Source organism: Hippoglossus stenolepis, chromosome 17 (genome assembly GCF_022539355.2).
Source record: "Hippoglossus stenolepis isolate QCI-W04-F060 chromosome 17, HSTE1.2, whole genome shotgun sequence".
In the NCBI taxonomy this organism is placed as follows: domain Eukaryota; kingdom Metazoa; phylum Chordata; class Actinopteri; order Pleuronectiformes; family Pleuronectidae; genus Hippoglossus; species Hippoglossus stenolepis.
Genome location: NC_061499.1, coordinates 5,446,434 through 5,565,856, shown reverse-complemented (window position 1 = coordinate 5,565,856; position 119,423 = coordinate 5,446,434). Strand labels below are relative to the sequence as shown.

Below are 119,423 nucleotides of genomic sequence, written 5' to 3'. Positions count from 1 at the left end.
TCAACTTTAACAGAAGATTAAAGACAGAGCACAGTAAATGTACAACAAGATATGAACTCATTCATTTATTCACTCACCTCTTAGTTTGATCACTTAATCTGAATCCATCTGAAGTCACTGTCACATTAGCTCCTGTAGCTAACCTGGCTCCCCAGGCAAAGTAGCTTCACACGAGGGGGAAACACCTCCTTGTTTCCGGTGGTGGAGTCACACCAGACCTCGGACTGGATCCACAGTGAAAGTATAACTTGACATGGTCACATTTACGAGGTGAGTTTGTAAAAAACGTGGCGAGAGAAGTGTGTTTTCCTCTGTTGTTGTTGTTAGCGTCGCTACTTCCTGAAACTGAAACGGAAGTACGGAAGCTCACAATGGACCTAAAAGGTGGAACTGCAGGAAAAAGCGAAGTCAGGGTGGCAGAGGATATTTTTAAAGCTCATGGAGAGTGACAGGTAAAGTAATAATAATAATTTAAAATGATAAGTACAGAATAGTAATGGTCACACTGGGTTTGCAGTGGTAAAATCAAGCATTTGAGTTTTGTAGGTTTAAAGATTTAAAAAGACCTAATTCCCCTTTTCTTGTTCGAGTTCATCTTATTTTCCTCAGGGGTCAAACACATTTTCTTTTCTCATGCGTCTCTCTCCAGTTTTGCTCATTTTTCTAATCTGATGCAGTTACCCTGAAGTATTTGACAGCTCGAGGTTGATGGGCTGATTAAGGTCATAAAAGAGCGGTGTTTTTTAATTGTTGTTATAATTAAAGTGACCTTACCTGCCTGCCACTCAAAATTGCCTAAGTAACTAGTACGCTCATATTTGAAAGGCTGGAACCAGAGAATTTGTTTTTGTATTTGTTTTCTGAAAAATAAACTTAAAATAATGTTTTCATGATCAAAATAGATGGCAATTATGTTTCTGACTATAATCAAACAGTCCATTCAGCTCCAATTATAATGTACTAATGCTCAATCATCTTAATAGTTATAATGATAATAAGCGTTATTTAATAAGCACTTTTCAAAACATAGTTAAAAAGTGCTTCACAATAAGCAAGACAGCAAACCAAGAAACAAACATACAGGGGAGAAAGCCTAACCTCTGGGTCGGAGTTAATAAACAAACAGCCCAGATACAATCAACTCAGGCTCTGTGTTAAATTGTGTTTTGAGGTATGTCTACCAGAGTAAATTATATAATCGAAATAAACAAACGTTCAAACAACCCAGATAAAATCAAGTCAATTCAGATTTGTAATTCTATTTTCCATCTAATTTTCTGTCATTGACTAATCAAGATAGTTTAAAGTGATCGTTTCAGCTCTAATTTACCGTTTAGCCTTTCTTCTCTCTTCCAAATACAATTGGAATGTGAAAACTTGGCCAAACCTGATGAAACATGTATAAAGTTTGTATCATGTTGCACAAATTTAACAGCTGCTTGTTGTCGATGAAGTTAATAAAACTTTTTAAACACATATAGACTAAGTTCTTGTCTATTGGTCACTGAGCTGATCCCTCACCCCTCGTGGAGGTCTGTGCTGGTCTCAGTGTTAATGGCCACACTGATTCGCTCGAGCACTAAATGACAGTGATTATCTCTCGCTCTGGGTCACATTTCACTGCCATGTGTGTGTCATTAGAGACATTTCTGGAGTTCATCCTGTTCCCAGGTTTTTGTGGCACAGTGAGTGCAGCCAAAGCAAACTCGCTCTATCTAATTTGGGGGCAATCCGAGCCGTGATAATGTCGGGTTGCATCACAGCCCTCTGCGGACAGCGAATATTCACTTTGACACGCTGCAGGGAGACGTAGAGAGAGAGAGAGAGAGAGAGAGAGAGAGAGAGAGAGAGAGAGAGAGAGAGAGAGCAACGGGACCTCATGAAAGCCAAGCGCCATTATTTTCTTGTCTGTCAGCCTTGGATTAAGTTGCCCGACCCTTTTAGAGAGCGTCAGCATCCGAGCCAGAGAATCAGGGGTCCAGACCACAGGGACGACAGCGCGGAGGAAGGGGCGGTGATGTCATGACATGGCAGCGATGGAGGATGATGTTGGAGCGTGAGGATGGAGGGGTTGGCGGTTCTCAAGCCTGCTCTTGTCTCGTGGGAAACGTCTCGCCATGTTTTCATACTTAAACGATTACCTCCGCCAACGAGGTTGTGTCTTAGTCTGCATTCGGTTGTTTGTCAGCAGGATTACACAAAATACTAGCTGATGGAAACTTGGTGGAAGGATGCATTATGGGTCAGGGAAGAAACCTTTTAAATTGGGTATAGATCCAGATCAAGGGGAAGATGCAGACATGTTTTCTTCACTTTCTTTAACATTGTTTTCTTAACATTTTCATAAATCTCTCTGAAAACAATTAATGTATTTTGATGGGAAAACAACGGTTGGGCCTTGGTGGAGGTAAGTGCTCTACTGAGACATGAAAATCTACCGGGGACAGAAGGAGACAAACATTCAAGACATCGTGGAGAAACTCAATTTTATTTAAAACCACGGAAAGACACATTTCAAATGTTTTTTTGTTTCACATGTCGTTGTCCCCAAAGCAAAAACGTCCTCTCTAATCCCCATGTCATGTGCAACAAGTGGACAAACCAAAGGCTGTTTCACGCCGCCATCTTGATTTAACTGTCCCCTCACACACACACATCAGTATGTTTTTGTGTCTGTGCAGGTTGTTGTGGAAAATATGGCTCCAAAGGTTCAACTTATCGTTTCAGATCCGAGAGAAGCTTTCATCTCTCCTCCGCCAAACGTCCGCTCTCACACTGAGGAGGCGTGCTCTGTCGGAGTCGGTCTTTATCCGACAGCGCTAGCTTTGGAATCCAAACACTTTGTGACATAAAAGCCTTTCAATTATACCCTTTAAAACGCTCTTCTTTAAAACATGAAACAGCACCACACACTCTCGCCTCTGCAGAACGTCAGGCCACCCGATAGAGAAGAATTAAACTGTATCACTTTATTCCACTTTAATGGCCGATCTCTGCTCCTTGGAGCCTAAAGCTAAAACTCTCCGAGACCCTGTTTGCAATTACTTGATTATATCAGACTGAAAATAGCTTTAGTGAGGTCTGAGAGAGCTGTTTACAGGGAGACACCACTTACTGTGTGTGCAGGCTGAATGCGCCGCGTTAAGACAACAGCATTTGTTGTTGTAAGTTTAGTTTTTAACACCGGTTTCATGTGTTCTCTACGTCGTTGGTTGACATTTATATATATACACAAGTGTTTCCATGTTGTGATAAATATTGCCTTCAAACAGCGAGAGATTTTACCAGATGTTAGGTTCAAGAGGGTGAGATTTTTTTTTTATACTGTTTTTGTAGGAAACACTGACTTGTAACTGAGGGAAAACGCTAAAGTGAGCGCTAAGTGTAACATCTGCTCAGTCGTAGGTGAAGAGAAGCTCCCAGAAGGGCACAGCAGTGGTTTACGTGAGAGCGATAACCAGGAGGTACAGTATGTGGCGTACTGAGGCCTCTGTTGTGCAAAGCGACACAACTAGGATGCTCATCAAACACGACACCCGGCTTCCTCTCGACCTTTCCTTTGGGGTGAGCGATGACGAGGTGATTCCCATGTCGATATCGTGATGTGTCAGAGAGTTTACTCAACTCCTGTACTCAAAAAACAATTGAGCTATAATTGGATTTGATTTAATCCCACAAAACCAGCACTTTCCGGGTTCAATTATAAAGGCAAACATTTCTGTCGTAATTCTGCAGCAGCTGTGCAAAGGGAGGACAGATGCACCCCCACAGCCCTCTCCCAGCGAGCAGTTGGGATCCGTCGATGTCAATTATAATCCACCACAACAGTTGGCAGATTGTGATTCATTATCTTAAAGTAAGCATGAGCAGCAGTACATAGACTAATACAGGGCTAAAGTAATTAGCAGCCCTGGATGTGTGAGAGCCCCTCCACGTTTCTAATATTAAGCCCTACCCCCTGTGTGCAGTACCCTTACCTCCCAGCAGAGGCCACTGTGCCCCTAGTACCTCCACAGGACCTTTGACATGGATCTTGATGGCAACTGGTAAACCTGAGGGCAACCAGTCAACCGAGGGCAACCAGTCACCCGAGGGGAACCGGTCACCTGAGGGCAACTGGTAAACCTGATGGCAACCAGTCACCTGAGGGCAACCAGTCACCCGAGGGGAACCGGTAAACCTGATGGCAACTGGTAAACCTGATGGCAACCAGTCACCTGAGGGCAACCAGTCACCCGAGGGGAACCGGTAAACCTGATGGCAACCGGTCACCTGAGGGCAACCGGTAAACCCTCAGTCATGTTTATCAAATCTATATATACACTTTAAAAAGTACTATTCTTTTTATACATCACTTCACCCGAATGATGAATGATTGTGTTGATAATAAAATACGTTTCTAGCCAAACGACAGACATGAAGATAACGTTATAACTTTCTAACACACAATATATTTCTCCTTATTAGAGCACATTCAAATTCACTTGATCCGGATTTTTATTTGGATCTTCACCAAATTGCACACACTCATAAATATCAGTCCCTTTTACATGTCAGATCTTTTCCATCAATAATGTCATGCAAATAATTAATGAAAGCATTTTCATGTCTCAACTTAAACCACCTGTGAGGTTGGTTCCACACCTGTGACATTCAAAGGGGAGCCTCGGTAACCTGAAGGGCAGATATTTTAAGACGTGTCTTTACTAGTGTGTATATACATGTAGTGCATCGGTTGTATGGACTTTTGTTCTACATCCTAAGAAACAGGCTCTGTGCTTTGTAATGTCTATATCACGGTGGTTATGAGTGCAGCACAATAGAAGCAGTGTTCTTTCATGGAGCTCAGCTGCTTGTGCAACATCTTGTGCTGCTGCTGGTTGAGTGTTACAGTGTGGAGGCAGCAGACTCTGTTTACTTGCACTTTCCATAATCATCTCTCTTTCTCTCCCCGTCCTTTCAGCATCTTTCACCCTTACAAAAACAGTCATCAGTCTGCCCATAAACAGTCATTTACACGGTTACTGCGGCGCTCCTTTTCACAAAGCAGCTATAGCAGCAATAAGGACGTATAGACCAACAGAAACTGAGAGGCAGTGGGTTTTATCTCCACTCTGAATCGTAGCCTGTGTATAAAGATGGACCAAACGTCTCAGCTTCCACTGTCCAGAGATAAATCCACAAGTTTGATCAGTGGTGATTTGGGGATGGTGAAGAAAGGTCCCGCCGATTTGTGTGCTCAACCAATGGTGAGTCAGTCTCAGCTGTCAATCATAACGTGTTATTAGCACTTAAGGTAACTTACCAGAAAAATAAAAACTAAAGAGAAAATGACGAGAACCATTTTAAGATTAGTTTGCTCCATGTCCCGTCCACTAACATGGAGGAGGCGGGGTGTATGACCTATACCGCAGCCAGCGAGAACAACACGTAAAGCTAAATGAATCAGCTTCCTGTTTCCAATCCATACGTTTGTTTTCTCCCCGTGAAGCCCGGGCGCCTCAGTGAGTGACGGCCATCGCTCTGTTCAAACGATAGAACTCCCTGGAAAATATCTCAACCCTTTTTCTTTGAGCTGATTGCTCATGCAAATGTAGATTTACGACAGTTTCCTTTTGTGTTCTTTCACGAGGCGAGAGGAGCAACGCACCAGACTCGGATACTAAACGTCATAACAACCTGAGCATTCATGCAAATCGAGTGACATTAATGAAGTTCACAGGCAACCAGCCTCTGTAGATAAACACCAAAGCAAGCGGCTGTTTACTGCAGCAGGCAGATAGGCGCTAAACATTGTGTTGGGGCCAAGACTGTAGAAAGCAAAGAGCATATTCTCAAGTCCCTGAAGTTTGTAAGGCCACTGCTAACTGCATTGTCTTTGCTAAAACAAAAATGGCCTTATGCTGCAGCCTGCTTTGTTGCACAGGGAAGTCAGGCGGGAGGCAATTTGTCTAAAATGGAGAACATTTAAATAACAACGGAGCTTGAACAGCCACGAAATAAATACGGATTTTCAGAATGAGTTCCCTTCAAAAGCAGTAACATTTGCACACAGTGTTCTCGGTGTTGACAATCCCAGTAAACAGTATGTGTGAGGTGCAGGAGTTGGTTAATTCTTTTACTTTCTTTAATCTTCAAGACGTTTTAAAGCTGCATCACACCAAAGTAAAAAAGTCAGTATCACAGAGGATTTCTACAAGGCTCCGTCCCGATGATGCAATCGATGTGAAATCAGCAGCGAATCTTCTGCAGACGACACAGACAGACAATGACAAGTTTTGTCAGTGTTTTCTTTTTTGTAAGATGGTAAATCAATGTGCTGGGTTTGAACCTGCTGTCCGACCGGGGCCCTTCTGTGTGGGCTTCCTCCCCATGCGTCCAAAGACATGCAGCTAAGGTTAAGTGGCAACTCTAAATCACCCGTAGGTGAGATTGGTCATTTGTCTTTATACGTTGCGATACTGGTTACCTGCACGACGCTGGCGACCTGTGTGTGGACACCACCTCTCGCCCAATGTCAACTGGGATTGGCCCCATCGACTCCTAGATGACGGATGAATACACGGATGTTTTCTTCAATGTTTTAGAAAACATTGTTCTACAAATGCACAATGAAAGTATCAAATAATCAGCCACCTTAGAGTAAAATGTATTATTAGTTAGTAATGTTGGGTTAATAGGCTGCGTGACCTGTATTTAAAGGGTTCAGAAATTTGAATGCGGCTCCAGGCACTTAGTTTTTTTCTTTTCTTTCTGGTCAAAAACTTCTCTTTAGATAGTAAAGGTCGCTGACCCCTGACCTCGCTCGACCCTCTTAGCATGAATCACGGGGTCAGCGGTGAAGCCGGACAGTGACGTGTTGTCCTAGAGACGCAAACACTCACACACACACATGCTGACGCTTAGATAACGCTCCCCTAAAGCATCGGAACCACGCGATGCCACAAAATGATCCGACAAACACAAACACAGAAAATGGTGAAACTTCACAGTCACGTATTTTTTTTCTCTGGCTGCAAGAATGAAGAAAGAAGAAAAACAAAGCCGAAGCCAAATCAATGACCGCGACTGATGCATTCTTGAAGTGTCAGGGGTTAAAAAGGAGCCCTTTGGGTTGAGTGCACATGCTTCCAATTAGGCCTCAAATAGGCAAGAGGAAACAGTTGATTTAGGAATATTACTGAAGAATGACTTTAATTAGCCTGGAGACGAAGGGGCCCTGGATGTGGAGACCACTGTCAGCAGCAAACAAGGCCAGACATCATTAAACAGCAGCGGCGACAGGGGCTCACTCTGGCTGAACTCGCTGCAAACAAGACGACCAGGGCTGATATTTGTTTATCAGCGCCCCCTGACGAATCATATCAGTTGACAGCAGGTTGAAAGAAGGAGAATGATGAAAAGTAAAGGAGATGGAAGAAGCGGAGATTAATTGAAAGGAAACAAAGGTTCAGCCGCGCTCGTGACGCTTTAATCCGCAGGGGGAAACTGCGCTGTTGTCACCTCGGATGTGGAAACCGCTGGATTGTGACTGTTGTGACTTTCAAACCGTCAATAGCCTCATTTGAAAAGCAAGCACTGCTGAATTGAATGTCAATATATTGTTCAGCTCAACACCTCATCTTATTAGAGGGGGGAAGGCTTGCGACTCGCTAGCTCTTAATATTTCACCATGCAGTGTTATCATGTTGACAGTGAGAGGTAAATGAAGCCCGGCTAGATTTCCACCGGCCTCTTGGTGCCAGCTGGGGTTTTATTCTGCTATAGCACATGGAGGTTGTTCCTAGGTAGAGGAAAAGTAAATCAACAGTTTTCTGTACTTTTAACAACAGTTATTTTGCATGAATTGGCATTTATATGGTTTTGAATGTCTTTCTGTGGCTGAATCGAATCTAAAACCTTTTATTTTAGTGTCCAAGCTGCTCTATAACAAAGAATTTAGATATTTTAGTTTAAAAACTCCGGGACTGCATCGTAGTCTAGACCTTTTGAAGCAACATCATGCATTTGCTTCCTGTGTGGGTCTTATTGTCCCAACTTAACAACCAAAGTGCTCATTCATTCATTGACAGCTATTTAGAACTTTTTAATTCATTTTTAAGGCACGAAGGCCAAAAACTTTCACGGTTTCTGCTTCTCGAATACAAGATTTTGTTTCTTTTATTTGTCGGACTGAAAAACCTTGGAGGGTCAAACCATTGGTTGGACTTTGCAATTAAACTGAAGGTGTCACTTTGGGGTCTGGGCTGCTGGGATGGATATTTCTCACTTTTCTTGGTTTGATAAACAATTATTTTAGAAAGTAATCAAATGACCCAAAGCTAAAATAATCAGATTAATCCAAAATGGGAATAATCATCAACAAGCAGTTTTCTACATTGAGCATTTAAACTTTTAATACATTCTGTGACTCCTAGTTACTTTTACTCGTAATTGATGACTTTAATAATTTAGTATTATAATTAATTTAGAAACAGATCAGGATACTTCCTCCACCACTGCAGTAGAATCTCCCTCAGTCCCAAATCAGATTTGTCTTCCACATACAAAGTGCTTCTCTGATTTCTCTCTCATCCTCCTGCAGGTGTAATGCTAATCATCACTTCATCAATTCAGATTTATGATGCACTGCAGCCTTGGCTCCCCCGAGAGCTGCTTTGCTTCCAAATAACCCATCAAAACTAACTTTCCAGATTGCATTGATATTCAGGCACCGACTTAACCAGGTAGAGATCCACTGAGACGAGTCTGAGTAATTATGTCGCAATTACGCAGCTGATTCAGAGGAAGAAACACGACGGATGCCATTGTGGGGCTTTGACAGCTCCTCGCATGAATCAGTTCACATGCAAGTGGTAAATAATTCAGCCACGGGTCACACGTCAGAGAGCAGCAGCACATGGCAGGAAAATTCACATGTATATGCAGGTGTTAATGGACCAGATGTTAGAATATTATCTGTGTGTGTGTGTGTATCTGCTAATTTCTTGTCATTCTTCTTTAAGAGGTTCTGGTTGGCAGATTTGGTCACATTTGGATATCAAGTATTTATGCTAAGCTAGGCTAATCTGTTGGTGGTCATCACTTTTCTCACGTAACTCTCTGAAGTAATTAGAATCAGGATAAACAAAACAATAGATTTTTATTTGTATGGCTCATACTCACAAGTCACAATTTGCCTTAAAGGGGTTGTGTATATGTGCAAGGCTCAACATCTTCTGTCCTTGACCTTCGACTAGGGTCAGAAAAAAGTACGTCACAAAATATCTTTTAACAGTGGGAAAAAAATGCAGAAACCTCAGTGAGAGTGTGTGTGAGTGATCTCTCCCCACAAATGGACCGAAGTGCAATAGATGACGCATTTAACCAAGCACATCAACAAACTAACAATAATATTACAGTGATCTGATACTGTGACCACACTACGGTTAAAATCAAATATTCCTGACCCAAACTCCACCATGCAGTCAGATTCAGTGGCTCAGTTTGGAGCAATTTCCCCTTCGATTTATGTGCACTTTGTCCTACATATTTGTATATTTCTCCGAAGAAGCGGATCCTCGGCCCCTCAACTGCTACCAGATGTGGAATGCCAGAAATAATCTGTCCCTCTCAATCTCAATGAGCGCGGTGTCTCGACAAGGAGCTGAAGGTCCAGATCCGGCCACCAGATTGTGGACATCATACACACGTGCATGTGGTAAGAAGTGGCCGTGCACACACACAGTCACAGTAAGACTATTAGCCAACCTTGACCTTGGATACTCAATCAACTTTAACCAAGAAACCTGTGAAGCAAAAAACACGGTTTCTATTCAAGAAAAAAACAACAAATGAACAAATTCTATTTAGACTTTCCAGTTCATTTCCTCAGTTGTCATACAAACATGCAGAAAACACAACCACGGCATACGTTCGCAACGAGACAAATCACTTCCTGGTCTTGACGGATTCTTAATGGCGTCACGCATTCTGCAAACCCTGTCGAGACGGTGATGCACGTGGAGGAGTTTTTATTGTTTGTTTGCTCTTCATTCAGCTCCGTTTGTTTTCAGCCGTACTGTTTGTGAAGTGTCGTTTCGCTGATGGCTCACAGATGCTTCAGGGGAGACAGACAGGGAACGCAGGAAGCTCCGAATGCTGGATGCCATTTTCAAAACTTGGGAACACTGCCGGTTTAATGTGCATCATCACCGTGATGTATTGCAAACATGTCTCTGTGAGCAATGTGTCAGCCGGCTCTGGTTGCCAATAAAACAAACATACAATACACAGAAACCCACGGCGGAAAGATTTCTGGATATTTAATAAATGGTATTGACGTTGGTTTTGTTTGGATTGTCCCCATAGCATATACTTACAGCTGGGCTCAACCTTTAGCTAGGAGCCGTGTCGCCGCCAACATAAACAACCAATCCTGTGAGCCGTGTGCCAGGCATCATAGCAACCCAAAATGTGTATGGCAACAGAACGGAGCTCAGACCGAGCGCTCGTCATCCAATCAGAGGAAAGTTTTCCAGAGTGGAAAAAGTGTCTGAATCAATTATCGTAGTTTCGAGGGGGGAAAAGTAATTTACCTCAAACTGAACAAAAAAAAAAAATAAGCTCCTTAACAAACATTAGCGAGTAGAGAATTAATGTCAGAACTGTATGTGGGTATTTTTCTGGCCGCAAAAATACACACACACACAAAAAAAGCAGAAAGACTATTCATGTTCAATTTTCCCTGGCACCAGAGCAGTCATTACAATGTTTGGCAGCAGCTCACCTTCGTGGACGGGTTTTAGAGCGGGACTCAAATTCACGGGAGGGGAATACCGGTCGTACAGAATGAGCTGAGCTGGAATCGTCCTAAAGAAACCTTTTTCAAAAACCAGCCAGACGTGCCTGGAAATATACATCCACATCCTCGGGCGACCTTTTCGCCCTTTTCCATGTGAGGCCGCGAGGAATGTTTGCGTTACGTTCCTGAGGAGTTCTCTCGTGGAAGGGGAGGCAACGTGTCAATAAGACACCAGATTGCAGATCATAAAGCATAACAAGCTCACATTTCTCAAAACAGTCTGCGTATGCTTGAGGGAAAACTGAGGCGTTTTTTGAGGGAGAAAAGAAACGATTCTATTCGATGTTGGATTCCAGACATCGTGGCTCATTGTTGTCTCTGCAGAAAGCAGAGCAAGACCTGGGGCCCTGTTGCATGGTCACCCTCAAAAAAACCGAATGTCAAACACTCTGTGGGAAACCAGAGCTACAGCGGAGAAGATGAAGTTATGCTCCAAGTACTTTTCTCTGGTTGTGAAGTGTAGTGGGGTGTTTTTTTTTTACACAGCTCTTAGACTGTTGTAACCTCCACCCCCCGGCCGTTTGAAATGCCAACTGAGATAAATAGATTTTTAAATGATGTAGCTAGCTAATTAACCTCGCTATCAATTGATTGATCAAGTGATTTACTTTTTAACATTTCGAGCTAGTTGGCTAGCTGCCAAACCCCATCAGCCGGTAAAATGCGCCTGTGGCTCACTGTCAATGTTTCAAGCTGGTGTACGTTTAAATATTAATATCATACGCTGAGGCTAAAGTTCTATTTCGTAGACAAAAAGTAAGTGGCTAAGTTCTTGTTCTTTAGCTAATGATTATTATCAGGAAAAACATGAAATAGGAATATCATTTCGTTTTTGTAGCTGCTGGCTTCATGTTTGTATTTTAAATAAATCTTACAGGACCAGAACCTACCGGTGCAAACGAGCCAAATTCAAACAAATAGCAGGACTGACCTGCGATGTTGACGTCACCACAAACTGAAGAACGACTAAACAGTGGATGTAGTGGAATGGTGAAAATGTAACATGTAACCCTTCAAACCATTATAACTAAAACACTAAAACATTGCAACTTAGAGCAGATAGACACTGTTTGATCAATTCCCTCAACTTTTACTGGTCTGGCTTTGGAAAGACATCACCTTCCAAACTCTTTATACAGAGAGTTTTGTTTTATTTTTATTTTCTTGCTTCAAATAACCCTTCACAGCACCGACTAAGGTTAAAACTCAGTCGTGTCTGTACTCTTGTGTATTTTTCCTCTTTGATCCTTCTTGCTCTATTCCTCTACATGTCTTTAATGCCTCCTATCTCGTCCCGTCTGGCCTCATGCGATCACTCCCTCCGCTCTCTTCCTCCCTCGCCTCCGTCTTCTTCTTCTTCTCCTCTCACAGAGATGTGAGGAGCGCTGCTCTGAGGTCTGGCCTCGGAACAAACGCTCGCCTTGTGAGGCTGTGTTTGCGTTGTGAGGTGTTTTCTCACATCGCAGCGTTTCACGGCCTCGCCTGGCAGATCACACCTCTGTGTGTACGCCTGTGTGCGCGACTTTGGGAAGACTGTGTGCAGGACTGTGAATTCATCTATAGTTTGCGCTCGCTCTTAATTGCACGGAGGTAAACATGCATCCATGCCTGTTTAGCTACTTGTTCCTCGCTACGTCCAGCGTGTGTGAGAGCATGTGTTTACAGTACTGAGTTGTGTATGTTTAGAGTGAGAGTTGCCCCCAGGCAGTGCCCACCTAAAGCCTCGCTCAAAGAGTAACTAATGAACCAAGGCTTTCCCGTCTTCCTGTTTTCTTAAACAACAAACATTTAAGGGAATTCAGCAGGAAGACGAAGAGAAAAACATCATTTACCTGAAGTGCTCTCAAATGAAACCAGTAAAAACCCTGCATGAGTACGACTAATTCTGAATGAACAGTGGAAAGACTGAAAAAGAAAGGACTCTTCAAGATTACATTTGTTCTTTGCATTTTAAATGAGTGAGATAAGCAGACACCTTCGGACCTGCTGTGATTTAACTTTTAAATTCAACAGCATCATCTTTACCGAAGCAGATCAGCAAGTCAGAAAGGTGCAGAGCTGCTAGTTTTCATCTTCGGCTGCATCATAACCCACATTCATGTTAATATGAGAATACATCATGTGAAGCAGCAAAATATGAAGCACATAAAGCTCATGTGAGAGGACTAATGTGTCAGAGGCTGTTTCCATACCTGAAGGTCTGGTCCAAACCATTTGATCTGGTTATTATCCAGACTGGCACAGATCTGTGTGTTGTCAATTCGTCGGTTTTGAACTGGTTAATTTTGTTGCCACGGTAATATCATCATGGTTTCACTACCAGCATCACCATCTCCTTTGAATGCGGCACTCGTCGTTAATTAAACAATCCTGTGAGCGATTTTGGTCGGACAGAAATTCTGGTCTGAGCCGTGACACCGAGGCACCTTTCACACCCGGTAGTTTGGTTCAGAATAAACTGCAAAGCCTGAAGGGCCCGGAGCAAACAAGGTGTGAAAACATCCTGGAATAGGTGTTAAAAGCGGATTATTCTGCCTTTTTAATACAATGATATATTTCTCTTTTTCCACCATGCTTTGTTGGAGCCTGACAGCTGAAGGCTGCCAAGAAGGCTCCATATACCTGGAGAACTCACACTCTGTTCCAGGTCACCTATTGTTCGGGTCTCTGCTGAGCGTGCACAGTGTTTTGCTGTTCAGTGTTCTTTCATTAGGTTTAATACACTAAACACAGACTTCTATTGACCTCTGAGCATCCATTGAGCTGTAAAATCAACAAAATGGATTCACTGTACTGTGCTTTGATTGATAAACACATTAAAGCCTATTTATTTCAGTCAATTAAGACACAGGGGACATTTGTTATAGCACATTATAGGACATCTTTTGGGCAACATCATTTTTTTCCATCACACATTTGCTCAGAAGTTGCTATAAAATATTGATTTTGACCTTTTCACCAACTTCTGTCCGAACTGAAAGTCTCAAAGTGTTGCCCCAGGTATCGGCTAGAGACTCAGGAAAAGATATTTATATACTCTACTAATTTAAAAGGCACCAATGTCTCAGCAAATAGGATTCTGATACACGGGTTTAATTCTGTTCCAGTTTGAACTTGATATATGAATTTATATACAGTCTAACCCCTGGTGGCTGTCTGAAGCATTCTCCATGTTAGTGGATGGGACATGGACCAGACAAAAAAGTTAAAAGAAACATTTACTTTTTGTTTATGACAAAGATGTTTTTTCTGATTTCACACTGATGATTTGTCCAAATTTCAACTTTCTGAGTTTTGATTTAATTAGTTATAAACACAGGATGAACCATCATGATTGGCGGCTGAGACTGACGCACGATTGGCCGAGCACGTGTAATGGCGGGACCTCGATACAGCGGCTCCATTCCCCAGATCGCTACTGCGGTAACGTTTGTGCAAACGATATTTTGGCTCCATTTCTCGATAATTGAAGTGGAGACGCATCGTCCATCTTTATTTACTGTGTATGGTGTTTACAGACAAACTGTTTACTGTCTCAGTGCGGAGAAATAATAATGCCATACATCAGTCCCAAGTAATGACTCAGAGTGGGAATTCCATTTTCAGAACTGGATTCCTGTGTGTGTGTGTGTGTGTGTTTATCACACACCTGCCCCGAATGAGCTCCACGGCCTGGGCCTCCCCCTGAGATGTCTGAGGCGAATGCATTCAGAGATGTTAGCATTCCTCCACTCAACTCAGGACATTTAGCACAGAATGACCTGAGGGATGGGATTTCCCCAAGATAATCTTCGAGGCTGCGGTGGAAGGCGACGCATCAGCACTTGTTTTTGCTCAACACCACCAGCTTCAAAAATCTAAAAAATGTTCAGTGTCAGAACAGTTCGCTCCAAACAAGACTGAAAACTCCCTCGCTGAGTCCCATGTGTTTTTTTAATTGTCTTATATATATTTTGTGGTTGAGAAGTAGAAATATTAACCAGATTCATCATCGCCATCATGTCCGTTCACTCCTGCACCCGAATGAGATTTCCACGTCAGATGGTCTGGCAACCCTCTCTCTGATGCTATCGCTGCCGCACACAGAACATGGGAAAAAGATCAAGACACAGACAGACGCTTGTGCAACTGGAGTTGCTGCGCCCCACCACCGTGACCTCCCTCTCCCCTCGCCTCCCGTACCAACAGAGAACGACCGGTTGGAACCAGACAAAGAGGAATTTCAGCACTGCGGCCAAAAAAAATCAGAGACCAGAGCAGAGATCACATTGCATGTAGATGTAGTTTTTGAACTTACACCGATACCAGACTGCGAGGTTTCAGCGGGTTGGCGAACAGCGAGCGCTTATGCAACAGGGAGGACAGCAAACACAGCTCCAGCAACAGTACCTTGGATTTCCTAATCAAGTCAGCGTACCCTGTGTACCCAGGGATTTGTTGGCAATAGTTTGACACTACTTTAGATAAAAACTTGGATTTCTATTGGGTTTTTCAAGGTACCAACTTCACAGAGTTAGGGAAACTAAGAATACATCAAACCAAGGACAGAAAATAATAGAAATGCAAACTGTGGATAATGGTACAAGCAGTAAAAAGACTTAATGGGTTTTAAGGAGATTTTGAAAAGTGTCTAGAGACGGGGGAGTGTGAAGGAGGTCCTTGAGAGAGAGTACCTCAATATCATTATTTACTCACTTCAAAATCCTGCTCATAATCAATGCCTAGAAAATGTGGTAATTGTATTATGAGTATTAGAAAGCTTTTTATTTTTCGTTTTCCCATCTTGACGAGATTGTAAAGTTGTTTAAAAGACGGTCAACATCTCCGGCAGGCCGACAGAGAAATGCGACAGCCCACAGGTTCCTACGACACAAGTCCCCATCTTAGAAACTCCTGCACCAGACGTTTTCTTTCGGCCTTGTTCCCCACACCCTGCGCCTCTGTTTTTCTGTGTCACACTCTTTCTCTCGCTCTTTCAAACGCACACATATACACACAGGGCCTCTCCTGTCGTCCACTCCCCTTCCCAGCAGAGTGATGCAGCTTTGCTTTTATGAGATACCAGAGTCGGGGCTTGCGGCAGGACGACTTGTAGCGAGGACAGAGGAACCATTTTATGCCCCCGCCGCCTCACTGAATCCCTTTAAAATATTCATTCATAAACTCCTGGAGCCTTTTACTCCACATCAAACACTGGGCCCATAGGAGAAGCACTGAGCTGATGCGTCCAGAGAGGAAAACAAAAATACAGAGTAAACAGGACCACGGGTGAAAACCAAAATTAATCTAAATATTTATGCGCTAAATATACTCCAGATATATTCATTGTGTTTTTAGGGAAATCATCTGGACCCAAAAGTGAATCAACAGGATTTGAAATTGGGAAAATATGCAAAAAGCTATGAAAACTGCTTATTTATTTTCTGCACAGCAGCTGTGTTGATCCGTGTGAGACGCTCCAAAACAAAGAGGTTATTTGCTTGTTGTCGACGCTTTCAGATGAAGGAGCGATGCGTCTCGTAGCTGCACATTAAGAAGTGAAGCCTCAGAAAGGGATCTGGGAAGGTGAAGCAGAGGAGACACCGTCACCGGGTTGTGTAAGTTGTTCATGTTGGGTTGATAAAGTTTGTTTTTCAACAGAGCCGGACAGACGCTTCTCATCCAGTGGTCAACAAGACAGCGTTTGATAACCTTTGGACTGAGGTTTACTAGAGGTTGAGTTGATTCCTCCTCACTCAGAGATTCAAACGGACCAGGGAGGCCCGAGTTCCAGATTCACCTACTATCAACACTGTCACATCAAACTTTATCATTATTAATTTCTCTCTATTCTTAGTCCAGATCTCTCTCTCTTTCTCTTTCACTGAAGAGAAGAGAAATGAGCTGGGTTTTTCACAGACTAGTCCGAAGTGTAGTTTTCACTGTAGATGAACTACAAATTGATTCTATCTTCCAAGGTTTTCAACTAGGATCGTGTGTCCTGTGTTGCACAAGTAAATATAATAAGCAAATATCAATACTTTTGATAACAACCGTCATCTTAAAGAAATTAGAAAAGTATGTGTATGGACTATATCATTTTACTTCAGTATTTTGGCTTTAGAAAAGTTTAGGTAATTGACAACCAAAGTACAAGTTACTACACAAACACAAGGCTGCTGTTCTCACAATGTTTTTTTATATAATATTCTTTCCTTTTCCGTCCCTGTCTCACCACAAACGACTCCTCTTCACAGAAGCCTCCCCGGCATCTTGAATGTCACCTGAATTACCTCTGAGCTCTCCGCTGCACGGGCGCCAGGACAATCTCCTCTCTGACAATATCACAAACTCTGCAGTGAATGTCACAGCTAATAGAGGCCTGCATGACGGATTTATGCTTTTAATCAGAGGGACGCTGGAGTGTGGGAGCAGGAGCGACACAGAGAGGAAGAAAGAGGAGGAAATGGAGAGGAAATTAGGAGCAACTGTGATTAAAGCAAAGGCCTTGAGATGAAAAGAAGAAATGCAGGAGTGTAGGAGGAGAGGAGGGGGCGGTGACCGGTCAGTCACGGCTGCCATTGTAATGTCGTGAAATACCAAAATCACCTTAAGACGCTTTACTCCGTTTCAGTCAATTAAATTGAGAAAGTGTTTTGCACATCTCAGGAAGTGTTATGTCACACTTGTTGTTGTCGTGTACGAGAAAAGAAACCGGTGAGGAAAACAAAGTGAGACGCGGCCTCGGTAAAAAAATCTTTGATTGTGTGTTTTTCTCTCATTTCCTTGTTCATGAAAGCACCTTGGCCTATTTTTTATCCACGGTGTCAACACAGTTTGTCACGGCAGGGACACCAAACATGGAGGCTGCCAAAACATCCCCTTTCTGGATGGAGTGTTAGATGCCCCCACCACACACCACACACACACACACACACACACATACACACACACACACACACACACACACACACCTTCCTGCCCCTTCCTGACACACACCATAAATCACCCTATGTCTCTTTGACGTTGACCTGCTGATGAACCACACGCTTTTAAAAAAGTAATTTAAACGGCGAAAGAAGGGGCCACGCACGCACGCACGCACACACACACACACACACACACACACACACGTGCATTCTGTGAGGTCAGAAGTTGAATATTTAATACTTGTACCTCTGCAGACCCTTTTAGCCCAGTTGCCCCCAACGGAAGTAAATAAATGTTAGATATAAATGTTGGAAATGGAAATGACTGTGTACGAAAAGAGATACGTCCATTTTAAATGATGTAACCGTGACTGCCCACAAACTTCGATGTGTCCTTTACATCGGCATGATTGTTAAGCAAAACATCCACAAGAGGGCAGCGCAGAGTCGAGAGTTTCTGACAACGACAGACATGTCGACGGCGGAGGTCAAAGCAGCCGTTCGTCCTTGTGGCCGGGCGAAGTAACATCATATAGATACCTGAAACTTCTTAACAACAGACGTGCACAACTACAGTAAACTCCATTTACGTGGTTCTAAATTTCCCTCGGGATCAATAGAGTATCATATATCAGTCAAGTAGTCAATTGTGACGCTTGGCTACACAGATACAGCATCAAATGGTGCTTTATGTTCTGTTTTCATATCACTTTTACTAGATATTCTGTCCTGGCAGACAGGAGAGAATTTAGGTCACTTTCAGGTCATAAAGAGAGAGAGAAATAGAAACAACAGATTGTAAAAGTCAGAAAAGTAGAGACAATAAACGACACTATAGGGAGAAACAAACAACATGGAGCACGACAGAAAGAACAGAAAACTGAAGGAGTGAAAAAGCAGAATGTGTGTGAGGGGGAGACCTGAGGAGAAACAATCTGAGAGCGATGGGAAAACCAGTCGTCTCCTCCCACAATCTGCAACTCCAACACCGTGAGTGAAACCAGAAAACTGACGCTTTCAGTTGACAGTTGTAATTAAGTTAAACTACCGATGTCAAGACTGAAACATGCTCATTGTGTTTAAATATGTTTATGCCAACTTAGTAAATAACAGCCTAAGACTTACAAGAGCTGAAAGAAAGGAAGTGTGGAGAAAAATAGATATTCACACATCGCTGGCTGGAATAAGTGGATGATTAGTAAAGTAGTGAATCCAGGTTTGAGTACAGAAAAGTCAATGGACACGTGTTGTATCAACATTAGGAAAAACTTATTTTAACTCACGGGATGATAAATCACAGACTGATTATTGGGCTTCTCTGTCAGGCTTCGATCTCCTATTCCTGTTTCTGTCAGAGCTCCAGACCTGCAGCTGAAAACGCTGAAAGGTTTAAAACATATAAAGATGGCAGCTCCTCAAAAGTGAAGCCAAATCCTCATGATCTCGACTCAGGTCCCAAACGAAGTCAAAAATGCACGATGGCAGCGCCTGTATGCGTGAGCTTCGTTTTTGTTCAATAAAAGAAAGTGGTGCAGCTTCGTCTTTATACACATTCAATGACGCAGTCGACCGACATCTTCTACGGTTTTCTCTGTGAGGAATGAACCATTTTAACGACAGATCACCTCCTGACATGTGAATGTTTCCCTAAAACAACTTCCCCACTGTCTTCTTTGCTGAATCCTGAGCAGAGCAACACCTTGGACCAGACCTGCAAGACCAGGACTGTCTCAAAGATACTGAGGCCAAGAGTAAAAAAGAATATGAACTATTTTATCTTGCATCCACCTCTGGTTTGGAGGATTTCAAGTCGAAGATCAAGCTTTTTCACTTAGAGCTTATTTTCTATTGCATCATGTTTTTGGTTTTGCATCGTTCCTATATCTGCTTCCTGCAGGATGTGTTTTCATTTGCAGCATATTTCTGTTTCTGTATTTGTGTTTTTGAATCTGCATCGTCTCTGCTTTGGAATCGTGTTTTTCTCTTCATGATAATGTTACTGGCCGTGTTTCACCTTGTCAGCCGTCACTCAGGAGTTTTCATCTCATTCTGAAATAAACACTGAAGCAAACGTCAAATGTGTTCAAGCCAGATTACAGTGAAATGAATTTGCGTCATGAAACTAGTCTTTTAGTTTAAAGTGAGGTATTTTTTTTTTCTCTTGATTCAAGATGTCAACAATCCAGAGAGGATTTTAAAAGAACATTGTTTGTAGCAGGAAAACAAAAAAGGTGCAGCACAGAAGTCCCCTCAAAGAGCGGGAGAAGAAAGGGACGGACCGGGTCCTTTCAGTCGAGGATGAGCCCACACAGATGGGCTGGGACGGGGGGGCGCACTGATTAATGATTAATCTACCTCAGCCACAACAGAGAGGATGCAAACACGGCCCCGGGAGCAGAGCCACTTCAAACTCTGGCAGAGAGAAAAGGAGAGGAGCGGGCAGATATGGCATCATTCAGCCTGCTCACTGGAGCTCGTGCACATTGTGTCTTTAAGTGATGGACCAGTGAAAGAGAGGGCTATTTAAAGCCTCGACAGTCCGTGCTTCAGACGAGAGAGGGGGCGGTGCCGCGCTCATGTGGAAGTGTGTTTGTGTGATGGAGAAAGAGGCCGACGGGAACAAACATAAAAGAAAAGAACTACGGTTTTATTAATGTGATTTTGTTTTATTGCACTGCAACGAGCTGTTTGTTATTAAAGAGGCAAAGTGACTGAGAGACGCTGCAATAAAAGAGACGATGATTTCAATCAGGTTCTTGGATACTTCGATGTGATGCAACTTTTATTATCTATCAATACATAATATTTAAGTTGGATTACTTCACACAATCTAGACTGATGTAGAGTTACTGTAAGTTTTAATGTTGCTATTGTAACAATCGTCTTATTATTATCAAATCACTTAAACAATGAAGTTTCACCTCGTAGCATCAAATAACTTATTTAAACCAAACTTACATGACAAATTAACACTTGAATAAACATTAGTGTGATAACAACGAACTGAAATGAAAGAAATCATCAAACATTTTTTACTTTGACTTTTTAATTTGGTCCATGTCCCATTTGTTAACATGGAGAAGTTAGGAATTGTGGCATGTATTGCAGCCAGCCACTAGGGGGCAACTGAGATGCTTTAGCTTTAATTTGGTGGAGCCTTCATATCGTCCATCTTTTCACGCATTTAATTTGAGCTGAAACAATCAATTGATTAGTCGATTGATTGTGAAATCAGACAGATCAGTTCAGTTCATTGATGAAATCAGTTTAAGAAATGCCAGAATTATAATTGTGAATATTTGCTTCTTCCTCTACTACAATTACTATAACACAGTATCTTTGGGTTTTGAACTGTTGGATCATTTGAAGTCATCCCCTCAGATTTGGAAAACTTGTATTTCTGACATGTTAATGAGCAAACGATGAACAGCTTCATCAATAATGAAAATAAGTTGCAGCTCTACAGTAAATACTGTTTAGTTCAATGAAAGTCCACAGAGGAAGTTAACTTTTCATTACGACGTAAATTTAGCAAACCCGAAAGTAATTCAAACCTTTTTATGGATATTTATTTGATTTGTTAGCTGTGCAACAAAGCTGGAAGCATCCTGACGGAGCTCCTGCATTAGTGAAGTAGGAACTGACTCTGGTGCTCAGGTGAAGTGGTGAACAGACGCCTGCCGGCTCCGCTCTGATGATGACATCTGAATCTGTACGTTAAAGAGATGATGCGTCTTTCCTCCACTCTAACAAATGACTGTCTCCTCCTGAGGTTGATGCATTAAAGTGACACAATCTGTCTAGAACAACATAAACAGTAATGATGGCGTCAACTGAAACATTAGAGATTTTAGAGCATCATGTTTACTGAGGATAGATTAATGCCAGGATGTGTTATAGGGATTTTAAATTTGGTTTAAAAATGTATAAGCTGTTGTTATCCATTTCTTTAGAAAAGCTGGAGCAGTGCCAGTGAAAGTCTTCCTGCCGGATGATGAAGCTGCCGTTCAGTCGTCTTGCTGCTGCTGCTGCTCGTGTATCAGTCATCTGACGGCAGAGTTTTGCCACGGCAGAGCAGCACATGATTACTTCTCTGAGTCGGAGACGGACAAATACTGAGAATAGATCATGATGTGGCCCTGCCAGGTGAGGATACCAGAGAGAACGCCAATGGGGAGAGATGCTCAGTGGGAGGGAGCGGAAGACAGAGGCACAGCTGAGGGGATATGAGTGTTTGGTGTGGGTGTGTGTGTTTGGTGTGTGTGTTTGGTGTGTGTTTGGTGTGTGTGTGTGTGATGGCGGTGGTGAGGGATTTCATATAACAGATTAAAATCAAAAAAACGGAATGACATTCAAAATGAAGCCGAAAGGATTAGACTCCAGCCGGCGTTTGTGGTTTGATGGACTGTCAAAACACTTTTCACAAGATTACCCACCTGTCACAGGAACGCCGTCGCGTACGTTATACAACCCTGATAACATAATTGGATTCCTGGTATGAATTTTATCTATGGCCTCAAAAAAATTTTTTTTTAAAATAAAAACATTGCACTCTCATTCGGCTGAGGGTCTGCGTTGGCTGCTCCTGCCAAACCCAGCTCAGTCCTCAGCGTGCGGCTGACTGCAGCCGCTCATACGGATTTATTACACCTTTTAGCCACTTATTAGATCACCACGGCTCTCAAAAATATCACCATGTTCTTTTTAACTTTTCATTCCTTCGCCTCTGTCTGTGTCGTCTCCCTCCCCATCTGTTCCCACCACTGGCTTTTGATCAAGCTGAAGGGAAAAGCTGCTAAAAACCAATATACCCGCTCGGTCAGCCCAGTGTGCGAAATACCAGATGGCAGCATCTCATCTCTCCATCATGTGAGCGCTGCGAGCGACTGTCAGTCATGATAACTTTGCCTCCGAAACGTTCAAAGAGACAGATGCTGTGCGAGAAGCAGCTCCGCGTGGTCGCTCGTGAGGAACGTGTGAAGGTTTTTCCGGTTCCTAAAAAGGAGCACGGCGACGTTCTAAATTAAGAGAGAGTGCAGGGGTTTTGATTTTTTGCTTTTTGATTCCTCGTCATTGCGTGAATTTACAGCTCAGAGCAATCCAACGGAAACAAAACCAGAGCCAGCAGATTGTGTTTCTCGTGATTAAGGTGAACTATGAAGCATCAAATGAGAAAAAGCTGCTCTCTCTCTCTCTCTCTCTCTGCGGCTTCAACATTATGACCCTGACTCGTCAAGTTGCTCTGATTTGGGCTGATTACCTGATTACCTGTTCGAACCTGTCGTTATATAAGTGGAGCTCCAAAGGTCTTGTTTACCAGCGTCTGTGAGGGGCTTTCCACCGTCGGTGTGTTTTGTAAATGTACCAGAATATTCCAATGAGTAGTGTGAGTAGATGGTTATAAAGACTGTATTCAACATGAACATGTTCTTATGTCCTTTACGCCTGGAATTTTAATTTGGGTTGATGCAAGCAAGTTCATTTCTTTAGGACTCGTTATTTTGTTTTTGTGCTGATTGTCTCATGACCAGTTTAAGATGTCGAGTTCATCGCTGAATCACTTCCGCCACCGCCTGTGTTCTCCCCCCCCTGTCCAGGTTGGTGTGTCTGTTACCTTTGTGAGCCATTGTGCAAATGTTGTGTTACTGTACTATTCTTCGTCTGCATTGCATCTGGGAGGGAGCAGGAAATTGGCAACAAAAGCGACAAACAAAGTGTGTGTGTGTGAGTGGTTCTATCGATGTCAGACATGAATGTGAATGAATAGAGATGGTGAGTCTGGCCCCTCGGGATCCGATTGGTCGATTGGAGGAAGAGGTGGATGGCAGATCTATACAGCATTACTGCACAAGTGTGTGTGTGTGTGTGTGTGAGAAGCAAAGTCTAAAGCCTGAGGGCTCACACTGGGTCTGAGGATTCAGACAAAGGAAGCCAATGGGCACCCAGGGGACTGTTAAGAAGTCCCCCCCCCCGCACACACACACACACACACACACACACACACACACACACAAACACACACCTGTGCCTCAGTGTGCACCGGGTCATCTAAAGGTGTTGAGAGCAGACGTGTTGTGTCTGGAGTTTCAGGGTTTTTTTCTGACTGTAGCAGACGTCCTCCTTTTCATGACCACTGGGCTGTGACAGCAAACACACAGACACACACACACACAGACAAAAATACTGACCTGAACAATATCCCAGTCTCTGTCTGCACAATTCAAAACCCCTTGAAACTTCGCTTCACCAAGGGCACACACAACGAGACAGTGATCCACTTCACTTGGCGAGACTCTGGTCACAAGGCCTCGTTCTGGCTGGAATTCTCAAGCAGCAAAACACGCATCATCCTCATTCAGGATTGAAATAGGGATCTTAAAAGCTGTGGGGAGCGAAGCACTGCAGCAGCACAATCTACTTTAGTTTCCAACTCTATCAGGATACTTTTAAACTGCAGGATGACTGTCGGACCACATGCTGCTTTAATCTAACACAGTAAAGATGTGTTTCATGGTTCGATCCAAAAGTTGGTTTACATTAACTTTAATGATGGGTTCATTTTACCTCATAAATAATAGCTTCATACAGCACTTTTCTAGCCTTGTGAAAACTGAAAGTACTTTACACTTGTGACATTCACACGTCACACACACAGTTAGTGCTGTAGATGGACTTATCCATTACAAAATATATCCTAGAAGTGAATGCAAATAACAAACACACTTTATCCACCTTAATATTGTGCAGTTAATTGTCTCCACTGAAGTAGAAAACCCGAAAGAGAATACCAGCGTTTGGTAAATGTTTAAAATATCCAGGATACGGGTTCCACTGTCACATGCTTGACCAATCATGTGTCAGTCTCAGCTGTCAATCATGATGTTTTACTCCATTTTCACAGCATCAAATAACTGAAACCAATCTTTACTGGAATTGAACAAACATCGGTGTGATAAGAACTACCTCAAATGACTTCGATGTGGATACCTCCACGTTTGGTCAATTTCCCATCCACTAACGTGGAGGAGGTGGGGTTTATGACCTGTACTGCAGCAGGCCACCTGGTGGGGCGGGGGGTGAATATGATGATGATGATGCCTTACTGTTGGGGATCTGTGGTGGAGACACGTCTTTATTTCCAGTCATTTCTTTAAGTCGACTTGTTTCAAACCTACAGGTCGTCAGTTTTTAATACTCATAAGAGACTGTTCCTTTAAGAGATTTAGTATTAAACAGTGAATGATTATAAATCCAGTTTAAACGAGGAGCACTCACCTGGGGTGAGATTAACGACACCCGGTGACATAAAACATGTTCGGCTTTAAAAGGCCGCGTCACTTTTCAAGTCTGAAATTGGAGGATTTTTGAAGTGACAGCGGCGTCGTGCTCAGACTCACACACACCCCCGCTGACGACCTCCTCATATCGGCTTAATGGAAACACAGACGCTGAGCCGGCTGTGCGGCTGGAGGACGATACCTCCGTGTGGTGAACTCATAAACCAACGCTGTCTACTGCACTGAGCCTACATCCAGATGTGGCACACAGATCAGACCGGGGGATTCTACCGTGCTGAAATTCGTAGATTCCTCTTCTCTCTCAGTGCTGCACTCACATTAATGCGCTTTAATCAAAATAAGACACATTAAACCTCCCATCGCGACACATGGGGAAGAAAAAGAATCTGATAAGAGGAAGCTGCCTTGTAGCGAAGGCAGTAAATCCATGAGTCACGGGACTGGGAGATTAGAGCGAAGGGTTCTGCAGCGCTTCGTGAGGATTTACAGATTTATCAGTTTGTAATAAAGACGCAAAGGATCATGTATGAAACCACTGAGTTAAAAAAAAAACTGTGATCAGGCCTCTTCATGTCTCTTGCTGCTATTTGAAGTGTCACCTTCCTGATAGCAGTCACCGCTCTGTGTGATTTACCTCACTCGCCAGACGACAAAGTTCAACTGGTGAAATGCGATCCTGCAAATCCCCCCCCCCCTTTCCCTCAGCTGTGCAGGGACCCACCTTTAACACATATGTACACATGTATGTACTCATGTACTGTACGCACACGAGTGCTCAATCCCACTCGTTTTCAGAATATAAAATGCTTTCATGTCGCTACTTATGAAAGATGAATGTTAGCGTCTGATATTCAGATTAGCAGCGTCGACCAGGAGCGTTTCAAGGGACTGTGAGGGCTTCAGGCAAAAGGGGCCTCGGGGGCCGTACAGCAAACGAAACCGAACACCCACCGGCTGCACAGGAGACACAATGACACCAAACCAAATCATTCTAATCTCCATATGATTCCTTCAGTATTAAAATTAGACAGATTACACAGAAATAATAGTAAAGTAGTCAAATTGAATCGCAAACTTCCCAAACATATCGTACAGATTACTTTTAAAGAACGCACACACTGGACGATCCAGTCGAGACACACAACCACGCGCTTGGCATTTAAAACATTGATTTCTGAGTGGTGATTCGAGAACTCACAGAAATGTGCCTGATCAAATGTGACTTCAGAATCAAAACAAACATGGAGGACTGCCGACACGCTACAGGATCACTCTGTCGGATAATCTGTTCCGATCAGCCTCAAATCGACAGCGTCCCCATGATCCTCTGGGCGTATTCTCTATAGTGAGCAGCAGGCGGTGGACGTTCACCCAAACATCATCAGGAGGCTTCTGACTGTGGTGTTGCTCCGGTACAGAGCTGATCATATCATTTAAGGAGGTTCTCACAAAGTTGTGTCTCTCTCAGCTCGGGTCCCCAAAGCAATTTCCTGCTCTGCCTACACAGTTTCAACGCCTCTGCCTCTGACGTCCGACCCAGGCCTAACGTCTGGGTGGACGCGCTGCAGAGTTTCCAGCGACCAGCAGCCGACCGACACCAGGCGGACAGCTCGGAGACAAAACAATCCCCTGTTATTAATGAGGACGCTTTCCACCTCACTTGCGAAGGTAAATACACTGAATGTGGAGCCATATGGGCTGCTTCACGGAGCCCCCATCAAAGAGATCTCAGGGATTCAGTGTGACATCACGACCGCCCTGAAATAACAACCATCACACTGAATATAACCTCCCACAGATTCGGCTCAGCTCCGTCTGCCTAACACACATCACACTCAATAACCCCACACTCACTGTGAACTGGCAAAGGTGTGGACAGTAAAACTGTGAGGTTAGAATTCCTGTATCTTTCTAAAGCATTGAGTAATCTGATTGGTTGGTGTTAATGCTTAAACTACATAGGATGATGGTTTTGTTTTATTTTTAGTGAGAAACCTTGTTTAGACCTGTCCTACTCCTGAATTAAATCAATACGGGCATTGAGGAGCTGACCCTTTTGGAAAAGTGTGGAGTTGAGGTCTCTGATCACATCCAAAAGCTAAGAGACACTCAAGACAAAATCAATGGAGGCATCAGTTGTGTACACACTCAAACGTGATGGAAGTACTTGTGAGAGAAGTTCAAACCCGGGCCCTGCAGCGTTGAGGTGTGTGGGAAGTTTCTAAAGCTATTTGTCAATCTGACAAGAGCTTTGTCTCAATCATACTGAAACCGTATGACGAGGAGCTGGTTGCCAGGTAACCTCCCCGTGTTATTCCAAGACGAATATTTAGTTAGGGAGTCATGGGCATGATGGGCAGCAAATGGTAATTAAATAATAAGAAAGTAGACACAGGTATGTACAGGAACAACAACTAGAAGGGAGGACATCCATTTTGTCCGGGCCATGAGACCAGAAGTGCTGCATCATTGCCTGAAGTGCAAATGCATCCGTATGCTATCTGGGTTCCTTTCCTCCCGATTCTGTGTATTCCTGCTGACAGACACATTAACAGCAATGAAAACAAAACCTCCATAACTGGTGGAGGAAAATATGAACATGGAAAACACAAAGTGCATATAAAAGAGAATGATGATGTTCTATGAAAACTAATTTTAAAAGATTTTAAAAGAACATGCCATGTAATGATTTCAAGTTTAGAATGAAGAGCAGCTCATTAAAGCTGCTTTCAGACAAGCACTGAACTCTGCAGGTCTTCTATATTTTGAATTCAAATGTCTGAGTGAGTAGCTCCACAGTTTCTCCGGATTTCACCCGCAGGTCAAGTAAACACAAACTGAAACTTATTTCTAAGCTTCAGGTCTATTTTCCTTATGTTGATGTCAAGCAGTGATACCGACACACGTCATGGATAGAGTCAAGTTATTCTGCAGCGATCAGCTCAACATTTCTTTTTTGAGAAACGTGTCAAAATGTCAGCAATAAAACAGCCGCTGTCTGCTAATGTGATTTCTATACACGCAGCACAAATACACAGCTTCATTAATTTATTGTGGAATTTCTCCCAAGTTTCACACACGTCAGCAAAGGCAGGAAGTCGAGTCCCCAGGTTTTGCTCTTGTAAACTGCACCGAGGCTTCAGACTCTTTTTTACTTTATCTAACAAAAAGGTACACGCACACCTAAACCCGTGCGACCTCACACACACACTGTCCGTGGTCTCGTGGGACCGTGGCCTGCCCCCGATGCTTGACATTGCGTGAGGCACCGACTGCACACTTGGCTGCATCTGGTATTTCTGTTAAACCCTGAGAGCCTCATTGCCTGGACTACAGTTTCAAATTCAGCCGTCTCTAGCGTGTATTGCATTTCCACGAGACACATGTTTATTGTAGAAATATGATTTAGAGTAAAATGGAAAATATTTGACACCACGGGCAAAGTTAGGAATCGAACTGGGGAACAATATATAATTATTTTTTGGATTGCAACTGTGGCTCTAACGTGTCTCCACCCTGACGAGACAGCGAAAGGAGACAGTTGCAGCGAGGACACGGTGGCAAGTGTGTTTTATTCAGAGCGAATCTTCTGCTCTGTGCTGAGCCTTCGCTCCGCTGCACAAGTTAGACGAAAACAAAAAAAGCCACAGATCGATTGTTCTCTCAGGCTACAGCCCCAACGTCTCGCTGTTCGTCAAGGACAACAAGACGCTCAGTTAGCATGAAGCCTAATGTTCCTCTGCTGATGGATTCCGAGGATAGAAAAACCCGCTCACAGCACTTGACTCGCACGAGAATGTGACTTCTAGACAAAGACATTACATCACGAGGGAGACTTTGCCAATAAATTACATTCCAGTTATTTTTTGATGACGCTATTAAATTTTATATCCCGACCGCCGTTCTTTGTGGCGTAATGAATGTGCGGACGTAAAAGAATATTGTTTTTAAATCACTTCGAGCGATGCCAGTTCTCACCTGTAGGTGCAACATGCGGCGCTGCTCCGGGCCACGGCGGCGTTGTCGCAGACGCACATTGGAAAATTGTGTAACAGCGCACGTCGGCCACATCCATCTTTAAACAAGCCCACCAGCCCCGCTAGCCCAAGGCTGCTCAACAATGAGAGGCCTATTACAGGGCAGGGATGGTGATAAAACCGTCATGGTTATTAAATAGCCGGGTAAGAAATAATAAATGTTGATCACAAAACTGGTAATGATGATGGTTTTCACCCATTTTTATTATGCGCTCCAATAAGTCCCCTGTAAATTGAATCAATTGATTTTGACAGTTGTGGACAATTACTTCAATGAGTATTCCAGTGAAAACGCTGATGGAAGGATTCAGAGAAACGGGCGGCGAGCGGAGCGGGAGTCGGGCCTGTGCGGTTCTAGGAAGAGATGATGGCCGGCTTGGGATTCAAGTTACTGTGAACTCTGAGGAGGGAGATGTGGAGGCCATGTAAGTTCACATTAAACCTGCATGACAAGAAGCCCGAGATCCTGAACCAGAGATGAAGACTTTCTCTGTTGGTTCAGGTATTTGTTCATCTGTTGATGGAGCTGCAGTCTGCACCCATTTGTTTGACCTGCATCTACAGCAGGTGTTCATACCTTAAAACTAAATCTGTGCAACAAAACAAACCAAAAACGGTTGCTAAACAGACTTAATGGTTTTCTTACCATGTACTCATGTGGTTAATGCCAAGCTAGTTGATATTTATAATTAGAAATAAGTCAAAAGGCTGTGTAAAAAGTGTTGCTCTGGATAAACCGACAGCCCCTCTGGAACATTTCAGGAAAATGTCCAGAGTTCAGTGCATGTTTGAAAGCAGCTTAGATGCAATATACAAGATCAGGATTTTAAAACAATGCAATAATTTGTTCAAATAAATCATGAGGTGAACAATAGAAATATCCCTTCATACCACAAAGGGACATTACACTTATTTGATGTCGGACTGATACAGAACACAACACATTCACAACAACACAGGCTCAGTGATACATCCTGTTCCCCCCCTCTCTCACAGTGAAACACAACCAGCAACCTCCACCATGCGGCAGCTGGTTCCGACACACTGTCAGCCGTGATGTCACAGAGGTCAGAGTTCAACCTGGCTGGAGCTGCGGAGACGCTGGGATCCTGGGTCGTCATCAGTCACAGCACAGGAAGAACTAATGGACGTTAGTGAGTCATTAGTCGGTCTTTAAAGGAGGGGGTTGTTGGGGGGGAGTGAGGTAAAGACATCTTTGTCAACACAATGATATAAAATGATGAAGGATCAGTCGGCCTCACGATGACATAATTTCTGTCTTTGCTGAGAAACAAACGATGATAAAGTGTTTTTATTTTAAGGCCATTTCCTTCAAAGATGGAACATTTCTGCCATAAACAGCTTTTAAAGTCACGTCCAAGTTATTTTTGGGCGTCAGGTCTAAAAATACCTCGTCTGACTGATACTCGTCTTCATCATCTGAAGATCTGCCGAAGTAAACCCAGTAACGTCTCTTTTTTATCCCCAAGGCGCCACAGGAGTTAAGTTTAGATCTTAAGTTGAAGTCACGGAGAGGTCACGACCTCGGACAGACAGCGGGTCACAGCCCTGGCGACCTGTCTGCATCTCTACCACATGCATGTTATTATTCAGGTATGCAGGGAGGAGCTGGGGATTAGGTTACAGTGGACTGCCCATTCGTCAGGACGATGAAGAGACAGCAGCGGAGACAGAGCGAGACCACAGGGTGATAAATATCAGCGGGAGCCATCTATTGTACGAACGTCAACAGCAGCGGCCGAGATCCAAGAGCCACAAAATGAAAACACGCAGGGAGGAGAAAAACAATATGACAAAAAGCAAAAGGAAATGAGAGAGTGATGTGGTGGAAAAAACGACACAGATAGAGTCTGTCGGTCCTGAGGCTTAACGGCACAAATCAGTGCCGTCAGCCCGTCCCCCCCCACCCCCGCTCTGCTGACCACAGGACCTGCAAGTTAATTTATAGATCGGGTTTGGTTTTCTGTGGCCGCCCGGAGCCGAGCACTCTTAGAAAATCCTGAGGGGACGAAGCAGTCGAGACTGGAAAGTTATTATACCGTGTTTTTGCCTTATGGGTTGTAAAGTTACGAGGATAAACTCGTAACTTTACGAGAAAAAAAAAGTTGTGATTTTACAACAATAAAGTCGTAGTTTTGCAAGAATAAAAGTTATTATTTTACGAGGGGAAAAAAATTGTAGTTGTACAAAATAATGTCATAATTGTACGTGATGAAAATTCATAATTTTGTAAGTTGTGTTTTCACGAGACAAAATCTTTTAAGTTTACTTGAATAAAGTTGTAAAAAAGTAATGTGCCGACCGAGTGCCCGAGCCCGGACTGACTCGAGGGGCTGGATTTAAAGAAAAAGGTGGAATGACTGACAGGTGAGTTACAGGGAAACAAGAGGGTTCAGATGTACCTGTGAAGAAACAACAGTTTAAGAGAGAGCAAATACACTGAGAGCCACCAGGTCCCTTAAACCCAGTCAAGCTGCTCCAGAGTGCACATGCTCCTCAAGCTGCAGTCAGACGTGCACTGGAGTCATTTTGTGGACGACGTGAGAACACAAATGTCCGAGTCAGTTGCTCCGGGCATTTTCCTTCCAGCTCTGATGACATTTCTAATATGCGAAGGTCGGCACTTTCTTTAAATCACGATGGTCGGAGAAACATTTCAGCCAAAATGACAAAAACATACTTCTAGTTGTATTCATCCCTGCAGATTTTCATCATTCAACATTTAGCTGAGCAGCAGCTTCTGTTTTTCTAAGTGAAATGGAAAAGAGCTGTGAAGTCAGAGTGATGACTCAGTAACATGCACGACACGGCAGCATTAACCTAAAGCTTGCTGAGCTCTCATGCCCAATGACACACGGAGCAGAGGGGGCTGCTACGGCAACATCGTCCTGCCTGCCCAGATGTGCAGGACCATCGCAGGAACACACAGCTTGACTGGAAACTACAGTTCTTATGTTGAGTTCCACAGGCCTGCCATAAAGCCATGGACTGTTTCTGATAGAAATACTGTTAAAGTTAAATATCTGGTCTCAAAAAGAAGCTGAGAAACTAGAGCTTGCATGTGCTACCTCCAGACTGGACCACAGCAATTCAAACTTTCTCCATTTGATCCAAAATGCTGCAGCACGAGAACTGACAGGAGCCAGAAAATGTGACCATATTTACCAAATGTTAGCCGCTTTGGCTCGCTGCACAATCCAGAATACAATAGTTTACATGAGAGTAAACACTTCCAGTGTTAACATACAACAGACTGATGAGAATTCATTGTAGTATCGATGTGAGACACAGCTGGTGTCACGAAAAGCAGAAAGAAACAAACTTCGATGGGTTTCTTCTATAGAAAGTAGCCGCAGCCCCCAACAGGGAACCAGCTTCTTCTCCATCTCCACTTTCACATGTAGTGAACCAACTGAATGCACAGACAGAATCGTACATGTGCAATATACATCTGCAGTATTTTACTAGAAAGACACGTGCAAGCGGAGTATTTATGCAGAGAATGATATTTAACAGCACAATATACTTTTCCACCAAATAAAAAGCATGTGAGTAGCCGCATATTCTGATTTACAAGGTTTTGCTCTGGGATGATATTTTATACCGTCTGCCCACCTGCTGTATCAATTCAATAGGAGAATAAGTGTTTATGTAGTGATATGGAGTAAATACTGTGTGTGTGTGTGTGTGTGTGTGTGTGTGTGTGTGTGTGTGTGTGTGTGTGTGTGTGTGTGTGTGTGTGTGTGTGTGTGTTGTCCGTAGGTAGACTCTCGCCATGATGCCGTCCTATGCAGTCTCATTAAATGTGGTCTCTGGCAGGGAGCGCAGCGCTGCACATTCTCAGGGTGTGGTGGGGAGAGCTGTCTAAAGTTTCACATTTCTGTGTGTGTGTGTGTGTGTGTGTGTGTGTGTGTGTGTGTGTGTGTGTGTGTGTGTGACTGCTCATTAGCTGTAGATGCCATTCTGTGCGCTGATTGATCCCATAGCCCTCCACTCATTGGCCTTCCACCAAACACACACGACCCAGTTTTATCAAATGCCTGCATGTGTGTACATGAATGTGTGTGTGTGTGTGTGTGTGTGTGTGTGTGTGTGTGTGTGTGTGTGTGTGTTTATACGTGTAAAAGGTTTGTAAATAATTCACACAGCAAACTGAATCAGGAGTCTGCACATTAATGTAAATTGAAAAAGGCAACAAAGGCTATTTGAGTCAGAAGCCCTGAGCGAGGAGGAAATTATGAGCCTGTGTCTGTGCACTTTCTTCACCGCTCACGTCTGTTGTGTTTCCAAGCGTCGGTGCGCAGTCTGCCACTCGGGCGCTACTTGTCGGGAACATCTGACAGAACAAAACCACGGCCGTGGGAGTGAGAGGGCTGTGATGTCTGAAGCAGCAAGAGTGTAAAGCCCTCAGAGAGAGAGAGAGAGAGAGAGAGAGAGAGAGAGAGAGAGAGAGAGAGAGAGAGAGAGAGAGAGACACAGTCGTATCTCCATGGCTCCAGAGGACATTACATTGACTTGCATTGATTTCTTGGAGGCTAACTCTAACCTTAACCATAGTTACTACTTGCCTAAAGCTTAACCTAATGTGAAAACATGTAATGATTTACATTATGGTGTGTGTATGTGTTACATTGCGTGTGTGTGTGTGTTATTATGACATGTGGACGGACACAGTCTTCGTACGCCACAGGAAATGCAGCCCAGGTGAAGCTGAGCGGTGCAGACAAGGTCAGCGTAAACAACCTGTGAGCAGCTGTGGCGAGGAGCTAACGTGGCTAAGACGACGAGGCGGCGATGTGGCCTGACGCCAGCGTGCACAGATATACACACATATATAAACCTGCCTGTTTTCACACGCACACACACACACACACACACATGCCAGGTGTGTACTTGACACATGGTGATGATGGCATGCAGGCCTGACTAATACACGGAGCCTTACTGGTGAGAATACGGGCTCGGCCGGGCATATGGAGACCATCACTCACACCTAGCTGGCGATAGCGGCAGGAGAAGAGCAATGGTTTTCACTGAGGGGCTCTGGCCTCTCACATTACAGGCACTTACTCCAAATAATCACACTCCAGAGCTGATTAAAGGAGAGAGGTTGAGATAAAAAAAAAACAGCTCAGATGGATGACAGAGAGCGAGGGAGAGGGTTTAACTACATGAATCATCGGGAGGATTGCGAAAGGAAAGAGGCCTCGCACCTCTCGTTAGCCGCCGCTCGAAACGAAGCAGGTAGCGTCTGGTGGGTCCGGAGAGGTGTCGCCCCAATTTATCTGACAGCACCCGAGTCAACGGCATTTTAACCTCGTCTTTCATCTCCAGATCCGTCCTCTCCACGATAGGGCCCCACTGCTCAGCGACCCCCCCCCCCTCGTCCTGAATGAGATAAGCAAGGCAGATGAGAGTCAGATGAGCAGGAGAGGACAGGATGAAAGGAAGAGGAGGGGAAAGTGTTGGATGTACGAGCTGGATAAGAAAGGTGCCGTCATTGCCCTTCTACCCCTGTGAGGAATATTCAGGGTGACACAGCGACCGGCTTTTATTCGAAGCCGTGAGATATAACACGTCTTAACAAGCACTCAATATAAGAGAGCACTTTTTTATATTCATATTCACACACCAATATCAATCTGCTGCTCGCCTCAAGGTCGCCTCACAGGAAGAAGGTTCTGGGCTTGAGCCGGATAGTCGACAAGGGCCTCGCTTTTGCTGAACCCCAGGTCTAAACTGGGTTTCTCTGTATTCCTGCCTCAGTCCAAAGACATGGAGACTCGAAATTGTGTGAATGTGGGCATTCGTATGTTGGCACAGTGATGGACTGGCGACCCGAAAAGAGAGAACCTCGCCTTTGACCCAATAATCTGTCCATGGTTCATATTTAACTCCCAGTGCCGAGGTGGTAGATCCTCAGTGCCTCATCCTCTTTCATCATATTCTTCACCTTTAAAAGATGCTGGATCATTAAGGGTCCTAATATGGCAGATTAACAGTTTTTCTCATTATCCAGTTAGCGCTCTGCCACTTCTAACCTAACAGCACCCGCTTGTTAGTTTCCTCCAAACTCCAGGGCTGCAGTGTAAACAACATTCCTTGTGCATGACACAGACTCATATTTATCGGTGTCTAAAGAGGGGACAGAAACATAGCAGCGCTCTCGATTGCTGCCATAAACCAGATTTTTAATTTGCAGCTCGAAACCAGAGGTTGTCATGGGAGCAGCAGAATAGGCCCTGAGACAACAACAGCACTAATAGGAAACAGCGTTCTCCACGGCCGTGTTCATGGGTTTGGCCTTTGTGAGCCAGTCGGATGCAGTAAATGATTTCCTCCCATTCTCGCTATAGTCGAGGAATTGGATCCAAAACGCGGCTCTGTTAACTCGCACTGAACGAACCTGCTGTTTGGAGGAGGGATTCAATGCCTCCTCAGTCTGTGAGTGGAGGAATAAAAAAAAACTAATAGCTGCTGGTTCCATCATTTTGTTGTCATGCCTTCTTCTAAGGTCAGTTTAACTTATCGTGATGAAATCTGCAGCCTGTTTGTGTGTTTCCTCTTCAGCTCTGCTCTTCAGCGATGAGAATGTGATTCATTGGTCGGCTGTGAGTTTGTATCCGCCTAATTTCCACATGCATTGGAGAGGATGGTGTGAATTGCACACGTCTGTTAATGTCGCGCCTGGTAACTGGAGGGGAAACTAAATGCTTTGTTTAACACAGAACACCCACATCCGCGCAGCATCGATATGCAAAGACGAGCAGAATAAGAGAAAAATACTTTAGTTGGAAACTTTTCTTCCATTTCTCTGCATGTTAGATTTTCATTAAGCCTGTCTAACTTGTTCTAAACCTGCCGTGCTGGTAAAAGTTAAGTGTAAATGTCTTGTTTTCTTGTATCTAAATACTAAATAATTAAATGGAATTACAAAATAAACGTGACAAAAATTTACATTTTCAATTTAACCTCTGTTATCCGGTTATTTTCCATCTTATAATCAATTTCTGTAACCTAACATTTCCTTGTACTGACGTCACATCAATATAAATGGTTTAATTAAATAAGAGCAACAGGAGATGTGACCTCTGACCTGATGGCAGGTACAGATACTGTAATGAATAAAAAGATAGAATTTGAAAATAATTATACAAATTAAATAATTAATTCATACAATTCTCCTTTATTTATTTTAAGATTTTCATAATAATTAAATCTTTTTATGGGCAAACATATACTTTATGTTATTATGTGATATAGTTTTATAATAATAGTGACCAGAAGGTTAACAGAAGCATCAGGATTCGTTTGTATTTTAAGCTTTCAGTCGCATTTTGTGGCCTTCGACTAATTGCGTTTGCTCAGTCGTCATGGAGACGGTGTCGTGTTTATTCTGACGAGGTTTTTTATTTAAGTTTTTGAGTATAGATACAGAAATATGTTGTTAACGTACAACTGCTTTTTAAGATATTATAATATTGTTTGGGGGGAGGTGGGGGACTCTGGACTCTATACCTGTTTACCTGCTTCAGCCTGAACTTACACAACTTTCAGCCACAAACACATGAGTCACAAGATGGAGAGGTAGTTAACCTATGGGCAGGGTTATTAAAGTCTCGTTTCCCTGCTGCATTAATTCACTCCAACCTCAGGAAAAATGTTCGGACAGAGATTTGTGAATTATACGAAACGTACGGATTCTGATCCCAGCAGGTGGTGTGTGTGTGTGTGTGTGTGTGTGTGTGTGTGTGTGTGTGTGTGTGTGTGTGTGTGTGTGTGTGGTTATTTCTACAGGTTCATCACAGAGCGAGGGGAGACGGGGCACTGGGGGTGATTTAACGTGCTCATTATAGGGGAGGATTTGCCTCATTACAGTTTTGACGCTGATACATGTAATCCTGCGTTCCTGTAATGAAGCTACACGCGTCCTGATTGGCTGATTTTAATTGTTCTGATGAGAAAGAGCGGACACATTGGTGATGTTTCAAAGCCTGGTGCCGCGTGACAGACCCCAACCAGCATCTCTACACATTCAGCTATAGATTCAGTGCATCTACAGCTCAGAAGAAACTATTTAATGAGGTTGATTTGTAGGCAAAGTCTTAGTTTTCATCAAAGTGACTGTTGAGGTACATGGTAAGTTCATTCTGTTTACACACGTCAGGCTACGTGAGCTGTTTCACTTCATTTGACTGTTTAAGTTACAGAATATTGTTATGGATTATTTGTTTATCTGTGTTTATCCGTCTCCAAATTGCCTGCACATGTTGGCGTAGCTGGCTGCGTTATTTGCTTTTGACAAAATGAAAACATGTCAGAGGAAAACTATTGTGAGCGAGGATTGGCTCATGGAGGCAATATGTCCCCTGAGGTAATGGGCTCTTTGTGCAGCGAGGTGATAACAGGGGCGACTGTGGTGATTATCAAGGGTCGAGGGGGTGAGAGCAGCGATACAGAGCTGGAGGGGGGACTTGGAGGATGGAGGGGAAAAGGAGGAGACGTGTCCTCATAGAAGTCGAAGGAGGAGATGAGGGAGCATGTTGAGATAAGAGAGCAGAGACACGGTTTCTCTGAGACGCTGAATGCCGTCCATTGTTGACGTCCTCCACACGGATGTGCACAGATGTGCTTCAGAGGACGGAGGAGGTGAAGGGGAGGAACTTGATTATCTGCAAATGTTATCTCTGAATCTTCGCCCGCAGCTGCTCTCAACCGACATCCTCCTCCTCCTCCTCCTCCTCCTCCTTCACTCTCTGTGAAGACGTTTGAAGTGTCACTCAGTCGACGTGATTCGAACAGAGCGCAGCACAAAGTAAGAACACTCAGGGAGGTCACTAACTGCATTTCTGTCTGTAGTCTTCAGACATGAGACTCACTCGAATAGAGTTCAAAATCACAATACAGTGAAACAAACAACGCATTATCAACACATGCTAATAAATGAGATTTTGAGGTGATGGGAGGCAAATTGTTCAACTTGCGGAGAGAGACACACTTTAGACGCTAAATTCAGTCAATCACATTAGGATTTCCCAAAAATATAAAACTATTTCCTCAAAACTATAAATTTCTTCGACTCAGAAATGACTCAACGTGCAATAAAATGTTGAAATGAAGCACAACACAGTGAATAACTTTATAAAGCTTCATCATTCCCTCTTTATTACTAGGAATTCCATTTTTAGGGGAAAGTGATCTATTCTATGCACCCGTCACATCACTTATTAATTATTTAGAGGGAAACTCAAGGCTGTGGTCCAGCACTGGGCTCCTGTCACATTATTACTAGAGATATATATATATATATTTATATATATATATTTATACACTTTGTCAGCTGGTTTTGATTTTGTGACACCGCAGCTTGTGGGGAACTGTCATCATATCCCTGATTTCTGGGCCTCTCACCAGTCGAGTCCACAAAAACTGGGTTGGATTAGATTTGAATTACTACACAACGATACTGATGCAAGAGCTGTTTGTTATTTGCACAACTAAAAAAAACACGCTGGTTTAGTCGATGTGAGTCTTTCGATAGCTCGAAGCGGCGGTTTCGTTTCAAAACGTTAAAACCACTGAATGAACGAGGCCTTATTTTCCCATCATGCATCAGGACCTTCTGAAATAGCTCAAAAGAAAATTGTCTCTCTATAAAACTGTCGACCTCTGACCTCCTGCGACTTCCTCATGTTCCCGCCGACCTGTTTGGAAGAGGATATGACAAAAGGGATTGTAAACCACCTGCCAGCTGAGCCCAGGTCCTATAATAAGTATTTTGTCCAGTTGCTATGGACACAGATGGCAGAACTAGGCCGGGGGCAGTGATAATAGACAGGAGGTTGGGGGGTGAATGTGAGTCTGTGGTAAAGGACAGTGACTGTGACTCTGTGGTCACTGCTCTGATAATAAGCTCGCAGGAAACAAGCAGCAAACATGTTCACTGTCGCTCAGATGGGCTTTTTCCATTAAATTATTAATATGTAACAAAGCTGTCATGTGAATGTAATGGAGTGAAAAGTACAGTATTTCTCTCCATAGACTGGAAATAAAGATGGACAACACGTCTCCTCTGCCAGAGTCTGTGGCATGTTGATCGTGGCGTGGACCAATCAGGAGTCGGTCTCAGCTGTCACTCATTACATTTCACTACGTTTTTATAGCATCAAAGAACCAATTAAATTAAACTTTAAATTTGAGCATAGATGAGTGTGATAAGAACTGCCTAAAATGACTGTAAAAAAACATTTAACGTGACTTTTGAGGTCGGCCCATGTCCCAACCACTAACACGGAGGAGGCAGCGTTTATGACCTATACTGCAGCCAGCCACCAGGGGGGAATCAAGATAATTTGGTTTTACTTCATTGCACAATTGCGCTGACATGTCGTCCTTCTTTATAATAATAATAATAATGTGGTGCAGATCTAAATTTAAAAACCTTGATGGAGGTTTGCACTTCACTTTGTGCATTTTTATATTTTATTGTATTTCCTACTACATGTATTTTGTGCCGCTGTGTCAAATATCTGCATCAATAAAAGTACATCTTATCTCATAGTATTACATCATTTTAGCAGTGAAACTGTTTGATTCCCACAACAGATTCATGTAATATGGGTTTGCTCTTCTTAACTGTACACTGCACATATATATGGACATTTTCTGACGAAGACAATTGTCCCTTTGTGCTCCAAATAGAGTGAGTGTTCCTAAACTCTCTGGTGTCATTTTAAAGAAAAAGCAGGAAGCGCTGGTGTTTCCTCGGCCCTGAGTTCGAGTCACATGGCGAGCACAGTTGTTCCGTTTACATGCTGCGGCTTTAGCCGAGGATTAGCTGTACAATAACAGAGCCTGTGTTACACACGCGGACACACACACATCCGATAATGAGAGGAAAGGACTGACAAAGTGTTGCCACCTGTTGAAGATCATTTCCAGTCGGGGCCTCGCTTTCCCATCAGCCCCTTCTTCCTCCTTCCTCTTCACGGAGAAAAACAACCGCTACCGAGTCACCTTGAGCTCTGACACCTTCCCTGACCGCTATCGCTTCTCCTGTGACCTCTGACCTCCTGACAGCATGGCTGCCGTTAACCTGACCACACATGCATGCACGCCGTGACATGCATGCATTGACACGGTGCTGACAATTGGATAACATCGCCAGCTGTAGTGTCGCTTTCACCTTCACAGCTGCTAAGCTCCGGTGTCTACGGTACATTAGGCGAAGCCATGTGAAGTGTTCATGTGTGTGTGAACATATGCAAAACCACGTGTGTGCACTTTACCTGTGGTGCATGATTTTTATGTTATTGCAAACACATCAACAAAACAAAGAAGTGAGGAAGCAGAAGGACACTGCAGAATGAATAGAGCAGCAGATTGAGTGTGAGAGCAGAGAGGAGCGGGGCTCGCTAAGCCACGTCGCTCTCGCTCGGCTCTTTCAGGGATGTGGAAATGAATACGAGTCCGCCACGTAATCAGCTTATCCCGGGACCTCGCTCGGTGCCGCGCTTACGCAACGCTGACACCATCTGAGAGCCTTTCATTTAGCAGGCCGAGAGTCTGATATACGCCACATCCACTGGCCGGCTCGCCGTGCACAGCTGGGCTCGCATACATCCTGCCCTGCTCACGCCTGCGTCACAGTGCCTGTGTGGGCGGAATCGAGCTGCAAGGCCAGAGGTTACCAGAGGTTGTGCGTGTGAGTTTTTGCTTTTGTTTTATTGGTCGAGTGCAGATTGTGTGTGTGTGTGTGTGTGTGTGTGTGTGTGTGTGTGTGTGTGTGTGTGTGTGTGTGTGTGTGTGTGTGTGCATCAGCTGCGTCCTGCTACTACACCAAGTACATCTCTCCATCTTCGTGTAAGGACAGAAGATACATGATGCTTTGACCTGCTGTTTAAATAAGTAAAGAATCAGCCATGTCACGATCGTTCCCGCCTCCGCACTAATACGTTTATCCACTTACAACAAATGACATCATCCGACTTTAAATAAACTGAAAATGAATCACAAGCAAGTCAAACAAACTATTCTGAGTGACCGTGCACCCGTCACTTTATTCTGGCAGCATCGTGGGCACGAGTCCGTCTCTCGGGAGGCGATTTATTCTTGGCTCCAGCTGACTTTACTTTTTAATGAATTTAACATCACAGATACACGTTTTGCTCCTTAACCCGTCGAGCGGCCGTGATGCTTTGCTTCAGCTGCCCTTTTTTGGGGGGGAAAAACTACTTAAAGTCCGTCTCTTCCAGACGTCTGCATGAGCACTTTTCTTTTCTACAAGACGGCTGCTGTCAACGCTGTCATTTCTGAGGCAAATAGCAGCAGAAATAAAACCAGCCCAGTTACAGCAGAGTGAAGTTGCTCCAGTAACTTCAGCCAGTACGGGGGTCACTCAATGGTTTGATTAAGTCGTGAAGCAGCGTGGGATCATGGGAGATGTTGTCTTCACCGCCATTGCCGATAAAAATCGACCTGACCTGACTCAGGAGGTAACGTAAAAGTTTTATTCACATTACGCAGCAAAGGGCGGAGCATAATTGTGTGAGTGACCCTGTTAAATAGGATACAATTGGGGAGTAACTGGACATTTTAATAAGGAACTTTTAACATTCGTTATCTTTAAACTTAAGAAGATCATGCATGACCTTTAAATTCCACTGTCCCGTGCAGAAATATTTTAAAGCACACAGAATATATGCACTAGAGGTTTAAGATACAGTAGTGAACGACTAAAACGAGAAAACCACTGGTGGTTAAAAGCTGGAATGGATTGGCAGCGTGCTGACAGGAAAGGAAAAAGTCCCTGTAACCTGTATTTATCCAGTTAAAATGTCTGAGCACACGTGTTCCCTCTCAGCAGTGCCCTGCTTCACCATTTCATTCTAATGTAATAACAAGCGCTGTGCTCTCAGCTGCAGCAGGTCAAGGTGAGTGTTGAAAATTCTAAAGAGGTAATAACTCAATCTGGAGGCAAATGAAAGATGTTGTTGATAAGCAAATAAAACGCACCATCGTGCTGAACTTTAGTTTCAGTAGTTTGGTGAGGAACTGAAAACCTGAAGCCAGAAGTGTAGAGCTACCGGTTCCGTACCAAGGGGAACTCCTATGAGGTGCACCCATGTGCTGTGGCTTGTTTTGAAGGTCAGGTGACACTTTAGTCGACTATAACTGACGACACAATCAAATGTTAAACTGACTTTACGTATATTTTCACAAATGAATCAACGAATGAATCAAACCTCGACTGTTCCATTTATTCTTTCGGCTCTTTGCTTTACATAAGTGATAAGTTGGATCTTAAGAAGATTTTTGCAAATGATGAATATTCTATTTCCTCACAGGGAGAAGAAAGTGGCGCAGCGTCTTTCCTGTGCGCTCCGTCAGCACGACACCTCTGCCTGCAGCCTTTTGGCAACAAGTGTGCATCTCTACTACTGCATGAGACTGTTGGAGAAAAGCTCCGCTCTCCACCTACACTCACAGTTTTGAAGTATTTAATGAAGAAGTTCTGTTGGGACGTGATATGAAGTTCTTTTGTTGCATCTACTTCCCTCAGTTGACCTGATTTACTGCAGCTCACACTAACACTTGGCGATATTTCCTCTCGACTCTGAACTAAATGACCTTGCTCCTCTGTCTGAATCCTACAGTTTATAGTCGTGTAGTTGCATTGTAACAGCAGCTATGAGCAGGGATCAGTCTTGGCTGCATCTCCAATGCACTTTGGTCCTTGTTAAAAACACAAGTGAAGCACTTGCTCTTTCATTTTCAGGAGTCGACAATAAAACTTGACATTTAACACTGCAGTGTTGTTCAGTGCAGTAGTGTCGTTAGCAAACTGCTGCCATTTTTCAACTTGTCGGCCAAAAACACAAACACATAGATCCATTCGAGATTATAACAATTATTATTAGCCTGTAATGAACCAGGTTAGTCCAGTTAAGATTTAAACACGATTAAAAACCAAGAGTAGCAGTAACAAAGTTTCAACAGCAAACGTAATTAATATACAAACACTGATTAATATCATTAAAACTTGATCATAAGAAACAGTTGCACACAGATGTTTTCTTGAATGAGAAGAATTGGGTATTAGATGAATTATTGCAGGACTGTAAAAAGTCAAATCAACTGAAAAGAGTCAAGAAAAGTAAAAAGATGATAAAAAAGGTACTTTAAACATTATGCAGTTTGAAGTATAAAAATAACCACACAGCTTTCTACTGATGTCAGATTTCATTTGTCGAAATGCGATCCGTCCTCATTGGAAAATGTCTGTGTGACATAAAGCACGTCAGAAATCTGCCACACACACACACAAAGCTAAGTGTGTCTTTCTAAATCAGTGTGTGGAGTGTATGCTCATCTTGAATAATGTGTATAACAGTCATGAATGCCAACGATTCTCAAATACATGCTCAAAGTCTCTTCAATTACCCGATTTGAAAACACAGAAGTACTTGATGTGCAGATCACTGTTACAGTCTGACACCTCCTCCTCCTCCTCCTCAAACCAATATCACACATCTCCTCCAGTGAATGCAGCTGCAGAATTCACCGTATAGCAGACGCAGTGCATGCACAGACCTGACAGCACCTTCCCTCAGATAGTGATCTCCCTCTATACAGGAAGCATTGACGCACACAACTCAGATGAAAGAGGATTCGCTGGAGAAGAATCTCCCTTTTTAACATTAGAAACAGAAACGCACACACAACTCATCCTATATCCTCCGCTCCCTGACAAGTGTGTCTGAAGTGCACCCTCACGGTATGTTGATTGGGTGTAATACAAAACCTGAGAGCTTTATTAGGGTCTTTTGGCTGCGCAGTCTAGACAAGGAGTGTTTCAAGTGATGGCGCACCCACCCTCTTTTGTCTAGAGGAGAAACAAAGGAGCCTTTCTGCTTCCTGGGCAGTTCACCCACTCCGGTAACAATAGAACCGTGCTCCTCAACTTGTGTCGGTAAATGTGAGGCCGGGTTCTCAGCAGGGAGCCGCAGATAGTTGGTCTGAATTCATAGGAAAGTCTGGAAAAGGAAAATAGAGAGCAGGTATAACGATCGACAAAGAGATGGCGTCAAATGATAAATATGCACTCTATACTTTTGATTTGTTAAAGAAACAAGACGTGTTCCTGCTGGTTTGCTTGTGCATTAATGCCGGATTGAAGTTTTAGGAGCACGGTTGCAAACATGGAGGGGGGTCACAACCTTCAAAGAAACAGGTTGAAGAGATCAAAAGTATCAGAGATTTCCATAGCAAGAGAAGAAATATGAATATGAGCTGTTCAGAGTTTAATCAAGAACCGACAAATTTACCAGGAAACTTTTCTTTGATTGCACCACACAGATCGATGAAGGCTCATAATGAGGAGTAAAGTTAACCATGTTTACAATCATAGTTTAGCACATTAGCATCCTTATGTTTTCTAAATAGCACTGAATGTCATTAAATATTTGACAAACTTAAAACCTCGTAATCAGGAAAGGTAATAAGTAAACAAGCAAAATATAAACACAAGGAAATACAGCAGAAATAATATATACAGTGTTAACAGAATATATGCAATGTGAGAATATATATATATATATATATATAGTGTAACAGGATTGCACATTTGATATTAAACGCAAAGAGTAGAAATTCACAAGAGCAAGAAGAGATGAATCTGCACCAATTCATTTAAAAAGATGTTAAGACATTTCAATCTCTGCTTGAGAGACAAATAAAATGATAATTAATAAAAGCAGCTTTGTCAGCAAACATAATACAAATAAGTTTGTATTAATATTGTACCTGTGGAATCATCACAATTTGAATGCATGTAGACCCAGTTTGATACTGTGTTAATGTGACAGGCTTTTTGTTATAAGAGATTTGCATCAACTGGTCGAGTGAAAACAAAGATAATTTCAGTACAAACAGCTCGATCTTCTATTACAGACTTTCTCTCACTATAAACATTTTTCGTAACGCCCCCCCCAACACTGTAAATGCCTAATTTAGTGCTAATAGGCCACTGTCTGTTTTTATAAGCAGTCACATGCAACCACCAGAACTTTACAAGGGTGTGGTTTTCTCTAAGTGCCCTTTTTGCAAGAAACGCAATTTTCTCTAAGGGTATAGTTAGATGGGTGTGAGGGCGGCGGGGGTGAGAGTGGTGATTTGGTGCCGCAGTGCAGGGTGGAATCAAGGTCCAAACACAACCACTTAAGCAATAGTTTGACGAAAAGCAAACTGTAATCTGCGACAAGCAGGCCCCGAAGCAGCATTCTGGGGGAATCAACAGAAAGGTGCAGCTCAGAATAGACGCAGCGTGCGACGTGAAATCAGCAAAACAGAAAATCCTTTGTCTCAGACACGGGGAAAACACTTCATTAAATCGCCCTGAGTTCCACGTGTTAGCGAAGCAGACTTTCAAGATCAGCAACAACTGTAATGAGGCAAAACTGCTGCTTAATCTTGCAGAAACAGATTTATTTGCCTGCTAGAGGGAAACAAGTGGGGTCACATTAGCTCTGGTTTCTGTCCATCTGGTAATTTGAGGTACAATATTCACGATTCTTGTAAAGTGCTTTATGATCAGATGCCAATCACTAACTTTGCTCTCTCTGCTGTCTGATGCTCAGCAGGTTGTAAAGCACGGCGAGTTTCAGTGGTTTTGGAAACAAACGCCTGCTGCAGCTCAGACGGACGCATCGAAAGTGATGAGAGAACCGAAACTAAAGTTGTGGGCTTGAAAAAAAAAAAAAAAATACCTAAATGGTTCTGAAAAAGCTCTGCAGAGCTGCGGTTTGTCTGACTCAAAAAAACATGGAGAGATCTCAGACAGAGATTCAGAGAAATCACTAAAGGATTAATCACGCAGCATTTTAGTTGATCTCTCCGATTAACAAAAACATTGGTATTTGGGCATGTGGGAAAGGAGAATTCTGGGTAAACTCTGTAGCCAGCAGGACAAGTCTGAAACGGGCTTTACAGTCGGTTAGCTAGCAGTGTGAATGTTGGTGAGACTGTGGTATCAGAACAGTCCTGACAGGTCAGAAGGCTCCTGGTATCATCGTATCGCAGCCTAATGAGACATTTGTTTATTTCTAGCCATCAATGGAGGTGTTTCCCCAAACAGAGCCGACACACAGAGAACAGAAATCATGACTAATGTTGTGATTCACCTGCTCCGAGAACAAATCTGAGATTCTCGGATTTGTTTGCCCTTTTTTTTACATCGTGAACTCTGCCGCGCAATTTCCCACCAATAACCGGCAGACATCACAAGAATATTGAAGTGTCTGCAGCGGTGATCTTCTCTGACATCTTGGAACAACGTCCTAATATAGATCCGTGCGATGAGTATCACACTCTGTTATCCTGCCTTGATTTTACCTCTAAGTGAGAGGACGAACGCGGGTGGGGGGGGAGGAGAAACGGTGGGAGGCAGCGAGCATTAGAAGATTATCTGATGTTGCGCTGAAATGAAAGAAAAATGTGTTCATATTTCCACTCAAGTAGGGAAATAAAAGATTATTCGCACTCTTAACACCCACTCTTTCCCACAGTGCAGATGAGATTTACAGTCAGTCGTTACCACCGGCGTCGGGTGAAAACCCATTATCATAAATAGAGAAGCTGTGTACCTGGAAACACAGAGAAAATGCCATAAAGATTGTGTGAACTCTGTGACATGTCTGAATAACAAGCGAGATAGAGACACCGGCAGCACAGTCAATCCCCCGGTCCTCTGATTTATGAAATGTTTCACTGCATAAAACGACTGCTGCTCGTCAGAAATCATTCTCCTCTCATTGGACTGATACAATCCAATGAGGGGAGAAACCGTCTTCGGCTCTCTGGATTATCAGACGTCTCAGTTGAACGCGAGGAGGTGGAAATATTTATTCTTCTTGATGTTTGGGAGGTGATAAGTGCATCGCAAAGCAGCGAGTCAAAACAGGCAAACAGCCGTGGCGTGTGTGTGTGTGCGTGTAGCAGAATGTGTGCGTCTTCAGATGATGCTCCCGAGTGTTGTGTCATCTTTTCTTCCTCTCTTCTTGTCTGGAACAGAGCCCCATCTCCCGAAAGCATCTTACGACTTTAAGATGATCGTAAAAATCCATCTAACAAACCGTCTTCAGTTTCGGCTTCAGAGATGCCCCAAAGGGATTTTAACTTCAGGCACACTTACGAAATAATCAGAGAATAATGACTGGCTGCGTTCCCACTCGGAGAAGAGAGTCTTAAGAGGGAGCGACTGAAAACGACTTGTTTTTACAACATCGTTGGTATTTTTGGTGATTTTTCATGTTTATACTTTTGTTCAGTGCTTCAAGTGGTGTATGCAGAAATATGCTCATCCCAACATGATATCAACTACACAGGCAAAACAGTCTGAAGAGGAATTGGCACCTATATGGAATGGATGCCACTTATCAATTGCAACCTTCGGACAAAACTTCAGTTAAGTTAAGTTCAGCTGAGCTTGTCAAGGGAAGCAAAGTAATACTAGAAACGAAGTGAAAACATGATTTTCAAAACCAGTCCCAGTTTAAAAAAAAAAAAACTTCTTGTTATTAATGTCTACAGTTTGCAATTTCCCAAACACAGCACAGGAATGTTCGCAGTAGATGACGTCCATATTTTGTAAGTACAGAACCCAAATGCAGGTAAGTGCAACTAATTACAGACCGTGGTGGCAGGTAGCAGAGGCCTCAGGAATCCAAAACACCAGAAAACTCAGGTGTTAAAAACTTAGGAAAGAGGACAGGAAACACTCATCAGCCCGAAACAACAGGAACTACAAGTGTGAACTGAACTGACAAAGCAAGAAGGAGACTAAATAGGGGGGGGTAATTGAACACTGGTGAAACACATCAGGGTCAAACAATCAAAGTGGAGGGAAACGAGACAAAATCCAAAAATCCAACACAAGGAAATGACAAGGCCAACGTCTATTAATACAATAAGTTAAAATTTAAATGCTGTAAACAAAAACACATGTTTTCCACATGCTAATTGCAGTTTTGAGAGACACGTAGATATAAGAGATATTTATATTGCGATAGAATCGCGACACAGAAAAAGTCTAAAACCTTCACAGCTCTCTGCTCCTGCACAAATCGCATCTCAGACATGAACATGAACCCTCTGACACAGACACCCTGCTGCAAAGTGTCTTTAAAAGACTGTTTCACCTGATGTCAGATGTAACACCTGCCTTTCCCAGAGTCTGTGTGAAGCTTAACCTCCTCTTCTGCATCATGAACCTTTCTGTCCTCACTCCCAACGTCTATTCACCCTGGAGACATGACTGGACGGCGTCACTGCGTCTCACAGGTCGTCACATGTCGGGAGCGCGTGTGCATGTGTGTGGAGCAGGTAATTGTGTTGTTTGGGCTGAACGCCGTCTCTTTGACATCTGACTTCAGTGTGGTCCATAGCTCTGGTGACAGGTACGTTAGTGCACACACACTGGATGCACTGGGTGGGAAAACAAACAGCAGTTCAATCATGGGGTCCTTTTGTGTGGAGCTTTGGACAAAAGGTCTTTTTCAAGGTGTCTTACCTTCGTCCATGAGTCCTATGAAATGTCCATTTGGCTGTTTGTCCAAAGACAAAAAACATTTTTGGCCTACTTGTTAAAAAAGTAGAAATAAATACATGGAAAATTAAAGCATAGATAAAAATCTATTTCAAGAGGCTTGGATAAGAAAGAGGGGCGCCAGGTTAAAAGCTCTATCTCCAAAAATCCGCAGTCTGATGTTGAGGATGAGCAGACTCAGGTCAAAGGATCGCAGATTTCTGGATGGATTTATAAGTGAGCAGGAGGAGTTTGTAGAAGATCCCGGATTTAACTGGGAGACAGTGAAGATGGATGTGGGTCGGGGTGATGTGCTGCACATACCGGAGCCTGTCCAGGGCTTTGTTGGGTCCATGGGCAGTATAGTCCAGGCGGGGGGGTGATGAAGGCATGGGCGAGTGTTACGGCCACAGAGTCTGAAAGTGAGGGTCAAAGTCTGGAGATGTTACTTTTGACTATAAATATTGTATCGCCCACAAAATGTACATATTAAACTGTCGTATTGTATGTGAAAAGTTAGAAGCTAGGCTAACTAGCTTCTACTGGCAGATTCTGCACACTCTGTATTTCTTCCATGTGTTACAAACTCATTTCAGATGAAAACACGTACAGCAGAGTTTACAGATGCACATACAGAGTTCCTTTCGCAGTCGGTACTGCAGCTAACAAGGCAACTCGGCCCCCTGGCCGGTTAACTGCCTGTGCAGCCAGTGAAATTAAAGTGATATTGCTTAACTATTTTTGGTGCTTGCACATGCGGCAATAATGCACAAATTAAATTACCCGTACTGTCAACCGGTACCAAACATCCCCCCCCTCCCCTGGAGAGCAGCACAACGACTGCACAAAAACAAATGAACATGGGCCGGCGTTCAATACACAACAATATGTTCTTTCATCCAAATTCTACAGTTTAAACCCCTCTGCTTTCAAAAAGGACCAGAAAGCCACAAACCAAGGCGGTAGAGTAAATATTTCAAAAGCCCCAAAGTTAAAATCTCACTGGTTGACATCTTCATGCCAAATCGAATATGCAACACATACTGAACAGCTCGCTTGATAGATACATCATTCAAAATGACTCCAGCCTAAAAATATGACTCGGTGAATCATTTATGGTTTCACAATCAAAGTTGTTCTCCAGGCATGAGGCTGCACAGCGGGACTCAAAACCTCAGACAAGCGCTTGGGTGAGCAGCTGACGGAGAGGAGAGCGAGCAGAAGCAGAGGAGGCCTTTAAAGAATATTTTGCATCCTCCTAATGTTTGCATCGGCTTTTCTCTCCCCCGTGCAAATGGTTTTACAATTTATCCACTGACCTGTGATGAAAAACCATTTACACAAATTACAGCTCTCCCATAGAAACACCTCACAGTGGGGTCATTATTACATGAAACAGAAAAGTGCATCAATATGGTGTTTTTCATCTGAAATATAATTTTTTATTCGTGCAAAATTCCATGTCAAACAGCAGGATTAGCCTCACATTGAAAACAAGGTCGAGAGCACGTGTGAATAAGACGTCCCTCGATGGTCTCCTTCAAACCGAGAGACAAGTGCACGCAGGGTTTCGAGTAAGAGAGGGGAGGAAAGGGTGAGGGCGGCACGTTCAAGCGGGCGGAGGCAGGGAGGAGGAGGCTCGGACCGCAGCGCCGCGCTAATATTTCCTTTCAACCCATTAATCTCTCGCTGTCCACGCCGCAAAAACAGGACCTGGACGAGAAGGGGGCTGTAATCACACAGACTAAGCTCTGCCAGTGGCTGACTGACCGTCTCTGGCCTCCTGTCCGCCCCCATGAAATCCAGAGTTCAAATTCACGCATGCCAGCCACGGCCCCCGACAAACACAACAGCACATGACTGCACGGGTGAAGACAGTTCAACACAATGTCATCAACAAAAAAGATCTGTCTGTCTTTAATTTGTATTGATGTCCTGCTGTAAAATATTCATAACAAGCCATGATATTTAAAGTTGCATGTGGCAGAGCTGTGGGTGGCCATTCAAACTTTGATGTGAAAGTTAAAGGTTCCCTGTGGAGCTTTCTCAGAATCCAACATTATTATGTTTACATGTTTCTCACCAAAAGCCAAACAAGCATCATAAAATAATTGGAAAGACATTTTTGTTTACATGTTTCCAAGCATCTTATCACTGCCAACAACTCTTTTCTAGGAATATCCACATATACGTCATCAAGCATGTGCACAACAAACACACAAAACACAACAGCTCCCCACATGTGAACCTTTAAGTTATTTACTGGATCATACATAAGTTTAGTCTCCTCAACTAACCAATCATACAGTGTCTACAACTTTTCAATTTTCAAACCCCGCCCATCGCCCGATGTCAGCTGGGATTGGCTCCAGCCCCCCCACGACCCTTAATGGATAAGCAATAAAGATGATGGATTGGCTGGTTTGGTATTCTGGGGTGGTGTGGAAATCAGTTGGCAGAAACTCTTGGCTTACACAACTAAACCAACTTTTCACGATATTTATACACAGAGTGGAATTGAAACCACCGTCAAAATGTACATGCTGCTATGATACCATCCAAGATTTGCAAGATTTTTGGACCTGGAACTAAATCCCATTGAGCCACAAGAGTAATTAGAGAGTTTGGCCATTGTTGTTGGCCAATAAGGACAAAACAGGCATAATGTGATGTTGAAACAGGAATAAGCTCTTTCCCTGAATTACAAACTGTTAAGACCATGAGGAATTTCCTTAATTGTAGTAAGGAGTGAAGCCCAAGAAGTACAGTATATTACTTGGGCTGAAACATGCAAAATAAAACTTTATTATGGTCTTTTGGGTGCATGGCTGCTATGGTGATATCATAATAATAGTTTCCCTCACACCGTCACAAGCACTGCAACCTTAAGTTCACTTCCCCTCAGTTCAAATGCACAGTATACATTCCTTGTGATAACACATGGCCTTAATAGCTGGCTTCGGGCAGGAGTCTGTAAATGGCAGGAGCCCACCAGAGTGGGGCACGGATCAGTTCGCTGGGGGAGGGGTAAATGGAGAGAGCCACCGCAAAGGAGGAAGCGAGCGAGGAGGAAGACCTGAAGGAAGAAGAAGAGGAGGAAGAGGAAGAGCGTCAGAGGTTTGGGATTGATGGATAACTTTGTTGAGATAACAGCAGGGTGTCAGTGCCAGGGCATGATGGGAGGGGGAATCACTATCTCCTCCTGAATGCTGGGGGCAGGCGTTTCTGAGAGTGTGTGTTAGATACGCGTACTGTAGATACTTGTACCTTTAGCGAACGCGGCGAAACACAGATTCAATCACCGCTGACAATGCACACACACACACACACACACACACACACACACACACACACACTTCTTCATTCCAATCATCCCATTCCCTGTCCTGTAGTCATGGGCTTCAAAGTCCTGATGGGATGGGACCACCACGGTTAGTTAAGTAGACACATGATCCATGTCCTGATCACAGTCAGGTGGTGAAGTGGGGGTTTGGTGAAAGACGGGGGGGGTGGGTGGTGGAGAGGAGGTGAAGATCTCACGTGGAATTGATGAAGACAAAGGGAGGCAAATCAAGAGGGAGCAACGGAGAACGGGAAGGGAGATGAAACGACGCCATGCCTTCAGAGAGATGTTGGTCCCTTTTGAAGAGGACACGGGCGCTGCTCAATCACTGCAAACTTCAAAGCCTCTTCATTAAAGCCTTGCCTGGAGATGGGAGCCCTCCTTCCCTCCGCTCTCTTGCTCTCTCTCTCTTTCTCCCCTCTCCGTCCCCTTCCTCCTCATCCCTCTTTTCTTCCCTGTCTGTCTCACTCACTCTCTCTTTCTTCCCTTGCCTCCGCTCAGCCATTAAAAACAGCAGGTAGGGAGGCAAAGTGAAAGTGAAGAAGAGCGAGGAAGAGACAAAGGGACACAAAGGGAGAAAGAGCATCCAAGCAGGCAACACAGAGCCACGTCTGTTGAGTCGAATGGGGAATGTCTTTTCCCCCGAATCAATCTTCTTTTGTTGCTGCTCAAGCTCGGCCTGTGATTTTTGTCCCGTTCTTGTTCTCTGCAGCGTGAATGGACGGAGTCTGAGACGGATGAAAAGGTGTGCACAGGCTTGAGTGAAGAATCAGAATAGAAACAGAGGCAAAAGCTTCACAATGTTTGAAGCCTGTCGCGGTAGGGTGATGTGTCACATAACTTATTAGCTGTCACACAAAAAAAGAAAAACACAGTGTCCCCAAAAAGTCAATCTCAGGATTTAAGAATTTCCGAGTGTTTGACATTAAACTTAATCTGAAGAAGTACAGCGTGAAAGTTAAACACCCGTCTTTACATTTCTTTAAAATTCAGACTCTGGTAATAATCTAATAAACAGTTTTTGATTTGATTTTGCAACCAGCTTGAAATGATTATAATGTGTTTTCGATGCAGCTGATATGTTTGATCCCAGATATGCACTGAGCTCATCAGGTCCAGTCAACGTCATGACGAGATGTCAGTGAACACCACGCTGAGGGAAACTTCAGGGGGGCGGCACCGCTGATCATTAGCTCAACATAGGGAGCATCCTCCTGGGAACATGCACTTAGGTCTTCACGTGGTGAATCAAAGGAAAAAGTGTTATTTTGTTCTGATTGGACACAGGCATGGACATCTGTCAGACAGAATCACAAAGAGACAGTCACACATGATAGAACTGCAGCAGTAGCCATGATGCAGGCCGTGATGGAGGGATGTAAAACCAGAGACAAAATCTAATGAGAGTGTGATACAGCCGAATTGCCAGGAGGCAATCTGTGCATCAGTACTAGGATGTTTGCTCCGGCTGTCACATCTGTAGTATTTTAGAGTATACAGATGTCAGCTGCACTTATCAGAAGTACAGCACCACTGGCATCAAAGCTGCTGTTAACATATATTATTGATAAAGTGTGTTACAGTAGCTCCAGGTAAGACTTTAGCTTCAAAGATGTTCAGCAGATCTTCCTGCAGCCTTGGGCCAAAAGAGTTTTTCACTCATTCAGGCAGTTTTGTTTGACTTTAATGATCCTCTAACACCATAAAGGTAGATGATATCAAATTACATATTTGCTTATTCCAGAAATGAGAACTACATCTGTCTCTTAACATAGCATATTGATCTCTCTCCATTTTTGAACGTTTCTTCAATATATCATCATAATTTGTGCTGTCAAATAGTTTGTTTGCTCAAGGCCAGTCTTGGTCAAGCTTGTTCTCTAATTAATAATTAATACCACATATTCAGAATAAGTCACCTGCCAGAAGTTGGATCCAGGGATGGTTGAAAGCCAAAGGTCCACCAACATGGAGCAGGTTCTGTTCCGGTTTGCACATCTAATTGTGAACTAATTGGAGCATCCCTAATTGGAGCATCCCTAATTGGAGCATCCCTAATTATAATGGTTCCGCTCAAAACTAGTGGAAATACGATCTTGTTTGCTAGTTCGCACAAAGGTTCCAACAATCCTGAACAGAGCCGATTCAAGAACAACATATAAATTGGTTGAAAATGGGAGAATAGAGAATACTTATATTCTCCATAGATACAAACAACAATTCTAAAGTGATGGTTCACATCTGGACTTCGGCCACAACGATTCAAATGACCTTCAGGGCGCAGCACCCCTGAGGCTCAGGAGATACATGTGTTATTTACAGCTACAGGAAGAAGTGGTCAGATTATCACCAGTCAGGAGCGACTCACCGCTGACTGTTAATAATCTGTCAATTCTTTCATTACCAAACCTGTCCTCGCCTCACAGGAAGTGGCTCTTTACATCAGACACGCAGCAGCGGCGCATCCATCACCAGCTGATTAATGTGCCGACTTCTCCACAGCCCAGCTGTCACTGACGGCTGTCATCGGGACACTTTCCCCACATCACTACACGTAAGTAATTAAAAAATACTTTCAGCATTAACAAATATTTGTTCTGGCTCTTCTGTGCTACAACAGCCTTTGATTTTTTCTCCATCCAGATTGTCGACATCAAAGACACATCCCCTTCTTTAGGCCTCTGGTTGTAACGCCCTGGAAAGATGATTTATTTGGAGATATGAGGCTTTCATCACACAGCACTGCAATGATTATGAGTACAGAGGCAGCAGTTCAAACCCTGGTCTTCGAAAAAAGGTCTGGCGGAGTTCAATGGCTTAAAAGTTGCCCCCCCCTCCCCACCCCCCCTCGCTCTGTGATGAATATATAATCAAATAATATGAAAGACAAAAGAAAGATGGGATCAGCATGTTGTAACTTAACTAACATTCCCACTGAAATGTGGGATTTATTATAAAGTTAATAATGAAACTTTCAACATTACAACTCATCTCTCCTTGCCTTGATTGATCTCTAGAGGAACTTCACTTTACACAGCAAAACTGCAAATGTTTTACTACAAAGAATACTGACTGCAGAGAGGAGTGAGTGCAGCTGCAGTCTATGGAACAGAGCCGTAACACTACATATTAAAAACCACAATTCAAACCATCACTGAAATAACTATTCCATCCCCAGAAAACCCGAGCGTTCCCGTGGGCTCCGAGCACAAATCCACATGACTTTTACTCCCCGTAGCTTCAGATCTAATTAGTAATATAATGGTTAGAGCTGTCCCCATCACGCTCGGCCTAATCAAAAGCAAAAGTTACATTTCCCCTCGGAGGACCTCCAATGAAATGGAGATATCACGTTACAGGCTAAGAGCTGGGAAAGATGAGAAGCGGTGAGAGGTGTTTGTGTGAGGGGTATGAAACTGAACGATTTCCAAATCCCATCAAGAGGAAGGGAGGGGGCACATTAACGTTCACCATCAGCCGGCATTTAATCAGGAAAGTCGGTAATTAAGTGGCAAAGTGAACAGCTTGTGGGTTTTTTCCTAAATTGAGTTTGTCGTGTGCGTGGTCGGTTATATTTCTAAATTGTATCAGCCAGAGTTTCTGTAACGTGCATCATCCCACCAACAGTTCGGCTGTTTGGAAGTTACCACTTTTTCTTTCCGGTGGTTTCTGAGAGCAGATATTTTGAGTCTCTAGTGCCGAAATAATGAGGAATTTGCAAAAACTAAAGATTTAATACCTTGTGGTTTGTAAGTTTTATAAGTTTGCAGGAAATGTTAGGAGCTGTGGCCTGTATCGAGTTACACTTACACTCAGACCTATTTCTGCAAATCACGTCAGAAAAAGTGGGACAGCTGGACGATGTGGAGCAGAATGTTTCGATTTCATTTGCTGCTAATCTTCGAGAACATTACTGAAAATGATTCTCTGTGTAAGCAAGCGGAACATATCTTATCTGGGAGCGTTAATCCTTCTGGATAAAACACAGTGTTGTGTGCCAACAGAATGTAAAAACATTAAATTTACCTTGATAAATAATTCTTAATAATCCAATTACTCCTTATCAAAAAGGGGATTTAGTGTCTTCAGAACAGATGAGGTTATTAAAACAAATCAGTGCAATCATGATATTTAATTGGATGAGAGATGAGTGAAATCTGTTTAAACCTCACTGAATACACTTAGAAAACTTTTAAAAAGATAAAAACATAAAGAGAGGCCATGAGACCAATCTTATGAGCTCTCAGCGCCATTTTGTTCTTTCTATTCTTTACCCAGCCTACGTGTAAGTGGACGGGAAATTGGAAACACGGTAATTCTGCTCTTTGAAAACACGATTAACTCGTCTGTTACCAGGAGAGAAGGGGTTAGTTCAGTCCTCCCGTTCAAATCACAAAAAGCTTTAATCACCACATGAATTTTCTTAGACAACAGTAAGAATTTGCGTCTGAAACACAGTCGTGCTGTTGCTCCTGATCGATTCCTGCACCGTGCTTTTGTTTTGCTGGAAAACCTCTTCCTAGATCTCTTCATTACACCCCCCCCCCCCTCCAGATGACTTGTTCTTTATGCAGCAGGGATGGTGTGATTTGCTAAATGTTCGAAACAAACTCAGCTGCCGCCTCCTCAGAGCAGCCGGAGCTCCTAACCTCTGTTTTATACTCTCGACCGAAGGAATTAAAATTGTTCAAATTCCCGACTGGATCAACCAAACTGAGCAAAAATTGTTGCATAATTACTTCATGCTTCCCCGCCTAATGTTAAAAGCACCATTAAGCTTTAAAAACCCCAAGACCCAAATTACATTTTTCTGACATGACTCAGTGCTTTTAAAGAGTGGAGCGATAATAAAGTAGATGGAGACTGAGCCAGCGCACAGAACTGCCACAGACCCAGTGCATTGTGGCCCTTTCACAACAGTCAGACATGATTTACCTCCTAAGTATCTTTGGAGCACTAAAACCTCTGATCCTAGGAAGTGCTCAGCTGAGCTCTCAGCGGTGAATTACACCGGCTGCGAGGCTGCACTGCTGTTAGGAAGGACGAGGGAAATGCTGCTGCTGCTGGGTTATCGCCTCGCTCCTCTTTGACCAGTCAAACCTTAAATCCAGTAAAGAGCATTCAACTGGAAAAAAGAAATGGTTGGACTCAGGCAGGACAGAGGCTGGGATCACGAACGCCGGGTGTCTTCAGCACAATGAAATACAAGCTGTGTCCCAATTCAGAGGACAAATCCTTCGAAGGACTCGGTCTACGACTAACCGTGAAGGCTGAACCGAAAATGAGACGGCCCGGTTTAAGGAGGATTTCCTATTTGCATCACCAGCTTGTCCCGCCCTTACCCAGTCGTTAAGCTAACTTGTTAAATTTGTCAATGAATTTCTTCAGCACAATGAATCCTAGGATAAGATTTGGCCTGAGAAAGATCCATCCGTTGGATCCTTTGTTGATGGAAGGAAGCATTTGTAGGACACATTTGAAGGAGCCTTCAGAATGAAACAGCCTAGAATTGGGACACAACTATCGTGACTATCGGACAAGCTAACATAAACCCTTTTACTTTGTCTCATCCAATCCCAGCCGATCTTTTTCACGTCCTTTGTGGTTGAAGTTTAGTATATCTGGCTTATCTTTAACTTTGTGCTCATTATCTTGTTATCATTTTAGCAAGCGAACTTTAGTTTTGTGACTATACAAGTATGGCTCTGTTGATGGCCGTATTGCTTTGTCCAGACTTTAATGTCTCAACAGCTGCTTGATGGATTGATATGAAATTTCTCCCTGGTACTTCAAGTTGCTTTTAATACGGCTTAAATGTTTAATGTGCTGTGCTTTGTTCAGTATTTCTTCCTTGTGAGGACACGCGCTCAAAGCGAAACTATAAAAATACATTCTTGACGTCAAGTGTCCGTAGAGAGCGTGTGTTTCGGGTTCTGCTCCTTATTCTATATTTGTTGTGTGTAGTTTCCTCTTTTGAGACAATGAGTCACCACTTTTCCGTCGGAAGTCGACTGTAATGATACGTTATTTGTAAAAGTCAGAACTGTTCCTTAGTTTGAAGCCATCAGTCAATGTGCAGCAGTGAGATTGAGGCTTATGAGCAACACCAGGCACAAATATGTTGAGGACATGAAGCTCGGACTGAGTCTTGCACTTCATCATACTGTAATTATCACAGGACTCGTGCGTCGGCCTGATCCAGTGCAGTGTTGTGTCTGCTCACTGGGCTGCTGTTCTCTGTGTTTGGGTCAGTGAGGTCCTACGTGTCCGCCCCAGTCGGGCCCGGGCTTAGTCTCAAGCCATGAGCTTTTATGAGCCCTGACAGCCTGTTTACCTTGGACGCCATTTCCGCAGCGTTTCTGCATGGTTTGGCGCTGACTGCCAGTTGACGGCCGACAGCTTTATTGAATCAGCTCTGCAGCTACAAAGGGAGAGAAGGAAAAAAAAAAACTAAAAGAGAGAGACAAAGGAAAAGACCGAATAGAGTGAAAGAAAATAAAGTTATATCGTAGTCGAAAAAAATCCAAGAGTGGTTTACATTTACATTCTTGGGGGGGATAAACACACGCTGACCCTTTACACTAACCTAAACACAACACAGGCACTGCGTAAATCCTGGTTGCACTTTGACACAAAGTTGAGATTAAAAGGGCAAACACAACGCAACTGCACACAGAGGAAAGGACAGATTGGGAAATGTTTGTTACTACAACAGCCTCAACATATATACGGCCTCTCTCATTGGCTCGCTGCTTCACCACCCCTCTAAATGGATCCTATCCTGGTGGGATGCCTTGTACAAACTGCCCCAGGGCAAATATCACATACCATACGAGAACATACTGACCCGATTCCTCAGAAAGGAGTTGAAAGAGGAGTATTCACTTAAAACAACATATCAAAAACCAAGAGGTAGCTTTATCGCACCCTCAATGATCTGCCTCCCCCTCAGGTTAGATACACACACACGCACACACACACATTTGAAATATGCACTGATGCATGCGTGTTCAGTTCCTCTTTCCCTTTCAGTCTTCAAAGAAAACATCACAAGGTGGTTTCAGCACTCGCGCAGACGTGTGGGGATGAATATGAATAACCCTGATTGTGATGAGGCAGCTCGTAAAAGTCACGACACAGTGGCGATCAAATGTCAAAGAAAATACCCGATGTCCTGCACCTGAAGTAAGAAAGAAGATCAACGTAAAGGAATAGATTTGAGGAATTATCTGTTTACGAGAACTGTCCTTAATCGAAATAAGACGTTATATTTACGATTTAGATGTTTACATGAGCTGCTAGTTGAATAGTTCATATGCTGATGTCGTAAATTGCTGTTATAGTTCAATAAAGGGCTCATTTATTCTCTCTTAACGTACGAAAACAGATCTGCACGTTTCAAACGACGTCACCATTACTGCCCACGTACTTCCATTCATCTTCTGTCAACCGAGTTAACATCGGAAAATGCAAGTTATTCTCAATGAGCGGTTTTCCAACTCTACTCCTTCATGACGGGTTTCAGGTGACAAATAAAAAAAGTTATTGAAAATAAAGTTGCCCCCCCCTCAGAGTTTCGTCTCATCCTCACAACATCTGCAACAACGTGCGAGATGAATCCCCACCGTTACTCTAATCTTCCGCTGGAACACGGTGAGATTAGGGCACTAAAATGATGATATGGTGAAACACATAAAAAAAACCACAGAGATTATGCATCTGCACATCGATAATCTCCTCAGACTTTAAGTAACGTTAAGAGAGCGAATGTGCTGTTGAGTATTAGAGCCCGTCCTACATTTTAAATGGTCTGTGTTCTATTTATAGACACAGATACCTCTTTTTTTTCGAGCACAGATTTGCTGTAGGGTATTTTGGGCTTCAGGGTATCCATGGTAGGAAAAGCTTACCTTTGAATAATTAGCCAAATGAGCACGTTGTTGGAGACATTCTTTTTTAGAGTCGGCCTGTTTAATGAGCCGTTAAATGCAAAGCATCTGCTTTTAACTTTTAAGACAAAAACACTCAGTAACACATCCCAGGAGGAATCTTTGCTCAAAGGTGTTTAAAAAAAAATAGGAAACATTTAAACTAAGTGCCTCAACACAACAGCATGACCGACACATTAATTGATAGCATTAGCAATTGTATTATTTCTGTATTTAAAGGAATAGTTATGGTTACAAGGCGCACAAACATTGTGAATCTGACAAACTGTTAACATTCCACTGGTTTGTATCATGTAACCCAATCAAACAGTAATGTTAGCTCAAAGTGTTGGACCGCTAACACTAATCACAGCTAATGAGCTAAGAAATACGTTGTTTAACCTTGGAACAGGGTCTAACCACGCAGATTTCAACCATCCATTGCAAAGTAGCTATTAGGGGATGGAGCCAAGGTAGCGGGGTGTATTTTGATTTGGTCCATCTCCCATCTGCTAACATTGAGAAGGCGAGGTTTACGAGATATACTGCAGTCAGCCACCAGGGGGTGATTGAGATATTTTGGCTTCAATTTATACAAATTAATACAATTTAAAATGTTGTGAGAAATAGAAAACTGCAGAGATTGCCTAATAAATGACTTAATCCACCGTGTAATCTGTCAGTGATGCATTTTCACCTGGAAACCTGACGTCGGCAAGAAGAAGGAAACAAGATGGAACAAGCAGCTGGTATTAGGCCACAATGTTTATTCAGTAGTGTTGTTTCAATTTATAGGTACAATACTGTCAGCTTTTGTAAGACTAAAAAAAAAGTTACCATTACAGTCATCCATGCTCACAGAATGCCAGTCAAGTCGTTTACACCCCTCCTTTGTGTACACACCCGCCACATGCTCACCCCGAGCAAGTACATTTCCAAATGGTAGGCACTTTGAAGGTTTAAAACATTTGTGAATATACATTTATATATATTTATATATCTTTTCATATACTAATAAGCGATTGGACTCAAAGGTCAGATCTCTAATAAAGAGAGAAAGAGGAAAGAAAAAGAGAGAGAATGGGGAAACAAAATGATGTGGCCATGGTGGAGGGGAGAAGGTGTGGGTGGAAATACTGTGAGTCTTTGGGTTTTTCAGAGTAGTTCAGTACCTTAGGTCCTGTGACAAGAAAGGAGAACAGACATGGGGTGGGGTGGGGGTTTTGAGGATGGAAGGAACATGAGGGATGGAGAGGTAGAGGGACTAACAGCTGCATGTGGGTGGTGTTAGGAGTTTAGACGATGTGACAGCATCTACTGCGACTACTTCACGTTACTGTACAGCTGAGAAAGGCAACTTCACAAACCTGTCGGACACGACACTCGAGTCTCTTCAGAGCAAGTTAGTGGACGTTAACGAAAAAAGGAAAAGACATTAACCTTTGTATTTAATTGGTGTTCTACCATTTTGTGGCCGTCTCCTTTGGGGATGCATCAAAACGACAACCCATCTTTTACCAAAATGCTATTTTTGAAAAGAGGTAAGGGTAGGTGGGTGGGTGGGGGGCGTTCTGGGGTTGTTTGCTGCAGAGAAACCGTATGTGCTCTGCATGTGTGTGAGTGAAAGGGGGGGAGTTCAGCCTTAGTCTTGCTTGTTTGTGGCCGAGCAGCAGCAGGACTTCACCGAGCAGGTCTTTGGGCCTAAAACCGTCAACACTGGGAGTCGGACAATAGCACCAGGCTGCCCGGGGGGGGGGGGTGGGCTCCATACAGCTGAGAAAAAGAGATTGGTGATGGAGGAGGGTGGGAGGTGGGCCCTTCTCAAGTCTGATTAAAAAGAAGGTGGGAGAGGGAGGGTAAACAGAGGGAAAGAGAAGGGGGGGGGCAGTCAGTAAACTGAAGGGACACGCTGAGGACGTAGGTGGCTATGGGCCGGAAAAAACACCACAAGCCACAGAGAAGAAAACGTCACCCCGAAAAACGCTTGACACACGCAAAGCTGCTCGATGGCAGAGGGAAGCAAAAGCAGTGAATGTGCAATGTCAGAGAGAGAGAGAGAGAAAGAGAGAGAGAAAGAGAGAGGGAGAGAGAAATGCATTTAAATAGAAAAGAAGAGAAACAAGGTTTGTGATTATTCATCGAGCCCTGACACATTATTATTTTTTCTTTCTTTTTTTGTAAAGACCGATTCCTGGTTGTGAAAATAAAAACGCTGTCGAGAAAAAGAAAGGCTACACCGAGAAGAGACGAACAAAATCAACACGACATAATGAGACGCTCACGTTTGACTAAAAAAACAAAACAAAAAAAAACGGATGTGAGAGCAAATAATAAACATTGTAACCTGAAGGGGAGAAACATTTACATTGACCATTAACAGCGTTAATATGAAGATCAAAAAGCTTCATCAAAACTACAAAGGCAATTTTTTTTTTTTTAAACATCAGAGAAAAGATAAATTAATGAAGTACACCTTTAGAGATTAACATCAGACATGCTAGGACAAAATAAAAAAAAATAAAAATGAACGTAGGATTGATACAGGATAATTATTTTCAATTATCTCCACTTTTAAATTGTTTTTCTTTACAAATAACACACTGCTACAGTTAAAAGTAGTCAGCGACTAAAAACTGCTCCTCCGACAGAAGCGATCGGCCTCTTCGCCTTTTAACGGATCCTGTTTTTATTATTTTTTTTCCAGCCTTTTCAAATAATACACAAAATGTTTAAATACACTGAGATTTGCCATAAAATGAGAAATGCTTGGTTTTCATTTTTTTAAAAAAGAAGAAAGAAAAGGTCTCACCTACAATACTCTATGCAAAAGCTTTTCCTTTAAGCTATTTTTCCATAATCAACTTTGAAAACAATTGTTTTTGTTGTCGTTTCTTGCTGTGTGTGAAGAGATTTTTGTTGTTGTTGTTGTTGTTGTTGTTGTGGACTGCGTTTTTCTTTTTTTTTTTCAACAGTCACTTGAGATTTGTCAATGTGGTGATGGGAGGTGGGGGGCGGGACCTTATGCATAAAACTCCTTGGTCGGGGCCTTCTGATAGGCTGCGCCGGAGGGTTTCCTCTCTCCCAGGTCGTAGCTGCCCTCGTCCTTCTTCCTCATGCGGTAGACGAGCAGGAGGATGAGGAAGATGGCGAACAGGAAGCCGATCACGCCGCCTGCGATAACAGCTGAGAGAGAGAGGGAGAGACAAAAAGGGGAAGTTAGCTGTCAAAGCTCAGGAGGTAAAATCTACTGTGGGTCCTCCTGGAGAGTGACACCTTAAATTGCAGGCTGCCTGAAAACGGAGCTGCCTCTTTATGGTTTAACATGAGGCGGCTCTTCTTTCTCTCTATGGGTGGCCCCCCCATCTTCTTTTTCATCCATGTGTTCCCTTTATTTTAGGAAATTGACGGGCGTGGAGCTGAAGCTTTTGATGACATTAAAGCCTTGTTGTGTTCTGCTCCAGTTCTATTGTATCAGCCTCCACGTGGATGCAGGCCACAGTGGAGCAGGTGCACATCTCTTTCACGCTGACAAACAACGTCCCGTTACCTTCTTTTCCAAAAAACAATTCCACTCCTACAAGCTTCTATCACCAAGACACGCTGGTAGTAGAAGAAGCTCTGGCAGTGATCTGGGCTTTGCAGCACTTTCAGGTAGATCTGGCCTCCGAGAAGCTAATTGTAGTATAAGTAGAATCCAAATAAGAGGCTGGTGCAGCGGGCCCTGCTTGTGCAGCCTTATAATTTGGACATCCTGCACTTTAAGGGCAAGGAGAACATTATGGAAGATTCCGCGTCTTGTGCACTTCTTTACAACTTAACGATTAACATTTCTCATCGCTCACTCACACGGATTCATCCTATTGCATTGATGCTTTTTTACTTTTATTTCCTCTCGTGTGTTATGTAGGTTCTCGACAGGAGTTAAAACCACGTGTTTCAGACAGAGGCTGAGGAGAGGAGCTGCAGAATGAGAAATGTGACGTGTTTTCTGATCATAAGAGCCTGTAACCTTTTCAAATAATAACCCAAATTAAAAATATGAGCATGAGTATGAGCATAATGTCTCCTTTAAAACATTTATCATTATTTACAGACATTACGTGGTCTCCCTCTTTTGTGCCAAACTTTCCAGCAAGGTTGTGACTCACAGTTCCTGCTATTGTTGGAATAAATTGGAATACTAATGCACTGCAGCAGCACATTATCAGAATTTAGGGATTAAATGTAGTGTAACCAAACCACGACCGTCAGCGCCGACTGTGGAAACCAGTGCTGTTACTAAAATGTCAATCTCAATCAACAGACTCGGCCGTTTTCTGTGGTTCACTTCACCTCCTCTAATGTGCTGGTGAGTTTGAAAGTTAGCGTTCCATTAAGAGGATATTAATGCTGCAATCCTTGATTGGTACACAGAGCTGTGTTGCCCCAAGTGGGGCTGAGTCGACACGGTCTGTGTTCCAATCAGCTGAGGTCGACTGGGACTGAAGAGGAGGAAAGTAGAAGCACTGGCTCCATCTCTGAGGTAAAATCCAGAGAGAGGCAAACAAACCAAGTAGAACTGGATCCTGCACCTGAACAGGCAGATACTGATAAATGTCATTGCAAGACTAAAACATTGACTGACACCAAGACAACACTTCCCATAATGCACGTAAATTGCATCATTCATTCAATTTCCACATAAGATAGAATGAATTCCACATTGGTTTTAAAAACTTTAATTTCAACACTATGCGTTCCTTTGTTGTTAAAGTGCTGCATTCGTCTTGTAAATTAAATCCTGATTATAAGTGTTCAGCCTCGATCTCTACGGGTCCTCAGACTTCTTAGTCACAGATCCACTTGTACAATTTGAGAATTAAAAAAATATGAGGTCACTGGATTGTAGGAAGCCATATCAGCTATTTTGAAGTGGCTCCAACAAAAAGGTTTAGTTCATTTAAACCAACACAAGAACTAAATAAGTCTCTCGTGGTTTATGAGTTTTTTTCTGTACCGTTGCTCTTTTTTGTCTTGGTTTTTAAGCTTGCAGGTCACTCGAGGATTTCCACTCTCCCCAAGTTCACTGTCCCAAGTTCAACTGTAACAAATAATACTAATTAATCTGCGACAGAGTTTTCTGAATCCGACCCTGTGAGACTAAGACAGAAACGTTTGAGGTTTAACTTTCTGTAACGGACACTTTGTGAACCAATCGGCCACGAGTGGGTTAACATAAAGGGAAATCTGAATTAAATCCACCGAGGCTTTATTGAGAAATCCCCCTCCAGCTTTGACCCCCGACTCTCCTCACTAATGCTCCTAACTCGCCCCATGAGCTTATTTTACTCTCCCTCCCAATTATGCCTGTATGAGGTTCTTTATAGCTTCCTAATCTGTTTAAGGTCTCTCCTGGTGCTACGATCTGCCCTCTGCTCCACTTTGGGTTTCCACATGTTGACTGGCCCCCGCGGCCCCCTGGGTAAAGATCCTGGCACGCGCCCCAACTGCTGAGCTCCACGAAGCAGTAGCACAGTGAGCAAATGAAAATTAGATTACGGGCAATTATTTTTCATAGGAATCACGCAGGAGATGAAGATTAATGGTTACGAGCGAAAAAGGAAGGGTGAACTGAACGAGGTGGAGAAGAGGAAGAAGGGTGGAGGTGACCAAATTATACTTTCATTTACATTTACGAGGCATTATCGGAGGACTTTATGTTGGCAATTCCATTACAATCCAAGAACAATATGCACAAAAAGAAAAAGAAATGAGCCCATCAATCGGAGGGAGCTGCGACGCATTCCTGTCCTGATTTGTGCTCGTTGATGTTGCTTCAGCACGTTGCCAGCACCAGATGGAGATCACTACAGAGCGCGAGCGAGGTGCCAATCAATGTTTGCCTCAGACACGCAGGGAGAAGAGAGACGGCATCAGAGAGCGCTGCGATTTCTGAGTCAAATCATTTTTCCTTTTTTCGTGTATTCAAAGCAGCGAACGCCCACGATTGTTGTGAGTTCTGCACGGCCCCAAAGAGGGACTCTGGCAGAGTTTATTAAAAAGTAATTATTTTGAGAAGCGGATTGGGAGGGAGACTTTAGGGGAGAAATATTACCCATAATTCCAGCCCCGGAATTACGCTCACATGTCGTAACATATTAGAATCTGAGAAACATTAGACTGCAAAGTAAAGATTAACTCCCAGAATGCATCAATGTCCCTATTGGTGGAGAATCAAACTGGGAGGCTGAGGCAAAACTAAAACAAAGACACTTCAGTAGGAACAGAAAGTGGAGTCGGGTTAATGGTGTATAATTGTGTAGTACATGAGCATTTTAGCTGCATATCAGTAATAATACACCTGAAAACACACATCATGTGACCAATAACGTACACTGGGCATGTGTGAACAGGAAGTAGATTGTCTCCTCTACAGATGGTAGCTAAATTAAAATTAAAATACTACAAACAAGATACAACACTGGTGAAAAGTGAGAAAAGGAATTTCTTTTCTTGGACCGGCGACGAGGTGGAACTGTCCCTAAATGTTTTACAGTATTTTGCCTTCACCGCTGGTTGTCAAGTTAGGACTGATAAGAACCTGCGTCATCGATAACGTCCAAACGTCTCAGTTTTACACGTCTATGCTACAATGCACACTTGAAGACTCCGGAGTAGTGTGGACGACAGACGTAAATTAGTTCTCCAAAGAAGACATGGATTGATGTCTGTTACATACCTGCCAACACCTCTGTCCTCTGGAAGAGGTTTTCAGTGTGAACCTCAACGGCCTCCTGGGGTGAGCCGGGGGCACTGGTCGTACTGGTCATCTGGTTCTTCTGCATGTCCTCTGTAACTGGCACTGGTGCCTAGGTAAGGAAAGGGGGGGGGATGGAAGGAAGACAGTTTTGAGTATGACTGTTTTGTTTTTTTATTGAAATCAGACTTTCACACTCTCTCCTCCAATATGCGTTTAGAAGACTTGGATAATTTTGGTGTTATAGCTTAATTCCTAAATCCCTCCCTGGTATGATAATGCCGGTAAGTGCCAAACTATTTTTTGGAGACTCTGCTGGTTGATAATCTCACAGTGCCGACAACAAACAAGATATAAACTGTTTTGAGTCTTAATGCTAAGAAAAGCTAACTAACCAGCTGCACAGAAATTATTATTCTGATTCTATATTTCTATTTCCCAAATTACTGATGTCTTCCTTTAACGAAAAAAGAGATAAGGATGCCAAGGCCCAACGTGGAACTGAACCAGTACAGTTGACCTGAGACGAGAGTTGAAGAGAGTAGTAGTGAAGGAGGATAAATGGAACGCGGCCAGGTAGGCTCGGCTTAGGGGGGGTTGAGACCATGACGACTAATCCCAAACAGATGCAGTCTCCAGTACGGTACAGTAGGAGCAGGAGCGCACAACCCAGCAGCAGAGATCGAGGACGGCTCCAGAATATGTGATTATATCCGAGGGAGATGTAATCCTGCATATTTTTGCAATGGAGCGAAAAAAAACATTGAGAATTGACGTGCGCACTTGATCTTTGTCCTGAAAGTGACCTCGCAGCTGCTGGTATTACAAGGGATTTGATGACATATACTGGGTCAGATAAAGACACAGTGAGGTGCTGGGCCGCTCTGTTGAGTCTGGGGTTGTTAGAAATGAGCCACCGTGATTATTCCTACCAGGGGAAACACTCGGTGGAGGCACCACGAGACACAAAGAGGGTATGTAACAAATAAAACCATGATTATTAATGACAATAAAATCCATAATATCATCAGATATCTGCTTGGAATGAAGCAAATAGCAAGAGTTTAAATTTTGCCTTTAGAACCTCCTTTCTTTTTAAGCTCTGGACAGACACCAGCTGTTTCCCCCTGCATCCATTAATTTTAACTAAACTAATCCAAACACCTCAACTAATTTTTTAATCTGACATAAATGAGAGTGTGGCGATCATCTAATCTACCTCTCAAACACAAAGTGAAGAACCCTGCGTTTAAATCCTTTAAGTTAACCCCTTGGACTCAGACGTAGAAAATGTTCAGCCTGAGCCTACATTGATGTTTCCTGCTTATTATGATTTCTTTGAGTATCTTCAAATGCTTCATATCGATAAACTCTGAGCAACATAAGCTCAAGGTTCATTTAAGTCAATCAACCATCATAAACGATACAAGTATTGCAATTGTCGTTAAGGACGGTGGCTTCAGCTTCCCGGTACAAGAAGAATGAATGTTCTAGCTGTTATAGTTTTTATTTGAGAACGGTTTAAACAACCTCTAAAAAGAAGTCACCACTTTCTTTCTTCTCTTGCTCACTTGTGTCCAGCTCCTCAGCCGAGATACAGAATCAATTCTTGTTTGCCGTCCTGTCGATATCACAGAACCTCTTACCTCTGTTCTGAATGGTTTCCTGGGCGTGCTGTCGCGTGTCTTTTCTCTGACCGTAGCCGAGTCCACCCTGGGAGTGAAATCTTTGGTGGAGTCCTGGGTGGGCTGTGCTGCATTGGGCTCGAAATAAACCGTGCTGATAGTCACCGTTTCCTTCACCACTTCTTCACCCACTCCTGGGAGATACAAAAAAAAAGAAGAAAGAGGATGACAGGTAAATAATGTTGCTCAATGACGGGGGAATAAAATGTCTGAGAGACTAAAATTAAAGTAACGAATGACTTGTTATGGTTATTTTCTTCAGGGCATGTAAAAACGTTAAAGCAGCGATGTGTTAATGTGCAAAGAGGTAAAATATGGGCATTCATGTGATTAATATTTCATATCCAGAGAATCCAAGTACTTTGTCTCACTTAACTTCACACTTTATAGATTTTAATGCATGATTTACAGTTCAAAGATGCAGCCGAGCAGAGCTATAGGTTATATACAGTATTGGAAGTGCTATTGATCACTGTCCTCCTTTTACCTGACGTGACCTTCTCCCTCTGCAGCTCTACGCCTCCCTCAAGGAGGCCAGCTACTTTTGACCGAGGAAGGAGTGATTTAAAAAAAAAAAAGGTGCTTCGAGCAAGCAGAGCAGAGGAGCTAATAAAAAAGACATCTGAAAATTTGCACACTTGCCCACGGGCGGCCGGGGTGACAAGGCAATCTCAATTCAAATCGAGTGAGAGGAAGAGAGAGGCGATGAAAGAAAGAGAGGACGAGGAGAGGAAGAGGAAGGAGGGAAATAAAGAAGGAAGAGAGAGGAGGAAGGGGGGAAGTGTTGGCACTTTACTCTACAGTTGAAAGAAGGAAAAACTTCTCGGTTCATAAAACTTACCGGCAGCAGACTTGGAAATGAATGTCATCACACCTCGGGGTAATTGCCTGTGTTCGTGTGTGTTCGTGTGTGTGTGTGTGTGTAAACGTGTCTTACCTGAGCCAGACCCTGAGTTAAAGTCGTCATCATCTTCAGGGTAATAACCTCCTGAGCCTGTGTCATCCAGGTACAAGTCATCAGCCTGAGAGGACGACTTGGCTGCTTCTGCTATCTGCAAAAACCACAAGATAATGCTGGTGAGGACTCATGTCTATGTGAGACATTTTCTCTGCGCCTGTGCCACACAGAACACTTTCTCCATTTCAGAGTTTCAGCTAAATATGAATCCGAAGTGGCCACTGTTTAATTCTGGCCTTTAAATTATTAATTACACCCTCTCCGCTTTGAGACCAGCACTTCAGTGACTGATTATGTCTTTAATTGGCAAATATACGAAACCTCTCGGGTAGCAATTCAAAGCTTGTATCATTAGCGCGACTCGAGCAGCACAAATCTTTGCTAAATTCGCCATCCCGAGATCTCACGGGCCGCTAAGTGCAGCCAAAACCAGCCCGACAGTCGGTCGTGCTGCAGCAGCTATAAAGAGGGAATTAGTGCAAACACAAATGTTCAGCTGGGCGTTTGTCTCTTAGACGAGAATATGAACAGATCACCCCAAAAGTGAAGCCAAAGTGTTGTGATCGCCGCCCTGGTGGCCGGCTGCTGTATAGGTCATAATTCCAGCCTCCTCCATGTTAGTGGATGGGACTTGCACCAAACCAAAAGGTCAAAAACGCACACCAAAGATGCTTTCAGTCATTTCAGGGTAGTTGTTATCACAATGTTTGTTCAAGTATTCACTTTTCCCGTACGTTTGTTTTGATTGGTTATTTCATGCTATAAACCCGGAGAGAAACGTCATGTCATCACTTTTGCAGGTGTCAGTTGATTTCCCTCAAAACCGCAAATGTCAACCGACAGGAAAAGTCAGACGATCACAAAAAATCAGTGGGATTCATCCTCTGTAGCACATCACGTCCCTGTTATATGATCAGATGAAGCGATCGCAGCGTTTCGTCACTCCCTCGCTACCGTTTGTTACCAAGACAACGCACCCAACCAGTGGGAATGTTTGTGTTCCAGCTTAATGGAGTAACTGGCTGAACAGTTTAACAAGGCCTGTTTGTTTAGAAAGCTGCTCGTCACACGGTGAGATTCTAATGAGACCAAAAGAAAAAACTCGGAAATAAGACTTTTTTCACACTGAGAACTAGAAGTATGCTGGAAACCTACACATGACTGCTGTTATATAAGTGTGTGTGTGCATGCTACACAGGAATATTAAAGGTGTGTGTGTGACTGGAATAGATATAAACACATCCATGGCAACATCCATTCAACTCCTATTCACCAATCAGTGGTGGGCTGTACGGCCCCTTCTATACTGATAGTCCTGCTTTAGAAAAAAGGTACAAAAGAGAGAGAGTGTGAGAGTGTGTGTGTGTGTGTGTGTGTGTGTGTGTGTGTGTGTGTGTGTGTGTGTGTGTGTGTGTGCGTTTGTGTGTGTTTGTGTGGCACCCATTAAGCTGGCTGCAACACTTCCAGGCTTCCACTGCTCTGTGCGTGTAGAGCTGATAAATCTGAGGCTGAGTGAAGCCGGATTGGAGGAAATAATCAATTGGCTCGACAGGAAATAAGTTCTTTTCTTTGTTAGGTGCAAAAAATGTGAGAAAGCTGAGGAAAAAAAGAGAAATGTCCCCCTCCTTGGTTGGAAGCAGCAGGTACAGTACAGCCGAGAAACAGCCACAGTATTACAACTGGTAATTGGTTTGTGGATGATCTGTTTTTTTCCATTAGTGGGAAAAATGTGAAGATGATGTTTTATGTGAATTACAGCATTTTTTGACGTAGTTTTATATTATAGCCCCAATCATTTTTCGGTTGGATGATGAAATGGGCCGATATGAGGCTTTTATAGACCCATTATAAACAGAATAAACATCTTACAAAAGATGTGCTTGACCTGATATTTCAGGTAAAAAAATGTTTACTTTATTTTCTTAATACGAGTTTTATATACGTGTGTTTCCTTAATATTTAAGGTTATTTACAATAAAGTTTATGGTTAAACTGTAAATTATCAAACCTAAAGCACATTTGTTCATCATAAGGGTTTGACAACAGCACTTTCAACAATTATTTTTATATATATATATATATATGGCTGTTATATCGGTATCGGCCCCTAGAAATCCATCCAATAATCAATTGGTTTACGTATCTTGTGTTCAAGTGTATGTGTGCAGGACTGAGTGCAGTTTTCCCTTTGGGCCCAATAAAATTAAAGTTGAACTAAATAAATAATAAAGTCCCAACACAAAATCCCTTTCACAATCTCACAGAACCCAAAGCAGCATCTTCAGGTTTGTTTGACAAACAGTCAAAAATCCAAATATATTCAATCTCTAGTGATAGAAAATCCTCAGCTTCCTTCTTGATAAGCGACTTCAATGACGGACGGAGAAAATGCTTCTGTTGCCTCCCTGCTCCATCCTCTGCATTTTCTAATTACAGCCAGTATTCTAATGCGAGTGTGTTCAGTAATGCTTTGGAGTCATTGTGTGTGTGTGCATATGTGTGTGCTTTTGTGGAGCCATGAAAGAAAGGACCCGGCACTCTCCATAACAAAGAAGCAGGGAGTATACACAGCTAACAACAGTGTGAAAGAGAGAGAAGGGAAGACAGAGGCGAGATGAAACAGAACAATGCGTTTCTCCATCTCTCCTCTCGCGACTGCCGCTGACTTAAAGGCCTTTCACCGCTGAGCCGCCTGATCAAAGAGAGAATTTGTTCAAAGCAACTTTATCTTAACCTCTCCTGCCTTGTTTTCCTCCAAACACAACCACCTACCCCCCCACCCACTCGGCTGATGCACTGGTGCATGTGGTCCGCAGGTCTTTATGCAGTGATGATACCAGCACAATGGGGCAAAGAGGAGGCAAGGCTGCAGATCAAATGGTGACAAAGGCCACTAATGAGAGAGAGGCCACACACACACACACACACACACACACACACACACACACACACACACACACACACACGCGCATCAGCGGACGTGTTTTACAAATGCATGCAAGCATTCATCGATTCATTGATTACACATACACACACATTAGTGGGAGCAATTGAGAACATGCCATGACACCACACAGACATGCAAGCAGATGGAGTAATGACAATGTGGCTTTGACTCCCACTGGGGATCTTTGATGCGGAGTTCAAAGATATTATCGCTCCAATGAGAACATGTTCACAGGACTTGTTAATTATATTAAGGGATGAATCTTATGTGATGCTCCAGGAGTCAGAGCCAATTATAGTTCTATTTTTCCTTTCTTTAAATTCCCTTAGGATCCAATATAAAGTCTCAGACTGATTATTATTTAAATTATCAATGAATTTAAGGATTATTTTCTTGATTTTTCACTTTTTCATTGTCGTACAGCAAAGAGAAAAAGAGCCAATCACAAGCTCCCAGAGTTGGATGAATTCAAATTAGAGCCCAGCCGATAAAATCTGAAAATAACCTTTCACAGACGTATCTGTATTGTTTAAGTGAGCAGATATGTTACGATATAAAAACCTTTATTCAACAGAATAAGGTGCAGAAGAATATGAAGATGATAAATATATGTAATTATACTCAATAAACACGTTGAAATTCTAAGGGAGTCCACTTGTTTGCCGTCGAGTTTAGAACAAGATAAAAGAAGGTGCACCTAGTGTTCAGTGGCTCTGTTTATTTGGAGCTCGAGGTTGCACAGTCTCCTCTGTAATCTTCGTGTTTCAACAGTTAAAACAAAGCACTTGGATTACAGAGGTCCGACTGCACAAGCCACACAACTCCCACCGAATCCAGACAGATCTGAGAGGAGGAAATGCTCTGTTTGACCTTGATAAACTTCACCGACTTTATCTGAATCACAGCCACAAACTGGCCAGTGTGTGCGCACGGGCAATAAACTTGATAAAGCTCGACTTTCTCCATCGCTCGCACGCGCGCGCGCGCACGCACGCACGCACGCACGCACGCACGCACGCACGCACGCACGCACACACACAGAGCAGCCCTGATAAACTCTGCTCTCTTTATCAATCCAGTGACATTTACAGGTAGTCCCTGCTTTCTGCCCTTATCACAGTCTCTGAGCTGAACCAGACATCAATCCGCTGACAAGTACAGCAGAGGGAACACCGAAAACCACAAGGTTACTTCACTGCGGCACGGCTGCTCTGGTCCACAGGGCCGGAAAACCCCCTACCGATTGTGGAATAGATTCAGGAAGGGAGGAACATGATTAATTGATCCAGTTGGAAATATGTAATTTTCAACTTATTATTTCTTTTAGGCGATCAATGTTAGGTTTCCCACGGTGGAGAAAACATTTCAGATTCCCATTTATTATACAGCAATAGATAACTGACCCTTTTCCCGCGCTATATCATCATTCATTAAACTTGACAGTTAATGTTATAGCTCATAAGATAATAAACCTCAAGACCTGGACAAGGGTTATCACTCCCTTAACATATCAATTAGACATTTTGTGAACAGGGCATTGTTTTTGACACTTTCACAAATTGTTTGAAGAATAATTCAGGGATCTTGCGTATGCTCTTTGATATGAATCCTAATAAAAACGCAGATCTAGCGGATTCAAATAAAAGTTTTATTGTGTTTGTCATTTAAAAAAAAATCTATCTATCATTCTTTTGCACTGGAGATTAAGATTTTGTGATCTGGCTCAGCTATGAGGCTTGAATAATAACAAGTAGTAATAATCAACAGTATGTTATGATCCCAGTATCATATGCTCTAGTTTTGATCTTACTCTATATGCTCACATGTAAACCAAACATTATCTGTGCACAGAAATCAACAGTAAACACGCTGCAGAGTGGAAGAAGCTCGCTTATCTTCACTATGACAACCAGTAATAAATGGGAACTATGAGCATCAAAGACACACATTCAGTCGCTCTCCATAAATGAGGCTCAACTTCCCACCGGTCCTGCTCTGACGAGTGTCATTCTTTGAGCTGAACACCTCGTAGTGGACTAAAAAAAGACCGAGCGTCAGAGAGAAGCACAGAAGCAGAGGAAGAGGGAGGCGAACATCAAAGCCCCTGAGTGACACTTAGTAAGAAGTACAACACACACACACACACACACACAAACAAACGCACACATGCTCAAAGCGGCTTTGCCTTTGTGCACAAACAAGTGAGTAAGAAAGAGGGCCAAGGTTCATACATATATATAGAAATCCACCACATGTGTGCTGCCCTCATCGCACACAAACCTACACATAAGCAAATAAAGATATAACTGTGTATGATAAAAGAAAATTAAAAAATATCCTGGAAACAGATTCTGCCATCTTGTTCCAAAGACATAATTTGGAGCTGGTGTCTGAAGTAGGGATTTGGGGATGGAGCCATGGTAACAAGGTTGCACCGATACAGAGTCAATTATGACATTTTACCTTGTTTTAATGGCATCAAATAACAAATCAAAACCAAATTTCTTAGAAAAATTAACAATTGAACATACATCGGTGTGATAAGAACTATTGGAAATGACAGAAACCCTCTTTGAGGAAAAGATTATTTGACGAAATTTTTTATTATTTTGACTTTTTAGTTTGCTCCATGTCCAATCCACTAACATGGAGGAGGGGAGGAGCCAGCCATTCATGCTCGAAAAACCTTATAGTTTATCTACTTTTAACTATTTACTTTAACTTTTTACTATTCAACTGGCATTACTGAGTCAGCTCTCTGGTTTCTGGAATATTTTTGAAGATATGAGGGATCAAATTCATTTCCAGTCAAACTGTGGAGCGAGATTTTTCCACTCTACTTTCAATTCTTCTTTTAACCTTTATTATCCGACTCTAACCAGTGGAGCTTTGTGCCTTCTCGAGCAGTCACTCACTCGAGGATTCACGAGTTTGCACACTTTCAGCGACAGCCTCATTTAAGCACTTTTTAACAAGCAGATACAAAGTAGTCGGATCAAGTTTACAGACGGTGAGAGGAGCAGACGGACGGACGAGGAAAGAGCAAGTGGAAGGTAGCAGAGCGGCCGTAATGAGCTAGCAGCTTGCGATGTGTGCCCTCTATTAGCTGTGAGGGGGGCTGCGGTAACTGGCATCTCTTGCCTGCTAATGAACTAATAAGCCGGCAGGAAGTGCGGCTGCCGCACTCTCCGTCCGTCTGTGTGTGTCAGTTTGACCTGAAAATCTGAAGCAGAGCCGAGGAGCTGCACAACAAATTGCAGATGACATAGAAGGAGGGATTGAGGAGGAGATAAAAGAGAGAGTAGAGTTGACAAAAGGGTAGAGAGGATGAGGGGAGGGAGGGAGGGAGGGAAAGAAGCCGCTGCTGCAGACAATCCTGTAGCCGGGAGGTTGCTGTGCTAAAAGCCTGTCAGAATCACCATGTCCATGCCTAGCGGGGCTTGAAAGGCACCAGGCCTGCATGTGCTTACACTATCTGAGAGTGTGTGAGGGTGATATCTGCGTCGCTCTCTCCTTTTTTATAAGAGATGGACGGAGGGGATGATGGGATACATATGGAGGGAAATGGAGTCATCTGAACCAACCCAGGGCCCCAGACTTTCTACTGTTGACACACTGCGCTCGCTTCGAACTCAACAAATATTAGCTCATCTCCGAGTAAGGCCAGGGGGGGAAAAAAAAGTGTTCCTCAAAGGAATGCACACACACACACACTCATACACACACACACACACTTGAACATCTGCGTATCCATGAAAGCACCCATGGGACACGCACATGTGCCAACACAGACACACAAACCCCCGAATCCAGCTCTCACATCTCAAAGGCATGAGAGGAATACACAGAAACACATCATAACACCGGCTTCAGAGGGAGGAAAAGAGCGGAAAACAAGTGCACGGGGGCCAGCAGACAGACAGCGTCTCAGATCCTCCCGCTGTCGGTCTGCTGATAGCTCTGGTTCCAGTTCCTGAAGTCTCGCTCAGAACTGCAAGAAGCGTAGGAAACACGAAACAAAAAAAACCACAACAGAGGAAAAAATAACAGCCGTCGCTGCTTTCTAAGCACAGTCACTCCACCAGGTTTAAGGCATTGTGCTTTACAACCGTAACTTCTCTATAATTCATCGGATTGTCTTCAGCGAACGCACTTTTATCAGCCACTGCACTTACACACGTGCCTCCTCTTTTTCTTATATTTAATTCAACACACTTTCACTCTTTTGTTGCACATTGCCTAAGTTAGTGAAGCTACACTGGTGAGACAGTACTGACACGAATGGAACAATTTAGAAGATTAATCAGCAACGGTTTTCATGATAAAGTTATTATTTAACTCATTTTAACTCATTAAACATGAGCACTTCTATATGTGTCCATTAAATATGAAGCTACAGCAGCCATTAGCTTATATCCAAACAAATATCTGCATCTAGAGAACTCAGTAATGTGGGAAGGGCCAGTGTGTGTGTGTGTGTGTGTGTGTGTGTGTGTGTGTGTGTGTGTGTGTGTGTCAGGATGTGATAATCCCTAATTAACAAAGTAAAGGTGGCAGAGAGGCCTGCTGGCTTTCACTTTATCTGTTCTACTCGGCTTGCCACAGATCCATATAGAAGGCCGACGGAGCAACACAGTGTGGCAGGCAACCTGTGTCAATCTGCTGTGGACGAACCAGACTCCCTCCACATGTCCCCCCCCCCCACATGGGCTTTATCACTGCACAACAGACAGGACCCTCAGCAGAAAACAGAAGGAGAGAGGAGCAGGTTGAAGGCTGAGAGGTGTTGGAAGACCTGATAATGCATTTAGCAATTTAAATCTATTTCATTTCAGACTCCTGGTAAAGGTTAATGCTTGATTTACCAGGCGTGTGTGGCATTTTGATTTGTCTTGATACCACAACAGCTCTGATTTCGCACACCTGAGTGTTTTTTCTCACCACAGTGATTTAGAGCAATCTTGAAATTTTAGAGCAATTTGCCATAACAGACTGACAAAGTGAGACATTTTCTCAGAAAGCTGGAATAATATCAAATTGATGGACATAATATAACCAATAAGGTGTCACTGAGGGTGGTTATACTCTGTTTGCTCTGGACTTTCAGCCTTTTCAGGTTAGTCCAAACCAAACGTACAGGTGTTAAAGACGCCGGTCCAGACCAACCGCGACAAGTTGAGACAACATTAAACAATACAAAGGGAAAAAGACGCTTTTTGCCGTCTGTGTCTCCAATGATATGAACAACGCGGACGTTCATTTGACGCATTCAAACTAATGTTGAGTTCTGCAGTGGCAACGGAATTAATGAAATGAACTGCTTCATGCATTTTATAAATTTAAAACTACTACAAGTAACACACCCATTTACAAACCAACACTTTCAGATGTGTCTTTAATTCTCCTGGAGATCTTTGTCTATGTGTTGAGGAGAAATCCTTCAAATGGGATTTTAAAGAAACATCCTCCTGCTTTGCAACTCTATTGTGACAGGAAGGAGCAGAGGAAATGAACAATAGCCTCCCTGATGTGTTGTAGTAGCTGTAATGAGCAGCAGGAGAGGAGTGACAGAGTCGGGGGAGTGTTTGGTTTGGCGGCCAATCATGGCGACAAACTGGGTCCGGTGAATCCAAGAAGCATCGGACATCAACACGGCTCCATGATCGGTGCATGAAAGAACAGCTGGATTTGTGATGGTGTTTGTTATTAGAGACAGGCGGAGCTGGCAAACATTACATTTGTCCAACACCTGCTGATGAGTGAACAAACTGCTGGGAGGAAAATAAAGTCTCTGTGTGTGTGGGTGGTGAGCATTGTTTGGGAAATGTAAAATCGGAAGAACAGGCAGAAACAGCCACCTACAGGAGTCAGGATGTCAGACCGTAACTCTTACAGGCTAGAAAAAGTTAGTCTGTACCCTGTGTGTGTGTGTGTGTGTGTGTGTGTGTGTGTGTGTGTGTGTGTGTGTGTGTGTGTGTGTGTGTGTGTGTGTCTGCCTTTGTGCTCTTTGAACCCACTCTAACTTTTATTGCCCTCCCAGGGATCATAATAAGGAACTAATTGATAGTCTTTGAGCTGCGGGCTGGGGAGAGGGGGAGTTCCTGCCGGAAGTCAACACAAATCAAACTCTCCCCGAGCCCTTGAGGTCTGGAGCTACTCCAGCTGAGTTGTGGTACGTGTGCGTGTGCTTGTGTGTGTGTGTGTGTGTGTGTGTGTGTGTGCGGGGTGGGGGGGCCAAGACAGAGAGGAAATGTGGAAAAAGAGTGCGACTAAGATAAAATAAGAGCCGTCGTCTGGAGTTGACTTTTATGGCTCACACATCTACTTGCCTCCTCGCTTAAGCACCTGAGCTTCCACTTCTTAAGTCGGAAGTTTCTTCCTGTTCAAAACAAGTGTTTGTTTTTTTACAAGTGCTTTCTCATCGCGTCATTTGGCGCTAGGTCACTTTTTGAAGTTCATATTTGGACGTTAATGTTTGATTTAAATCTCTAGAAGTGCAACACGCAGTCTTACGCCTTGTGATCCAGCAGAGGGCGCTCACCATCAGCGTGACCTATTGCATGCATTCTTGACCGATCAGTAAAGTGAGCCAGTAATGTTACGTTAGCCGTGTTCCACGTAGACCGCAAAAGCCGAACTGAAAGAAGTCGGTCTGGACTACGGAGGATTTCTGTGATTTGCGACACCAGCTTGTCCCGATCTGGCCCCTGTCGCCTAGCAACAGAGCTGGTAGTGGGACACAAGGAAAAAAGTTTTAATGCCACCTGGTTTTTTACTTACTTTAAAAAAACGACGTTTGCAACCGAAGCAAAAATAAATACTGGGATAGGTTGGCCCCCGAAGAGGATTCACCTGTTAGAGCCTTCATAACTCAGGGAGCCTTTGAAATGGGACGGTCTGGTCGCGCTGCTGTTCTCGGTGAAAGGTGTGAAATTCGTTGGAACTTGGAAAATTTGGGATATAACACAAATTCATAGAATTCCAGTCATTTCTCTCTAAATAGGTAAATAATACAAGTCAACCCAGCACTGACAGCTTCACACAAATAAGTATAAAAAACGATTTAAAAGAGTGACACTGATTTGACTAAGCTCAACACTGTACAGTATCCTCTGGAAAATTCCTCCCACCCCCTCTGACCCTGTTCATTTACCCCCTCCTCCCTCCAGATTAGATCACATTGCCTCGGTAGGTGAAAGGCCCCCCTCAACAACCTGAGCACAAGCCGAGCATGTGGGAGCTTTCAGCTCAGATTCATATCGTCTCTGATTCCAAAACAAACGGCCATCTGACATAGAAAGCCATACAGCACATTCCACTGGGCTCAAGCGCCTTCGTGAGGGGGAGCAGGGGCAGCTTCTAGCTCCGGGCGCTCAAAGACTGTCTGCACCACACTGCACCGTGAGCAATACACGGTGAAAGCTATGGGTCACTTTAAGGGCCCGTTATTTATATATCGGTTTGTTTGCAGGATTATGTCCAAAACGAATGCATTGATTTCCACGAAATGGAACACGGGCCATGAAGGAAGTCATTAAATTTTGGGGCAGATCCCAAAAAACTAATCTGATATATTTGGGGACTGATACCTAACGTGAGTGTGTGCAATTTGGTGCAGATCCAAATAATATACATGTGGTTTCTCTGGGGGATTATTGGGCCTTTGGCGGAGGTGTGTGCTCTGTTCTCCACTAAAAACATTTAAATGAACCACTCTATTATTTTTATTGCAATAAAGAAGATTTCAAACCTAATCCTGCTGCTGTAAATACCCACTGGCACAACCACATAGGTATTAATCCTCGTTTGAAAATAGACCCCAGTAAAAACACAATTTGCTCCTGTTTGAGTGATGTGTATGAGAAAAACAGATTACTTAGCATTTGTTTAAAATTGAAAAATATATATTCTTGTCCAGTTTTTAAAGTTCATGCCCTAATGAATAAACTAATGGTTCTGCAGCTGGAACCACAGATATGTTGAGCGTGGACATAAACATTGGGGACTATCGATTAATCACTCATTGTTTTTATTGACTGCAGAGTCAGTGATGAAAAAGACTAAATCAAAAAATCAAAAATGTTCCCAAACACTTTTAATCATACACCCATGTACAACAATAATAGCTTTTTAATACCGTTTTACACCTGGCTCGGGCAGAAAAACATCTGGCTCTCTTTACTAGCTAGTACATAATTAAATGTGTTCACCAGCTACTCAGTTACGTGGACTCCCACTGCTTCGTGCTGGACATGTAGTGTGCAGCTGGGAGCTGTGGTTTTATACCATACATCAGTGATTGTCATTGCAACTGCAAATTACCTTGAGTTAGTTCAAGTATGCACGGAATATGTATTCTCAGCTGCAGTATCTCTGTATAACCCATCGCTCTGTCCAGGCTTTTCACATGAGAACGCAGATGAAAAGTCGACTGACCCTTTCCTCTAACACTGTCCTGCACGCCGTTATTAAAAGGATGAGACCAGTCTTTAACGGGTGCATTAGCACAACTTTATGTCCTCACAAAGATAAAGCAAACACTGCAGGACTACAGACCTTTCTGTGCGAGTGCTGCTGCTAAATGGACATGACGGAAATAAAGAATAAGGGCAGAAAGTGAAATTATGACCCATTCTCGTAATTTCTAGAGCACAACTGATTTATGAGTCTATATGAACCTTTCACAGATAAGATCGTATCTGCATTTATGTTAACAGATCATTTTTATGTTCTTAATTATATATTATATCCTTAATATTCGACATATTTGTGTTTTCTTTTTATTTATAATAACTTGTAATAAAGTGGCATTTTAGGAGTCATTACATTTTTCCAAAATCTGCATTAATGTTATCAAGACAATGACTATTAATGACTTTGCTGATCTCCTGACTTGTCCTCTAACACCACCATGAAGTTTCCATTTGTGATTTTTGTTTATTTGTCTCCTACAAAGAAATTTGGTGCAGACATTGGCCCAGTAAAGTCCACTTTTAAAAACCTTGACACCGGAGATTTAATTGTGACAAAAGAAAAACAAAAAGAGCTTGAGATTGGAGGGTGGGTCGAGTCTCGACCCTGCCGATCATTACGTGCTGCTCTGGAACCAGCGCCACACGCTCCTCTGTGCTTCATTCCCACAGACCAGTAAGTCACAACATGGAGCGGCTGTGATTTCCTCCCTCGCAGTATTGCTTCCCAACAGGAAGAAAGACAATTTCATGGCTTCCAAGAAAAACAGCCACATGCTGACAGGCCGCCGATTTCGCTCTCGCCTCACATGTCCAGTTGTGTTTGGAGGCTAATGTAGGAAACAATGGGAAATGCCACCACCGCCACGACAATTAGGTAAAAAAGAGAAGTGCACCATCCTCACTGCAGCTTTAGATCAGCGTGTGTGGATGTGAGAATAAAGATTTCCTCACGTGCTGCAAGACATTACCGCTGATCTACTTCACCACTAAATAACCCGCCGCTCTAATTAAAGGCCGTCTGATTCTGCCAAGCGGCTCTCGGGAGGCCCTGATCGGATTTAATGTAAACTTAATGCTAACCTTCTTGCTGTGAAATTTCTCCTTCAGCGCTGCCAGAACTCATAAAAAAAAAAAGGGGGGAACAATGTGGGGCTCATGTGGCTTCAACATGGCCCTATTTAGAGAATACCTCAGTGCTGTGGTATCCAGCCCCGTGGACCGTAACTGCCTTTCTTTCTGCCTTCTGCACATGAAGGAGCCCTGCAGATTCCCAGGCCTGGTGGCGAGCACCGCTGAATCCCGCCTTCTCCTCCTCCCTGCTCTTCGCCCCCCCCCCACTCGCCCGTCCACCGGCCTCTGATACGCACGGGAAAGCCGAGATTCTTTGTCAGCTGTGAAACTCTAGACTCTGGGAAATGGGCTTCACCTTCCAGTCATCTCTGGTGCTGAGGAGGGAGGGGGGAATGGTACGATTTGCTGCAGCACAGCAGCTTTCTTCCCTCCAGACAGGAGAGAAATATGAAGCTTAACAGAAAAGCTGGAGCTGAGTAAATGTAGAGCAGCACAGACGCGGAGAGAGAGAGAGAGAGAGAGAGAGAGAGAGAGAGAGAGAGAGATTTAAGTACATTATATAAAACAGGTTTCATATTCTGTATCTCAAAAGCCTCCAGTAACCCGAAGGCACTAAGGCGCAGCATGGGAACAATCTGGAGTTTCTCCACTTAGCTCGAAGTGATAGCACCAGCCCATATCATGAATACCACATATCAGAGGTTCATTCTGCTGCAAGGACTCGAGCCGTGTACACACAAATGTGAGCAGCCGTATGAAGAAGTGACGTCTGTTTAACAAGAGCTGATAAATGCAGAGAGGTTTTTACCGACAGCTAAGACCTCTGTTCGCAGTGAAGGCCACAAACTGACCATTCATGGGTTGATAGTACGTGTACTGGTCAAGTGTTATTATACCAAATGTACGGAGGTATGAGGGCGCCCAGTAGCTCACCTGGTTAAGCGGGGACATACGGAGGCTTGAGTCTACTCGCCAGGTTTTGTCTTTCACGCTTAAGTCTGTCCTGGCAAATAAAGGCTTACGGCCCCAAACATATCGTGAAATTTTAAATGTATGGGCTATGGAGCCACCCTGGGTTTATAGGTCACGCTGTCGGAGTCACAGTCTCATGCCCTCAGGTTCGTAAACTGTGGCCTCGGATCCACGTGCGGACATAACTTGATTTACGAGTGGAAACAACGCTGGACAATTAAATGGTTAAAATGTCCAATGCACAATCCAATAAACTGCAGCTGAGTTCTTACAACGCTCTGCATGTGCATGGTTAAAAGTGATGTCTTAAACTTGACACTTTTTGGGGTCCTTTCACAGTCCTTATTCTGGTTTACACATAAAATTTATAATATATAAATCTACTGGAATATAAAATGGTAATAATAATGGCAAAATAGGTTTAATGATGTTCTCCAGGGTCTTAAATAATTACATTTAGTATTTGTTTAGTGTAAGACGTGACAGTGACAAGACCATGACATCATGGAGGAAATACTACTTTTAAATTAGATATATTCACTAATTATTAGTAACTATACAGTTTGCAGGAAATGTGCATGGTTTATGTATCTGAGGGTGATCAAGGAACTTTTATCATTTGTTCTATAAAATGGACAAAAACGTCCCAAAGTCAAAACTTCCTAAAGCGCAAATCTGACATCTTCAAACCTGCGTCTGTACAAACCAGCTCACAGACATTCTGGTCAGAAGCAAAACAAACACCCGACAGCACAGGATGTTTGGTAGCCTCAGGTACTTGGAATGTACAGCTGACATAAACAGAAACGCACAAACACACTCAGAGAGAGATTTTTCATGGACATCATCAGTTTCCTGCTTTAATTAATAGCCACCTCTGGCTCTCATGGTAACCTTTAGAACCAAACACCTCCTCGGCTGCTTTTCTCTCTCACATCCCAACAACTCGAAGCTGCACACCACTCCTGCATCGCCCACTTAACCTTGAGATCATGGGCATCGGACGCTTGTTCTCTCGCTCACTATTCTTCTATAAAACGACGCTAATCAGACCTCTGCTCCTCCATCACAGCCTCATTCCCCTTGGCCCTGACACTGCAGCTGTTCTAGCCTTCACCTGCATCATAGTAATACACAGAGTATCTTACCTTTCAGCCCACAGGTGCACACTGTACGAGACCCGAGCATTTTGTCTATGCGAGAGCAGGAAATGAATAGTTATGCTGCTAACTGAGCAGAATGCCTCCCAGGAGCTGCAGTGTAAATTAGAGAAAGGAGAATAGAGAGCCTGAATAACACCCCCCCATCAGTGCCGGTGCATGATTTCCCATCTTTTCGTGCCTGCTCTGTAATCCTCAGTTCAGTGGGCAGCAATGTGTGCATATACATCCTCACTCTATTTAAATGCATGTGCGCCTCGTATATATGCACGTCCTGCAGCCTCGGTGCAGGTCCACAGGGATCGGCCTGGTAGCATGTGGCCCAGAACTGAAGCTCGGCTGTGTTTGGATGCCGTCACACAGCTGATGCACAGAAAGAGTCTTCTGGTTTAAAGGGCCGGGGGAGGAGGAAGACTCAGAGACGGAGCCAAGCCCGGGACTCTGGGAGGGAGAGAACACAGGTCTCTCTTTATCTCATGTCCTTGGACACGGCCCCGCTAAGAGGACGGGGGGGTGGATGGAAACTGCTTCGACAATTATTTGTGGAAGCTTAACGTTGAGCTATACTGTATCTACTGTTGGAATAATGAATCAGGGTAAATTTACTTTATCTTCTTATTACTGCAGAAACTAATTAGTTGATTACTTTATTAGCTGCTTAGTGATCATTCCAGAAAAAGACAAAATATATCTGTAGCCTTTCTCCAGCGGTTTTCAGACATGAACTTTGGAAAAGGTCCAGAAAACTTGGTCCAGACATTTTACAGAATTTGTCTTTTCTGCTGCGGAAAATTTTACATCTTTTGGTTTTGTAAGTGTTGTTAAAACCAGCAGTTTGAGGACAAAGGAGCTCTGGTAGGTTGTGAAGGTCACATTTCATTATTTTTCATATTCTTAACACAAATTAAATCAGCTTTCTTCCAAACAATACCCCGCTGTCCTAAGCAGGCTTTTAGTGTTTTGCAGACATGCTGGGTCAAAACTGCTTGATTTGGCCGATGAAAAGAATTATTAGCATTAAAATACATATTCTGACATAAACATAACCACCGTAACAGTAATGACTTCAAAAGCTTTGCGGGGCGACCAGCTGAGATCTATCACGCTGTGGGTAATACTGTTTAAATCTCCGCAGTGCATACACACACCTGTGCCACGGTCAAACACACATTGCCAATACAGTCCCTTGAATACACACACACAGCTCTGACATGTCAATACGCATTAACACATGAGCTGCCACGTGTTCATGAACCCAAACAGTGTTACTTTAGCCTGAGCAATGATCCACACTTTTACAGTATGCAGTAAAATGGCCTTCTCCCTAAACACACACACACACACACACACACACACACACACACACACACACACACACACACACACACACACACACACACACACACACACACACACACACACACACACACACACACACACACACACACACACACACACACACACACACACACACAGGTCGTCAGTGAGTCAGTCAGTTCTCTGGAAAGGGATGAATGCCGTCTTTGAAGCTGCAGCAGACCTACAATGTCAACCATTCCTGTGCTAACACAGGTGCTGCGGCTGCCGCTGCCGGGGAGAAGTCCACTGAAATGAATATTTGAGAGGACATGTAAATATTTGTAGATATATGAGAGTGTGTGTGTGTGTGTCTCCAGATTTGTGCAAATGTTAAACATATCAAAATACTTCCAGTCGGAAGGTACGTAAGCAACAGTTTCGTAATAACTAACAAACTGAGGCTTGTATACATTCAATGAATGAGGATTCTGAAACCAAAATACACAATTCTCGCTATAGATGTCGTCAAAATGTCCTGATGATTCTTTTTAAATATGTAATCGCACTAATAAGAAAGGCATGTGCACCATTCCACTTTTGATAGCTACTGCAGAGGTTTGCACAGTGGGACTGATTGTGTTGCTGGACATTTGTATGATTATGGATAAAAATCAAGCCGTTGAGTGTGCGTGCGTGTGTGTCCACGTCTTTCTATGGTTGAGACAACTACTTTTGTGTGTCGATCCTCACAACTTCAAATGGTTTTTGAGTGTTAAAACTCGGTTTCCGGTTCTGGTTAGAAGTAGATTAAATCAGGTTTGGGATTAGACTTTTAGTTATTGTAGATTAGGGTAATAGGCTACAGAATGCATTATGTCCACACAAATATGGAAAGACAAGCATGTATGTGTGTGTTATTCTCTATCCTACTACACATTATATACACACAGTATACAAGTATCATAATCACCAGAGAAGCACATAGGTTCATTCAGAGTCCTGTGATCTGCATCACTGACTGCACTTTGTCAACACACACACACACACACACACACACACACACACACACACACACACACACACACACACACACACACAAACTGCTAGAATGTGTTGTTTGAGTCCTATCACTATAATTAGGCCTTGTGTATGTGCATGCATTTGCCCCACGATGTCTTTGCAGGCTTTGCACTTGCTCTCTTTGTTCTTCGAGCATCGTCGAACGCCGCTTCGTGAAATTTACATGATGAAAACAACGTATACACTGAAAATCCTTGAGCGCCTGAATTCAATCTGGGGAATAAAACACGGTGGACTTTCAAACCTCTGGCACAGAACGAACGTGTAAAATAAAGTGTTTCAAACCCTGTGCCCTTGATCTTTGCAACAATGGCCTCGCACATAGTTTCTGGCTCAAAAGGGCGTCAATGTCATTAATTACTGATCATGTGCTCTGGACTTAGTGCTAAGCTAATCAACTTGTCTTCTAACAATCGGAGCGCAGGGTCAATTCAATTCCAGCTGTCAAAGGTAAAAACAATTCAGTCGATACGGGACAGGCCAATTAGTCAGTTGTTAGGAAGCCGAATATACAAAGAACGTTTTTTTCTCTCCCCGGTTCAATAGCAGAGATATCCTGCGATCGATGGGTTGTCAGCGATTTCTTCCATTAGTGGTGGAGGCCCGGCTACACAATCCTCCAGCGCTCCGTGTCACAGAACACGTCTCGCACACCTCGCGCGGGCTGGTTTCCTCTGTCACTTTGTCAATGAGGGGGAATGGTTTCCATCAACTGGGCCTTTTAAAAAGCGTGTGTGTCTCGCTAGTGTTGTAAAACCAGCAAGGGGCCGAGTGTGGGTTTAGCCTCCATGCCTGCATCTACTTCTTTTGTGCTAATATTCTGTAGGTACATGCACAAGAAAGTGATTGTGTGCGTGTGTGCGTGTGCGTGTTGTGTTGCACCTAGCGTCTGCGGGTCTACATGTGACTCTAACCAAGCCTGTTGCCAAAGAAAACCCCAGACCTCTTCATCACCAGTTCATTAACACCACAACATGAAAGCTCGGTGGGGGACTCCAGGGGGTCAGAGGTTTGCCCCCACGTCTTCCTCACAACATAAAACACAAGATTGACTGGGTGGACGAGAGAAGGGGAGAGGTTGGACACAGGTGAGGAGTTTGAGTCGATTACAATTTGCAAAAACTCTCCTGTGATTTGACCGTTGAGAACTAAAATCTGGTCTTGTATCTGTTTACTCAAGCTGAGTCCAGACAGGCACTGAACGTTCTCCCTGAAATTTCAGAGGGGCTGTATGAGAGAACACAAATGATAATATCTCAGGATGACAAAAGAGTTGTCATTCATGTAGAAGACGCAAACGAATATGTCAAATGGGAAAGACGTTTTTGGACGATAAGGACAGACACCAGTATAGATACAACCTCAAACACGTGATTTCTACAGTAGAACTTACACGCCATTATCCTGCCTCCTGCATATTCTAGTCAGGCGCTCCAATTCACCTTAATATTCTGGGCATGTTCCTGTTGTTGTGAAAGCGTCTGACCCAAAAAAAATCTCCTGCTGTGTTCTTCATATGTGAAAGACAAACTTTGGAAAATGTCTGAACCCAATTTTCCGGACAAACTGCAGAAAAAGGCTTCAGGATATTTAAAAATCACACAAATGTAAAAAAAAACATGACTTGTATAAACCCAGATAACCAGAGTTCATAATCAAATGAAGCACATTTTCACCCCCGTTAATGCATACGGCCATTTATGCACTTATCATTGTGGAGGGGAGAAAAAATTGATGATGTGCCACATTCCTCCATCCAGGATGCCAATCTCTGAGCTCAGGCTTTATCACCTGAGATGAAAGCCGAGGGAGGAAGAGAGAGCGGGACAGAGAGGCAGATGGGGCGGAGGGTGAGGAGCGGTGGTGGTGGGGGGGAGGTGGTGATGGGTGGAGAACGATTTTGCTGCTTTGTAGCCTGATCTGGTTCAATCCTTGTGGTGCAGCGATTGAATTCCCATCCAAGCCTTTTTCCTTAAGAGGATTTGGGCTCAAGTGAGTCGGCCGGGCCACAGGACGAGGAGCGCGAGGGGAGGAAACCAGTAATGGGATGATGGGAGCGATAGGAGGAGGAAGACACGGCTGCAGGAGGAACAGAAAGAGGAGGATTGAGGGAATTTGCTGAAAAAGGAAATAAATAAGACCCAGCACGGGTTATACGAAAAAAGGGAAAGGTCAGGGATAAATTCTGCTCTCAGCCGAGGTGAACTTCACATCGCTGCGATAATGTGTTAGCTATTTAAAGACAGGAAGGAGACGGCGAGAAAGGTTATTGAAATAAGTCACACACATTATGACTGTCAGAAGGAGGAGGGATGTATAAAAAGAGAAAAGAGACAGTGATGATTTAAGGAATCAACAGAAGGAATAAAGAGGCAAAGGAGAGATGAGCAGACTTGGGTGGGGGGGGGGGAGCGGCAGGTGGTGATCTATGATCCCATTATCCAGGGCTAATCCTGACCAGCAGTGAGCGTGCTAGTATGTGTACTGGCAGACGCGCGTGTGTGTTTATGTTGTTGGCATGACACTCGCTGAAGCATCAGGTCAACCTGTAACCGGATATGAGGGGAAAGTGATGGGGCAACTAAACTGCAGGTACAGGGGTTAATTAGTAAACTGGGTTTAATATGAAAGGTTTATTAGAAATTAGAAAAGGTAGGAAGGTCTATAACATGTTTGTTATAGACCTTTTTGTAATTTAGAATAAACGCTGAAGCATACCGGTGAAAAAAATGAAGAAAAGCGTGGAAAAGGAACAAGAGCTTTCACAGTTATGACAGGACAATGTGGTGACTGTATAATTATATGTACCATAGCATCTATTCAGTGTGACAAATTAGCCGTTTAGCCCCGACCGGCGCCGTGAATCTCCACAAAGGTTTGACTGTCATTTTTTTTAACGCCACCATCGATTGGTCTCAAGTGTTTAACAAGCGTTTTTCTCTTTTGTCTGTCTGCCCGACGTCAGACGAGAAAACAGCGTCCGCGCCTTCGGCTCGAGTCCACGAGGCGATAAAAGTCAGGTGTAAAGGTTTTGAGGAGCAGCAGGCAGCAGCGGCGGGTCGGATCAGTCTGGCCGTCAGGAGCATGAGAGTTGGCAGCCGCTGAGTGCCGTCATCTTCAGTACAGTATGCACAGGGTTTTATTAATAGTCAGCTCGCCAGTGAGTCTGGGTCGCCATGTGCTTGTGTTCAAAGACACACTGTTCAGATTAGGAGCTGCAGAATGCATCAGAGACACAGGGCTGCACAATGAAGCAACATCAATAACTATTGCAATCAATCAATAGCAAAGGTTTAATATATATTGATGGATTGGTGATATGCATTGTGCAAACACAACTCTCAGCTCGTAAAGACAGAGTTTAAAACCACAACCTTCACTCAGGAGCAATATTCAGTCTCTGAACTGAAAATAAATAATAATGTGACATTTATCACAATTATCAATACCGACTCATATATATATTTTTTAATCTTAGTATAGTTTTGGCTGCATCATAAATCCATAATCACAGATAACCCAATATTGCTTTTCTTATATTGCATTAAGAGCTTGACCAATTTAGATTTTTGCGGGTCAATACAGATATTAGCTGAATAAAAAAATGTCGATAATGAATTATCGGTCGATATATACAATTTTGTAATGATTCATAAGATCATTATCAAACCAAATGATACATAAATGTAATTGAGGCTTGATATTTTACAGTTTTACAATATAAACATGAATGCTTTTGATTTCTGCATTGTTTATTCTGTAAAATAAAAGTGTTCTTATCGGCACATAATGAAAAACAATATGGATATTAATATATCTTTGAAAGATATCAGCCGAGTAGTTTTCCTGTTTCACTTCGGTCAGATAATGGAAACATTTTATACGACACGACCTGAGCATTAAGTCCTAGATCATCTCAATTTCAATCCCAGCACAACACAGCTACAGCAGTGTTTGCGATTTTGCTTTAATGGTCCAGCGAGAGTCGGAGCATTGTTGTGTTTGAAGAGGATTTTCTCCTCTGGCTCTAATCCAGTCTGGGCCCCCGTGTCACATGATGATGATGCTGCTGCTGGACGAACGGATGACTGCTGCAGATGTAGATGTGCAGGTCATCACTGTGTTAAGCCTCAGGAGGAAAAAAAACACCAGACCAAAGACGCTGTAATCCTCCTTTATTCAAACTAAAGATAAAATATGAAACGAACATTTAAAAACTATGCTATTATGTATTTATGGGCCATATTGGTATCTGCATTTATGTTTGCTTTTAAGAAAGGATGACGATTAATGTATAGAAATCACAAATACTTGTTTATATCAAGTTATTTATTATACATTTTATTGTTAAACTGTAAAAATGTATTTGTCAAAAGGGTTTGGCAACAACATTTAGGAATTGAAAATCCATAACAGTCGGGATCTTGTTCAGTTCCTGCTGTACATTAAAATATATTCCAGTGTTAATGCTAAATCCAGGGTCCTGCTCGTGAGCAAAAACACATTCCATCGTTTATCTTAAGTTAATATGAAAACTCAGCAATCTGAGTTAATCGACTCAGGAGAGGAATTTCCAAAGTCACAGTGTTTTTCAGGTCAGCGTGTTTCCTAAGGACAGTTTTTCTTTGTTGAGCTGCAGCGGAGAAAAAGAGTTAAGCACCGAAATCACATCAGCTTCAGACCCAGTCACTTAAAATTGAGATGGATACTGATGTATTAAGGAGGAGGAATTAGTAAAACGCAGGGTTCACTAGGGGGAGCTGATTATGGACAGAAACATTTTTAGACGTGCATAAATTGTGGATCTACCCTTTAGCCAGATGTATTCTGAAAATCAGTAGAGAAGAGAAGAAAAGAGAAGAGATTGGAAAAGTGTTTCCATGATAAACCACGTCTGTGAGATGGGTAAGACGGGCAGCATGTTGGACTCCAGTCAGCTCTCGACGTGCTCCGGCACAAACACTGACTGGATCCAACGTGGGCAAAGCATGACTCACATAATTGCACATTAATGACACTAATTATGGGTGAAGAGCGGAGCCGTGTGCCAGACTCAGTGTTGGGTCCACAACCACACGTTCTTAACCTCTCGTCTCCATCGCTACTAAAACTTTGAAGCAACATTTCTTCAAACCCTGACTAATGGAAATTCTTTCAATGCACGGTTATGTTTTCTCTGTGTTATAGGTTTAATTCCTGCAGGGGGTTTCGAGTAGTGCATGGCCCACCAACATGGAACTATAGGAGCCACATGCTGAGGTTGGTAATTGCACAAGTTGGTAATGTGCACCCGTAAACCTGCTGAACCCTGTAAAACGGGGATTAGCTTAAACAACACGTTCACCGACACTTCATTTGTGGCCAAAGCAACGATTGTTTATCCTGCTTTGGAGGAAGAAGAGCTTGAGATTCCAGGCACAGAGAGCAAAGCCTGAAGCCACAGGCCACCGCTCCACCGCCACACTGTTACCTGTGTGGATAAACGGTGTTAGGAAGTCACCTGAGGTTAAGTTAGCACATGCTGAAGATTAGCCCGCTGCGGCTCCAGAGCACCTCTGAGCAGTGTAGGCCGACACTAAATCGAACTTGGCATGCGAACAGCAGCCGGCTCGCGGCAGCTCCACGTCTGTTCGGTTAATGGTATCAATGCCAGTTGGAATCGCTCACACGTCACAGAGGACGCAGGCGAACAGAGCGGAATGTGGTTGATCTACAGGAAAATGATCTGCAGGAATTTCTCGAAAAACCAATAAGCCATCTGAAGACGGAGGAAGGGATTTGTTGATATTTCAAAGACTAAATAATTAATTAAGACAAAAACAGGCTGGCAGCAGCCCACACTGCAGTTCTTTTTAAAAAGCTATATTCTATTGACACTATGATTATTTTCTTAGCTATAAAAGCTTTAGATTGTGTCTGATTGATACAAGATGCCAAGAAAGCAGTGAGAAGTCTTCATGACTTATTCTTGACGTCATTTATCAAATGACATTAAATATTTGGAATCATTTTTGGATCAATATAAGCTTCAGATTGACTCAACTTATTTACTTGCAGAGATATGTTGGAAAATAAATTTCCAGACCAGGTTTATTGACCTCAACCTTCACCGCACTGGGCGACTATTATGATTCACTTGAAGATCGCTCTACACATGCAGCAGCGATTCAGGCAGAACTCCAGAACTTCCTTTGCCTCATAAACCGCTGAATGGGAAATAACAAATGTGATTTTGTTTTGGAGAATACACCCCCCCCTACTTAGGGATCAAACACCAATCACACAAAGAGGGAGTCCTTGTTATGTTCATGTGTGTTCATCTCTGCACATGAGTGATGTCTGACAGACGCACCGCAGCTCCGTCGGCGCAGTTCCGGTGCAAAACAAACTGCTCCACAACAAGAGGAGAAAACGCTTCCCTGGTTCACATATGCAAACCAGCTGCTTGATGCATTCTACTCTCATCAACCCAACAACACACAGAGCCCACAAGTAAACTCAGAAATATGGGTAAATGACAACATCCTGGGGTCCGTTACATGTTGCTGTCCAGCTCTGAAACGTCTGTAACTGAAAAGGGCTTTTTATATTCTGTTGAATGAAAGATCGATTGAGGTTTTCATCCATAATGGTGCAACAAAAATAATCTTGTCTTTCTTTCCTGGGGATATGTTGTCAGTCAGTTTTTTTTGTAGCCTCTGGCTTCTATTTGAAAGTGATGAGGTGAAATTCTCGTTCATGTTCCGTCCCATGTAAATAATTGAATTCTGGGAACCGAAATAGTCCCGGCACCTCTACAGTTAGACTGCGTTCTCAATCTTTAATGACTTTGTGGAAGAATAAGCTGGGACTTTGAAGAAGTGCCAGTTTATCAAGACAGAAAACACAATTTCAGCCGAGAGAACACATAATTAGCAGGAGCCCAATCTTTCTTTTCTTTTTTTTGTGCGTTCTCTCCATTTTGGACGCAGGACAGCGATCACTAACAAAACTCCTGCAGCTAAAAATGGCTTTTAATCCATCTGCCAAACCTCTGCTCCCGAGCTCGCAACAAGGCCTTTCCCCAATTCTTTCCCTCAGCTGTAATTCTGCAAGAATGTGTGGTTTGTGCACACTGCAGTCTGGCTTTCCTGAAAGGTCTTGAAACAACACAAGATTCGGGCCGACTGACGCTCCACCCTGTGCTCCAGGTTTTAATTAACCACCACCTCCCTGGCTGATGGGCTGCTGGGGATGCTGAGGTCTCAGAAGAGGCATTGTGAGTGGTTGTAAGGGGGGAAAAAAATTAGAGGACAAGTTCGGAGACTGCATTTGCAAATCACAGGGAACTTTTGAAAATAATAAAGCGGCTTTCGGACAAGCAGTAAAGTACGGACATTTTCCTGAAGATTACCAGAGGAACGCAAATGTCTGAGTCAGTTGTTCCGGGTATTTTTCGCAACTCTTCTGGCCCATGTGAGAATACAGCCGGAAAATGTCGTGAAAATTCACAGCGAGCCCGTCGGTGTGTTGATCACGTCGCTAACACGCTACGGAGGTGAAACTGGAAAAGTACTATATTATCTTAGGGTGAAACAGAGGTGCCATAGCCATAGACGTCGACAAAGATATCAACTTGGAAAGACAATGACATCAGAGAGCTTTCCTCAAACAAGTGGCAGGGAAGGTAAGAGACTCTCCGAAGTTATACGTCATGTCCTACCACCTACATGTTCTACAGAGGCACCACCCCTCGCCTGGATGTTCCAGAAATGTTCCTGTTGTACCTCTGATCTGGAAATTTTCCATCTTTGTTCTCCATATGTGAAAGGCAAACTCTTTTCCAGAGTTCATATCTGAAAACAGAGATGAAACACTGCCAAAATGAAATTAAAAAAAAACTTTTGCCATGTTGTGGTGTTACATTCTTTACTAAACACAAAAAAGAACCCACCAGGGAACTTGTGTTTCCAGCAGCTTCTGCACTGCAGGTCTAAGAAAACGTGTCATAAAGCCTCTTGTGGTCACGGAATCCCACACGGCGGAGTGCAACCACACCAAACAAAAGCCGAGGGGGGAGCATCGAGCAATCATCTTCAAAAACAGGCATCTTCAATAGACTCTTCAGAGATGTGTGCAGCAGTGAAACGTGTGGGCAGCTCTGTCTGCCACACACAGATGTGCTGAGGTCAGAGGAGTTCATTAGATGGACATTGTAAAAGCGGGATGCCACAGCGTCGCTCCACAAGATTACTGATAATGACTCTTAAAAGCATGAGAGAGGCAAAGTCACTGTGTATATAATATGATAAAAGTCCTGATTATGGCTCATTATGCTGACGTGGGAACTCTTTTCTCATACACAGAAACATCTAAATGTTCAGACATCCAGTCAAACACTATATTCCGCCAATTTATTATTCATCTTTCAACATGTTTGAGGTCTCGGCAGAGATTTGCCAATGGAATAATCAAACTGCTGCAGCTGAGGCCGAGATATTCAGAGTTTTCTTGCAACTTAATAGCGTTGTTGACTTTTCCCGTCTGCTAAACATCCTTGTCTCTTCCTCCTTGGCCCTAGTTTGTCACACAGGCCGAGATATTTTCTCAGCCTTGACGAAACTCTCTCCAGAGCCAAGGCAGCCGTTATAAAAACTGTTTTCACAGGCTGACTAGTCCTCTCCAGGACTGCTGAGGTGATCTTGAAGTGTAATGTCAGTGGAGATCCTGTGCAAGTTTGACTGGGCTCAACACCGTGACAGAAACTTCACTACGTCTCGGAAACACCCGAAAACGAATTTGATCATTGATTCATCAAATGGTTGAAGTCCTTTGTCGAGGCAGAAATGCCAAGAACTACTTAGTTCTGGCTGGAAAAATAAAGATCTCGCACAGCGCTCTTGCTCAGCATCAAAACATATTGATCATACGAACGTTTCCACGAAGGTCCAGAGGGACGGAAAATGTTAGAATGATCAATAAGCTTTTGATGCTGAGCAAGAGCAGAGTGTGGAATCTCATCTCAGGGCTCAAGCGACATTTTCCAATGCACGTGCACCTGAGATTGACGGATGTGCAAATAACTCCCTTGAATAAATTCACCAAAAAAAGCTCTTGTAAGCTGAGTGGATTTTCCTCCCTCAAAAAAAAATAACATCTGGAAAACCAATCTAAACATATTTTAATTCCAACATCTGTTACAGTATTCTTTCCCTCTGCCTTTGTTAGCCCACTGCTACAGTTACATGCTCCTTAACCAAATGACAGCCCACCATGATGTAACCCGTTGGCTTGTGAAACTCTGTTTTTGAAGCCCAGAGTTTGGCATTTTGGGTTTTGGAAACCAGAAATAACCATATTTGGATCTTTTTCTCATCAATTTGCAACCAGTGGAGTCGCCCTCCTGGTCTTAACGCAACCAATGGTCCATCATGGGAAAACCGGTAAAAACCTGTATAGGAGACAATCACTTATGTTACTGAAAAGTTGTGAAGCTTTGAGGCTTTAAGCTGCTTAAAGCTTCGGTAGATCCTTCATTCTCTTTATATCCGCTGTTTAATTCTTCGGGATGAATCTGAAAAACCCCTGTAGAGGCTGGGGCTGGAAATCCAGGAGGCTCCAGTGTCTTCAGGCGGACAGAGAGGACGTCCTGCGGAGTCTGGAGGGTCGCGGCCGTGCTGCCACTTCCACTCTCCGCCACCCAGTGACTCGATTAAACAAATTATCACCATCAAAGTAATCAAGCTTTGCTCCCCGCCACGCCAGCCTCCATTATACCATGAAAACCGGTTTAACCGTCGCATGGAAGCGATTCGGATTATAAGTGAAAGCAGTGACCTTGGCTGATGCTACTGTCAAAAGGGCTTATTTTTGGGGGAAGGAGCTGGAAGTTAGGCAGACGGAGCCGAAGAGGATGGAAGAAAGCAGAAGACAGGGTGTCACTGAGGACAACGTTAAAAAAAAAGCTCAGTTTGTCCTTAAAAGTCCATTGAGTGAAGTTTATTTAATGTGGAAGTTTTAATGTGCTTAGAATTTGTGGGTTTATTCAGTTTCAAATATCCAAACCCCCAAGTGCAGCAAAGCCGGCAAACCTACAAGAAGTCAGCCATGCAGAAATAGACTCCCAGCAAAGGGGTTCAAAAGGTCAACTGCAGTACCTGACTGCGGACGTGACACATTTTGACTGGCGCTGTCTGTTTGCCTAAGAGGTCCGTCCGCTGAAAATGTTCCACCCGTCAAGAGGGCCGTGTGGTCGCGCACACCGAAATGGAGAGCGCCCGTAATGAGCGTGTCGGCGGTATTTGCATTTAAAATCAAAATGGATTCCATCTGACACGGTTTCACTCATCTAAAGCCTCTCAGGGCGGAATAATAAACCCAATCCCTCGGCGTAATGGAGGAGCGGCTGCCGGGGCGCTGTGTGCCACGTCGCGCTCGGCTGAAAGGGTTTACAGTCGGTGTTGAGATCACAGATGGCTGTTAACAGAATGCATTAGTAAAGATTAACTCGCCTGGTAGAGTCGCCTCTTTAGTGCCTCTGATCATGTTAACAGCCACGACAGAGACTGTATGAGGCACCATTAGATTTGGATTCGTTTCTTTTTTGTAAATGCGGCAACGAACTGGTAATATAAATATATTTGCATAATGTGGAACATCCGCAGAAGTCAAGATGTTGATGATTATGTTTTGGTCCATGTTTTGCTGTTGTTAATCATTTTTCCATTCCTGTAAGACGACTAGATGTTGATCAACAGCTACAATGGCAAATATTTGAAAGTTTCAGCTCACGCAATGTGAAGATTTGCTATTATCTTTATCTTTAGTGACTGGATCTCAATATCTATCTCTAATTTAAATGATAAAGTTTCTTTCTTGAAGCAAACCAGAACTTTTTACAGAAAACAAAAACACAGCATTGCTCAGTTTTGTACACGTGTGCTGCTACAACTCACTCCGACCAGTAGCCGTTTTCTTCATATTCCTAAATTATCTCGACATGTTTGTTCAGCCACTCCTCACTTTGTATATTTAGATGTGGATGGGCTACAAATTTATTTTAGAAAGAACCATCATCAGGCCATAATCACCATATGTGAGGCCACTGTTTACCACATCTGATGTTCTTCTGAGAAAGAAATGCTGTATCATTGTAAAATAAAAGCAAACAAAACTGAAAATACAATCATATAAACTCCTGCACATGGTGGTGTTATTTTCCATCGTGTAGCAGAAAGAGAATAAAGGAATAGAAACATTGAGGCTATGGAGATTAATGCTCCGTTCACAGGAGGAGCTCTGTTCACAGGTGTTACTTTTTCCGCAGCATTTTTTGTGAGGAGAACAAAAAAAAAAAAGAAGATGAATGTCTCCACAGCTCCCACCTGTTTCTTCAGACTAAAGACTATAAATTAGTTTCAGACTCGGTGTGAAATGAGCCTCAGTCTGATCCTCAGTAGCAAACGAAACTCAACTCCAAGGATTTTTATTTTTTTTCCCTGCTCTGAGCTCATTCACTCTGACAGAGTGACTCACTGTCTGGACCGGTTTGATAGTGTGGTCAGAGTTTAGACTTTCACACATCGGACGTCTGCCACAACAGCGCACGGGAACATCTGGATACGGATCTGGGGTCTTGATACGACGGTTCCTCCGAATCAAAACACGGAAATGAGGTAAACCTTTGCAGAGTCAGCCGTCGCCACTGCCTTTGAAATTAAAGTAAGATTAAAAACTAGGATGTGAACATATACCGGAGATTTAAACTGTTGTTTTTGCTTAAAAAAAAAGGAAGTTTTGGGGAAGGATGCACATCCAAGCATGGAAAAACTAGCTTATTATTAAAAAGCAGGTTATGTGCTCATGAGGAAATCATTAAAAGGTCGAAGTACTCAGGAGACGACAGGAAAGTTCAAACTAAAACTAGGCCAGCCATGTTTCCAAAGTTCTTAGTTCTAAGTGCTTGCCAGAGTAGTATGGACGACAAGGCATAAACCTAACAGCTAAAAGTAAAACACTCTTGTCAGTGAAAGAAGATGACTTCACACAGCGGCAGACATTTAGAGGGTAAAGTGCTATGTGGGGATTTGACTAATAAATGTCCCACTCCAGCTCATCAGCTTTCCTAAATACCCTCTGGAATCTCACCGTTTTCCCATGGAAACGGCTCTAAACTGAGCGACTGCACGCAGTATAATTCGCGGTTGTTGATACACCCTGCACAGAAAGCATGATTTACACACTTGAGCTCATTCAGCGCTGTTTTGACTCGAGACGAGGGGGAAATAATGGGAACAACAGACATTAGCAGCACATTTCTGTGCTCGGTGGAACGGGGCAGATATCAATTTGGCGCCTTTAGAGACGATAAAGCCCAATCGTAAATATGAGTGAGCACAGATGTGTTAAATGTGCCTTGCCCTTTTCCACAGCGATCTTGGGAGTTGGATGGAAAGAGCTCGTTGACATCATTGGCTTCAGATATCCACTATTTTTTTGGATCGCACACAGACGGAACAAGTCTCGCTGCTGGAGTCACCGTCTGTGCAGCAGAACAAAGTCGACCAGGACGGTTTCACAAGCTGCGTTCGATTTCACTTTATCCTTTAACGAGCAGAGCAACAAAACTTGAACCGACCACAATCTCCCCTAAAGACATTTAATACAGCTGTAAAGGAAAAGCGTTGATCTTAGAGGGAGTAATCTGCAAGCGGTCCCATGTCAGACTTTAAGATTTACAATAACTTGCAGCAACGATGCCTGTTGATTATTTAATGCTATGAATTGAACAATACATCAATACGATGGGTTTGGATAATACAAATCCCTAAAGTAACTCGAGCTAGTATTACTGCCTCTCCCCCTCCAGCCAATCAAGCTGCAGGAAATATCCTTCTGTTCCTGTTTTTGCAGAAGATTATGATGTCAAAAGTTCGGATATTAATTGTCATCACTTTATCGTTGCACCATATTAGATATTTATCTGAAGAAAATAAATTAAGTTTGTCTGAGGTCAAAGTGACCTTGACCTTAGAACCTTTGACCACTAAAACACCTTTGAGCCCAAGTGAAAGTTTGTGTATCACCAACACTATCCAAATGTGAATATTCACTGTGTGCTCCTCTGTTCCTGATTTACAGCTTTGAAAAATTGTCAGGAAAGTGTTTTTGCAAAACGTGGTCACAGTGAAAATCTAATCGGTTCAACTGCAAAAGGTCTTTGGATTTGAAGAAAGTCCTGAGATATCAACCCAAAATCATTCAAGTCCTATAAACACTCGTGGGAGACATTTTTCAAAAACCCTAACCCTAACTCTAAAGTTCATTTTTCCAATATTACTCAATTTGAGTCAAATAAACATCTTTATCCTGTTTCTTCATCCCTGTTCCAGACTCCATTTGGGTTTTATGGAGCCACTTTGGTATTAAAGTGTGACCGCGGTTTACGAGAGCAATTAAAGGCTACAAGCCGAACAATAATGAGGTTATAGTGTCGTTTAGATACCATGAGATTGTTTGTAGTTGAAAAGATGCACAACTTAACTAATGTCATGTTGGTTTAAGATTAGAAGTGAAAAACTAACAGATCAATCAACTGGGCGACTACGTTAACAAACAATTATTTTCTAGCAGCTTTTAAATTTGGCCTTTAAAAATAGATCTGACAAAACGAATTATTTAAAAGACAGAAAACTTATTTTTAAATCACATGCGAAAAAAGTGAACGCACAAAACATCTCTCAAAGTATTCCTACAAACTCCCAACTGCTCACTAAGCCGCCCAGTCCGGCAGTCACACACCAAAATACCATCAGTGTCACTCTGTTTACCACATGGCTCTGCATCCGTCACTTCACCCCCTGCCGGGTTAGACGCTCTTCACACCTCACACAGCGATCCCGCCTGCACAGCCTGCACAGCCTGGGAAAACCTGAAAACCAAAAGGGGAGGTAGGGGAGGTTCGCACTCTCCCCTCTAAACTCCCTTTTTCCTTCATCTCTCCTTTCTTTTTCCCCCCTTACTGGCTGAATCTGGAAGGCAGCGGGTAGTTAAAGACAGAAAGAGAAGGAGAGAGAGAAAGAAAGAGGGGAAGAAAACAGACGTCCTGACACAGGGTTTTCCCCCCATTTCTCTTTGTCACCACCACAACCCCCCCCCCCCACCACAGTGCTGCCAAGGAAGTTTCCATTTGCTAAGCTAATTAAATTGAAGAAAACCTGGAATAAAAGAGGGTGGGAACAGAGGAAGAAAGAGAAAGAAGTAATGGCCGGGGTCTGCTGTGTCTAAATATTTTCACCCTGATTGCCACATGCAGGTTTTTGTCGTCTGATAGGTCTGATGGCGGGGGGGGGGCTGCAGCCCGACACAAAACTAGTGCTGCTGTTGCTGGTTTCGCTGCAGCCGCATCTCCCACAAGTGTTTCCCCTCTGCTTCTGGGCTGACAATGCATTTTAAACATGCGGCCACACACACACACACACACGCACAGTCAACAGACTATTTGTGAGTCTTTACTAGTGTGCACGGGTCGCTGCCAAAGTACGAGCCTCTTCCAGAACTCGTCAACAAGAGAGAGGAGGAGGAAGGAGGAGGAAGAGGGGGGGGGGGAAGGCAGTTTCTTTCAAACACACATACGTCCTGCAGATGTTAGACAACTCAGTGCAAGCGCTCACATGTTAATGGAAGGGGGGGGGGAGAAGAAAATAAGGGGTGCATCTTGTGTGTGGGAGGAAAAACCGGAGAATGAATACATCCTTTGCCTTCATTCCTTCCAGCTGCCGGAGATGAAATATTGTGCCACTGTTCTCAGACTGCATCCAACACACTGTGGCATCGGCAGGCAGCGTCTTGACCACGCTGGCACAGAGATGTGGCAAGATGGGGGGTGATGTGAATCAGGGGTCCGTGTGTGTGCAAATGTGTCTCTGGCTACATCTTCACTGCTACGTTTTAATTTGAAAATGCAGCGAATTCGCTACAGGTACGCCTGGCGTCCACACTCCAGAGTTTCAGAGCCGCTGAACCCCATTTTAGTTTAAAGTCTCCGGGTTAGCGTTGTAGTCTAGTCGAGCAGAAACTGATGTTGGGAAACGATGACGTAGACGGGGATTTGGTCTTTTCGGGCATGACGTAGCCTTCGCTGATTCGTCAGGCTCCTGTCGCATGACCGACCCCCTTCCAGAAGAACACAACCTGTGCAATATGCGACAACTCCTGTGTGCAGTGACATGCGTTTTCAGGTGTGTTAGTTCGGCCGGGGATGAAAACGTATATGGAGCGAAACGCTTGTGTGGACAGAGATTTTAGTTTTAGTTAGAAAACACCGTATGGTTGTAGCCAAAGACACTGCAGCAATGACAGGCAGCATCTTGGACAGGAGAGATGAATCAACACACGGGGGGTAGGCATGAGGCCATGTGTGCAAATGTGTCTATATCTGCTTGTGCACGTGCCTGTGGGGTGACAAAACAAGAGTTCATGCGTGGACACAGATGGATTCAGAGGAAAAGTGGGATTTGCTGTTGTGCTTTCAGTGGTCCAGCAGCAGCGAGCGGCCTCCTGCCTTCTGTAGAGTCCATTAGCGATTGCATAATGCCAGGCAGACAGGAACAGAGTGAATGCAACCCCCGAAGGGGCCGAACGAGAGCAAGGAGGAAGAAACTTGCTTCCCCCCGTGTGTGTGTCAGAGGCGGATTTATTAGCAAAAATAAGGAAACAGAGAAAGCGGTGGTTCTGCAGTCAGACAAACCACGAGCGACTGCATGAGGAGCAGGTTGTGTCTTCACTTTGAGGAATTCTAGGTTAATGCAAAAATAAAAGAGCATCATTAAATATAGAGCAGGAGGAGCAGGAGGAGCACATGTCTCCTGCTTCCACATCCTTTCACTCTCTCTGCTCCGTCGCTCCCCTTTCATACCGTAACGTTTTATCACATCCTTTATCTCATCGTTGTTTTTATCCTCTTGTGTTTTTTCCTCGCTGCCCTCCTCCGTTTATACTCTTGAATAAAGAGCGACGGAAAAATAGGCCGAATATTTGGTAAACCCACCACTGATGAGCAATTCACTTAATCATCGTGAAGTGGATCGGAGATGAAGTGCTTAAGTTGAAGGATGTTGCTTTTATCCCCGCAGAATGAAATGGAAATTTCCGATGTATAGGCCTCATTCAGGCTCTGAAGGCCGTGTGGAATGCAGCAAAAATAACTAAAGTGTTGCATTCAGTTCAAAAAGCCTTGGAGAGTGTCAGGAGGATTAAAAAAAGAAAAGAAAACCTCAAGAGCCTTGGACACATAACATGCTTTCGGGATGCATCCAACCTTCATATCAATCTACCAGAAGGGAAGTAGCAGTGTGGGTTATTTTGTTCTTAGTGCATCTGAAGAATGAACGATGTCTGCAGATGTGTGTGTGTTTTGCAAAGGGAGCTGATGTGCGTCGTGTGAATTTTTTTATTTTTTTAAAAGCCTCAAGTTGAGAGGAAGGTCGGCGTTTGCTGTTCATTTCATTAGCAGCGAATCAGCAGGTGCAAAACTAGCTCTCAGGTCGGAAGAGGAAACTCAAATAGCGCTGTGGGACCTAGATAACACAACCCCGACAACACACAACCTGCAACCTTTACCCCCGCCTCTGCCTTGGAAAGCCATCAAAAGCTTCCGAGTTGAAGTCCCGGGCTTTGGCCTCTTCACCCTTGAAATAATATAAGGCTCCCCCCCCCCCCCACCACCCTCTTTCTCTTTGACCATCCGAGGGCACTTCATCACAGCGACCCGACCTCACTTGCCCTTTTGAAGAAAGACTATAAGACGCAGCTTTCGCCCTGCATCATCCTCGCGGTCATGCGGGTCAGTCCCGAACAAATGCCGGGTTTGAAAAACACAAACAGATGTGTGAAATCTTTCTTTTGTTGTCTCTTAAATCCCCTGAGCTCGGACATTCCAAGCAATTTCTCCCCTCCGCCGTCCCACTTCCCTCTGCCTAACCCTGTTCCATCACGCTCCAGTTTTTTTTTCCTCCGAAGCCCAGACCAAATCCAGACTCAACCCCCGCCCGCCCCTCCACCCACCATCACCACCACCCTCCGCCGTCTGAAGTGATTCCTTTAAGTGCGGCATCAAGGGTGCGAGACGGCACGCAGAACCCTCCCGTAAATCACAAGATGTAAAAGGAGGTGAACAACACCCACGCTTCCCACCATAACATGACACAAATTACAGACCGGGACATCTGGTGAGTGGCGTGCACCAAAACACGGCGGGGGCGGGGACGAGCTCGGTAGCCCTACTGCCAAACTCTTCCTCCTCGATGGCAAAAGTTCTTGGACGCAGAGGAGTGAAGAAACGTCACCAAGAGCGAACGATAACAGCTTCATGTTCACTACAAGCGGAGATCACCGAAAAAGAGATATGATAACCAAACAGCAACGTAGCTCCGCCGTGCTTTGCTAGTGAGGATGCAAATAAACCGAAAGGCTAAATTAAAAAAGGAGATTAAATGTTATGTAGACACGAGCACTGACATCATCCCGTATATGATCTTTTAGGAATGTGACAAAACAAACAACAGTTCTCCTGCTCGGTGGTGAAATCATTTTCTGAAGCCACCAGCTGCTGGTTTCATCTCTACCTTTTTTCAAAGAGCTGCTTACAGTTGCAATGCATCTCTATGATGTGACGGGGTAATTAAACCACAGACCGATGTGCCTGGAGCAGGTTATCAAACACACTTGTCAACACCAGTGCAAGTATTGAGAATCAATGTCATGTGTGACGTTCCACTGAGGCCTCCAGGGGGACGCAGACAACGGGGAGGAAAGTATTGATGAGGTGAAAGTGTGTGCGTGTACAGTCTGTGTCATCAAAGTCGGTTTTGATGTCTGGAAACGAGTTTGTCGGGTCAGACTCGTTCACAACAACAGGACGATATCGGGAACATTCAGGTGATGGGTGGAGCCTTGGTAGAGGAGCAGGAGGCGGGAGATGACGTGTAAAACCACGTGTTTTTGTTTACAGCACGTCGGCACTGATGACTTATCGCCAAAAGCTATCGACTCGCGCTGTCTTTCCAACAGCCTTCTGCCTGTATGACAGCTCCTTTTCGTCCTGAGACTTTTGTTTTTTTCAGTTTCACATGTGTCGCGTGTTAAAAACTTCGTCAACACGTCCATTGGGCTCGCTACCTGCTGTATTCTCACGTGGGCTCACTCTGACATTATCCAGACATATCACAAGGGGGCTGGCATGAAAAAGTTGCGGAAAATGTCCGGAGCAACTGACGGAGGAACATTTGCGTTGTCACATACAGCCCCTCTGGAAAATCTCTGAATAACAGCCAGACTTCAGTGCATGTCTGAAAGTAGATCTAGATGATTATGATGGTAGTGAAGCTAACCCTCAAAACTTAGATAACCGGAAAATAAAACAACTTCAAACTTTTCCAATTTGAAAATCATACTTTGAAGCAACCTGATATTTTACCTTTGTGAGACTTTGAGCTGCTCTTGACACTGTGTCAGAAAAACGATTTGCTCAACACGATTTCCGAGGCTGTAATTTGCAGCAGAGAAGTGTTGTATCCACTCATGTGCAGGTTGGGCCGTTTCAGTTCAATGGAGAACTCAAGTGTCGTGTTAAATAAAAGGAGGGTTGTACTAGAAAACATGTTTTTAAAAAAAAGTATTCTGTGGTGATCTCATGCAAAATAATGACTCATTAAAACAACAGTGTCTGAATCAGCTAATTGGACGAGCGGCTGTAACAGAGGAGGAGGCGGCGCGCCAAGCGACATGTCACAGCCCACAGAGAAACAACAGGAGGGGACAATAATGACAGGGGTTGCACATGAAAGTGCCAAAATCTGTCAGAGCGACAACACGGGCAATTTGCAAGGAGCTGATGCACGCAGGGTTAGACGACTCTGCACCGAGCTGCAGCCCTGAAACTGAATAAAGAGGGATGAGGCAATAACACGAGTATGGATTTTAAATCAGAGCGCTCTTGAATGGGAGGAAAATTGAGAATGAAATTGTGGGATGTTGCTCGGGGGAGCTGCTTTTCATTTTGAAATGTCACAGTCATTCAACACTTTGCAACCAGGAGGCAGACGAAAGAAAAGATCCATCCACGCAGCGAGCAGGACCGCTGACATTTACTCAGTCGATCCGTTTCAATGAGCGTGAACCTGCACAACTGTCACATTGATGCTCACAACAAATCCCTGTGATGCAGCTGGAATACTGTAATAATCAGTCTGCTGATCGCATCCTTCACTTCAGATGTCAAACTATGCAAAAAGATATAAACAATCACCAGCATGTGGAGTAAACTTTAACTGTGTGGCATCTTTTAAAGTAAAGCAGCGAAAAATAAAACAAAAGTAAACTGAACAGATATGGAAGCAGTGAGAGAAGCACATCGACCTCTGCAGGATCTTTCTGAGCATGTCAGACATATTTTTGTATCTTAAACAGGGCGATAAAACAATATTAATAATTCTCGCATATAGTTTTAATCAATTGCAATATTTCAAAAGATGGATATATGTAAATAGGTATAAGTGATCTATAAGTCAGACTGTTTTGCAAGTTTGTCATTGTCTGAATAAGAGTTTAGAACCACCAACCTTTTACTCAAGGGATAAAAACTTTGTATTTAAACTTCAAATGAATAATCATGCAACAATTATCACGATAATTATCAACATCGGCCGATGTGAACGTGTTTAATCGTGCAGTCTTTGGTGAAGTGGCAGCAATGAGCTGAGATTCCACAACCACATCACGTCCAAACCAAACAGTCAAATCACAGTTTTTTTTCATCAAAGGACACAAAGAGTGGAGGCAAGAGCACGTGAAAACAGCCAAACATTATTTTACCAAAAAGCAATAAAGCAAAAGTCAATTAATATGAATCGATATGAAACTTAATTGAGCTAAATCTCAGATGTATATAAGAGGAGTTAAAAACCACAACCTTCACTCAAGGGCCAAAAAAAACTGTCTAAAAACTTCAAAGGAATAACAATGTAACATTTATCGCGACAATTATCGATATGAACGTTTTGATCTTCATTTAATCTCTGGCCACATCGTCCAAGCTCTTAATCTGAAATGACCTGAGGATACTGGTTTCAGTCGAAGTGTGAAGTGGCAGATTCTACAACCACACACACAGACAGACACACACACAGTTTAATCCCTGGGTTTTCCATCAAAGGACACGTTGCAGGATCTTTTTCTTTTTGCAGAGAATCGCGTTGAACGCACGTGAAAAACAACCTGCAACTGTTTCTCGAGGCTTTTTCTCAGACAGATCAAAGAAGCAGCAGTGAGCGTCAGTCCGTGGACCAGAGTCCCCCCCCACACACACACACACACACTTTCAACTTTGCTTTACCCCCCGAAAAAACTCACCCTTTCCCCGGAGAGGACGGCGGCGAGGCCGAGGGTCAAAATTATCCAAACGTTCCTCATTATTCCTCTGAACGATTCAGTGAAAAACGCGTCGCGACAGGCGTTAAAATGTCAAATCTCTCCCCCTCTTCTTCTTCTCCTTCTCCTTCTTCTCCTTCTTCTTCTCCTGCTCCAGCCGCTTCTCTCTCTCTCTGGATCCACCGGATACGTGTTGCGTTTTTTGGATATTCCTCCTCCTCCTCTCTCCCGACACTTCTTCTCCTTCTCCTTCTTCCTTTACTCCTTCTTCTTCTTCTCTTTATTTTTGTTTTAGTGACAGAGTTTAAATAAAGCTCCCCGTTCAATCTGCAAAGTCCTCCGCGTGCTGTGTGGTGTCACTGAAATCCGCACGAGCCGCACGCCGCTCTACTTCTCTCTCTCTCTTTGCCTCTCTCTCTCCGTCTCTCTCCCTCCCCCTCTCTCTCCCTCCCTCTCTCTTCAACTTGCGTCAAAAGTACCCCCCCTCACAGTAATCATAACAAACCAATTAGGCTGTTTATTGGCAATAATTATTGATTATTATTGTTTGGTTTGTTGTTGTTGTTGTTTTCCACAGGGAGGTGGCGCACGAGGAAAAGCCCTAAAAGTTAATTGAGCCATTTATCTATAACAATAATTTACCTGGTTCTGCTTTAAGTTTGTATTAATTATAATCAAGCCTCGTGCAGGATGAAACAATGAGGGACACATCTGATTGGTCAGTCTGTTGATTCAGTGTGTGCATCCATATATATAGCCATATACACACATATACTGTGTTATGTATAAACACACTACACACTATAGTTGGAATTAAACACTGACAGGAGCGTTTCCATATTTAAGCCATTTATGGGCAAAGTCGCCCCCTGCTGGTACAAATTAATAGCTCCCCCCCAAACATCTACACCATAGTACTTTATAATAAATAAAGCTGCATGTACCTGTAATCTTAGTTTTGTAAATTCATACATTCAAATTTTCTACCTCAACACTTATTTACCCTTTTGTTTATCCAGTTTCCTTCGGCCTCAGCTTTAGTCTGTGTCAGGCCGAGGTTTTTGAAAGGTTGCACGATAAGGACACAAGTTACTTTTAGATGTTTTACTACAGAAAGTGAATGAAATTCAATAGTTCATTTTGCCAGGACCCCCGCCCCTCAAAGACCCTTGGGGGTCCCCAGATGCTCTTTGAGAACCCCTGCTTTTAGGGTTTTCACAGATAAGATTAGATTAGATTAGATTAGATTAGTGTGTGTGTGTTTGTGTGCGTTGTTAAGTGACACAAACACACACACCTGAAACTTTCTGTGTCTGGACGCAGTGTTTGTACACAGGAAATGTAATATTCAGAATAAAAAAACAATACTAATAATATCAAAGCCTGCCAGAACATTGGTAAAACTGGATATCTTTAAACAATGAAAAGTTAAAGATTCTTTTTTTAATAATTCCGTTGAAATTACAGTTGTTGAGAAGACAATAACATGGAATTGAAATGCAGGACTTCTGGTTCTGGCAGCACGGTCGACCGACACAAAGGCTCCCCTGTTTCACATTTACATGCAGGCAGGGCACTTTAATCTGCTTTAAAACATGTGCAACTCATCCACTCTTGAGAGGGAAATTCGTCGTAAAACAGAATCTCCAATCTCTGTTTAATGTTGCTGTTTTTTTTTCCCCATGTGAACGCTGCCACTGCCAACTCAGTCCTCGGCACCTCGCAGTCAAATCACAAAATTAATTTACAGCAGTGGAAACAGCATTTTCCCAGAGCCTTTAGAAAACCACTAATCCCACCTGATAATAGTCTGCCCTTTGTGCTCGGTAAACCCTTCAACTCTCCGATCACAAGTGCTGCCAAACTAAATTCCTCAGGCACCATCTTGGCCACATAAGCTGAGAGTCACTTCTGCTGCTACAAGGTGACCCCCCCTCGAAGTACTTGTTTCAGTGCAGACCACGAAATCCAGATCTAGTGAATTTAATTTGTTTTTTTTAAGGGGACTGCTGGGCCTCGGTGCTGGTTTACACTCGACAGTCTGTTTTCACCCTCTAGACACGAGTGGGATCAATTTTCTCACTCAATTCTCAGCACGACAGCGATAAGCATATTTCCCCGAATGTTCTTCAAGGCAACAGTTAATATTACAACCCTCTATTTGTTGTAATTCTAAATGCATACTCTGAATGATGGTAGATATCGACTCTGCTCCCTGTCACAGCAGCGCCTCTTCGATTCCTCAGTCAGACCAGACAAAGGCGCCTGCTCACTGATAAGGCCGGTTTCACTCTGTCGGGTATCTGACTGCTCGCCTGGTATTAGCCACGCTGCACCGGACGAGGAGGACGAGGAGGTCGAGGGATGAGACGGCCAGAGAAAGTCAAAGTGGCCATCAGGGGACATGGAGAAAACATCAGTGGAAGAAGAGGAGGAGGAGGAGGTCGAGGGATGAGATAGCCAGAGAAAGTCAAAGTGGCCATCAGGGGACATGGGGAAAACAGCAGAGGATGAAGAGGAGGGAGGTGTAACAGGTCCCACTTGAACTGTACAATTGTCTTTGTCCTCAACAAACGGTTCATCTGTTGTGACCTGAACAGAATCAAACTGCGGCAGAGAAACTTTGCCGTGCACCAAAGAGAGGACTTGACTTTATCATTGGGTTCGAAGGAAACAGGAATTAAGCACAATGCAAAGAAATAAATGAATGGACAAATTAAAATCTATCTTGTGACCCCCCTCCCCCACTGTAATGCACAAGCTTCCCAGGCCTCATCCTTTTCCTCCACAGAGGGCTTAACGCTGCTCCTGGTGTCCCAGATTACGCAGCCAATTAGGGCGAAGGCAAAGCCCCTTCTGCCACCGAGCTTGGATGGATAGTGGTGTGTGTCTGATGTGTGTCTGATGTGTGTGTGTGTGTGTGTGTGTGTGTGTGTGTGTGTGTGTGTGTGTGTGTGTGTGTGTGTGTGTGTGTGTGTGTGTGTGTGTGTGTGTGTGTGACTGTGGCACCGGTTCATGTAGCTGTCAGCCGGGTGTGAGGCAGCACAAGGACACAGAATGACACAGTCTTACAAGGGGAACCTTCAGTGAACACGGGTAGGGAAGACAAATAAAAATCTGTGTGAAGGTTGATTTCCCAAATAGAAATTATGCAGAGTGAATTATGCATGCGACGTGCTGGACTCGCTTCATTTTCATGTGTGAATTGAATATCTATCAGACTCTATAGAAAGTGAAGACCTTCAAAAGTTTTCATGGATTTCAGTATATTTAATTCAACAGCACCACCAGCTGGCAAACAAGAAACTGATTTAAATTCACAGGCAAATCCTGACAAATACAATGTGTGTGTGTGTGTCTGACACTCAGGGAGCTACTTTTTCAAAGTGAGCCACACAACTCCGCCCCAAACTGAATCCTTTCTTTTATGACCCTGTGCTGAAGAATGAATTTGGTAAATCTAAGCACACGTCTGCAAAAAACTTCTGCCTGTTTCCCACATACACGTGCAAAACTCGCTCAGCACCTGAGGTCCCTGCCTCGGCGGCAGCTGCTGAGTCTCTAGCCTGAAGGATGACCTCCAACATGGATGCCAGGATGGTGGTTGCTGTTGTTAAAGCTTCAGTGTGTAAAGATTTAGGTGAAAGGATCTAAAATAATATATAAAATAATCCTAGTGATTCGTGTGTTTCATCTAAATTGTTGTTTTCTCTACCCTAGAATGGGCCTTTATATTTAAATACTTTTGCATTTACATCTTTTTTTCCACAGGGTATCAAGGTGCTGGGGCTGAACTATCTTCCACATTCGTGATTGGTCAAGCTAAGACCTTGCTACTGCAGATCCTTCCCCCGGTTGCTACTGTTGATGACGCCGGCAACTCTGCAACTCGCGCACCAAACTTTTTGCCCACTTTCTGAGTTGGTGTTCCGACTTGAGTTGGCGTACACATACAGTACATTTTCCCAGTCAGGGGAACTAATCTTTCCGATTATTCCGACACCACATGAGCGCACAATCTGACTCCAAATGTGAAAAATGGCGGCGTTCGTATCTTGGCTATTTACTTCATCTCTGGATAGTGGGAGGAAGTGGAGACGCTTCAACGATCTTCATGTACAGTCATTGGTTGAGCCACTAGAAACATTGACTTCTGTGATTCTGCGACATATAGTTTAATACGGAGGACTTTTCAGTATCTTGCTTTACAGCTTTAGACTTGTTCAATTCTTCTGTCCAACCATCAATAAATTAACCAGCTGGCTCCGGATTCAACACATCAAACAGCAAATAACTTAACAGCTCAAACACTAAAGCTGTCTCATGTTTGATAGATATCGTGTCAGGACTCTTCACTGGAGCGTGATTGATGGAGACAGATTCATAGCTGTGTCTGAAGGGAAGGACCCTCTGACGTCGGTTTTCTGTGGCTCTGATGCGTCTGATACAAGATTGACACTTGTAAGCAGCCAGAGGCCCGGTGCTCCTCTCCCGCTGCTAGCTTGAGTCCAAACAATCAAACCCGGGGCCTGACGCTGCTGGCCCCGCTCCTGATGGTGGATACACACAACACAACGTGGACTCTAGCTCCACCGCCACCACTTCAAGACGTCTCCTAGGCATTTAAAATCATTTTTTAAAATCCATTAGATTATGTATTATTTTTGTATTTGTTCTGGAGGAACACATGGGTGTTTTAAATTTTTGTTCCCGTGGCAGCTTTCCTCTTCAATTATGGATATTTCTGGACGTTTTCACCACAAGTATGTCTGACAAAATGGAAAATGTGAGGAGTTTTAAATTGCTTATACAGCTGTGGTCTGAAACCACTATGTGTATAATATCGTAGTATTTTGTTAAAGATTAGAGGTTGTATATTGTGGCCCTGAGAACTACAATTTAAGAAAACTTGTGTGACTTGTGATGTTACTAGTTGAGAATTAGATAATTGCTTATTTAAACATTGTGGTCACAGGATTCAGATATTTCTCGCAGATATGCTGTTAACCTAGCGTTAGCCTGGTGCTTGTTAATATCCTTCCAATTCAAGTAATCCCACGAAATTCACTTAATTGACTGAGCAACAGGCTAACGTCATGCTAGCCAGCTATATAACATGCTAAAGACAATAACCTAACCTATGCTTTGTGAATTGTCTATTTGCATGCGTTTGAATCTCATTACTCTCTGGCTTTCCTCCAATACAACTTTTTTAATCTGTATGCACGTCCCCCCCCCCCAGGGCGTTTACACATACAATCTGTTCGGTGCAGTTGTTGACCCCACCCCTCCATCTGAGTTTTTACCCCTGAACATCCGAGAGGTGTCTGGCCCTCAGCAGTGAAGTTATCCAGCGCTCCCCACTCGCGGTGTCTCTGCTGCCCTTGTCTAAAGATCAGCCGGCCCATCTGTTCCTGCCGCACCGTGACGCCGAGGCCCTGACGGAGGAGCTCCACCTGCAGCTGGTCAGGGTGTGGTGGTGTAAAAACATCACAGGATATGCTCATGAGGGTGTGATGGATCATGATTAATGATACTGTGAACAGCGAAGTCAATATTGGTTTAAGTTGCAATAGGTAATTTGAGGCCACTTGAGACAGAAATACTGGAAATATTCTGACTGTACTCAAATTGGACGATGTGTCTCCACTTCCTCCCACTATCCAGAAATGAAGACAAAATGTCCTGGAAACAAACGCTGCCGTCTTGCACAGATACATTTGGATCAGGAGTGCTTTCATGATGTGGAGCCATGAGGTCCAATTGATACACGTGCTCGACCAATCATGAGTCAGTCCTGTTTCACCCTGTTTTTATAATAACTCATTAAAACCAAACTATGGTCCATGTCCCATTCACTAACATGGAGGAGGTGGTGCAGAGATACTGTGGCTTCACTGTGATGCCACCGCACAGAAGTTTACAGAAGACGTGACCGACCTCCTCTGCCGACTGACACCGACACTTTAAAGACTCCGCAGGGCTTTGATATACTCTTAAAAGTGCACGTACAGTGACAGTGAGCCGCCTCCCTCAACCTTTAGTTCACTTTAAAGTAAAACCTGAGTGTTCTCTCACGTCCCCGTCTCCTCGGGGCCAGCTTCTCTCGTCTTCACTGAACCGTTAAACGCCGTGGAGGTCATCCCTGAGTACCCATCAGTCCTGCTCCTCACCGTCGGGTCAAGAGTGTCAGCGAATAAAAGACGCTCCACCTCCTCTTGGACGTCCCTCAAGGTCCTTTCCTGCCAAACACCAGCCCGGGCCTCACAACAGAAGAAGCTGTGCAAACACTGGAGAAAAGAAACAGGGTGAGGAGGAAAAGAAAAGAGAATAAATTTATTAAATGAGCATCCGGTATCTATACTTTCTAACCCAGCCACTTAGTCATCTGTGTTTTTCAAAAGGTCACAACAGCTATTTCCGTCCGGACAGAAGGTCACGTACAGAGCTAAGCTGCTGCTGTTAGCGTGATGTTTCTCTCCCCTCCGTACGCCCACCTGGCTAAACACCGCTTCCAGCCTGTCAAAGCAAAGCACCTGTGTGTGTGTTGTGTCAACATCTCCTGCCACTAACTAATTCATTAAGGCCACCAGGCGTACGCAGGACTCAATGTTGTTCTGTTCTGCTCCCCCCCCCGTCGTCCACGTTCACACATGGCGGATCGGCCGTCACTCCGACTCGGCTCAGAGCTCCAGATGAGGCAGCACAGCTCGGAGCGTTTCAACAGTAAAGAATTCAGTCACTTTTATATTTGCCGTCAAGGTCATTTAATATGTTGTAGCCAAAGGTTGTGATTCCATCTACAATTGACAATTGGTTGAGGTGGATTATGATTTTAGTTCCAGTGCAGGATATGAGTTTAACCACCAGTATTTAAGAAGTATATAACAAGAGCAGCACCAGCACTATAACTTGATAAAATGTGAAGATATGAATTCAGAACAGCAGGGATCAGGCTCTTTCTAGAGCTTTGGCGCCCTCTATGGTCCAAAGTACATATCTCACCCAACCTGAGGAGACCACAATGATGACGATTTGTATTTTAGTCTCATAGATTAACATGAACATATATATTTATTTGAAAATAAACCAATCAAAGCTGCTTGTGGAGTCAGACCTTCAATCAAGAATGGATCATCCACCAGGCTGATGGGGCTGGTGTGCTGACACCTCCAACCTCCAGGGGGCCTTCAAACCCCACCCAACTGTGGCCTAATCCTGGCTTGTTTATATAAAAAACCTTATCAAATCAATTATTTGTTTATCTGTTGAAATACGAACCCATGAACATAGATTGTTTTATTTACCAATTAGAAAAACATCATGTTTGGTTGATTTGGTACAAACAGCAGTGGCGTTTGTAGGAACTCAACCCAGCAATATAATAAAAGCTGGTTATATAATATGATAAAATAACATATAGAAATACACATTCATAAATATAATAAAAAAGGTTTATAAAAGCTGGTTTGATATCAAGAAATATAATAAAAGCTGGTTTAAATATAATGAAAATGGGTGAAGTATTCTGGTCTCATTAATAAACTGTGTTTGGATACTTTAGTTCATCTGTGTTGGAAATGGACATATTAGTGCTGTTTGCAGAAGATGGATATTAATTATATTTGCTTATTCTTTGTGGATTATTAATTACTTTTAATTGCAATTAACGTCACTTTTATCGATGTCCTGAAAAGGCTGAGAAAGACCGTCAGGGTTGTGGGGAATGAAAAACTCGTCATCATTTCACCTACTTTCTTATAAAGTCACTTTACTCGTAAGTGTTGTTTGAGAAAAAACAGTTTTATTAAATGTACAACAAAGTTAATATCATCAGTGCAGTGACACACAACATCGGTCAGGTATCTAATGTTCCTTAGGTTATATAATCTTTACTAAATGATTTTCCATGCAGCTTTGTATCCCCTCAAAACCTTCATTTAGAGAGAACATATCTAAGCACAGAATAAATGCCTTGGACCTGCGTTTGCATTAAAATGCCAAAGATCAGCTTCTCTACGCTCTGGGCTTTAACTGCTCTTTGGAGAGATGAGGTGCAGGTTTTCAGTCAGAGAGTCCAGACCCCAGCTTCGATGTTTCTCAATGAAGGCGTCGACCGACTGCAGCCGCTCCACATCGCAGCGGCTCCCTGAGGAACAGACACACAGATTGATAAATAAATAAAGTGTTGCTTCCTTCAGAATTTATAGGGGAGTATAATTATAGTGCTTCATGATTAAGTACAGACACAGACTCAGACATATTTGTTCTTAACAGGACTCACCGAACAGGATCTGCACTTGCTCATCAGGCACTAAAAAGGGAGGACCTGAAAAAACAAATGTAGTTTCAAATATGTTTTAATCTCATTGCGCTAATGCACACATTTTAAAATGGAGATTAAATAATAAACAGAAGGATGTAAATTTGGCTTTGAGACCAGATTTCCTCTCTGTGTTTCATATTTTTTTAAACAGGCACCTTTGTATAATTCAGGATTGTACAGCAAAGTGTCCAGAAGGTATCTGCAGTCTTTGGCCATGAGAGAAATGATGAGAGACGCATACCTGTGGTGTGAGAGACAGTGTGGTGAGACAACGTGGAGCATATGGTTAAATTACATCATATTTAATTGTCAAATATGTTTTTTTAGAGCAATTAAAATCAAACACTTGGAGAGATTTGATTACATATTAACGTGGTTTCAATACAGAACATCTGCTTCTATATCGAATATTAAAAACCTCAGTGGAGCGTTCGGGCTCATCTTACTTCTCTCTGTCTCTGGGGTTGATGGCCACCAGAGCTCCTCTGTCCCAAATCGCCCCGAACTGAACTTCGATGGAGCTGTGAAGGTGAAAAAAAAATGAATTGTGATATAATTGATTAAACATCTTTAAAAAATGTTATTAAAACATCCAGCGGTCACCAACCTGGAGAAGTTGTACAGGTCGCACTGATACAGAGAGATGTTTTTCTCTGAGCTCTGTGGAACAAAGGGGAAACAAGTGGATTAAGAACTTTGTGAATGTCTGTGAATACAAGATTTGTATTTGACACGAAAAAGAATAAAGTGTAAATAAATAAATACACAAGACAAATTATAGTTTTACATAATGGGTGATTCCCTTTACATTTTTCTAAATATTTCCCTGACCCTCAGTAACAAAAGCAAGGTATTTCCTGTTTCACAATAAAAGCCCCAATAAAAGCTTTTATAGTGAAGGAGCTTGTATAAAATTTTAAATAGTAAATAGACAGTTTTTATATAGAGCTTTATATAGACCACTATAATGACTTTACAGTACAAGTCATCATTCACACACACTTTGACTGAACGGCCGTCAGGGGCAACAACATTAAAATTTTATATAAATAATATAGAGAAAGGAAAATACCGAGGTTACTATAGAAAAATAATAAAAAACAGCATTTCATAATCATGAAACTCTTAAAGATTATAGATCTTTATGCTCTTTCATCCAAGTGTTGAGTAAAAACATAGAAAGCCATGAACCCTCTCGGTTCACACGGTGTCATGTACCTTGAAAACCTTCGCTCCAGGTACGGCAGCGACAGGCTCCTCGCTGTACGTCAAGTTATTCTCCTCAAAGAACTGTTTTATAGCCTTTTCACTGATCTCCACCCCGACCACCGAGTGGCCCATGTCTGCTAACCTGGAACACACACACACACACACACACACACACACACACACACACACACACACACACACACACACACACACACACACACACACACACACACACACACACACACACACACACACAGAGTGTTTTAAGAGAGGAATAGAGACAGAAATCCAATGTGATTTGAATTATTGGATAAAATAAGCTTTTGCCCACCACTTCATATCCACTGCTTTCCCACAGAGAGGGAAGAAGAAGCGAACTCCCGTCCGTCCAGCGAGAACTTTGTCGACATTGTCCTCCAGCAACCTATCAAAACATAGAAAATACCAAAAACTGCTGTTAAGGCAACGCTATGTACACAACAGCGCCCTCTGCAGCCACATGTGGTGATTACTCCTAAACAACTGTGTTCTTCATATTTCAAACAGCTCCTGCTGAATATTGGAGATAAACGCTGTTTTTTATCGAGAGTATTGGAGATCGTACCCACTCACCAAAGTTGCATATAGAGCAAGAACAAACGAACATGTAGCGTCAAGCTAATTTTTAAGCTTATTTTATATATTTAAGTTAAAATGTCACCTCCTGGCCTTTCTATTTGTATTTTTAACTGATCTTAAACCTCTTAAACTTCATGAAAAAGTAGTTCCAACATGAAATCAGACAGAGCCTCAGTCAGTGCTTTGTTTGTGCATCTTTTCTGACACCTTCAGGTGGATAGCTGGAGGCGGTGGTGGTGTCACCCTGTCAGGCATTTAGAAGACTTCTGTTCTCCTTCAATCCTCTGAGGAGGCGGACGAGAGTCGGCTTCTTACTTGTGTACGTGAGGCTGATGGAAGCCGATTCTGTCCTGCTGCCAGCGTTCCTCCCACTCGCCGAGCGCCATGACCCGGTCGGCCTGCGGTTCCAGCATGACGGTGATGTTCTCCTGACCCCAACTACGAGAGAGGATGGAGGACAGAGCAGAGAGAGAGAGAGGAAGCAAAGAATGAGGAGGAGACCATTCGTATCTGCAGCTGGAGACGTTCACACGTTCCCACAAATAAAAACACGTGTACAACAGCTGCACAGTGTGAAATCTGTGAATGCATGCAAACATCCACTGGACCGACAGCAGGACGCATGTTGCACCAGAACATTCATCAGGATCTTTAGTGAGCAGGTAAAAGCTTTCACATGTATCTGGGTTTATGTTTGTAGATATTAAAAAACTGAATTTACAGAATAAACAATGCTGAGAAGTGCATTTATGTTTATAGTTTACGTAAAGAAATTGTTCTTTAAATTCATATTTTGGACATTAACAAAGAAATAACAGTTACAGTGTTACAGTTAGATATCTTTTTATCAGGATCTGTCCAGATGTTTACTTTCGTTCATCAAAAAATTGCAAAAGAAAAGAAACCTCATTAGAACCTTCATCAAGTACCTGGTCCAAATACAAGTTATTTTTAAATGAGTGGCATCAAACATTCATACTGAGCACCTGACAAAGCAACAAGTCCCATTTCTTTTCAAAGAGATTTAATTATAGTTCTATATATTTCCTTTGTATGTGTTTTATATAATATGTATTTTTACCAGAAAATACCAACACCAAAAACCTGTCGGTCAGGCTCCAATTACCATTGAAGTGTAACTGACTTATAACCTAACACACCAGAGATCTGAGTCATAGGGAGGGAAATCACGTTAAACTGGAAAACACAACATCAGGTTACAAAACAGCAAATCTCAAACACGTGATTTGTCGTGTATATTTTGAGATTTGTTGTTGCGTTTGGTGGTTTCCTGTTTATGTTTGCTTTTTATGTAAATTTGCCTTTTGTGATGTGCTGTTTATAGTTAGTAAGTGGTTGTTGTGTTTACCACCGACAGATCCTTACACAACAGGGTGCAGCACAGACTGAGCTGAGGACAAAGGTCATGAATGTGTAAACACGATGACCTGTGACCTCTAACCTGTAAAACATTAGACAACTGGAACCTTTCAGCTTCTGGTTTTTACCTCTAATGTAACTCGTCCTTCTTATATTTACATGCAAACATTTCTTATTGAACAGCTCATATGAAGTTTCTCCTGCTGAGAACACATATGATCTTGCAACTTTTTAAAAAAATACAAAGAATAGAGTTCAGTGAAGGTTATAAAGCGTATTCACTGTTTGAGGAACATACGAATTCCCCAGTCAGATCCACACTCACCTGGAAACAGCCTCGAGCAGAAGCACGAGTAAAACCACAGTCACATGTGACGCCTGCATGTTTGCATGTGAACAGCTGATGTTTACTGAGCTGAGTTTCACCGGTTCAATCAATACAGCGAAGGACCCACCTGCTGGGGAGCTGCTGCCCTCGGTCTGGTCTGTCAGGCTCAGCGGAGGGTTGCACAGGCCCTGGAGGGAACAAGGGATGGATCTGAGGGATGAATGAATGAAGTGAGATGATGTGAGATGTTAAAGGAAACACAGTCAGACACATTCAGAGGAAACACACTGCAGGGATCTCACTTCCTTGTTGGGGAGGAGCATAGTGCTGCCTTCAAGTATCAAGGAAAACATGGGAGATCCCACAACTCTCTCTTGTTTGACTCCTGACAGTCCTTTCAACGTATTGTTTCATTTGTATTTCAACTTTTCATAACAGGCTATTTAATGTAATACAAAATCACATCAAATGGAGATAATGAATTTCACATTTTGCAATAAACATCTTATAGATGTATGAGCATGTCTAGAATTAAACTGGACCTCAAAACTAAATTGTGGAGGACGGTAGACTTAAGATGGGTTGGTTAAGTTAAAGTTAATTTTTGGACGTGAACAGTTGTATCATTGAAAGAAATGGCATCTTTGTTATATGGTGATGTTAAGACAATTAATATGACTAATCAATTAACTGATCCACAGCTATAATAATAATAAGAACAGGCTTAAAACAACAACAACAACAACAACAACAACAACAACTAATGATAATAATAATGATAATAATCAAGGGTTTAATGCAGTTTATGCAGAGA

General features: G+C 43.2%; 3 protein-coding genes across 4 annotated transcripts in view; all 3 read right to left on the bottom strand.

Moving 5' to 3' along the window:
* Positions 1-344, bottom strand: part of LOC118125214 — a 3,681-nt gene extending 3,337 nt beyond the window's left edge. The window contains exon 1 of the mRNA XM_035183616.2: positions 78-344. The gene's annotated coding sequence lies outside the window, so the exon portion shown is untranslated. The remainder of the gene's footprint in view (positions 1-77) is intronic.
* A 60,363-nt stretch (positions 345-60,707) lies between these two features.
* sdc2 (syndecan 2) lies at positions 60,708-107,151 on the bottom strand. The gene is made up of 5 exons (XM_035182922.2): positions 106,731-107,151; positions 69,319-69,433; positions 68,343-68,515; positions 66,679-66,808; positions 60,708-63,143 (listed from the first exon to the last, which is right to left on the bottom strand). Exons 1-5 carry the CDS (start codon positions 106,788-106,790, stop codon positions 62,980-62,982), a joined length of 642 nt encoding a protein of 213 aa, XP_035038813.1. The 5' UTR covers positions 106,791-107,151; the 3' UTR covers positions 60,708-62,979.
* Positions 107,152-114,535: 7,384 nt separating this feature from the next.
* Positions 114,536-118,936, bottom strand: LOC118124561 (probable thiopurine S-methyltransferase). Of its 2 annotated transcripts, none has more exons than XM_035182533.2 (9): positions 118,737-118,936; positions 117,217-117,339; positions 116,615-116,707; positions 116,293-116,425; positions 115,682-115,734; positions 115,521-115,595; positions 115,230-115,315; positions 115,033-115,077; positions 114,536-114,897 (listed from the first exon to the last, which is right to left on the bottom strand). In XM_035182533.2, exons 1-9 carry the CDS (start codon positions 118,880-118,882, stop codon positions 114,779-114,781), a joined length of 873 nt encoding a protein of 290 aa, XP_035038424.1. In that variant the 5' UTR covers positions 118,883-118,936; the 3' UTR covers positions 114,536-114,778. The 2 variants fall into 2 exon arrangements, with proteins under 2 accessions (XP_035038424.1, XP_035038425.2); XM_035182534.2 differs by lacking the exon at positions 118,737-118,936 and adding an exon at positions 118,607-118,723.
* Between the last annotated feature and the right edge of the window lie 487 nt (positions 118,937-119,423).

Excerpts from the sequence above, each read along its gene's own strand:
- LOC118124561 (XM_035182533.2), bottom strand. The coding sequence starts at position 118,882 with ATGTGTCTGACTGTGTTTCCTTTAACATCTCACATCATCTCACTTCAT. Across the intron at positions 116,708-117,216 it reads CATCAGCCTCACGTACACAA|GTTGCTGGAGGACAATGTCG; the intron begins GTAAGAAGCCGA and ends ATGTTTTGATAG. Across the intron at positions 115,316-115,520 it reads AACCCCAGAGACAGAGAGAA|GTATGCGTCTCTCATCATTT; the intron begins GTAAGATGAGCC and ends CTCACACCACAG.
- sdc2 (XM_035182922.2), bottom strand. The coding sequence starts at position 106,790 with ATGAGGAACGTTTGGATAATTTTGACCCTCGGCCTCGCCGCCGTCCTC. Across the intron at positions 68,516-69,318 it reads TAACTCAGGGTCTGGCTCAG|GAGTGGGTGAAGAAGTGGTG; the intron begins GTAAGACACGTT and ends TGTATCTCCCAG. Across the intron at positions 66,809-68,342 it reads GGAAACCATTCAGAACAGAG|GCACCAGTGCCAGTTACAGA; the intron begins GTAAGAGGTTCT and ends TTCCTTACCTAG.